Here is a 144,179-nt window from a genome sequence, read left to right on the forward strand (position 1 = left end):
AGATCCAAAAAACCGTTACCCACATCTTAGCCGTCGACCCAAGAGACATCGCTCCGGATCTCGCCACGTGACATGAGTTACCGAGGCAACGTTACGGTTACACATGTATTAATTACATGCAATAACTGTCTTCTCGGATAACGTCACCCTCCACGAAACTGAATCGTTCACGGAACATCCGCCCAATGCATGTATGACACGTGCTACCCACAGCGCGAATGGCGCTGCTCTCAGCCTACAACACTACGCTCACAGATAGCGATAAAAGACGTCCTACGCGTAAGAACTTACTACGCTATGACAGACGCACTACGCTCACAGATAGCGATAAAAAACGTCCTACGCGTAAGAACTTACTACGCTATGACGGACGCACTACGCTCACAGATAGCGATAAAAGACGTCATACGCGTAAGAACTTACTACGCTATGACGGACGCACTACGCTTAAAGATAGCAATGAAAGACGTCCTACGCGTAAGAATTTACTACGCTATGACGGACGCACCACGCTCAAAGATAGCGATGAAAGACGTCCTACGCGTAAGAATTTACTACGCTATGATGGACGCACCACGCTCAAAGATAGCGATGAAAGACGTCCTACGCGTAAGAATTTACTACGCTATGACAGACGCACCAGGCTCAAAGATAGCGATGAAAGACGTCCTACGCGTAAGAATTTACTACGCTATGACGAACGCACCACGCTCAAAGATAGAGATGAAAGACGTCCTACGCGTAAGAATTTACTACGCTATGACGGATGTACCACGCTCAAAGATAGCGGTAAAAGATGTCCTATGCGTAAGAATTCACTACGCTATGACGGACGCACTACGCTCAAAGAGAATGATCAAACATACTACACGAAACCTGAATTGGCTACAATGGAAGCACCGAAACCAACCAACACCCAAAGAGATTCGACACGGCTCATTACACCATAAACAACTCGGCATTCCTTAACCGGGGAGTGGGGGGACTACGAGAGGGTCAGTGAGACCCACTGCTGATTATGGCAAAGCGCTTAAATATTAACTTCCCAGTTAAGAAATTACCTCCCTAGACTGGGGAGTTAATATTAGTACATTAAGGCTAATATATAGCACAGTCTTACAATACTAATAGCGAGCCAGCCGAACTAGCTACGCAATGGTCCTCCCCGCGGCCCAAACTAACTACAGACACGCCCTCACGCGCATCTCAAAGAAGACTCCAGAGAACACCTTAATCGGACCTCGTCCCACACCGAAAGATAGGTAAACAATCTACCTCAACTCAACAATAAAAGGTCAAACTCTTGACCTCACAAGGTAAGCACACTACATCTTCCACTGTTACTCTGCATAAACTACCATTATCCTAACTTGAGCGTCGGAGAGTCGAAGACCACGCCTTCATGGTCTCCACCTTAACAATGTGTGTCACTTGTGACAGGGAAAAGACAAAGAGTACGGCGTATCTCATCCACAAGGACTACGGCGTACTAAATCGAGTATTATCACTACATTAACAAAGGCAAATAAAATTCGTGCAAGATTATCTTATAAACAAGGAATACGAGAAATTTTGATTGAATATGCAAATCTTTAATACCTCAAAATCAAACTTCAAATTCCAATAAACGACCTAAGTTAAAGTCGAGTAATAAACATAGCAATGCAAACGTCATACTTGAAAAATATTAAACATAAAGGATAATCAAATAGATTGACTAATCAAAAATTCAGAGCAAGCAAATCTTGCGTATGAGATGGGGCGGAGCCTTAGCCTAAGACACAAAATCTACTAACTTGAGAATGGAAGAATGTTACGTTTCCATCTCAAATGTTCCCTCAATAGATATAGATAGAGGTGCCAAAAATGGGATATGTTTCTTAGATGTGGAGCATGCATCACGGCCAACTCTGGTAAAACAACATCATATACATTTATGTAATCATTTTAAGTGTGTCCTATAGAATTTTTTGGGATCTTTTATCAGCAAATAGCGCTACTTCAGAGTAGTGAATTTCAACTCAATAAATGAGTTCGTAAAAAGACCTTGGGATTATGGTTTATAGACATGAGTTTAAGGAAACTCAAACATTCAAATAACAATCGCGATAGCAACGCATCCACAAGAAACGAGGATTGTATAGGTTTCAAATAATCGAAACAATTCAAGTATGTAACCGGAATTAGAAGGGTTGTGATGTATATGGTCACAAAATAATCGATGCATATCGGCGATTCTCATAATCGCACCCAAAACAATGGTGTACTCAGACAACCACACGAAATTGATTTCTTCCCTTTAAATAATAACGTGACTCCCCCATAACCGTCACACGAAAAACGTCGACCAAGGGAAATCATATACCTCTTTGGTCTCATCGGCGTTATAAGAAAGGCCAGAAAAAAGACATGATTGTGGCTAATAGTGCCTGATAATTTATATATATATATATATATATATGTGTGTGTGTGTGTGTGTGTGTGTGTGTGTGTGTGTTCAAAAGCAACAACTTTAAGAAAAACATATTTGTTGGTGTGCCAAATTGACCGCATATAATTAAATTATTGTGCAAATTGATCGTCATGCATGAAGCTGCTTGATGAATTCCTTTTCGATCGTCGTATTGATGATATAGAAATCTCTTGAGGATACACTCGAAACGATGTGCAAATTGCAAGATTAACGTCCATATATGTCGTATATGTCATCACCATAGTACGAGAAGTGACTATTTTTCCTATAAGAGCACGTGATATATAGTTAGAAACTAAACGTGCAAATAAACGATTAAATAATAGAATAGGAAAGAGAGAAAGAGTAAAAATAGGAGTTTATAGCCATAGAGGCTATTGGGCTTGGAAGAGCTGAGGCCCAAAGGGCTGCTGGGTTGGGTCGGGTCCATGGACCCCCGATACGGGTCTGATCGTGGAGATCCGGGTCGACATCTGGATTTGCAGAACCGGTCGACTTTGACTGTAGAAATCGACGACGTCGAAGTGGACGGCCAGGAAAGGTGAGGCGACGGTTGAGGGCGCACACGACTCTAGTGTCATGGCGCGGTAGTCGCAGAGGCGGCTTGAGAAGGATAGAGATGCAGGACGTTTTCACATCAATCAGAGGATGCTGGCGACGCTGGGCCGAGGTCTGCCGTCAGAAGGACGAATTCGGGCTTTGAGTGATGACGTGCAGAGTTGGGTCATGGCAGGGTTTGATGACGTTGTCCTGTCCAGCGCTAGGCTGGTTCAGGGTTTATCTTACCGATGTCAGAGTCTGGAGAGATGCGACAGAGGACGATGTCGTAGAGGAGAGCGACACCAGGAGCTGGGCAACATCGAAGCTCGACGACACAGGTGGAAAGATGGAGATCAGGTGCCCAAATCAAATTATTGGGTGCGTAGAGAAGATTCAAACTCTAATTTCTCTTTTTCCCAAAAACTATTTGTCGGTTGGGAGGTTTGTTTTCCGTGGATGCCAAGAAGAACAAGGTTGACAGAGTATGAATTTTAGGGCTAAGGTTAATTTTTATGGCGGTGACCTCATCGCTCAGACACTTTAGAATAAAGTGTTTGATAACGTGTTAGAGGAGGAACGAAACGAGAATAATAACAACATAAAAGAACATAACTGAACCCTTTATTGATTGATAATGTGGCATATATATATAGGCATTACATACGAAGTATCTCGTTGAATCAGGAATTCATTTCTATTAGATAAAACATAATCTACTCTAATAAAGAAATCTAAGTAAACTAGACACACAAGGGTAAAATAATAATTCTCCCGGAACAGTTAAGAATTTATGAGTGCTTTTTTATTTCCGGAATTTTTTATTTTTTATTTTGATAATCACGCATCAAGAATTTTGATTTATGAATTTTTCAAAATGTTTATGAATGCTTGGCAAGAGATTTGAAAATTAAAAGAATTAATAATAGGAAAAATAATGGTTGTTTTTACGTTATTCAATCAGCCACAAGTGAAGCCTACCAAATGTGGTATTGGAAATAGAGATAGATATCTCAAATCCAATCTAGTCTAGTCCTATTAGGATTGGATTTCTTATCCAATCCATGTTACCAAACACAGCCTAGATGTGCTAGTAAAAGGAGTAGTACAATACTGTCAATTTGTAGAAAATGCAGCGGTACAAGATTATTAATTTGTATCAATTCTGTTTTTAAAATGTATGCTTAATGTGCAATTCAAAATACATATGTAGTTTTGATTTTGGATTACTGGTAATAATACAATTAGTCTCTTGACATGCCCCACGTGCGTGATCGATAATGAAAGTTAGAAAAAAAAATAGAAGAACTGTGATTAGAAGTTTAGAACCCATTACCTAAAGTTCCTCCCATATCCAATATTATCTTCTTCTTTTTTTCTCTCTTCTTTATTTATTAATTTACTATTCTAACCATTATCTAATATATTTTAGAATTTTAATTAATGAAGGGTAATTTTGGTATTTTTTGTGTTAGACAATTTCATATGCTAAATTGATTAAGCTAATTACCCTTATAGAACTACCAAATTACCCCTCTTTTTGTAATTACCATTCTTTGATTAAATTGTGTAACATGAGAGAAATCATGCTGCATGGACATTGCGGTAAAATAATAAAAAGAAAATAAACAAGAGAATAAATTGGCCACGCATATGACGGAAATAACTGCATGTGCACGAACATGGGAGGCTATCGAAGTACCGAGCATAGCATCGAACTCAAAGAGAAGAGAAGGGAAAAGTCAGTCTGACGTTTATTCGGATCTCTTTCCTTTCAATGGCAAAACCATCTTCCCTCGAATTTTGTTTTTTGATTTCGTCAAATTATCAGACTACTCCTCTTGCATCTCAATCGATTTTTATTTGGGGGTGTGCAGTTGTACTTCTTCTACATGAAGGGAGAAAATGACATTAAAAAGGGAGCAGCAGAACCAAGTAACAAACCCATTGCTTTCAATCAAATGAGTTTCAGTCTCCTTTTTTCCCTCTTCAAGGAATCGATTTGTATGCATTATAGGTGGGAAGAGGCTAGTAATAGTTTATACCATTCAGCATATGTACAAACCTTGACATTTTTTTTTTGAATAACATGAGAGGTGTAGAATAAAATTTCCATGGAAAATTGGGTCACACTTATTCCTAGTGCGAACCATTTTCGGTTAGTAGAGAAATTCTGCTATGCGTCAAACACACCAGTTGGCATATACGACCAGCCAATCCCGTGCTGACACATCTGCAAAATATTACACGCCAGCATCTTTTTCTGTCCGACAGAAAAGGCTCCAAATTTTGGGTTCCAATTTGATCATCCCGCCTAAAATTTAGGATGATTAGAGTTATCTTGGAATGATAAACGAGTCTAGACCCTTCTTTCCCAATCAATTCACCAACAGCTGATTCTTGCTATTCCATTCAACTTTTAGATTCATTTCATTTCTACGGTGGGTTTTTCAGTTCTTTCTAGGTTTCCAATCCTTTCGTTTTCTTCAGAGATCATCTTCTTCACCATTCGCTTTTTCTGGGTAAGTTCTCTCTTCCTGTAAAGACTTGGCATTGATTTTAGTCAACAGGGTTTGATTTATTCCATTGAATTTTGCTCTTCTTCATTGTACTGTTCTTTATTTGCTTTCACTGATGAATTAGATTTTTTAAGTGCTTTTATCTTAACAAAAAGTCAGCATTTTGAATTAAATTTTCTCAGGCCAGAGATGGAGATGATTACTTGGTTAGCGTTTTGAATTATGCGAGTAGACTGGGCAACATTCTTGCGATTCAAATTCGATTCATGGTTGTCGTTTCGGTTTTATATCTTTGTGATGAATGCTTGGGTCAATTTTGTTCTGGGTGTTTCTGAATTTATTGTGCTGGAGTTAACATGATGCAGGGAATTGTTGAGCATATTCATAATCTAGTAGTTTCATTCTTACTGAGTTATGGTTGCACTTTCTTAAACACATGTTCAATCTGAATTCACTTAATTGTGGGAAGCAATACACAGTTTCATTATTCATAGTCCTTCATTCACCTGTTTTTTCTTCTTGTTTCATCATTTGATATAATCAGCTTAGACATTGATTCAATGAAGCAGGATTGTTGCTCTTCTAGAACAAAGCTACTATTTGCTGGTGAAAATGAGTTTTTGTTTCCTCCCCACCCCATTCTTCTTAGGTTTTTATTTCTAGTTTTCCCAGTTTCCTTGTTGATATCCTATTGATTTTTTCTATCTGTGTACACTAAGGCTGGTGAAAATGAGGTTTGTTTCCTCCCCACCCCCTCATTTTGTATCTCTCGTCTTGTTAGCTATATTTCCAGAAGAACTTTAACCCATCCCCCTATTTCCTTTACTTTTTCTTCTTCTTCCGTATCTTCTTTGATTTCACTCACTCTCAGCATCAATAGTACATGATGACCTTTTCCTCTGTCTTGTTTTCATCAAACAAAAAGTTGTTGCAACCACCACTAGTAATGCTACTGCTAATCAACTGCTTGATCTCTTCAAGGCCATAATCTAATGGAGCCTGGTCATGATCAAGACCAAGACCATTCTCTGACACCATGATTTTCTGATTGTTTGCTTCAGCACCATTATTGTAGTAGTAGTTTTGCAGACACAACTGTACTTCACCATAACCTGTATTGCCATAGCTCCCATCAGAATTGCAGCTAGCTTCAGTAGTGGTACCCCCAAACATCAAGATGTTATCCCTTGCTTGATAATGTTGCATCATGGCTTTACCCAAAAAACTGTCTTGATCTACTTGAAGAGCAGCATTAGTAGTAGTATTAGTAGTAGTAGTAGTAGTATTGGCACCACTTAAAAGACATGCGTCTCATTTCATTTTTGTTGAAAGTAGTCCCATCATTGGTATCAATTTGTGGATATAAATTGTAAACATTGCCTGATCTCTTACTGAATGATTTGTTGGGAACATATAAACTTTCCCTAAGCACAAAATCTGAAATGTTGGAGCACAAATCAGATTGTACTTATTGGTACGAAATGTTGTATCAAAGCATATAACATCCCCAAAACAATCATAATCCAACTGCGCTCTACTATCCCTCCAAAAGAAGTTCGTCATTTGACTATATTGATCTAATTGCATTGAGTAGAAGAAGTTAGGGTCCTCACCTTGTCTGCTCTTGAAATGATTCAGCAAGCTTTGTGCATCACCTGCTTCCAACATCTTTTTTTTTTTCCTTTGCAAGTAGTTATACACGTCTTTCTTCGTGCATCCTACATTTTCTGGACCACCCACTTCATTTGTTATATAGAAAAATGATTTTGTTGGTCATATTCCCGCATTTTTCATAGAGGTAAAAACATGCCCGTAAGCATCAGTTACACTTCGGACTGATCTTAAAAATTGTCTTTCTTCCGGCCTTGCAAGCTCATGGTTATAATCTGAATTGATATGTGATACAGTGTATATACCATCTTTCACAACAAACTATATCATAGCCTTGCAACCCACTCTTGTTTCTAGCTTTCTGTGTTTGTTTGGTTCAAGTTCAACCACATCTTGGTTTAGTGCAAACCCCTCTTTTGAACATACAAACTCTCGTTGACGGATCTTATTTGATGCATCTCTTCGGATATGGCTTTTACGAATACTGAAGCCCTTCCTCAAGCATATGTATTATATAAATTGTAAGCCTCATCATCAGAGTGTACTTGCATTCCCACTTTGAGATCTTCATCATCGATAGATATATCATCCATTCACAAGCCAATTGAATCTATGAAACAACAAAATTAAAGTGTAAGCATTCAAATGAATATATAATATTTTGAGAACTTGTAGCCATAGTAAAATCTTTGCCTGATATATCATGAACGCCAATATTAGACACCGAAGGACCTACAAGATTAACAAATCAAATACGGTAATACACTAACAATGAACAAGTACATTACGATTACATATTTCACAATGAACACAAACTACACCCCTCCTTTAGGGATCTCATTTTTTTCCTCATGTGAGTACATTCAATAAAAACAGTCTATATGTATATATATGGATGCATTGCATCTCCAGGTTGGCAGGATTCTACATTTCAACTAGAAGAGGGACATGTACATATATTTGTGTGGTGACCACTGGACTAGGTTAATAAACAGGTTGATAGAGATGACTTATAATTCTCAAGCTAATTCATTCATAGGTATAGGGAAGTAAATAATTATGCAAATAATAGGAAGAGAGATAAACAGGTAGAGATAAAGAAAGAGAGAAGAGTGTGTGATTGATAGAGAATGATTTCAATTAAGTTCATATAATTCCCAGATTTTTAAAGATTTCAACGTGTTGTTCAACATATTCATACAGTTTGCCATTATTCTATGGTTGTTTTAGCTCACGCTTCTGATTCAGGGTAAGGAAATATGGGAAATGCCTCTTTTCCCTGATTGTTATAGATGTATAAGAACTAATAATTGTTTTGTAAGCAAACACTTCTATTGTAAAAACGTGCAAGAGAGAATGATATAAGGGTCGAACACCATGACAGCCTTGGACCATAAAAGGTGTCATAAAGTGCTGGTAATTGTGATTTCAGTAGTTTTTAATAATCACACTAATAATGTGCAGCCAAACCCCTCATGACTTCCTTCTGCTGGTTAGAAGTAATCCTACTGGTCATAACAATATCATAAGCAAAATATATATGGTTTTGTTTAGCTAGACGGTTTCAAGTGATAGACATGCAAAAGCTACTCATAAGCAATTCATGATTTCTTGGATATTCTATCATCTGGATTTCTTGAAGAGTGATCAATAACTTTCAAGAAACTTATTTTGCCCAATAACTCAAAAATGAAACTTTCAGGAAAGCAAATAAAAAACAGTACAATGAAGAAAAGCAAAATTCAATGGAATAAATCAAACTCAGTTGACTAAAATCAATGCCAAGTCTTTACAGGAAGAGAGAACTTACCCAGAAAAAGCGAATGGTGAAGAAGATGATCTCTGAAGAAAACAAAAGGATTGGAAACCCAGAAAGAACTGAAAAAACCCACCATAGAAATGAAATGAATCTAAAAGTTGAATGGAATAGCAAGAATCAGCTGTTGGTGAATTGATTGGGAAAAAAAGGTCTAGACTCGTTTATCATTCCAAGATAACTCTAATCATCCTAAATTTTAGGCGGGATGATCAAATTGGAACCCAAAATTTGGAGCCTTTTCCGTCGGAGAGAAAAAGATGTTGGCGTGTAATATTTTGCAGATGTGTCAGCACGGGATTGGCTGGTCGTATATGCCAGCTGGTGCGTTTGACGCACGGCAGAATTTCTCCAATTAGTAATATGCCAATAAGCAAACCCAAAGCACGAGACGACACGTGGCGTCCAGCTGGACACGCCAATGGGCAGTTATATAATAGCAGAAGAAGCGTATGATGAAGAAAACGAAAAACGCAGAAAGAGAAATTAGGAGAAGAAGAAGAAGAAGAGAGAAAATCGGAGAGATGTTGATGGAGATGGCGGCGAGCAAAGCTAAGAACAAGTCCTCCAACGTCAAGGTCTCTCTTGAAGATTACCTCCTCCTCCTCCAGTCTGGCTCCCACCACCACCTCACCGTCGCTCACCTCAACCAGGTCTCTCTTCCTCCGATCCTCCTCCTCCCTCAATTTTCATTTCATCTTAAACCGAACTCCATTTTTGATTTCGTTTCAGATCATCAACATGCACGGCTACAAGAAGATCCACAAAGTCCAAAAGGTCGAATCCAATCCCTCACTCTTCTCCGATTTCGTTTCAATTCTGATCTGTTCCAAATTTCAATTTCTTGTTCGCCGTTTTTTCTTTCGTGACTGTGTGTAGAAGCTTCTGAGCGACGCCGTGAACTCGCTGGACCTGGTGAGCCCCTGCCGCTCCACGCTCCACGACTACGTCTCGCCGCCGGTGACCACCAAGGTGGAGGACGTCATGGCTGACCTCACCAACATCAACTGGCAGGAGTGTTGCATTACCTCCATCGACACCCGTTCATCCAACCAGTCTCCTGCTCGCCGAACCGGCGCCGTCCCGTTTCAGCAGTACTCCCCGCCCGCCGCTCCGGTCTCCGCGGCATACAGCGCGATCCTCTCGGCTCCGGCGCCGTCCAAGAAGAGATCGGTGAGGAAGAGGAAGCGCACCGCTCAAGTGGCAGATCTCGTAAATTTCCCATTTCTTTAAGGGTACTTCCGTCTATTAGCTTTTGACCGGTGGAGCACTAGTGTATGCGTAGGGTATTTCTGTCTTTTTCGAAAACATTGGCACTGGATTTTCATTTGCAGTACTGCTTTGGAATATTTCAATTACTTGTAAGAAATTTAAGCTTTTGTTTTTTGGTGTTCATAAAGATCAACAGATAACACTTGGCATTGAAATTGACTCGTAATAGTGATGAGGATTAAGGAATAAAACCCAAAAGTGACACCAAGAACATGATCAATGATCCCCCAATTACCAAAGAAATTAACAGGAACAATCTAAAGCAATATAATTTTCCAATTACAAGTAAATTAATTATCTGAAACCCATTCTAAGAGACTTGGATTTAGAGCTGGTGATGACTGGGATAATGGAATTACTGCCCTCCCGAATTGCTTTCCTTTTTCTAGGATTAGAGGCAGAGGAGGAGGGAGGAGCTGTAGTGGTTGCTCTTGGAATATTTGGTAGGAGTAAATTGGTGTCGAGTTGGTATCGCCAGAGGTAGAGGTTGGTAATGTCAGCGAGAGGCTTCCTCCTCCTCGACCTTAGTCTCTTACATTTCTTCTTCCACGACCCAGACGAAGGCAACGCCCCAGTTTGGGGAAGTGGGTTGGTCGAGTTTGCAATTGAAGAGAACAATGGAGGAGGAGGGGCGTTCTCTTTGTTGCTGTGGATCTGATCACAGCAAGCAATGGCCTCCATTGGGAGAAGGTGCGTGAGATTTGTGAGTGATGGGTTTGGGGAGGTGGAGGAGTTGGGTCTATTTGTAATGTCTGCAAATTTCAATGATTTAGAGTTGGAGGGATGTTTGAAACTTTTCATTGTTTGGGGAATTTTTCAGGTGACGAGTGTGTTGGGTTTTGGAATTTAGTTTGGAGGAGGAGGGAGGTTTTAAAATTTGAGGGCAAAATATTGGAGTGATTCGCGCTTTCCCGGGTTTTTACCAAATTTGGCCAAAATGGCAAAAGCAGAGAGAACACCCCGCCCAGATGGGAATTGCCAAATCCCAAAAACTAATGTGGGATTTTTCAATTTGGCGGCGTTATTGTTAACATCTAGTCAAATGACCACCCTGTCTAATCAAGCAAGTTTTCAAGATCTGTTTTTATTTTATTTTACCAAGTATTGATGATGTTGTACATTTTTGAGAGGGAGGAGATGAAAGAAACTAGAATCCGAAAATGTGAGTCTCCTAAGTCTAGAATTCGTGCATAGAGATGGTCGGCCGGTTGGTCTGGTTTTCAGCATGGACATTGGCTTGGTGAGTACTGTGTCTCGGCTTATGGAGGTAGAAGGTTTTATGTGGTCATTGATGGTCCGACAAGGCTGGTCTAGTCGGTGATGCTTTCTTAGGGTTCACTTTTTGTAGAATAGGGCAGTTGTGGGTCTTGAGTGGGTAACGAAAAACTCGTCTAGACCAGTAATTGAGTGAAACCGTTTAATTTTTAGTTGATAATGAGTGAAATTGTGCAAAGTCACATTGATACAAAATTACATTTGAATGTCATCATGGTCCGACAATATTAATCAAATTATCTATATTAGGACTTAATCCAAACTGTCTTTTTAAAGTGCTTGTTATTGGTCCACATATAATTGGTATAAGACCACAATACAAGTCACAAGTTCAAAAACAAAAACAAAAAAAGATATAAAAAATTTTGAAAAAAAAATTGGTTTTTGCAAAACTTTACATAATAAAATAAGACAAGCGTGTCTTGTGACAATATGCTCAATTAGTTATTATCTACACCAAACAATGCTTTCAATATTTCATTATAAGGTGCGTGGATTGAAATACAAAATTTTAGACGCGTGGATTAGTGCGTATACGGATTGAGTTGTGCAACACATTCATGATCGAGTTTCAAACACCCGCAACGACTCCAACGAGGGTTAGGCCAATACATTGTAAATGGGCTTTCATACTCTATGATGTTGTTAATCAGAAACATGCCAATGCATTGTTGATTGGGTATTCACCCGCTTTCATATTGTCAAGACTTATATACTATTTTTGTTTCTTATACCTAATTGAACAGTTTTGATCATAACATTTTTACTTCTGATGATGCGGCTACCAAAAGAAGGTATCAAATTTAATGACTGGTGCATCAATGTGATATATTCATATCCATAGCCAAGCCAAATCCGCAATTAATTTTAAAACACCATGAAGACATTCTAATGTAATTATGTATTCATCTTTCTTTCTAGCTTATGAGTGATCAACCCTTAAATTAGAAATAAGAATTCAATATGGATGCTATCTGAAATTAAGGCTTTGCTTTGGAGGGGAAGGAGTGAGCGGCTATTTGTAATGTCTGTGTTATCAAAATTTCCAATTCTATTTTGGTGGGATCTTTGAAAATTTTCTATTGTTTTAAAATTTGGACTCACTTGGAATTTTTGACTTTGATTGTTTTGGTTACTGCGTGCTCTTGTTATTTTTTTTTTTGATCAACTTATACCTCATTAACTAAATAACAAAGTTACAACAAGTTTGGATATGTGAGTAGCATATACACTGGAACACACGATTTTAACAAAGAAAATCGCTAATAAAGAAAGACAGACGACAAAGTAAAGGGCTGGAAGTTCCAATGTACAAGTCACATATATTCCTGGAACCTAGAAAAAGAAATAGAAACAGACGAACAACAAACATAAACAATGACTGAGCAAAGTAACTATGTGGATTACATCCGGTGCTCTTGATATTTAAATTCATAATTTTGGTCATGTTGGCACAAGGGATGGAGACTTCAAATTTTTGAGATTGCAAATGCGTTAGTGTAAGAGAGATTCCGGGTCAAATTGGTAATTAAACAGAAAATTAGAAAACTTTGCGTGGGGGATTGGAAGGAGCCGAATCCCCAAGTACAAAAACGTTACCAAATTTGAGGATATAGCTTCCTTGATTGTAATTTACATCTTCAAGGCTTTCAAACCTTTTTTCTGGTTGGTTAAGTCACCAATTATTCGGTTGGCCTACTAAAGATATTTGTGAGAGTTTGAGTCTTTCGTTGTTTAGACAAATCAACATAAACCTGAAGTTACGTTTCAGGCTTTCTAGTCATATATTCGACCTCCATGATTTGATTACGAGTAATCTTTGCACCTCATTTTAAAATTTTACGCTTTCACCAAAATCTACTGAATTTCTCATTCTCAAGGTGACGTGTAAACTATCTTACTTGCGAAAGGTTTTGAAACACTCAATTTGTTGATGCAAAATTCAGACGTTTTCACAGCTGCTACTCATTTTTTAGGCCAACGATTCCTTCACTAATGGAATTGGAAGCCTTTTCTTTTGAGAAGGGATGGAGTTGGAAATGTTGGGAGTCTAAACTCCATTAGGACTCAAGAGACTCGGATATTATTAGAAATATTTGTTTTGAACTAACCATTAATGGCTCTAAATATCATTCACAACTCCTAAAACAATCTCTTTCGTACATACACAAGCACTCATTTGATCACCAAGAAAGGTGAAAAATTGAAAATGCTCGGTGCCTTCGTCTTGCCCGATGCAAGGACTGAGGGGGTATCAAATAGTGCAGTCATCCATTCAATGGCGACCTCCACATCCACTTAAAATCAGAATAATTACACCTTTGATCGTGCCGGCAAGAACAGACGTAAATATGATGCTTAGGCACTAAAATCTTCATGTTAAATACAACCACCAAAAGCTCATAATGGAATCATTTAAGATCTTCGAACAAGAAACTGATGAAATTTTTTACAAGGGATTATAAGCATTGATTTTTTTTTTCTCATGAGATACCTCATCACAATATGGTATGACCACGAGAACCAATTACAACCAACCATGGAATGAAGATCAAAATCAGCATTGGCAACAGCAAGTATATACTTTAAAAGCCATGATTCAGTAAATGAACATCACAGAGAAATGGAAGTGATTATCAACAAACAAGGACTAAAAGTATTCCGGTTTTTACGTGTTTACATTCTAAGAAAGGGGTGTATTCAATTCAACATACAATAGCAAGAATTAAATTTTGAGCAATGAATTCCCTGAATTATTCACCACTTGAATATAAGCGGGTCCACTCCTTGGCTGCAGGATGTAACAAAAAATCAGGAATACAGTCGGTAAAGTAACAAAGGTACCACATATAACAGTAAGGATATGTAACTAATAATTAACAGGCCTAAAACAAAGTGCGAGGTTTATTCTTTGCACTCGATCTCATCAGCCAAGAAACACTAATTATCCATGATAAGCATCTCCTACGTTCACCAATGGAACTTTATGGTTACCACCAGATTCTAAACTATAAGCAGTGCATTATATTTCAAATTTACCTGTCTCAACAGCTTCTGCTTCATTTGACTTCCAGTGCTTTGCGATGTTTTCAGAAAGTGGGTCATCAGGGTTTGGAGCACTAAGAAGTGCTTGAATGCTGATAGTGAGACATAATGTATTATCAGTCTTTTACTACCAGGACATACTACCGTGAAAATACACATGATAACCTACTTCAATTTATCATACGCAACTTAACTTTGAACTACCAAAAAGAACTGTTTCTAACATCCCAATTCAGGAGAGTTAAGATATGCATATAAAAAATGAGGGCAAACTTCTACTTATTCAAATAGATTGAACATCTAAGGTACTAGAAAGGCAAAATGTCACCTCAGAAGTACTGTTCGGATTTGGAGGGCTGGGCTCCATTTGTCTTTCAGAATATCAAGGCATATCCTACCAAGCTGCCAAAGAAAACCACTCTCACTCAGATTCACTTATTAAACAACGAGAAGAAAAAAAAGGAACAGAAGAGGCAACTTGCCTTATCAATGTTAGGATGATATATTTTGGTCAGGAAACGGACCTATTGATAGGAGAAAACAATTAGAGGAAGAGATTAGCATTTGATAATGCGAAAAGACTACAAAAGTTATGATGGGAAACATGGTAGCTTAAAAGACTGATGATTAGAACAGAACATCAAGACTAGCAGATATGTGAGACCGATTTCAGTCAAGTCACAAACCATAATACATTATGGTAAAAAGGAAAGAAAAACAAGGATGGGATTACTTTTTTAAAGGAATAATAATATCCCTAATAACAAATTGCAACAACTTCCATCATGATCAAGTTCCATCATTAAACATGGAATTTCCAAGATCAATCACAAGATTACATTGAGATCACTGACCGACTGGATGAACTTATTGACTACTTCACATACCCTAGAAGCTTTCTACCTAACTGGACGCTTTGGTAATTTCTTATCCTTAATGATTAAATTACTAACATTTTACATCAATCCATCCATCAGAAAAAAGTCACCTTGAGAACTGAACAGAGAGACGTGCATAGTAATTCTTGATGACAACAAATTAGGAAAAGTGGTCAACAGAAACTCTACAGCCTACGGAATGACAGAAGTGCCCTATTCTCAGTGTCAACCAAATGAAGTCCTTAGTATAGGATACCATCATTGTTGATATAAGGCATATAATTGTACATATTTACCTTGGGAGGTGCCATTGGATATTCTTCAGGCAAAAACAACTCCAACTTGAAAACCCCACCTGAGTAGAAACCAACAACCAATTGTGATCTGGATACTATTTATGTCAAAATAAATAAAGAACTTTAGCATCGAAAAAACTAGAGACGGGAGGAAGGCAAAGGTAGCTTGGACCAAATGCTTTGTACCGTATTTGATAAAATAATGATAGGTAGTTTTCCATTTAAATAATTTTTTAGATAGCAAACGACCTTGAAATCATCCCTATCTGTGTACTATTAGATTATGCTTAAATTTTCATACTCTTAACAGGTATACAAATGTGTACCTACCAAGCAATTATAACATTAATTTCAGAAGCAAATGTGATACAAATGTTTTGTGTCATAGTGAATGATCGTTAACTTTCTATGTAAATAGCTGTTTCACACTTGACTTGAGAATGACGGATTTCTATTTTTAATGTTGATCCCAAAAACAGTAGTGCCAAACTGCCAATGGATATACAAAAGATAGTTGTTATTTACAATATAAAACCTGTATAACAATTTTGCACTGAAAAGAGAGAAGAGTAAAGAAAAATCCTTTAGAGAAACAATGTGTGGCTAACCACCTTCATATGGAGACTGAGCTGGACCAAGAATCATCACATTAAAGTAGCGCATGTTTTCTTCTGAAGGAGAAGCACTAATCCCCGGAGCTGTAAAAAAAATAGAATCCTCAGATCAGCTTTGAAAGTTATACTACTGTCAGTAGTCAGTACTCAGAATCACAACCCCAAAATTACAAGGACTGATAAAAATTAACCATCAATTAATAAGATGTCACTAACTAAAGTGATCACAATAAATTTGATCCTGGAGTATTGATAATCCGGCGGATGCAATGTACACGGTGCCAGGTCAAAGTTTAATTTATATTTCTATTTTGTTTAAATAGAAAATGCAGTGTCGGGTTGTATGCAAGGGGACAGCCAGTAGTCATCAACTCCACACTCAAGTGCAGACATCTGAAACATATATGATGCCTGCCTAGTGTCTCATACAACAGGTTTTTTATTTCCCATAAACACTTTCGGCAAGTTCGAATGCAATTTTTAGATGTTTCCACTGTTATAAACTCAATGTCATCTAACTAAAGTAACAAATGCAGAGAGAAGCATCATTGAATCACTTGCCAGACAGAATCTAGATATTTCTAATAATCAAAAGCAGGTATTTTCTTGTTTGAATTAGAATCTAAAACAGATTTCATTGATGTCTTGACCTTAAATTGCTTAAACCCCAGGTTATTAATAGTTTCTTATCAACCTAAATCTGCGCAGTAACTTATTAGAATAATCTAAGGCTTACTTTAGCCGATTTAAATCCCCTAATTAATGCTTAAACCAAAGTTTAGTGTACAAAATCATGCAGTGAGAGAGAGAGAGAAAGAGGTATACCTGGTTCGCTGAGAAGCCTCTGAGTCTCCTATTGAACCCAGAAAGAGTCAAATAAACACGAAATCAAAAGCAGAAAACGAAAAGACGAGAAAGGATTGCTGTAAAACGAAAGATCGGAGGGTTTAGAAGTGAGGAGCACCTTGATGATTCGTCGAGGGAGATTGCTATTCGCCATGATGAAGACGGACGAACCTTCTCCTCTCCTCTAGAAGATTCGAGAGACGGAGTCGGAATCAGAGAGAGAGAGCTCTGAGAACAAATGAAGCTGAAAGAAACCCAAAATGATGAAGACGACGGGTAAGAGTGGTTTTCAACTTCAACTTTCTTCTATTTGCATTTCGCACCCGCAACTTTATTTAACTTTGACCTTTCTTATTTTCTTTGCACTTGAAGAAAAGGGTCCTTTTACCGTTCTCAATTTCTTAACAGTTATTAGCTACTGGATGGTAAAAGATGATGTGGGCACCCAAGCACAATATCATCTAAAAATTTGACTAGTTTCAAAATATTGCTATTTATGAGGTATAAACCAAAATGTGTTCCGGGAGAATTACCATTCTACCCTTGTGTGTGTCTTAGCCTAATAGGTTTCATGTTAGGAGATAGATTAGCATCTCCGTAATAGATAAAGACTCTGAATCCTACGGGATTGTGGTTTTGTAATGCCTATATATAGGCCCCCATATCATTCAATAATACATAATTATTTCATCCTGAAACACATTGCTCTAAAACCCTGAACTTTTAGAGCCCTAGAATTTTTTTTCTCTTCTCCACCGCCGGCCGCCGTCGTCTCCGGCCTCCGGCATCTCCTCGCCGGCGCTCCTCGTCGGCGCAGCCCCTGCTCGCCGTTGTTGCAGCCCCCCCCCCCCCCCCCGCTGCTACCCCTGCAGCCCCGCATCCCTGTGCGCAGCCAGCCTTGTTGCCCCTGCAACTTCTGCCTTGCTGCCCTGCACGCAGCCCCTGCAGGCCCTGCTCGCTGCCCCCCGTGCATCACCCCTGCATCGCAGCCCCTCCAGGCCCTGCTCGCTGTCCCTGCACGCACGCACGCAGCCCCGCACGCAGCCCTGCACGCTGCCCCTGTATCACCCCTGCATGCACCCATGCAGCCCCCGCATCGCAGCCGCCTACAGCCCCGCACGCAGCCCCTACACGCACGCTCACGACACCTGCAGCCTCGCTCGCGACCCCTGCAGCCCCTGCGACCCCCCTGCTGCCCCTGCACGCAGCCCCCGCAGCCCCGCAGGGTCTCTTCCGCATTCGCTCCGCAAAAATATCTTTTTGTCCCGCAAGACCCCGCATCAGAGGATTCAAAATTGCTCCTCCCGCATATCTACGCAAGAAACGCGAACTGCACAAGCAAACTCTTCGCTCAAGAGAAGCTACTCCCGTCTTCTCTACCCTTTTGGGCCTATGGCCTGCCGAGCACAATAGCACTTTGGGCTTCATACTATATTTGTTTTCCTTTTCCTTTTTCCTATTTCATTATTTGAATGTTCATTGGCACGCTTTTATTTCTAACGATATTTCACGTGCTCATATAGGTAAAATCATTGCTCGTCGTACTATGGTGATGACATTCATGCCGAGATGGATGATACTTTTGTCATCTACATGCGATTTTGATCGTATCCTCCCAAGATTTTATGTCATCGGACGACGATCGAAAATGATTTCATCAAGCAACTTCATGCATGACGATCGATTTGCAGAGCAAGTTAATTATATGCGGTCTATTTGGCAAACCAACAAGTATGTTTTTCTTAAAGTTGCTGCTTTTGAACATATATATATAAATTATCGGGCGCTATTAGCATTTTTCATGTCTTCTTTTCCGGCCTTTCTTATAACGCCGATGAGACCAAAGAGGGATATGATTCCCCTCTTGGTCGACGTTTTTTCGTGTGACGGTCCTGGGGGAGTCACGTTATTATTTAAAAAAAAAGATATCGATTTCGTGTGGTCGCCTGAGTGCACCGCTGTTTTGGGTGCGATCATGAGAATCGCCGATATGCATCGATTAGTTTGTGACCATATACATCACAACCCTTCTAATTCCGGTTACATACTTGAATAGTTTCGATTATTCGAAACCTATACAACCCTCGTTTCTTATAGATGCGTCGTCATCGCGACTGTTATTTGAATGTTTGAGTTTTCTTAAACTCATGTCTATAAACGATAATCACAAGGTCTATGTACTCATTTATTTGAGTTGATTCATTACTCTGAAGCAGCACTATTTGCTGACAAAAGATCCCAAAAATAACGAATTATATGGGACACACTTCAAGTGATTTAATGAACGTCTATGACGTTGTATTATCATAGTTGACCTTGATGCATACTCCACATCCAAGAAACGCATGCCATTTTTGGCACCTTTATCTATTTCTTGAGGGAATTTTGGAGATGGAAACGTAACATTCTTCCATTCTCAAGTAAGCACATTTTTGAGCCTCAGGCTAAGGCTCCGCCCAATCCGATATGCAAGATTTTGTTGCTACGGACTTTTGATTAGTCACTCTATTTTGACTATGTTTTCTGCTTACTATTTTTCAAGTATGACGTTGGCATTGTCATGTTTCTTGCTCGACTTTAGCTTAAGTCGTCTATTGGAATTGGAAGTTTGGTTGTGTTGTATTAAATATTGGCATATTCAATAAAATTTCTTGTTTACAAGATGGACTCGTGAGAATTTTATTTGCCTTGGCTTAGCATGCATGGTCAACGTTTGCAACTCACGTGGTTTTTAAATTAGCCGCTTTTGGGTTACATGGGACCCCAATAGCACTACATTGTGATTTTGGACTTTCAAATTTGGAAAACGGACCTCGGAACGTCAAAATTGACGTCGTTTTTTTTCCGGTTACTGTTTTGGCGTTTCTGGAACGTTTTCCGGCATTTTACCGGCGTATTCACCACCTTCCGGCCATTTTCCGGTGTTTCCGGCACCGCCATCTGGTTCCAGACGGCGTTCCCTGTCGGACCTGAAGTTACGGCCTCCATACCAGCCAGGTCCGGCCACCGCCGGCCGGATTTCCGGCAATCGGTGCCGCCGGCTTCCGACGAGTTTTTCCGACGTTTTTTTTTCGTCGTTTCTCGTCATTTTCCGGCATATCTCAGCAGTTCTTGCTGCCATGTTTTCCTAGTCCAAAATTCACCCGGTTTTGAGTTAATTTGACATGGTTTTCCGGTTAATTTTCCGGTTTTCTCCAAGTCGTTTCATAGCTCAAATGATTTTATTATTATTGGTGACCACCCGTACCAATTGGATGGTTTTTACCACCCAAATTGTTTGGTATTCAACTGCTCCAATACCATGTTTTTCCAACTCTTGAGTTGAAGAATGTAGTTCTATTGCCATGTGATACATTCGATGGGATTGTCATTTGTTTCAATCCCCTCTCTTAAAATATCCTACGGCGTATTGTGTAGAGAAGTTCACCGCGTCATTGACTCTCTTAATCTTCATTTTGAGGATGTCCCGCCATGAAATCAAGTGTCTTGCTAATTGCGTAACCACCCACACTGTCATACGGCGCAGGTAGTTGTTTTACGGATCTCGTGCGGAGATTGTGTTCTATATCTTCGTGCCTTGCTAAGTTTTAAAGGCCATACATGCCAATGATGGATCTTCATCTTGATATTTGTGTTAAGAATGGAGAGGAATAAATCTGTCAGATTTCATTGACAGTATCTTTTTCAAGCTTCGACAGTAGCTTTGTTAGCATGCAGACATAGTTTTGCTTGCCTGCAACAGTAGCTTTATGTAACTCAAGATTCTTTGAATCATGGGTTCGGTTTTACTGTTTTCTCGGTTGACATGATCGTTTTTTTTTTGTCATTTTGAACAAGATATGATGATTCGAGTTCTTTGAAATTCACATTATCATCTATTTTTCATGTTCACGAAGCGATTGGAGGACCACCTCACCCATGCTCCACACGGTGAGGCCGAGCCTATCTGTGCCATGCACGGTGAGGCCGAGCCTTTCTATTTAGGCGGCTCCATGGCATTTAGGCCATCGGTGGAGGCATCCCATCCTTCACAGGAGCTTGTGATGCCTCCCGTGTTTTCTAATGCCTCCATGGTAATCTCTGATGCCCATCGCTCATTTTGCAAAGCTTGTTCTTTTGCTAGATTTCAAGGAAGTCCTTATTTGCTAAGGCTCCAACCGAGAACATTCCATTCTTACGAGGTATTTAAGGTGACATTAGTAGACCCTATCCAACCGAATGCGGACATTTTTCGGTATTTTTATGGTATAGGTTAAGAGCATCGACGCGTTGGTCACACGTCGCTTTGCTTTCCACAAGAAACGCTGCATTTGCTAAAGTTTTTAGCTATGATCATCATCCTAAGGGCTCACCACCCTTCCTATCCTCTCAAATCTATTTGAATGGATATCGTTGGAGAGTTCACCCCCACGACTTTGATGATTTCGTTTTACATGTCTACTGGGATCGTCGTTGAACATATTATTCCTCATGTTCATTAACTGCACGATCTAGCAGAGCTCAGACTTGGTTATGGGTACTAACCTGCCAATTTTTGCATGGGGATATGTAATGATGTTGCATGCAGCGACACTTATTCGTTTCAAACCCACAACTTACCAAGCGTTTAGTGCGTACCAGATGGTTACTGGATACGATCCCAACGTTCTTTTCATTAAACGCCTATTTGGTTAAAGTTGTTTATGTGCCTCTATTGTAGTTATCTCAATGGGTCTACTTGAAACGATTAAGTATTCTGGTTGGTTATGATTTATGAATCACCAACACTTGTCCGCTATTTCCAATCTACAACCGTTGATCTCTATCCTGCGATATTAGCAGACGGTCACTTTGATGAGACATACTTCCCGTCGTTAGGGGGAGATATGGAATGCTCCCATTTTGGTTTTAACGCCAGGAATTGACGTGGTGTGGCACTATGTCTCATTAAGATCCCGCACTACTCAAAGTGAGTAAATGTGCAACGCATTATCGACCTCCAGAAAGTCAAAGATTCGATGCTCAATGACTTTACCGATATTGCGAAAGTGACGAGATCGCACATAAATGCTGTGATGTGCCGGTAAGGTTGGAACTCTCAGAATATGAGAGAATTTCATATGACCTGGTCCTAGCACTGTTGGCACCATCCCTGACAGTGGGAAGGAAGCCGGCGATGGCACCATCGTACGGTGTGGTGTTGTCGGCGCTCGTGGTATTGTACCACAAAACAAGGGCGGCAAACGCAAAGATGGACTAGTAAGGGTCATAGCTTCGGTCTTGGCTCCTGCCTAGATGAGGAGGAGACCATTATTCTCTGGAATCAAAACCAGAAAGAAGCGAAGTGCGTAGGCACAAGTATTTCGCCCATCATCAAGAGATATTCTCTAAACATGTGTATCAACTAAGTTTCTGTGGGATGCTACAGACTCCTTTTGTTGATGTTAGAGAAGAATAGAAATCTCACAAATTGATCGTATACAGCGCGCGCATGTGTTTAATGGATTGATCTCCCATGATTGATGATGTATTCGCTTATGCTCTTATTCCGTTGTAAAGCATCATCGATGAGCAACTTGACCGAAGTGGAAAGAATCAATACAGGCTGAACTAGACTTGTTATGTTGGTCGTTGTTCGTAAGTGTAATGAGAAAGATGAAGTCATGCGATATATGCAGGACTTATGGCGCAAAGATTGTCTCATTATCCTAGTATTGACTACGATGAGTTATATTCTCTCGTTATGGACATAATTGTTTTCTGCTACTTGATCAGTAGTAGTGTCCATGAAAACTGATTTGCAGCATATGATAGTGGTCATAGAATATCTGTAAAGGGATCTTGACGCAGATATGAGAGTGCCCGAGGGACTTTAAATGCCTCCAGACCACGGAGAGCTTATGTAATCAGATTGCGACGTTCGAGAGAACGTAGTACAATCGGTTGCAAGAACTCATACACATATGTGTTCATATGAAGCTAATTCTTGATTCTCTATTCCGTTTAAGTATAGATGATGAAGAGATTCAATGAGCTATACATTCATACATGTTAGTGTTGTTGGGACACTATTGCTTTCATTATGACGTGATTAACTATGCGCCTATGCATTGTCATTGGACTTGCATTGCTTCTTTGACATGGGTTTAGTTCTACACTTAGTGAACCAACACAAATCCTATCCACACCAACGCCGCCAGCAGCTCCAGTAACATCAACGTACGTCTTGGTGTAGCAGTCGACACTGGTAGCGTAGAGGATGCGTGCGGTTCCGTCTTGGACCAAAATCAGTCCTTCATTGGTCCATTCCCCCATTCTTTTTGCGAAAGACACATTAAATGTGACAAATCAGAATATGTCCAGTTTCGTATGTTAACTTCAATGAGACCTACAAGACATCTCGCTCGATGAAATATGGTGAAATTAGTACCGTTGGAAAGGTCTATGTGTCTACTTTCCAGGGACACCAACTATTCGTTCATAGCTATCATATTGAGTGAGTTATGGCCGTTTTAGCAAAGTATGACAGTCCTGTCCAGAAATTTGCACGTCAGTCAACTTCAACAGAGCATTGTGAACTGCTCCGATCGGATTAGGTTGTGAACCTTATGTCAATGGAAAGCCACGGGTGTCTACTTTTCAGAACATATTACAGTTTGCTGATACCTATTTTGACGAAGAAGTTATGACCGTTTAAGTAAGTGAATGTCAGTCTACCCGAGAATCTGATTTTCATTACAAACTCTTGTTTTGAGTTGTTATGCAATCTTGTTTCCTAAGATCTAAGTTTGGCTAAGTATAGCATGTATGATCTAAGGATGTGTGGCTAGATTAATGATTAATCATTAGCCCAAGACTACGTTTGAGAAGCATGTAATGAACGTTGTATACGTTGTTCTTTGTACTCCATGATTATGGCACTAATCAGAGGGGAGTTGTTTCGTAGACTTCAAGGGGAGTCTAGCTCACATGATGCTATCAAATGTAGACGGTGCGTTGTGCTCTTTTTCCCTTCGATCAAGCTTTTGTTTTTACCCAAGAGGTTTTTATTTTGCTTGACAAGGTTTTTACCGAGGCAACGATGTGTGCACCATGCAACCTAGGCATGCGACACAAGGGGGAGTGTTCCGTGAGAATTACTATTCTACCCTTGTGTGTGTCTTAGCCTAATAGGTTTCCTGTTATGAGATAGATTAGCATCTCCGTAATAGATTAGGACTCCGAATCCTACGGGATTGTGGTTTTGTAATGCCTATATATAGGCTCCCATATCATTCAATAATACATAATTATTTCATCCTGAAACAAAATGATATATTTCTATATTACGGAAAAAATATATTCATCACCCCAAACTATGAGAATAATTAATAAAAATTCTTTCGGAACCTGTTTTGAACAAACCACTAGTGGCTCTTAAATGTATCACTCAGGAGTCATAACTCTGAAATCAATCTCTTTCGTACACACACTCATTTGATTACCAGTCTAAATGAAAATGCTTGGTCTTGCTCGATGTAAGGACAATCTACGACCTAGAATTCTCACAATGCATCATCCATCCCAAGGGTGGTCTGCATGTTGTGGATACCTAGTAGAAGCAATATCGACAATCACTCTCACCACTCTCATTATTGGGTTTGCGGCCTCATCTTGGCCGGACAGCAAAGATAGCCGCTCAAGTACCCTGGCTGGACAGCGAAGATGGCCGCCCAAGTACATATTAGAACACAATAAAGAGTTAATAGGAAAGTGAGCACAACAAAGAGTTAACTCCCACAAGTACACAAAGCATACCTTTCTACCTCCAAGATGGACATACCTTCACGCTTGTGGTTCAACTTCAGAATATTTTTCACCAAAATATTGTTCATCATTTTAATAGGAACCAGACGTGCTAAAAGCCTAAAACTTACTAGCATCAACTACGAAGAAACTGCATTAATAAATAATAACAAAGCTATAGGAAGAAACTTACGTTGAACTTATACATATTATTGTATATATAAGAAAGTTACAAGAGGGGAGTTGAGACTTCCATAGGGAAAAAACAATGCATCCCAAGAGTAAAAAAGTCGATCCTGATTATACATATAACAGTGATAACGTATCGGAAGACATTTTATATGGTATGGAGCTCCATCTAATGCAGTTTCCCAATCCCAGGTCCTGAATGCAGTTGGAGTGTCCTGCTTGGTACAACCTGAAGAACCCCAGGTTGTTCTGCAGTAGACAATAAGAAACCAAGGATTAGTAATATTACTATTGCTTTATTATACTGATTATTATTATTATTATAGTCAATAACCATTATTAACTAACTGAAGTCGAGGAAACGCGATCCACAGAAGCACATAATATAGTAAACACACATTCACAGTTTTAAATCGCAGAAAAATAAAAGTAGAATATTAAACATGATGCCTCATGCATAGGCAATGTAGTTTATCTTTCTTCCTCTAGCTCGCATCGGAAAATACAAGAGAGGGCTCATAATTGTCCTAGCACAGCACCCAAACAACAAATCCTTAAGCAGATAAAATACGGTAAACCTACACTTGCATTTCTTCAAAATGTCATAACACACATTTTGCAACAGTACCCAGTTTCATCCTAAAGATTACTACATCATTATCTTCTCAAGGAAATGGCAGGTATTGTTAAAGATTTCTCTCGGCAGAAATCAGCAACAAAACCAGTTTGGCCTGCATCGCCTTGTGAGTTCAATCAGATGGATAAAACCATATTTTAAAAGGGTCGCAATACTCAAATATTCTAAATCAGACCATATTTTAAATTTAGGCGATTACTTCTGAATGTAACTATAAATATAACTACAGAAGCAAGCCAAGAGGTTAGTAATTCCTCTACACATAAGATGCCAAAAGATTATAATGAAACATTGTAAAAGAGAAGGGGAAACAGAAATATGAACATTCCTCAAACCACCATAAGCTGAAAAGCTATGATTTCAAGTTTGATCTACTTATTTTTTCTAATTTAGGTAATCCACACTTGACATCTATGAAATGCATAGGCACATAGTTTCTAAGCTGAAGTAGCATATTTATCCAGTAGTGTGTCAAAAGAACAGGCCGACGCTCAGCATGGCCGAGAGTTTAAGACAGATTTGGTTCAGAGTTCAAAAGTCAAAACAAAAATAAAGAAAACCAAACACAAAGCCTTATAGCCCCTATTTGGAATAAGAAATTAAATTAATGATGAAACAACAAAATATAATCCCAATTATCATGATCCCTGTATCCAGACAGTGCTCTGAGTCTAAGAAATGAGATAAGCTAATCACATACCACAGAACAACCAGAAGCACAGTCATAATAAGAATTGGCAGTCAGACTACTGGACAGTTCTTTCAAATCAGCTTTGAGTCTCATTCAAAAACATATTTAGCCCGAACATAGAGAAACAATGAATGCGTAATTGCGTCAAAACTTGTCTTAGTCCTATGATATTCATGAGTTATAGCTGTGCTTGGTATCAATTAGGACAAAGGTAAAACGGTACTGTAGCTCCGTTTGTGGTTCTGAGGACCGGTGTCTGAAGATTTTTTTCTCACATAATTTCTCCCTCTCTCTACTCAGATACATCACACCTCCTCTCATAGGGCCTCTCTCTCCGCTCAGAAACATTGTTCTTGCAAAACTCTCACCGGCGCATACCCTGCACCTCACCTTTTTTCTAGCTATGAAACCGCCAATTTGGGTTATGCAGTATGTGGTTGAAGTTCATGAGATTTTGTAGTCGTTTATGTAAGCAAGCAAGGTATGCCACTTTGGTTTCTAAATTAATCGTTCAGGGTTATAGATTTTGCTTCTTAGTCCTACTCATCTCGTTCTTATCTCACCAACAACAATTCTACTAACACAACCAAACACAATTTATGAACATAACTAAAAAAACACGACAATCATGAAAACTCGGATCACAAAGATAAAGGGGATAAAGAGAGATAAAGAAGAAGGGGCTTACTGGAGATCTCTTGGACCTGTTGGGGAGTGAGCTTAGCAGAGAATCCACTGGCAGCGGTCTTGTAACTGTAGAGCAGAGCCTCCTTGGCAGCCTCCTCACTGCCGAGGACGGAGGCGAGGGTTCGGATGTGGTACGCCTCAGCCTCCTCGTTTTCGTGCGGCCTCTCCGTGTATACGATGTGGACGGCCGATTCGGAAGCGGAAGTGGCGGAGTCGAGGGGAGCAGAAGAAGAAGAAGAGTCGGCCATGTCGATTGTGAATGTGAGAAGGAGAAGAAGAGAAATAATTGATGAAGCTGTGATCATCATGTTTCGGTTCTTATAACGAAACTTGCTTAGTGACCAAGATTTGGGAAAGGGAATGGTTTCTTCATACGGTACCGACATAAGTAACTCCGCTCGCGTCACTTTTATCTATGCTAGATTTCTTTCTTGCCACTTGGCAGCCTGCGCCGCACATCCATTTCTTATTTTGCTTTAATGTTTTTTCTCTAAATATATATAGTTTTGATTGTGCTTTGTTCTTTCGTTTTTAGAACAAAGGATGTCAAATGGTTATAGTTAGACCTCCAAAGTTACTGAGGCCATGTTTGTTTGGCGGAATTCAGGAATCGGGAAAGGAAACCTTTTTTTTTATTTGTGAGGAATCAGAATTGAGGACGTATCGCCATAATGAAAAGGCACGAGGAGGGAATCATGTACTTAAGTGGAGAAGAATTCCATACCTCGGCCGCTAACTAACAAGGAGTTTTCTTCAATATTTTGAGGTAATCATGACTGAATTAAGGTTTTAATGAGCACGTTAGCATTATAAAAGCATTCAAAGATCTTGGAAGTCTGTGAAGGATTGAGAAGCGTTTAGACAACTGTTGAATTCTCTAGAATCCTAGAGGGAGTCAAGACTCGAGACCACACTAAAACTCTCTAGCTAGGATACTCAAGGCATCACTGAGAGATGTATAAATCTTTCGATTTCTCAGACAGCCAGAGACCTATTATTAGGAAAGCACACCTCTCCCATTTGGATCATAAGAAAAACATTGATCTAAAGTCTCTTAAAGCATCTCTTGTAAGTTATCTATATTATTGTCGTTCTTGTCCCTAAGTTCATATGTTGCCAGGACAGACAGGTGGTGGGCTCTATTATATTTTGATTACAATTTTTTACTCACGCATAAACTTTGGCAACACACATGGATGTATCTAGGATTAAAAATTTGTCTAGGCTAATTTGAAGTACTTTTTTTAAATTATTTTTAAAGATAGTTACATGCTAGAACTGAAATAAATAAGTGGAAAATGCATCTTTTTAGAAAAAAAAATAATTAAAATAAAGAGAGTGAACAAAATGGGAGTAAAAAGAAAATTAGATGCAATTTAGCCAAAAAAAAGAGGAGAAATAAATGGAGAAATGAGGAAACCCCTTCAAAAACATGGGCTATGAGAGCTCGAACCTATGCTCTTAGAGGAATTTTGGAGAGAGTTGGAGAGTTTGACAACTGAACCACGGCTACTTTCATCATAAAACTACAAATCTCACTAGCATTAGTTAAAACATTCTCAGGAGGGCAATGACGAAATAGAGCATATATCTCATTACCAAAACCATTACCAACATAATCAAAGAGGAGCTTCTTAATACCAGTTGGTTGCTTGGTAATAATAGTTGAGAATTTTTTATTCTTCTTCTGATAACTTCACCATTTTAGTACCACTAGCACTAGCAACATGTTAGTCATACATCTTTCTATTGTTTTTCAATTGACTTTAAACAATGCAAGTTATTAATCTGAAGCCAATTAAGTACTCATTTTTGTCATTGTACTTAACTCCCTTCCTATTCAAGATTAACTAAGATGAATTATCATCTTTATGGACTATGTTATATATTTAACATGCATGGAACAATGAGACGCAACCCCGCAATCCTAACATAATAGTTTTTTTGTTATCTAGTGTATGGTAAAAGAACTTTTATTCATACCTCCAAAAATGATATTTGGATATCTCTAGTAATTAGACCTTCAACTAACTTTGACAAACAACTAAAATGTTATTTAGACCTTCCTAATTTTCACAAAATAGCCAAGGGCCGATAAAATCAATAAAACTCTATTTTTTGACTTTAAAAACTGATTCAAATCTATTATAATTATATTGAGTATCTCGAGCCTGTTTATTCAAAATCACAGTATAATTAGCAAATACAATTATCTATAATTTATAACAACAAAATGCATTTTAATAAAAAAAAACAAAATACATTCAAACATGCAAATTATAATAAACTGGTAGAATAAAAGAACTAAAAAAACGTCTACAAAGTGAAAACATTATTTTTGTTTGATGCATGTAAATTTATCATAGTTTAGCGAGATGAGGGAGGAGTCTATTTGAAATTATTACGGTAAGAAAAAAAATTGAGAAAATCAAATGAATATATTGAGATTTTTTTATATTATTTATTCTTATATTTGTATGTATAGATAATTTCGCATTGGTTGACAATATCAATTTTAATTTGAAAAAAAAGGAGCTCTAAATGTTGTTTTGCGAGATATGAATAGAAGCACCATTTGACAAATTAAATAAGAGAGCTTCTATTCATACCTCCAAAAATGGTACTTGAACCTCCATTTTTTTCTAGTTAGTTTTGACTTTTGTCAACTCTTATGAAATTACCAAAAAATATATAAGAGTAAATTTTTTATTTTGAAAATATTCTCAACTTACCTATTATAAAATACAAAAATGATTATCTTTTATATTTATCTTTTACATTTTTAGATTATCTTGATTTATGATATCAAAATGAATAAGATGATCTATTTAATTGATTACTTTTTTTATTAACATCAATAGTCTTACTGTAATATGAACTGTCTAGAAATTTTTCATGAACTTCGGTTTGATCTAAAAACAAACTCGTTAATTTGAAACTAAAATATTACATGTTATTTCTACTCCTTGATCAGTTGCATATATATCAACGAAATGATAAAATATATCACTTTTATTATGAATATATGAAGTGAGTAAAAAAGTAAATTAATTTAAGAAAATAGCGTTGTGTGATTATTATGTATTTTTCAGTTGTGTATAATAAATAAATTTAAAGTAGTGTTGAAAAATAATTAATGGATAGTAGTTTGATTTAATATACAAATTAGATTATGAGCATTTTAGGAAAACTATGGAGGTCTAAATAACATTTGAGTTATCTGTAAAAGTAAATTAGAAGTAAACTAAGTAAGAAGGTCTAACTACCATTTTTTTAGGTATGGTATGAATAGAAACCCCCCCATCAAATAAAAATAGTTTTTATATATAAAATTATAGGTCATTGGAAGCAGCTTTTTGAAGTAGCATCATGGTTGCTTTAAAAACTGCTGTATAAAAACACTAGAAAAATAATAATTTATGACATGATAACTGTATAAAAATAAATTTTTACCAAACACAAAAATATAAAACTATTTTATTTTACAGCTGATTCAGCACAACATAAACAAATTTGTTTTCAAAGTCGCAGCAATACCAAACTAGCCTAAGTGTGCTAAAGCATCAGCAACAAAAGTCACCTCAAGAAGACCCCGTAAGTAAAAATGTTATCTCGATAATGCAAAAGATAGAGTCCCAATAGGACAATAAAATAAGAAAAGACAAAAAAAACAATGATTTATTTACAAAAGATGTATATAGTAGTAGCAATTGATCCAATTTTATTTTTTTGGTATTTCGATTAGTTATAAAGGAAAATCAAAGATCCCCCATGTAACGTGTGTCAAAGACTAAATTGAAGGAGACTCAACACTTCTAATGTTGTATGTGTCCATTATCTCTAACAAAAATCAAATTGAGGCCGAACTTTCATACTCTTCTACATTTTCAACAATCAGGTTAATAAGGGTTGGTTTACTTATGCCCAAAATAGGAGTCACTCCACCCGTTTCATTCATATTCAATATTATGTTTTTTTTTGTAAATCAAAACTCATATTTACACATAGATTACTCATGTATAACTTCACATTTTTATACATGGACAATCCTTTTTGTAATAACCTAGTAGTGGTTCCAATTCTTAGACATGTGAGAAAAAATCATTACAGTTATTTTTTTTTTCCAATTTCTGATAACAAGTTAACAAAGAAATGATAATCACTCTCCTCAAAATAAGTTAACAAAGGAATGTGAATCACTCTCTCTCTGTCCCATCGCTTCTCTTATCCATTCTCTCACTTTCCCATTCCCTCATAATCCATTCAAGTTTAGTAAAGAAATTTTTATAAGAAATGACCCGGAGCTGCATTACCAAGTACCAACCACCAAACGATCAGTGGTGGTGTGGAATTCTAGAATATGGACATGAATTTTGCAAAGTTGAATGTCATAACGAAAAAGAAAAAGAAAAGAAAATCCCCCCATTCAAAAAAAGAAGAAAAGAAAATCCCAAAAATTATTCGTACCGGGCCTACAAAATTGTCAAAACAGACTGGGCTTTTGGGTTCACCAAAACAAGAGAAAGGCCCGCTTAATATGCCACGTCCACACCACTATATAATCGAAACAAAACCCTAGCCTCTTAACCAAAACCCTCTGCTCTCGTCGCTGCTCTCTCTGCTCTCGTCGCTGCTCTCAAAGCTCAGGTTCTCTCTCTCTCTCTCCTTCACCAAAACTAGGGCTTCCTTCTCAAACTAACAGACCTAAATCCTTCTAATCTCCACCAAACAACTCATTTCGTGGTTCAAATTCATCTTATCATTTATATTCTGTAAATTGTTGATAGAAGCTGTTATACTATTTACTGTGCTGATTTGGTTTGTGCTTGTTTCCCTGTAAAGATCATTGGGTGGAGTAGTGTGGACTTCTCTTCCTGTTAAGTTCTTTCCAGAGGCACGTTTTCTGTCCAGCTTTCTGTTTATAATATGTTTTCTGTTTATAATATGTTACTTATTGAATGAGTACTAGTGGGGAGGCCGCGCTCTGCAGCGGCATATGCTAGTGTGAATTACATATTGAAATACAGAATGTAAAAGTTAATTAGTAATTACAAAGGAAAAACATACAAATGCAAACAAAGGTTGATTAGTTTATTTGGTTGGAAAATTAAGAATTTCACTTACTCATCTGATTAGAAATCTACAAATACATAATTAACATAGATGTTCTTTTTTACATTCCAAAAGGTAAAAGCTGGAGCATGAAGCACAGTATTTTCATATTTCAAAGTCCATTGCTTTTCACTGTCTTTTCTTTCTCATCGTGTTCTTCTCTGTTATTCCTTTTCCTCTTACTCTTCTTAGACATCTTCCTCCTCTTGTTCATCTCACTCTCCCTCTCACAAAAACATACAAATAGCTTGATTTTTTCCTTAAAGTAATATAACATAATACCTGAACAAAATAATGGTACCACCGGCATGTATAGAGAGCAAAAATATTATTCAGGCTTAACTGTTGATAAAGGTCAACTGTTAGCTTAACAATGTCTTTTTAAGCTTAATTGGAAGCCTTTGTGCTGCACGATACATACCACAGAAACTAAACAAATTACTTATATCAATTAGATGACTTTTATTTACATGTTTTCTTATTTATTTGGCATATCCTGCCAATATTATTATAATATAAGAAGACATACGCATTAGATGCCCTGCTTAATATCAAGGTTAGAACAAACATGCTGTTATCTTATATATCAGTAGTATATTGATGCAGCAGCAAAAGGCTACACACTCTCACAATGTATGTACACCTCCTCACTGAAAAAAAAAACAATTGGAAAACTACCATCATAAGAAAAATTGCAAATCCAGTTCCTTGTGACCATTCTTAATAAAAAGCAACTAACAATTTGATATCAACAAAAACATATTTTACTATAGTATTATCTTCATTAGCTGGAATAGAACCGGATCACAATTTCTTACTCAAGGCACCTCAGTTAATGAATCACCAAGCATGAATCCAGAAACAAACCAAACCATAAGAAAATAATCAACACTCTTTCATGAAATGTGAAACCACACTCACTCTACAAACTACAAACCACTTGAATAATAACACTAAAACCCTAATCGGCAATTCAAAACCAAAATTTGCTACCATTGCCAACAAATTTTACTCAAATTTATTCCCATTATGATTCCAGAAAATCACATTAAAATCTCATTAGACCAAGAAGGAGATGAAAGATATAGCAAAAATACAGACAAACTTGGAACAAATCCCTAAATCAGAAAACTACCACAGTATTTCATATGATCAATAATCTCACAGTTCACCAATGTAAACACAGTTTGAAAAACCTAGCCATCTACTAAATAAATAAAAAATAGAACTCATTCAATACAAAAAACGCAAGCATACCCGATAAGCTTCTCAGTCCTCTTCTATGACATGTTGCAAGAGCCTTGCAATTGTTTTTAACCCCTTGAGGTCTCAATTGTTTGGGTTAACTTACCAAGATGTGTGCAGTGTGATAAAAACCAGCATGCCTGTTTTTAAATGAAAGTAGTCAATAACAACTATTCATATTTCACCACTGTGTCTATAATTAGAAAACAATGATATGACATAAGATTTATAAGTCATCATGAATCCAATGGATTGCATAATATGCTCGAGTTCATTTTTCAGGTTGCCCTTGCACGTCGTTTTTTTTTCATTCAGCAAGATTTTATAGTCATTTAAATATATTGAAAGTCTAACCAGCAAATTTGGCACCAGATCCTTATACTTTGAATCCCCAACATGTTCAACCTTTCAACCTCTGCAGAATCATAAAACATATTGAACATCACATTAACCCAGGCAACAAAAGATTTTGTTAATATAGTTCAATAGTAGATTGGCCATTGAAAATAATAATGATAGTTGTTTTGATTTGATAGTTATAAGTTAGATATTGACTGCTATTTCAAAATACAGATGCTACATTTCTTCTCTTCTTCAGTGGTTTCTTAATTCAATCCTAAATGATACTGATAATTCCAATGATCAAGATACTCTACCTTCTTCAACTTTTCATTCATCATTTATCAGCATTAAGGTTCTCTTAAGTAACCTGAGAGTACACAGAAGAAAATGTCAATTGTAACAAATTTAGATGAGAAACATACAGCAAGCCTATAACCTAAAACAAACCATCAAATTACAATAAATTGTTGGTCAATGCCAAAAATACACACAGCCTGAATGAAAATCCACTCACTATCCTGAATTGTCTCAGAATGAAATTACTACATAGAAACAAAAAGCTACGCCATGAGGAATTAGCACCCTTCAATGTCCCTGTAAAAGAAAAACTATCAAAAGGGTGGTAAGAACGATACCAGAACTTAGAATTTACAATGGAATGAAGGGAATTATTATCATTGTTGTTAACTGAACATGCCTTTAGACTTCAGGGGTCGGCATTTCATTTACTCAGGTCAAATTCTGTATTCTGGTGGCATGCAACAACAAACAATATAATTAAAAAAAACAGAGACAACTCAGGTAAGCCAAAAAAGAAGATGAAAGCAATTTTTTCTTTGATTTATTTAAAACCACTATAAAATCAATGCGAGTTTTCTTTATCTAAGTACATTGCAGATAAAGATCATAACTTCAGCTAAAATTGAAACTCACATGAGCAACCAATTGACTGATACGCCACTTTGCTATCTTACCTTAACCTAAATTTAATATATATATATATATGAAATTCTATTTTATACGAAATTCTATATGTAGTTTAAAAGTAAGAAAAAGCAATACTCCCCCATTGTTGTATGCTGACAGAATCCATAACATTGTGTACTTATCTAACTCTACTGATATGCAGGATCTATTATAACAAAATAAAATGTGTAGTGTAACACAAATGAGTAATCTTTTTATCTATGAATGTGCTTTCTTATTCGTTTTATTTGGTTCTATACCGTTCAATTATTATTGTTTTTAACTCTTGTAAAACCAACTCATAAGTTTGAATCACAAATATGGAATGATTAAAGACTTTACATAGACAATACAGAAGCATCATATATATCCAGTAGCAAATTGTTTGAGTTCAGTACCTTTGTTTGTTAGCATCATATAGGTGAATTAACTTCCACTCCGGCAACAGTTACTCCTGCCCAAGGCCCCAACCATCATTGACAAAAATATAATTAGAATGAAGATCAATCATAACAAAAGATACCAAACAATAAAATACAAAAACTTACCTTCCTTATCATTAACACTATGAAAGACTCCACTGCCTTCTCCATCATCAAAACTATGAGGCCCTTTGAATCTGATACAAATAATAAAAGCAAAAGACATCAGGCAGTAATGAGCAAATGACACAATTAACCAACCATACAATTGAGAAAAGCACTAATTCAAGATTTGTTAAGAATATAGCCTCACCAATATATGCAATCTAACCTTCTGTAGAGGAGGGTGGATCTCAGAGCAGCCACACAAAACCTGTCAATATAAGAATATTAGAAACTTTCAATATCCAAAAGTGACAAAGATATCAAAAACATTTCTCTAGATAATTCATATTAAAAACAATTCCCAGGACATGGTTCCTGCACACCTTTAAAATAAACGAAAATGATCACAAAAAAGAAAGAATAGCAAATCCAGATGTTTGCAAAGGAAACCATCAGTACCCAACAACAATTTTCTCATTCTAAGATGACCCGAACACCTGGCATTGTTACAATATAAATTTCTCAATTCAATTCTTAGCCATTCAAATCAAGCAACTATAAACTATTGTCATATATATATGATGATGATCCCGCACCGAAATAAATTAGTGTTCTACTGTTAGCAGCTGCTGATCTTTATCCCTCAGTTACATACTATAAAGTATTTTAAGGGTTTTCTTCTTTTGATATGAGAAAAAGTGAGAAAATTTAACAAAGTTTTGGAAGAGAGTGAGAGAGACGCAAATTCAATCCAAACCCATCAGAAAGTAAACATACCTGGGGAAAAGAGAAAAAGCAATTTGGAAAAAGGAGAAGAGAAATCTCATATGCACAGGGCAACACTATCAATATCAAAATCGTTACCTTGGCAAGTTGAAATTAGTCAGGTAACCCTTGTTTAGCTTTTGCAAGAAAACGAAATCCCTATGCCCAAACTCTGCAATCACAAATTAAAAGTTTAAGCGCATTATACAAACATCAATGAGATATTAATTGGTACAATACTTGCATACACATTCATCATGTATATCACGCTCTTTGTCTTCTTTGTATAAAAAATCATAAAATTTTAATTGAGAACAGAGATCAAAAGAGAACACACAAACCCAGAAAAAAGGTCAGTAAGATACAGAACAAAATATTTCCACTGAACACATATGAATTATGCCACCCGATTCTCCATTGAAACAATGGACCACAGAAAACATGGCCCATTAAACTAATTCACCAACAACAAACACAGTAAACCAATTTTCTATTTCAATATGCCTTATAAATTATATACCTTTAATGTTGCTTTGTCAACTGATCCTTATAGTTCTCTAATACACGAAGCAAATGCCACAGGAGAAGATGAGCATCTTGTTCTAATGTTGGTCTTATCTTCTCATCCGACTCATTCTAGTCATAATTGACCATGGTCACTCATGACTGCCATTGCAGGTTCCACACGTGGTATCTCAACTACATGGGTTTCACTGAGATGGATACCCGTGTTATATTTACTACTGTAAAAGAGCCTATCCAGAAGCTAGTTCTGTGTCAAGTAGTGTTTTTAGTACTGATTAACTATGCTAGTTTTTAAACATGAAATTGTAAAGAAACTAAGAAAAATTGACAAATCTGATTGGTTCCGTTGCAACAATAACAAAAACTACTTTCACCCCTTCAAACATCTTCACCAGTGGAAAAAAAACAAAAAAGAGGGAAAAAAAATTTCCACACTATACCAAGCTCCAACAATAAACAATGTTATACATGAATAGAGAAATTAAAAAAACACAGTAGTGATAACATGAACAAATTACAAAGTTGCAAGAAGAATAATCAGCAGAATCCATACCTTGATGATCAACTGAGTTAACCCAACCAACAATGTAATTTCTTTACCCCTATCACTAATTTAAAAGTAGAGAAAGTCAAAGAACGAATAACCAACAACCAATTAGAACCCAATAAAAATAAATGATCTATCACCAAACATCAAAGCAAACCTAACACAGACGAAACTCAAAACCAATTACAAAGTTCGAAAAACCTAGATATGAGCGATCCCCTTACACCCCGAAATCTAGCAAACACTAATTAAAAAGCTCAAAAAATCGAATTCAGCAAACCCCAATTATACCCAAAAAATTTCATAACCATCGTACCTCTTATAAAAGTATGTTACAGCTCTAAAGATCCAATAACCATACCACTGGAGCAGATCCAGCAATTGGAAGAAACTAAATTAAGACTTGCAAAAAGTGACAGTTCCGAACGCAGCAATAAGAACCAAAAATGATTACAAAACATATTGAAAGCCAATGGTCTCATCAATTGGAAAACAAAAAACCACAGGCCAATCGAACCAAAATAGCAGTACAATAAAATAATCATAGTACAATAAAAAAGACCAAACAAACTCAAAAAGAATCGAGCAAACAACAACGAAACCAAAAAAACCAAAACAAAATCAAACAGAATCAATCACACACAACCTTAAATTCCAGTTCCAGATAAATTCTATGAAAAAGAAACTCAACCCACCTCAAATAGAGAGAAGAAGACAGAGGCAGAGAGCTTTTGGAGAATAAAATGCAGTTGCAGACGACCCAAAGAAACCCCCAATTCTTCTCTCACACACCAATGCTGCCACCACGAAGAGCACAAGAAAAGAATGAGTGAAACAACTCAAACAGAGAGCAGACCCAGCCGTCCTAAACACTATTTTCTCTCAGATCGTAGCACCTCCCCCTTCAATTCTTCAACACTAAAACAGGTGGTAAAGCATGCAACCACACAAAAAACCCGCGAAGCCCAACAAATAACCCGAACCGGTGGCATTTTTTGCAATTAAAACGAACCTCATGTGAACAGTACTCGCCGTGAACAGTAAAATCCACCGACGCTTAATAGTAGGGAAATTACATTTAGATGCAGCGGTACTTTTTGTTTACGATACAGTTTGCTGTTTAAATGTTATCTGCAGGAGAATTATGAATTTCAAAAATGTTCTTCATAAGCACAACTAAGAAGTATGGTATGCATGCTTGCCTAGACAAACTTCTTCTCTCCAGATTTTGAAGTCATAATTCATAATTGGATTTTATAAAAAAAAATGGATACTATTGAAATGACTCAATGGGAATATTTTTGACATGTATAGAGTAATCACTTGAATTTAATAGAGTAATCAATTATGGGAATGAAGATGAATTTGAATTACAATCAGCAACTATAATTAAGGAAGATTTGTGTACTCATATTAAAAGGGTAACATAGTCAATCTATGGTTCACATTGGGTGTAGATTAAAAAAAATTATATGTGGATCTAATTTCAAAGAGTATCTCCATTATTGGGCTTATCTCTAATTTTCTCAACAAATTATAACTTCAAGATAAACAAACTGAACAAGACAACTAATTTAGCCAAAATATCATCACATTTCATAAGCACCTTTTCATGTGATTAGTTTAACTTTTAAGGGAAAGGCTCTAACAAAAATATATATATTGGCTATTAAGTTACTTGTTTCAGAAATAGATCCAAATCTGTGATCCTATAGGAAAGTTGGTCTCATCTGATTAGCAATAACGTACTCAATGAGCATTGAGCAATCCCTGAACATGAATCAAAGTCGTACTGCGAGCCAAGATCAATTTCTTCCAATTTCTCACTCACAGTACTAGACTACTAGTCTTCCCACCTTTGGCACAACTTCTTCAACATCATTCTCTTCATTAATTTACTTTCCTCGAAACTATTAAGCCTCCCACCATATATATATTTACACACCACCATACTATTTCTCAGTCTTATAAATTAAAACTCCACTCGGAATAAATAGCATCTTCTGCATCACCACCAACTCCCTCACTTAACTTCACCTCAATCTGGAGGTGGCTTATTACCACCTACATTGTACTCAATGCTCTTGACATTATTCGTCCCCACAAAAAGAGCCAGAGATGCATCTTGTATTCTTTGTGAACTAGCTCTAGATCCTTGCAAGTCCAATAGGGGTAAACTATTTTGTTCAGCGAGAGTTCAAGTACTTCTTTGTCAATTTCAACAAGCTGATCGTGATCGATGAACCTTCTTCTTCAAAGTTTGCTTCAGGACCTCCTCAGTTGCACCATATCTCTTCATTATCTTCTACTAGAATTATCACGCTTAGTTTTTTCTTAAAAAATAAAACAAAAAGGAGATAGATTTTCATTGTCCAAACTACCCTAATTGAGTTTTACATTTTACACCTAGTGTCCTCTTGTTTCTTCGACGCAGTCTCTCACTCCCATTATGTTCTTTTTTTCTACACTTCACCATAAGCTTTTCAGAGACTCTTCGAATCCATTGAGCCAATTCAGAACTCAGGTACTTCTAATCTCACAGTCTTCCCCAATTTTTATTCTTCTCCTTTCTCTCAGCTTCTAGGGTTTAATATCTTATCCTCATCTACCTCCAATTTCCCCAAATTTTCAACTTTTGATTCTTGGGTAGTCGAATTAACACGATTATATAATTGGGTTTAGCTTGGAATTGCATATTTAGATTCTTTAATGATTTGGGTTAGTTTTGATGTTGCTGAGAAAATGATGATTGAGTTTTTGGTTGGTTTTTTCAGGAGCAGAGTTGGTGAAAATGGAAGCAAAGTTTTTCAAGTTTCTTAAGATAGTTGGTGTGGGTTACAAAGCCAGAGCTGAAGCTCAAGGGAGGTTGCTGTTTCTGAAATTGGGTTACAGTCATGAGGTTGAGTTGATTGTGCCGCCTGCTATTCGGGTCTTTTGCTTTAAGAACAATGTGGTTTGCTGCACCGGAATCGATCAGGGGAGGGTGCACCAGTTTGCGGCTGCCGTTCGGGGCTGTAAGCCGCCGGAAGTGTACAAAGGGAAGGGGATAATGTACATTGATGAGGTTATAAAGAAGAAGCAAGGGAAAAAGTCCAAGTGATTGATTCAATGTCGTAGACTTTATCTTCCTTGGATGTGGTAATGTTGTTGCCTTTAATTTATCATCAGAAAACCGCTAGTGTGGTTTGGGATCTTTTTTTTCAGACTATTGTTATTTGAAATATCAATTTCTTAGTTGAGCCCTTATTTCTTGCACAATAGAAGCCAACTTCACAACATATAAGAATTTAAATAGTTTACATGAGGATTAACTTATTGTTGGTCTGGATGAACCTATAAATTAATAGCATCACATATACCAGATTTAATAGAGTTCCAGTCATGGTAGGAAAGCCTAAAACTTGCGTATCTGTGCTTTTGCTTTGGTTGCGATGTAAGATTAAGGAATGAGCTAGGTGAATCCTATCTAGTGAATCAGGTAGTTATGTTAGTGTCCACTAATTCACATTCTGATGGTATTGATTTAATAAAAAGGCTTCAAAGTTACAATTCCCCTCGTAAACTTGTTTCACTGTTAGGATAGTTGTGGAAATGTGGCAAATTGTGTTATTATCATGTATAGATATGTACGTTAGAGCTCAGATAATAGAAAGTGTTCAGATTTATACATTTATAAAGTTGTTCAGATAATAGAAAGTGTTCAGATAATAGAAAGTTTAGATTTATACATTTATAAAGTTGTCAATAGCGTTCTTGAGGTCTTCATATGCGATGTTTAGGCAAAGAGCTTTCTATCTTTTTGAAATATGTGAATACTTGATTTGATCTATATTCATTATATTTAATTGTGATTTCATCTACATGTGTTCCTGACAGAGCCTAATTTGCTTCCTAGTCTGAAAATTTTGATTCTTTTTAGTTTTATATTTTTTTAGATTTACACTATGTGGTTGTGTAAGTAGAAGTTGGGCTGGCTGTTTTAGTACTTATTTTTTGACCCAGAATTGTCTCCGATGATTTTTTATCATGCTTAGAAGCTACTTTTCTTTTTGATAAGAAAAAAGGTTATGAATTTTTTTTCTTGTATATGAATGATATATAATCTCCTAATGTTTGTAATCTGCTGACTTATAACTCCATTCATTAACTTACTTCACAGTTCATGGAACGGTCTCATTATGCATCTATCATGTATAAAGATGTGTATATAAGATCTCAATTGACAGAAAGTGTTCTTTAAACCTTGAAGTAAAAAAAAAATCTTGACACTAAAAATAAAACACCTTGAAGTTCCATTGCCTATTCATAAATGATGTTTAGGCATATCTAAGATTTCCCTTTCTATATATATTTGTGGATTCATCTTTATTTGTTCCCGGACTATGCCTTTTTTGCTTCTGGAGAACATATGATGTTTTTGAGATTTATACTCTTGGATATAGGTGTAAGTGTACGTGTACTATCGAAGCTGAGCAGACTTAGTACTTTTTTTTAAATTGATTTTTTAAAGGATTTCTATCGTGCTTTGTGGCTGCATTTGGTAGTTGAAAAGAAAACATTGTGGTTTTGCTTTTTTTGAAATGAATAAGCTCTATTTGTCATTAAGTAATAAATTTTTGTGTTTTACTTTTCATAACATTGGTAACAATACCAGTTTTCAAAAATAGTTAAATTAAAAATCCTCAATACTTCTCATGGGGGGCTGCTAGGATTGAAGTAGCTTGAAGTTGTAATAGGGAGGAAAAGTAGTTCATAGATGTCTGGTCGCTTAATGTTTGAGTAATTTGGTTGACTAATGTTTCTTCTATTCAGTATTGGAAATGTTTTCTGTTCTGCTGTATATTTCTGGATTGATGATGCTTTTGTGTTTAACTTTAATTAAAATGGTGGACACTGGTTAAGCTTGTGTTGCAAATTTGATTGCTAGAGTTTGGACGGTCTATGAGGTGCCAATTGACATGTGGATGCCTGAGATTTTTGTTTGTATGAAAAAGTGATAATTATGACATCTAAATATATTCATATATGTTGAATGAGTAAACCCTGGCACTCGCAGTTTCGATGTAACTCTTTGGCATTGTTGTTATTAGGTACTTTCCCAGTCTAGGATAAGCCAAAGACTGAGTGCATAAGTAGCTCTCCAAGAACTTGGGTGACCACCAATTGTAAAAATGTAGACTAGATCTTACGTAAAAAACATTATATGTACTTTTAGTTTTTTTTAGGAACTTTAGTGATCTCTTTGAATGCATTGTTTACATACCTCTTTTTACATGTTTTTGTTTTTTTTGTCCCAAACACTTTTTTCCTTCCAAAAGTTATTCTATACTCATAGTTTTGATACTTTGCCATGTTGGCATCAATTTTGACCTTTAGATTGTTACTTTTAATAACAGTTAACAGTTCATGTATTGCCAACACGTCAAAGTACTGATACTTTGAGTATGTAAGATGTTGCCCTTTTTGCTCCTATAAAGAATTTGTTTAGCATATTCATTGCTACTGGTACTGCCCAAACTATTTCTGGAATTGGTTTAGTGTTTTGTGTTCTTTTTGCAGTGGCACTCTGTACATTTTCATTTATTCATTTGTACGATTCAAAATCATGTTACTCACAGAATCAAAGGAGCTACACTGCCTACACAGTATTGGCTTTTGCGTTTGGTATTTATAAATATTATTTACCTGCCGGTTTTAAACACCTAACTAATATACGGTATGTTTATCCTTTTCTTTTCTGGAGAATATAAACATCCCATATCTCAGTCACCCTAGATGTTGGAACTTGCAATTCGGATACTAGAAAGAAAAAAGTTTATCTCAGTCATTCTGATACTATCCACCGACCTTTATATGGACGAAAATATATCTAAGATGGAACTTAGTTTGCAGGTTTGAAGGATACTTCTTGCATGTTGATCTGCCAGCACTATTTGGATTCAGAGAAAGAACTTGAAGATCACACTTCCAGCCATATCGTTTTTCACTGCAAGACTAATACCAATACAAAGCAAGATCAGATGCAACTCCTTTATATAACAAAGAGATTTGTGTCACCAAATCTCTGATCAGTTATAATTTCTCCACTGCATATCCAATAACACTAGAGAAACATCACGTTCTAACCAATAGTAAAGGGCACCAGGCGAGTGACACAAAATTTTACGGAAGATTTTAGGAGAAGGTGCAGCCCTTATAGTAAATTTACTATAAAACCTTATAGAGAAATTAGAAAATTAGAAAAGTGAACACCAGCAGCTGCAACATGGGGCTTCTTCATCAAAGCCAAGTTCGAGTGTTGATACTGAGGATGGTAGTTGGTGCCCAGGCCTATTTATTTGGATGAGATCGGAAGGCAGATAAAGTAGTGGTTTATTGGACGTGGAAACTCTGCATTATGTTTCTTGAAGTGGAAAGAATCAGATTGTTGCATGATGTGCAGGGTGAAATGGAGCCAGAACAATTGGTGAGGAGAAGCTGGGCCAGTTTAACTTGGCTGTTTATGACGATAAGGAAGAGTGAAGAAGACTGAAATTAGCATTAATGAAACATCGTACGTATTCTCTCGTACTCCATAGTGGAATATTATAGCTATTATTCATGGCTAAAACCAAGATTTTAGAAAGAGAGTCTGCATACTTTGCACACTGAATAGTCTTTTGTTTCTTACTTCTTAATTTTGTATTCTTGAACACTGAGGAATTACTTAAAATATATATGTATGTGTGCTTTCCAGGCCTGGTCAAAATGTGAATAATTTACGTGGCAAAGAGCTTGATATAGATGAGACATGATGACTCAGTATACGCTTCTTCCAATCCATATTCCCGATTTTGTGGAGTCTTTAAATAGTAACAAGCATAAATCTTTGAGCTGTGATGATTAGAGGAAGTTATGATTCGAATCTTTGTAGGTGGAAACTTCAGCAGATGTTTGTAGTTGATAATGCATAAGATTAGACTCGATATGTATGTTAACAAGATTTTTGGCCAAGATAAAGATACTTGTGAAATTGGTTGAATCCCTCGAGTATATAATTGATGGAATTGGCCTTAGTCCCTTTTTTTATGCATCTGATATAAACCAACTTCTTCTTTCTCCAAAGATGGTTACAGTAATCGGCATTTTCATCATTATAGGGCTTCAGCAACTCAGAAGGGTGCACATACGTTGAGGGAGCACACGTAAACAATTTTCATCCTGATTCATATTGTTGTTACTTTATATGGTATCTGTTTGGAGCAAACACAGCAGATAGTAGTTTAAATCTCTAAACTCATTAGCATGGCCTCTGTATTAGCTATAAGCATAAGCAGATGATAGGCTGCATATATAGCTCTCGGATGACCAGGGTTCTTGAAATGCTGCAGCATGCATTATTTCGATGACTTCTCAGTGGAAGGAAGCTCAACCTTGTGAAAGGAAATTCAAACTCATCATCAGAACAAGTCTCCCAATGCATCTATGTTTCTGGAAGCAAATAACAGATAGTGACTTCAGTTAGTTCAGTTGAGGGCATTTGAGCCTTTAAAGGGATAATCGAAAAGCATGTTCAGTCATCTGATATGCATCAAAATTTGGAAGAGCATTCAACAACCTAGTTCACCCCAGTGTCAAAAGTTTAGTCATCCATAAGATCAAAACAAGTTGCAGCAAGAGAAAGAATTACAATTTAAGTTGTAAGTTGAACCAATTGACATTCCTTTTTAGCGTGTAAAGTTTCGAGATTTAACAACCCATCGCATTCCTTTTATGATCAAAGTTCTGACTCCTAACAAGCTGGTTGTCTAAACCCGAGTCTCCAATCCCTACCAGTTTAAGTTTCCAATCTATTTGAAGCAGCATATACCTATACCTGAATAATACCAGAATCGCCATTAATTATCTTAGCCCATATGTGATATGTAGTAGTTAAATTCAAGACAAGCACAGGTTTGCTTTGTATGTCAAGAGCAATAACATCTAAATCAAAAGGAAAACAAGTAGACATGTCGATTGAATGATTGAAACAGAAGTTGGGAAAGAAAATATGGCATAGTGCAAGATTACAGAAAGTGAAATGCCAGATGTAAAGTAGGCAATGACCCAGAAAGACAACAATAACAGTGTCGAGATAAAGATGATATAAAAAAAAGAAAGCATGAGTCATGGAGGATTGGAGAAAGAGAGAGTCAGAAACCTCGTGCGGAAGTGCCGCTCATCGAAACCAAAGATGGTACTGCGTTTGCACATCGCTTATCATCATCCTCTCTCTCTCTCTCTCTCTCTCTCTCTAAATCAATTCATACTAACAATCATCGATAAAAAATAAAATAAAAACCAAACAATCAAAAAAAAAAACTGGAAGAACATGGAGGCTGAGCTCCAACTCATGGCGTTACCCCCTGCTTTTAAATAAGACTAGGGCGAGCTCCCGTTGGACCCAAAAGAAACCCAACACAGCGTATCAACCCGGCCCAATTTGGCGCAAATATATAGTTTTGTTATTTCTTAATACAATTTCGTACAATAATCAACTTACACACTAAACTGAGCTAGGATTAGGTTTTGGAACGATGGGGAGGGGAAAACAAAGGTTGGCCCGGAAGAAGAGGCTGGAAAAGCAAGAGAAACAGATGTATATCTGTACTTCTGAGATCTCAAGTAAAGATAAACTTGGATATCGTGTTCAGGCAATCGGATTGAGCGACTTGTGCAAGTTTTCTGATAAACCCGAACCCATTCTTTCTTCCAAGTTACTCCACCAAGTTGCTTTTCTGCACGGTGAGTAAAGGTGTGGCTCATACATGTTTGCATAGCCAAGGTCTGATTGAGGCAAGTTTGGATAAACAAGTTTGTATATATATATATATATATATATATATATATATATATATATAACAAACACATTTATATGTGTTATTCTAAAAACTAAAGGAATTTAGTATATTTATTTCATAAGGTTTTCAATATATTTGCATTATTCAATACTGATATAATGCATAAAAGATAATACTGTTAGTATTAGTCTTAAACTCGATTACAAAGTATCGAGTATGCGCAAGAATATGAGCTAACGTATTCAAATCGTGGTCTAATAATACTTACAAAAAGAAATTTTCTATCTTTGAAAGTATGTACCTTACCATCATTGGTTTATAAAGAGAAATATTAGAAGAAAAATTGAATTAATTTTAAGTTAATATAACCTTAGAGTACTAAATAGTTGATACTAAATTTTCGGGTATTACAGTCTGTCCCCAATAACTTGATCAGGAATATCACATTCAGCAATAGGAACAGATAACACTTGAGAATTTATTTCTTGAGGGAGATTTTCACCTAACATGATCATATTTCAGCTACCATCAATCCAAAAAATCAGTCACAACAGAGTTAGTATTAAAAGTATCATGATTAATAGCATGGTTGAGAAGGATACCAGAAGGAGCCCAATTATCAGTTCAAAATTTAGTCTGAAAACCATTGCCAACTCTCCAGGTAAGCCATTTTTCGCAATAAATTAGCCACATACACAATACCAGACCAAGTACTTGAGCACTGAGCAGGCTTTTTATAAGAATTATGCAGGAGAGAACCAGAATGCAGATACTTCCTCATATAAATCTCGCTCCAAAGCCCTTGGTTTTTTTGGACAACTCTCATCCCCAAGCTTTAACAAGCATGTCCATGTTCATATTAGCTGACTTTTCTAATCCCCAAGCCTCCAAAGCCCTGCTCAGTATCGCCCATAGAAAACCCTTATTGAGTTTATCCAGCTTGTCATAAATTGACATAGGAAGCTTAGCAGTTTGCATTGCATAAATTGGAATGGAATCATTAACAGATTGAATCAAAGTTAATCTTCCAACCATACTAAGAGTTTTACTTTTCCAACTAGCCAACCTGGCTTGAAACTTGTCAACAATACTAGCATATGTGTTCTTATTAACTCTTTTATGAAGCAGAGACATACCAAGGTAAGTTCCTATATCACCAGTTAGCGGAGAGCCACATATCTTGCTTATTTCCTCAGCAATCCTAACTGAGACATTAGGAGATACAAACACCATAGATTTCTAAAATCTCACAGTTTGTCCCGAGAGACCACAAAAGATGTTCATACATTGCTTCATCCCTTTAGCATGAACACTGCTAGCCTCAACAAAAAGAATTAAATCATCTGCAAAGAATAAGTGGGAGACAAAATGCTCATTTGTATAGGATTGAATTGGGAACCAATGTTTGGAAACAACCACAGTTCTAATAAGATGAGATAATGGGAGAGAAAGTCCACCTGCCTAATTCCCTTGCCCCCTTTAAAAGGCTCCGATAATTCACCATTTACGATAACTTGATAGCTAGCAGAAGTAATACAACTCATAATAAACTTGATAATATTGCACGGAAGTTTGACCTCATAAAGAACCTGCTCAATGAAACTCCAGCTGAGTTTGTCATATGCTTTCGAAATATCAATTTTCCAAGCCATGGAGCCTTTAACACACTTAGAGTTCTTGCATTTATATAAGATTTCTTGAGCAATCATAATGTTGTCAGAGATATGCATTACTGGAACAAAGCTAACCTGATTAGGGCTAATCCATTTTTCCAACACAGGTCTAATTCTGTCAACAATGATCTTAGAGATAATCTTGTAAACAGTACAACAAAGGCTGATAGGGCGAAAAAGGTGCATACGTTGAGGGGCTGTCACTTTCGGGACAAGAGTGATAAAAGTATGGTTTAGACCGGGAGGAATAGAACCCGAATGAAAAGCAGTGGTAACAACTTTAATAATCTTAGAGGAACACATGGGCCAGTGTTGTTGGTAGAATAAAGCAGGAAACTCATCAGCTCCAAGAGCTTTCATCTTACCAATTATGAATAAGGCACTATGAATTTCCTGTCTAGAAACATCTCTGCCAATTAAAAGTGACTTTGCAGGAAGAGTATCAAGAAAAAGAATAGGAATATGAAACCTGAGATCCAAGCTACATTCAGCCGCAAAAAGATAAGAAAAGAAATCCACAACAGTTTTCTTCATCACAGTTGGATCAATAGACCACGTACAAAGGAGTCAAACAAGCCATCTATCTTATTTCTTCTCCTCCAAACCACGGTGGTTAGGTGAAAGAAATTAGTATTTCTATCACCATCTTTTAACCATTTGTCCCTTGATTTCTGCTTCCAAAACAGAGATTCAGCATCTCTAATTTTTTTCATACTTTGCAATTAACTCCTCAAGAACGTGAAGAAAAGTATTATTACCTCTAGCCAAACACTTCTGGATCCCACAAATTATGGCTAAAAGAGTTCTTTTCTGCTTAAAGATATTACGAAAGACCTATTTATTCCAAATATTGAGAGAATAAGACAAATGTTGAGTTTTTTTGGAAGAGATCACCACCACAATTGTTCCATGTGTCAGTCACCTTATCAATATAGCTTTCATGTTGCATCTACATAGCTTGATGATATGAGCACTTTGTGCGACGTTCTTAACATATTTTTATCTCAATTTGTACTTTGCTTAGCCTTTATTGTTGTACTATTGAGTCATTGAGTCGTAGTTAGAGTCTTGGGCGGTATTAGATGCATTTTTGTGCTTACATGAGTTAAAAACGCAGAATTGATCTAGAGTCGTAGTTTGAGTAGGAATCCTTATAGGACTAAGAAACGTAGTTGGATTAGAAGTTTTCATCTTTCTACGTTTTGGTCGTATTGGCGATATTTTGAGAATCATATTTGCATTATGAATCCATTTTAGACTAGAAAACGTACCATTTGGGAAAATTTTAATTGAACTTAAACTTTTATCCCGTAACTTTCCTAATCTTACTCTCCTATTCTAGTAACTTACTTAATCTTTTTATATGAATCATCTTGTCTTTTATTATTTTTAGATTGTACAATGAAGGAAAAAAATATAGAAAAAGTCAAGCAAATGAGGAAAATAAAGAAAGAATGAGACACCTAGAAAGGAGAAAAAAAATGAATTTATCAAATGAGATTACACCCACCAATGACAACAATAAGTGAAAGAAAAAGAGAAAGAAAAATGAAAAGAATAAAAAGAGATAATGTAAAAGAGAAAGAATGAGACACCTATAAAGGAGAAAAAGAAGTAATTTTTCAAACGAGATTGCACCACCAATGACAAAAATAAGTGAAAGAAAAAGAGAGAAAGAAAAAGGAAGAGAACAAACATAGATAATGCAAAAGAGAAAGAATGTGACACCTACAAAGGAGAAAAAGAAGGAATTTATCAAATGAGATTGCACCCACCAATGACAAAAATAAGTGAAAGAAATTGAGGAGAAAAAGTCCAAGCTATAATATTTAAGGAGCCAAAACTCTTCTATAAATCGCACATCATTCATAAAGAAAAATTATCACTTCTCATTTGCATTGAAGAGCCAAAACTCAACCAAAATACTACCTCAAACATCCTTCACCAAAACAGCAAATCATTCTCCCCCATATACAAATTTCATCTTCACCGAAATCATCATTGAAGACACACCTCCAAGGTTCCTACAACGTGTGATTCTCGCAACATATCTCCACGGGTTTGTTCATTTGCATTCAAGACACACCTCCAATACTTTGTCTATGAAGATTGTAGTATGATGTTTGTGTGCGATTATTGTTTTGTATTAAGAATCAAAATTTTCAGATTGTTTTTTTGGATTTTTGGATCTTTGCCGAATTGATGGTTTCCTATAATTAATGAGTTTGTATTTCTATTGTTGTGTTCTGATCATCTTTCTCATACTTTTAGATAATTTTCAGATATGTGCATATGAATTTAGTGCTTGGATGCAGTCCCTAAGATTGTGTTTGAGTGCTAGATTCATCAACCATATTGACACATATCGAATCATGCCCTAAGTAGGTTCAGTTTTGTGTTGATTAAAAGTTGTAAAAATGCTGGAAATTTGCATGTGAAACCATGGTGGGTGACGCCATAGATGAAACATGTCTCTAACAAGATTTGTTGCTTAAATATAATCTTGTTTGATTTCTACTCTAAGTGTTATTGAATTCGATTGCATGCAAATTTAGATTAGGCCCTAAGTCAATCTAAATGTTAATTTAAATCTTGTATGATTAGATGATCTCCTAAGGCTCTAATTATATTGGTGTCTAAAAAGTATGTAATTAGTCGAATTAGAATGCATGATAGGTTTGAACTTGTAATTATGTGGTGTAATGGTAAATTTGATTTATGTTTGTTAAAAAGAAGTCGATCATGTAAATAGTAATTTAGGTTTTATTATAGTAGTTAATAATCAATCTCAAACCCCCATTATTTGTTAACACTAAAAATTTTGAGTTCCCTTCAATTCCCCATAAAGAACGATCTCTACTTATTTTATACTAACGATGATGTTTTACAAGGTTTATTATAGACGTTTTAATTAACACTATCACTTGAAACCTAAAAGGAGAATTAGCTCTTGAAGTCCTAGCATCAGGCCTCAGATTGATTAATATAGGACAGTGATCTGATTTCATTATAGCAAGGTGGATGACACAAGCATCAGGAAAATGGAGCCTCCATTCACTAGAACAAAAACTTATATCTAATCTCTCATTAACAAAATTATTAGTCCAAGTGAAATCTGCTCCTTAGTAGCCCATGTCAATCAAGTCTTTCCTAACAACCCAGTCTTGAAAACCCCCAAATTTATAATGTTGAGAGCCACCAATCTTATCAGAAAAAGAGAGAAGTTCATTAAAATCACCCACCAAAATCCAAGGCAAATTGTGTTTCTTAATCAGATCATCAAGAGAAGTCCAAAGTCCACTTCTAGAAGTGTTGTAGGGACTAGCATAAATCCCCATCAAAAGCCAAGTATGAGAGCCATTCCAAGAGATCTTAACTGAAATAGACTGAAAATTAGGATCAAAAATATTAATAGTAATTTTGTTTCTATTCCACAAAAACCAAATGCCACCAGAAGATCCATTAGCTTCCATAGCTTCGAAGTCAGTAAAGCCAAGAGAGAGTAAGCATTTCTTAGCACTAGAGAACTGGATTCGAGGTTCACAAACAATAAGCAAGTCTACTTTGTTCATCTTCACAAGATCCTGGATAGAGGACCTGAACTTTTCACCCCCAGCTCCTTGAGCATTCCAGAAGAAAATATGATCCATTAAAAACAATGAAATGGAGAAGGGAGGGAAAACCCAACTAGGAATCAGTCATATCTTCCCCAAAGTGGGAAAGGAAATCAGCAGCATTAGACACTTGCTATTTTCAGCAAAAATCTAGTCAACAATATCATTAGAACTCTGCACTTTAGAAATCTCACTAGCATTAGTTAAAACATTCTCAGGAGGGCAATGACGAAAGAGAGCATATATCTCATTACCAAAACTATTACCAACATGATCAAAGGGGAGCTTCTTAATACCACGGCTACTTTCATCATAAAACTACATAAGGTTAATCATATTTCAAATTTCGTCTAAAATGTAGACAAACTCTTTTATGCATACAGGTCACACAAATAGCATAGCGAATACTCGTTGGAGGTTTTGGCATATTGGTGCCATGACGGCATGACCATCACTTTAGGGATTGTAAAAAAGATGACATGAAGATTGTAGAATGCGAATCTGAAAACAAACAAGAGCGCAACACGTGTACAAATAAAATGTGATTTATATTGAATATCAAGCGTGGGGTTACAATCTTTGTGAACTCCTCTGATTCTATCTCCGTATATGACTTGGCTCAAGGGTGACGTGCACTTGATCTTGAGAATTTGAGTTTGATTTGGATTTGGATTTGATGAAGAACGAGCGATTTTTCCGCTTGATGATTCTTCGTGGACTTGAGTTTGGATTTGGATTTGATGAAGAACGAGCGATTTGGCCGCTTGATGATTCTTCGTGGACTTGAGTTTGGATTTGGATTTGATGAAAAACGAGCGATTTGGCCGCTTGATGATTCTTCGCGGACTTGAGTTTGGATTTGGATTTGATGAAGAACGAGCGATTTGGCCGCTTGATGATTCTTCGCGGACTTGAGTTTGGATTTGGATTTGATGAAGAACTAGCGATTTGGCCGCTTGATGATTCTTCGCGGACTTGAGTTTGGATTTGGATTTGATGAAGAACGAGCGATTTGGTAGCTTGATGATTCTTCGTGGACTTGAATTTGGATTTGGATTTGATGAAGAAGAGCGATTTGGCCGCTTGATGATTTTTCGCGGACTTGAGTTTGGATTTGGATTTGATGAAGAACGAGCGATTTGGCCACTTGATGATTCTTCGTGGACTTGAGTTTGGATTTGGATTTCATGAAGAACGAGCGATTTGGCCGTTTGATGATTCTTCGTGGACTTGAATTTGGATTTGTATTTGATAAAGAACGAGCGATTTGGTAGCTTGATGATTCTTCGTGGATTTGGGAGACTTCGGGATTTCTCGAGAGTGATATTGCTATCTTCTTCTCCAATGTAAAAATGCACCCCTCTCTTTATGTTGAAAGGGGTATTTATAGTGTCAAGAATATTCTATTTATAGAATATTTTAATGATACTAAAATAATAATATTTCTTTAGTTGTATAATTAAATCAATATGTATTTTCGGATTAATTTAAATAATCAAGATTCAAATAATTGATTTAATTATAACCGTAAAGAAATTTATTTATTTAATTAAATGCCTGATTACCATTTCGATCGTCAATGACATTTAATTTCCAATTAAAGTTGGAATCACGTAGCTTTGATTACGATCATCCGTTTATGTGCTGACGCGAATTTTATTCGGGTCCGTATTGACTTTGTTGACTTTTGGGCCACGTGTGTAATTTTATCGGGTTCTTGTCGTATTTAATCATTTAATAAAAATGATTTACTTCATTAAATTTCTTGCGTCTACAAAGATCTTTAACAAGAATCTCGAGACACTAATCTATTCCTTTTCTTTTATCGAAGAAAGACTACAACAAAAATCTTGTAAACAGTTTCGATGTGTTACTTGAACAAAGGTGGCTCACCAACGTACATTGTGTTCTCTCGCAACCAATTCGTGGGATAACATAATAATTAAGAAATCTAAAACTGAATTGCCAGTATGCTTGCTCACAATGGTGTGTGTTATTGTATTTGTGTCTATCCCACGATATTAATTAGTCAAAATATGGGATCCCCGTACGTATTGTGCAAGATATTATAATTCAGATCAGTCATCATGATATAAACCGGATCTTAAAGTGTAATACCCCGATTTTTCGGGTATGCGTTGTAAAATTATTATAAGTCATTTAACTTGAGAATTAAATAAATCTCATTTTTTTTCGTTTCCTCGTCGATGTCAAACGAAACAAAACCGACTTCGGAAATTTAAAATTTTAAAAACGTTACGTTTCTTTGACTCGGGAGTTGACTTTTACTCCGTTGCTCGTTTCCAAAAACCTCATTCACGGAAGTTGTAGAGCTCGTCGTTACGAATTCGTGGACATATCGCACACCTTAATCGGACGTCGTATGAGAAAATTATTGTTGACGGAAATTAGTTTCCGATTTTGGAAAATGTATAAAAGGAGGTTTTGGGAAACCCTAGGTTTCCAAAACTGGAAATCCTCTCTCTCTCTCTCTCTCTCTCACCCCGCAGCCCTCTCCCCTTTTCGTCTCGACTCTGACCCTTCTCTCTCTAAATCGCCTCAGGCGATCTCTCGTGTCCGGCCACCATGGCCCTCACTGCCGGTCCCAAAGGCACCACATGATCCTCAACACCAACCCCTGGACTTGACACGCGACCTCACGCCGCATCGAAGCTCGACCGGCGATTCGAAGATTGCAGAAATCCGCCGCCGTCCAAGCTTCTTCTCCGGCAACACCAGAGCACGGGGCAAGCTCATCTTCGCTGATCCTCACCATTGGTGCGACCTGCAAGCCATTGGGAGCTCAAATCGCACCGCCACATCATTCTTCGCAAATTCAACCGCCGTCGGCGTCTCGAGCTTCTCTGGTGACTTCTCGACGGTTCTAGGTTCATTACAGGTATGAAAATGTCTTAAATCGTGTGATGTACAGTTTGTGTGTGGATTGTTTGGTGTTTTGAGGAGTTTCGGAGGAGGAGGAGGGAGAGCCAGTGCCGCTGCTTAGGGCAGCGCGTGAGAGATATTGGAGTGGTGCAGAGGCGGCATTAGGCCGTGGAAGGGAGGAGAAGAGGAGAGAAGTGGGATTTAGGTGGCCGTGGGCAAGCCATTTGCTCGATTTGAATATTAAATTGTTGTAAAAGTAATTTATGTACGGTATATGGTAAAAGTAACTTATGTACAATAAAACTGAAAAAGTAATTATGTACATTAAAACTTGATTTCTAAGAAGTAATTGTAAAAGTAAATTTATGAATAGTAAATCGGTGATTAGTATTTACGTAAACAGTAATTACAATGAAACAGTACATTGATGTACAGTAATACGTAAACAATATTTACATGAATAGTAATACGTGAACAATAATTACGTAAAACCGTTATTTGCTGAACAGTAAACAATAGTACTGATTCGGCATCTGAGGTTTTACGTAAGGTCTCTAACCACTTTATTATACAACTAGGTGATCGACAAAACAAGTGAAGGATTTGCTTTCGTTATGTGGAAATTACGCTCAGGAAAATAAGGTGAGTAAATCTCAATATAATGAGTCTACCCTTGGCGTGATTCATATTTATATTTTATTTAAAAGATCGAACTATGACATGTATATGATATAATGGGTTGTGTATGTGTATAAATGGTAAATACGATACATATATATGAGTTGCTATATTATATACTGTCACATTCTTATTTCCAAATGAGTTTTATTATAGCACCAATATTTATTTTATTGAGCAAGAGTCGCTTGGTTTTTGTATAATAACATGTGAGGATTCAGTTAGAGCTCCAGTCTGTCTGCCGGTGTACTGCATGAGGGGTAACAGATAGGTTACCTGGGTCTCATGAGTACCCATATTTCTGTGATATTGGGTAACAGATGGGTTGCCCAGTATCTGACGGCGTACTGCATGAGGGGTAACAGATGAGTATCTGGGTCTCATGAGTACCTGTATTATAAGTGTAATTTGGGTAAACAGATGGGTTCCCCAATGTCTCATGAGTACACATATTTTCAGATATTATTGGACATCCAGATGAGCCGTCCTGTGTCTTATGAGTGCATTTATATTTAAATGTCATATGTATCTTCTTTTGTTTAATACGTGTGTTATACTATTGATTTACTCATACGAGCTGCAAATCTTACCGGGTTTGTGTTTACAATCCCGGTGCACCAATTCGATTGTGTAGGGGATAGTTCTACATGTGTGGATTAGCAGAATTGGGGGGCTACTTTGAAGATTTCGAAGTTTTATATTTCTATTTGTGGTGAGAATTGAGAGGATTTTTACATTTTCATTAGTTTTGAAATAATCAAATCGACTGAGATGTACTATGAACTCAGTTACGATACGCTGTGACTATAAAATGATTTCAATATATTTGAGATTGTTTTAGAGTTTTTCATGTCTTCGATTTCAAGTTTATCACTTGAAATTTCGGTGTTGTGACAGTTGGTATCATAACTTAGGTTGCGTGTTTGGTGATCGATCAATATCATTCAGGAGTGATGGTCCGATTGCAGTAGACCCCCATCACATGCTCTTTGGTATTGATATGTCGCTGGGTACGTAAGAGCGTTAGGAGCCACACCTTAAGGTTTGATCCTCTAAATAGAAGTGTTGTGATAATACTTTGATGATTCACCTTTTCTCTAAATATCTTAGTTAATATATGTTGGATCTATTTTATTTGGGTTCAAGACTTTACATGTATCAACTAAGTATTTAAATGTTTCAAGGTGATGAATTTGGAGAAGGGCCGTGCACAAGGCCTAGGACGGGCAAGAGGCCGAGGCCGAGCGAAGGCTGGAGGCCGAGTCTGCAATGTGGAGAACCTCTATGAGGCAGGTGGCACAAGAAGTCGAGCAGGTTGACCTCGAGGCTGTCATTAGAGACGAGGGTCGTGTGCTAAAGCTGATCAAGGACATCAGTAGTCTGTCAGCTCCATCATTTCATGGGGGCCTGGATCATATGGTTGCGGATCATTGGATCGAGAGTATGGAAACCTACTTTGAGATGGTGATGTGCTCGGAGATCGAGAAGAGGATGATAGCCACATTCTTCTTAAATGATGATGCTATGGATTGGTGGAAGAGTACAAGACGGACTGTGGATGTGTCCACTCTAACTTGTGAGGGTTTTGTGGCACTCTTTCGAGAAAAGTACTTCCCAGCTACAGTACAGGAGGAATTAGAACTTGAGTTCCTTGATCTAGTACAGGGATATATGACCGTTAGGGAGTATGAGGCTCGTTTTGCACAGTTGTATCGGTTTGTCAGATCAATGGGTGCGACCTCCCTGGCTCAAAATTTCTACAAGGACTTAAGCAAGAGTACAAGACCATCATATTAGCACTTTGTCTGTCTACCAAGGAATTGATGTATGAGAGTGCCCTGAATTTGGAACAGGCGAATAAGACTCGAGGAGGAGATGTGGAAGTTGGGGATACTCGAGGAAAAAGGAAGGCAATCAGTTCAGGCAGCAGGTCTGCGGGACCGAAAGGTTGATCTTGGAAGAGGCCGAGGACCTATTACCAGACTCCAGCATCGGCGGCATCTCCATCTTTTAGGACTGCACCTGTTAGGCAGTTAGCATCAGTAAGGTGTTTCGTTTGCAACAAAATGGGTCACTACGCCACAACTCGTCCGAAACTGAGGAAGGCAGGATGCTTTAAGTGTGGACTAATGAGACATATGACTAGAGACTGCACCCGACCTCAGCAGGGTAGACAGAAACATCAGCAGAGGCAGTTACCTGCGGGCCAAACTAGAGTGTTTGCAGTGGGTCAACGAGATACATGAGTGGAAGGTACTTTATCTATTTTTGACTACCTTGCTAGAGTATTGTTTGATACAGGAGCATCACATTCTTTTATTGTTTGATACAGATAATGCCATGAGAGCAAAAGTCTTGGCACATGTGGAATCAGTAGATCAGAAAGTAACTATTGCAGACATTGTTGTAGTATCTGAGTATAGTGAGGTGTTCCAGGAGATACCAGGTTTACCTCCTCTGAGAGTGGTGGATTTTCTGCATTGATGTTGTACCCGGTACGACACCAGTGTCAAAGGCGCCTTATAGAATGGGGCAGAACGAGCTTAAAGAGTTGAAGGTGCAGATAAATGAACTATTGGACCAAGGGTTCATTAGACCTAGTGTCTCACCCTGGGGTGCACCGGTGATGTTCGTGAAAAAGAAAGTTGGTTCTTTGCGGTTATGTGTGGACATAGGGAATTGAATAAGGTGACCATCAAGAATATGTATCATTTACCTAGGATTATGACTTATTTGATCAACTTAGAAGGGCTTTTGTATTCTCTAAGATTGATTTGAGATCCGGTTACCATCAACTCAGGGTGAAGGAAGAAGATATCTCAAAGACGACTTTTAGGACCAGGTACGGACACTTTGAGTTTGTTGTCATGCCCTTTGGTCTGACAAATGCACCAGCTATCTTTATGAGTTTGATGAACCAAATCTTTAGCCCGTACTTGCATGAGTTTGTCGTAGTGTTTATGGATGACATTCTGATATACTCCAAGTCCCAAGAGGAGCATGTGGTGCATCTGAGAATTGTGTTGCAAACTCTAAAGGAAGCAAGATTGTATGCCAAACTCGAGAAGTGTGAGTTCTGAAAGGAAGAAGTTAAGTTCCTTGTTCATGTAGTCTCAAAGGATGGTGTATTAGTAGACCCATCAAAAGTGGAGGTAGTGAAGAGTTGGAGTTGTCCAAAGAACTCTACCGAGATTCGTAGTTTCCTTGATTTGGCAGGTTACTACCGGAGATTCATTGAATGGTTTTCTAATATTGCATCACCGTTGACCAAGTTGACTAAGAAGCATGTTCAGTTTGTTTGGACAGAAACATGTGAGGAGGCCTTCAACAAACTAAAGACTACATTGACTACGACTCCAGTGTTGATAATTCTTACTAGTGGGGGTGGCTATGTCATTTATAGTGATGCTTCGCACAAAGGCTTAGGGTGTGTGTTAATGCAGCATGGAGGTGTGGTTGCTTATGACTTTAGACAGTTAAAGGTCCATGAGAAGAACTATCCCACTCATGATTTAGAGCTCGTTGCAGTTGTTTTTGCCTTAAATATTTGGAGACATTACTTGTATGGTGAGAAATTTCAATTCTTTTCTGATCATAAGAGTTTGAAGTACGTGTTCTCACAGAAGGAATTAAATATGAAGCAGAGGAGCTGGATGGAACTCCTTAAGGATTATGACTTCACCTTGGAGTATCACATTGGGAAAGCAAACATGGTGGCCAATGCCTTGAGCAGGAAACCAAGGGGTATGATAGCTTCTCTTATGGTTCAAGAATGGATTATGCTCGAAACTGCATCTGAGTTTGATGTGGTACAATCATGAAGAGAACCAAGGGTCTTTCTTGGTAGCGTCTCAGTGCAGCCTACATTAATCTCAAGGATCATTCAAGATCAGATACAAGATAGATTCTCATAAGCTAAGTTGGAAGATCTCGTGGCAGATTCGCTTGATGAATGTTCATCCGAGTGGAGAGTTGGATCTGATGGAGGTTTGAGATTTGGGACAAGATTGTGTGTCCCAAATTGTACTGATCTCAAGGAGGAGGTCCTTCGTGCAGCACACCGATCTCGTTGTACGGTACATCCAAGGAGTACCAAGATGTACAAAGACCGCTGTAGGCAATTCTGGTGGAACGAGATGAAAAAAGACGTGGCTGAGTTCGTATCAAGGTGCCTTACTTATCAGCATTTTTAAGTGAAGGCAGAACATCAGCGACCTGCTGGCATGTTGAAGTCATTGACTATTCCCCTTTAGAAGTGGGAAAAAATTTCGATGGACTTTGTGACAAGACTGCCTAAATCCAAGAAAGGCCACGATGCAATATGGGTGATTGTCGATAGATTGTCGAAGTCGGCACACTTTCTTCTAGTATCAATGAAGTACTCAGTGGATGTGCTAGGGAAACTATATGTGGATGAGATAGTGAGACTTCATAGAGCACATGTTTCTATTGTTTCTGATTGAGATGCACGTTGCACTTCGAAGTTCCGGGGTGGTTTACAGAAGGCTATGTGTACTACCTTGGATATGAGTACTTCATTTCATCCTCAAACTGATGGACAGACAGAAAGGGTGAATCAGGTGATGGACGATATGCTGAGAGCTTGCATTCTTGACTTCAAAGGAAGTTGGGAGAATCGCCTGAGGTTAATTGAGTTTGCCTACAATAATGGTTATCATTCTAGCATCGACATGGCGCTTTATGAGGGCTTTTATGGTAGACCATGTAGATCACCTATCTGTTGGGCCAAAGTTGGTGATGAAGCACTAATGGGTCCTGATGTGGTTCAGGAAACCTCAGAGAAGATCTCAATTATTTGAGATAGGATCCGAACAGCTCAGAGTAGACAGAAAAGCTATGCAGACTTAAAGATGAGACATATCGAGTTTGAGATTGGCAATCATGTATTCCTAACAGTTTCTCCTATGAATGGTGTAGTGAGATTTGGCAAGAAAGGAAAGTTAGCTCCATGGTATGTTGGGTCCTTTGAGATTCTTGAGAAGGTAGGAGATCTGGCCTATCGACTAGCTTTACCTATGAGGATATCTGGTTTCCACAACGTCTTCCACATTTCCATGTTGAGGAGGTATGTACCAGATGAGTCGCATGTGATTCATCACAGCTCCATAGAAGTGAGGAAAAATGCTAGGATGCATGGAATCGGGTGCGGGTACATGGAAGCGAAGCGTTTGGAAACGCGGAAGCGATTTTTTTTTCAAAAATCAAGGAAGCGGGTACATTTTGGAAGCGTTAGAATAATAAATATATATTATATACTATTTTTATCTTTTATTTTTAATTATTTTATCTAGTTTTAAAATAACTTAATCACTATTAATAACTTTTTTTCTAAACCATGATTATCCTTGGTTATAGTAATATTAAAGCTTCCTTTCAAAATTCAAACAAAAGAATGTCCAGTATGGTGTGAAAGTATTGACCACGTGAAAGTCAAAGAGACATCACTAGATGAAATTGAATAAAAAAAATTCGTCTTTTCTCTCTCTCGTCAAGATTTTCTTCATATCTCACCCCAGCACTTTCTTTTTTATCTGACACATTAGATCAATTGATGCTATTCATCTTTAACCGCTTGAAGAAATTGAAAGAAGATGAGACGATAAGAGGAGGCTTAAGACATTGATTGATGAAATAGAGGAAAGGAAGGAATCGCGCTTCCAATTTGGAGGCCAACGCTTTCGTCGCGCTTCCAGTTAGGAAGCCAATGCTTCCACCGCGCTTCCAGTTTGGAAGCCAACGCTTCCGCTGCGCTCCCAAATCCTCCTTTTCTGGAATCGCGCTTCCGCTCCCGCTTCCACTTCCGAAGTGGGAATCGGTCGTCAAGGCAAGATTCCGTGCTATGTAGGAAAAATGCAACCTTTGTTATTGAGCCTGATCGTATTCTAGATAGATCCACAAAGAAGCTCCATAGAAAATAGGTGGAGTTAGTTAAAGTGTTGTGGAGTCACCATGATGAGGGCGATGCCTCTTGAGAGTTAGAGTCGGATATGAAGAAAAGATATCCGTAGTTGTTTGTTGAGTAGAACACTTGAATTTCGGGACGAAATTCCATTAAGGGGGGTATAATATAATACCCTGATTTTTCGGGTTTGCGTTGTAAAATTCTTGTAAGTCATTTAGCTTGAGAATTGAATAAAGGGCTTCTCACAAAAAAGTCACTTTATATCTACTAAATTAGAAAACAATCAACTAAGATTTTAAAATTATAAAAAAGTCAGATAATTAAAAACTGTAAAGCGTTGCCCATAATATTAAAAATATTTACACTCGTGCCACTATAATAAATCTAACAACCATTTTTCTTTTTATTAAATCCAAATCAGTGCTTTCTACAGTCCTCAAGCTACTGAGATTGACAATTCCGACAAGGCCGTGGACGGCGATGCGGCGGGAGTAGTAACTGCCAGGGAAAGTGATGTCGACTCCGGAAATGGCGAATGATCGGTGTCGTTGACTTCTACATGGTGAATCGAATCCGAATTGTTGTGTCGTCGTGCCCAAATCGATGAGCTTGGATCGAGCAAGGTTAGGGCCATCGTGTCGTGTCTGTCCTTCGTTGATGTCTGTGTAGGATGGAGGTCGGCGGTGCAACACTCTTGTTCGTCGAAGAAGATGTTTACATGGGTGAAGGAGGCGTTGGGAGGGAGCGTGAGGATCTCGATCTGGAGGCCAAAGGTGAATCCGCCGATCTACCACTGGAGCGAGATTGGCCCCTTGTTTTGTCGACGACCTCATCGGAGATAATACATGGGTAGTTTTATGGGTGCCCATAGTAGTTTTTTTGTGAAAAATTTGATCAGAGATGATGAAATGTTTGCTATAATAATTTTTTTTGACATTGATAGAGAGAGGCCATGATTTTGTTTCCAAGTTTTTAAGGCAAGAACATCAATAGGTAAATGATGGTGTAAATGTTGCTATGACCGGTAGTGTAGATGACATCTTAGCCGTCACACTATCAGTCACACTAATTTTGTGCTGTGACAGATGGTGTGACAGGAAGTGTGATAGGTAGTGTGATATAGTGTGACAGCGGTTGTGATAAGTAGTGTGACATTAGTTGTGATAGGTAGTGTGACAACAGGTGTGACAGCGACTGTGATATGTAGTGTGACAACGGCTGTAATAGGCAGTGTACAATAGTTGTGATAGGTAGTGTGATAGACGGTGTGATAGCAAGTGTGACAACGGCTGTGATATGTAGTGTGACAGTATGTGTGACAACATGTGTGACAGTAGCTGTGATAGGTAGTGTGACAATGGCTGTGACATGCCGAGAGGAAAGTATAAATATGTGAAATTTTGTTAAAATTCAAAGGAAATTGGTATGAGTATGGTCATAATGAAGAGAATAACTAGAAGTGTGATAAGAAGTGTGAAAAGTAGTGTAATACATCACATTAAATGTCGATATTTGGATTGTATGAGTTGATTTAAGAAGTTCAAGATCACATAATAATAAACAAAGGTAGGTTATTTCTAGTCCTTCTTCTTCTTCTTCTTCTTCTTCTTCTTCTTCTTCTGTTCACAACAGTCACATAAAACATGTTGTGACATGAGGTGTGACAAAAGTGACTGTGACAGTGGTTGTGACAGTGGTTGTGACATGTAGTGTGATAAGGGTTGTGATATGTAGTGTGATATTGGTTGTGACAGGTAGTGTGATATTGGTTGTGACAGGTAGTGTGACAAGGGTGTGATAGTGGTTGTGACATGTACTGTGATAGAAGTTATGACAGGGGTTGTGATAGGAGTTGTGATAGGTAGTGTGACAGAGGTTGTGACATGGGCAATGTGTGTGACAGTGGTTATGACAGTAGGTGTGACAGTGGGTGTGACAGTTAGTATAGTATGTAGTGTGATAGTGGCTGTGACAGGTAGTGTGACAAAGGTTGTGACAATGGGTATGACAGTTAGTGTAAATAGATAGTGTGATAGATTATGTGACAGTGAGTGTGATAGCGGTTGTGACAGTAGATGTGACAGTGTTTGTGATAGTATATGTGACATGCCGAGAGGAAATATGGAAATATCCGAAATTTTATTAAAATTCAAATGAAATTGGTATAAGTATGCTCATAATGAAGAGAATAGCTAGAATTAGGGAACCTTGAGCTTCGGTTTCGCCATAGTTGCTTGGAGCACCGCCATCGATGGCGGCAACCCTTTGTGATGGTTGTTGGCCTTGTACGGTTGGTCGATTTGGACTGGGTAGTATATCAAATGAAAGAGGGGAGCGAGATCTTTCTAACGGTACCAATTTCATCAAAATTATCGCCGGACGGGAAAGTTATGGCCGAAATTAGAAAAAGAAGAAAAAAAACTGAGAAAGGACAAAACAGTCTAAATAATATTTTTAAAATAACTTTTTTCTAATTTTGTTGAGCTTTTTATAATTTTCACTTAAATGTTATGATTTTTTTATAATTAATTCATAAGTAATAACCTTTTTCTAATATAAGTTGGGATATAGTAATTTTTTATAATTTGCTCTTGAATAAATCACATTTTTTTTTCGTTTCCTCGTCGATGTCAAACGCAATAAAAAAACGTTACGTTTCCGCGACTCGGGATTCTTCTTTTATTCTGTCGCTCGTTTCCAAAACCTTCCTTCACGGAACTTGTAGGGCTCGTCGTTAGGAATTAGTGGACATGTCACACACCATAATCGGGCATTGTATGAAAAAGTTATTGTTGACGAAAGTTGGTTTCTGATTTTGAAAAATGTATAAAAGGAAGTTTTGGGAAACCCTAGGTTTCCAAAACAGGAAACCCTCTCTCTCTCTATCTCTCTATCTCTCTTTCTCTCTCTCACTTCTCACCCGTAGCCCTTTCCCCCTTCCCTCTCGACCTCGACCCTTTCTGGCGATCTCTTATCTCCGGCAACCGTGGCTCTCACCGCCGGTCCCAAAGGCAACGCACGGTCCTCAGCACCAACCCCTGGACTCGACACGCCACCTCACGCCGCATCGAAGCTCAATCGGCGATTCGAAGCTTCTTCTCCGGCGGCACCAGAGCACGGGGCCAGCTCATCTTCGCCGATCCTCACCACCGGTGCGACCTGCAAGCCATTGGGAGCTCAAATCGCGCCGCCACATCATCCTTCGCGAATTCAACCGCCGTCTGCGTCTCGAGCTTCGCGTGTACTACATGAGGGGTCAGTACAACGCGTGAGCGCCACGCACGGCTGCTGGAGGGCAGCGCGTGAACCCCACGTGGCGGCGCGTGAACAGTAATTCAAATTGTAAATTTTTGTAAAAGTAATTTCTGTAAGGTAAATGGTAAAAGTAATTTATATATAGTAAAAAAGTAAAAGTAATTTTGTACAGTAAATTGTAAAACTGATTTCTGAGCAGTAATTGTAAAAGTAAATATCTGAATAGTAAATCGGTAATTAGTATTTTACGTGAACAGTAATTACAATGAAACAGTACAATGGTGTACAGTAATACGTAAACAGTGTTTGCATGAACATTAATATGTGAATAGTATTTACGTGAACAATAATTACATAAAAACCATAATATGCTGAACAGTAAAAAGTAGTACTAATTCCACATCTGAGGTTTTACGTAACATCTCTAACCAATTTATTATACAACTAGGTGATCGACAAAACAAGTGAAAGAATTATTTTCGGTATGGAAATTACGCTCAGGAAAATAAGGTGAGTAAATCTCAATATGATGAGTCTACCCTTGGCAGTAATTCATATTTACGTTTTATTTAAAAGACCGAACTATGACATGTATATCATATAGTGGGTTGTGTATGTGTATAAATTGTAAATACGATAGATATATATGGGTTGCTATATTATATACTGTCACATTCTTATTTCCAAATGAGTTTTATTATATCACCAATATTTATTTTATTGAGCAAGAGTCGCTTGGTTGTTGTACAATAACATGTGAGGATTGTATTGTACGTGGTTTTAACTTTGACTCATGTTAAAACGTTTTTCTGTCTTCAAACGTGTTGGCAGTATCGGAACCAAGCATTGGCCAAGTGACAGTTACGATTCAGCTAGAGCTCTAGTCTATCTGCCGGTGTACTGCATGAGGGGTAACAGATGGGTTACATGGGTCTCATGAGTACCCATATTTTTATGATATTGGGTAACATATGGGTTGTCCAGTATCTGACGGCGTACTCATGAGGGGTAACATATGAGACCCTGGGTATCATGAGTACCCGTATTATAAATGTAATTTGGGTAAACAGATGGGTTGCCTAATGTCTCATGAGTACACATATTTTCAGGTATTATTGGACATCCAAATGGACCATCCTGTGTCTTATGAGTGCATTTATATTTAAATATCATATGTATCTTCTTATGTTTACTAGGTGTGTTATACTGTTGATTTACTTATACGAGCTGCAAAACTTACTGGGTTTATGTTTACAATCCCGGTGCACCAATTCGATGGTGTAGGGGATAGTTCTGCAGGTGTGGATTAGCAGAATTGGAGGGCTACTCTAAATTTTTCGAAATTTATTATATCTATTTTTGGTGAGGATTGAGAGAATTTTTACATTTCCATTTGTTATAATGCTTGAATTATAAACTGGTTTGTAATAATCAAATTGACTGAGACGTACTATGAACTCAGTTACGATACGCTGTGACTATAAGATGATTTCAATATATTTGAGATTGTTTTAGAATTTTTCATGGCTTCGATTTCACGTTTATCACTTGAAATTTCGGAACTGTGACATAAAGAGCTACAAATTCCTTCATAGGATGTCTCAACCACAACCTTATCAACGTATGATCTGAATTTCATAACCAAGAAATATGAAGGAAGCTTCATATGTATTGTTCGAAAATCAAAGCCAAATTTTCTTACCTCCAATCCCCAAACTATACATATGAAGGAAGCTTCATGTATTGGTAGGGGATCGACGGTAAAAAGGTTTGTTTGTGTTGTTATTCGATGTCTTTATTTGTAAATTGATATGGTTTGACAAAGTCAACCATATATCACTTGAGAAAAAGAAAGTTATAAATACCCATTTGGGAGGTTTGAACGGTGAACTTCTGCTTAATTAATTCCTGAAAACAATTAGGAAAAAAAATTCGAAATTACAAAAAGAAACAAATCGAACGCATACATGTTGCATGCACACGTACGGCGTCGGGAGATCGAGAGACTAGTTAAGTAGTTATCATCACATGAAGCAAAATATTAATTTTCTGGTTGCAACCTATAGGAACAGGTGTAATCGAAACATAATGAAACAATGATTTCTCGTGCAAGCAACGAGAATTAAAGGGTACGGAATACCTATTTTTCACGCTCATGAACATCCTTGGAAACCATACGTGATATGTGGCGACCAGGTCCCCAACCAAAATCCGCACCATCAAGCTTAGCACCCTCTGTGTGCGCTTTTCTGAGATCAACTCCTTCGACGAAATAAGCTCCACACAGTTATTCTTTTCTCAAATTTGTATTAGTAAACATGGCACCGCAACAATAGGCATGCCACAGATTAAGTACTTCTTCAAAGTTAGCAGTTGTGAGATGACGGGCGGGACTCGGCCCATGAGTGGCGGGTCCGGGCCGAGATTTAATATATTTAAATTTGTAACAGACTGAGTATTTTCACAAATCTTTAACCTCGTCTATCTAAAGCGGGTCTTTCGGGTTTTTGTAGGCCGGGCCTTGCGGGATTGTATTAAAAAAAACATAATACTTTTATTTAAGGATTTATAACAATAAAATAATTATTAGAAAATATTCTAAAAAAAGTCACAAATAAATTATAGTTTCGAAATATTGTCGATCGACACTGGTAGATGTGATCGATATATATATTTAGAGGTCATGTTTCATCCGTTTTGAACATGGTTTGATCGTCCGTACATACACTCAACCAAAAAAGATGCGTTTTGACATAATAAAACTCCATTGACCGGGGCTTTGCCAAATGAATTTCCTCGTTGCGACCACAGACGATCAATGACAAAAATTAGATGATTTCAAATATGTAATAACTTTATAGGCATTCGCATCTCGGTAATGGGTCATCCCTTAGGGCATATCAGTGGTGTTTTTGGTTTACCAGAAATTCCGACAGTCAAACGAGGTTCGAATTGGATGAAATTTTAAAATGACCACTAAATATATATACTGATCACATCAGATGGTGTCGCTTGATTCCAAGAAGTTTCCTTCATATAGTCGCTTCATAATGCAATAGTTTTATTATAAACCTAATATAAAAGTTATGATACAGTAATTGACACTTCGGCGATCGACAACTCCAGTTCAAAATATGATCGGTTGACACAGTTGATGTGATTAGTATATATATTTAGGGAACCCGTAAAAATTTCGTCCGTTTTGGACATGGTTTAACCTTCCGTACTTACTGTCAACAAAAAAAGAGGCGTTTTGATATATTAAAACCCTCATTTACCGGGGCTTTGCCAAATGAGTTTCCTCAGTGCAACCGCGCACGATAAATAATAGAAATTAGGTGATTTCAGATATGAAAACGGCTTTCGACATTCGCAGCTTTGTAATAGGTCTCCCTTAGGGCATATTAGTGGTGTTTTCGGTTTACCGGAAATTCCGACGGTCAAACGAGATCCGAATCGGGAGAAATTTTTACAGGGTCACTAAATATATATATCGATCATATCGGCTAGTGTCAATTGATCCCGATAAGTTTTCTTCATATAGTCATTTCATAACACGATAGTTTTATTCTATACATAATATAAAAGGTTATGACACATTAGTGGACACTTAGGCGATCGACAACTCCAGTTCGAAATATAGTCGATCGACACCATCAGATGTGATCGGTATATATATTTAGAGACCCGTAAAAATTTAGTTTGTTTTGGACTTGGTTGGACCGTTCGTACATACGGTCAACCAAAAAAGATGTGTTTTGACATATTGAAACCCCATTGACTGGGACTTTGTCAAATGGGTTTCCTCAGTGCGACCGCGCACGATAAATAACAAAAATTAGGTGATTTCAGATATGCAAACGGCTTTCGGCATTCACATCTTTATAATGGGTTCTCCATTAGGACATATTAGTGGTGTTTTCGGTTTATTGGAAATTCCAACGACCAAACAAGATCCAAATTAGATGAAATTTTTACAGGGTCACTAAATATAAGTACCGATCACATCGACTGATGTCAATTAATCTCGAGAAGTTTCCTTCATATAGTCACTTCATAATGTGATAGTTTTATTTTAAACCTAGCATAAAGGTTATGATACATTAGTGGACACTTCGGCGATCGACAACTCCGGTTCTACATACGGTCGATCAACACCAGCAGATCTATATATTTAGGGACCCCGTAAAAATTTTGTCCATTTTAGATATACTTTGACCATCTGTATATACGGTTAACAAAAAGAGGTATTTTGACATATTAAAACCCCATTGACCGGGCTTTGCCAAATGAGTTTATTCGGTGCGACCGCACACGATCGGTAACAAAAATTAATTGATTTCGGATATGTAAACGGCTTTCAACGTTCGCATCCTAGTATTGGGTCATTCCTTATGGCATATCAATGGTGTTTTCGGTTTACCGAAAATTCTGACAGTCATACGAGGTCTGGGCTTGTTTTTCGTTGATCTCTTACTGGTGAATCATCACTCGAACCTGGAACCGAAGGACTTACATGTTCGTTGAGTCAAATTAGATGAATTTTTTAACAGTCCCTAAATATTAGTACTAATAACATCAGTTGGTGTCGATTAATCCCGAGAAGTTTACTTCATATAGTTGCTTCATAATGCTATAATTTTATTTTAATTCTAGTATAAAGTTATAATATAAAGAAATATAAAATTTTAAATATGATTTTATTAAAAGATATAATATTTTATGTATAATTATTACCAAAAAAGACATATAATTGATATATGTATAATATATTATATGCATAAATAATATTTTATTTCTTGGTGGGTTTTTACGGGCCGGGCCTTGCGGCTTTTGGCGGGTCGGGTTTCACTTCTCTAACTACTAAGCCCGGCCCTCTTCTCATGCGAGATTTTGACGGGCTTTTGACGGACCGGGTTTCTCACAGGCCAGGCCGGGTAAAAGTCCATTGAGTTTGCGGACCTCCGCGGACTTTTTGAATCCGCGGGCTAAATAATGAGACCTACTGAGATCTGCAGATGCAATTCAAACATATCTCATATGTCTGCTTTGAAGAAGTTACTATCTTTCAGACAAGCAGATTCTAGTACCGCGTTACACATAATTGCACGGTGAAAGATGGCTCCCTCAGCGTTCGCATGGTTGACTTTGCCCGAGTAAGATTGGCACCGGAGAAACATACATTTTCAAGCATGCATAAGTAAAGTCTATACCATATAGTGTAATAACCCTAATTTTTTCAAACAATATTTGAGTTTGATTTGAATTCTATAAAATTGTGAAATTTAATTAGAATGATTGTGAGTGGTTGCGACGTTATGAAACGAGAAACGAGAAACGAGAACGTTCTCGGAACGTTTAATTCGAAAAACGATTACGTTTCCGAACGAATTTATCGACTTTCATTCCGTCGCTCGGTTGCGAAAACTTTCTTCACGAAAGTTGTAGAGCTCGTCGATACGAGTTCGTGAGCATGTGACGCGTTCTAATCGAACGTCGGACGTGGAAGTCATTAACGTCGGAAGTTAGTTTCCGATTTTGGAAACAAGTATAAATATGATATTTTGGTGATTAGGGTTTCCATTTCAGGAAACTCATTCTCTCTCTTCACTCTGCCTCCCTCTCTCCCTCTTTCTCTCTCCCTTCGCGATTTCCCTCTCACCCGAGTCACTCTCCCTCTCCACACGATCGGTCGCCGATCTCGCACCCTCGAGGGACGTGTCCCTCACCCCCGGCACCAACACCACCGCAAGCTCGACTCCTCCCTCTCCTGGGCAGGACGCGACCACCACCGTCACCGAGAAGCTACCCCGATCTCATGCAACAACCGCCGCGGTCCAAGCTCCCTCCGACGAAACTAGGGTTCAAGGCAGGTGGGCTTCCTTCACTCTTCAACCTTAGAGCCACCCACGATCGGGGAGGGGGACTCGACGCCGCACCGCTCCTCACCGAGTCGAGCACGGCCGAATCGACGAACTCCGGTGCTTCCAAGAGATCGATTAGGTGAGGATTTGTTTTTAATTGGTTGTGATGATTGTTGTTGTAATTTTGGGATTGAAATGGAGTGATTTTGGAGGAGATCGGAGGAAGGAGTGGAATGGTGAACACCGCCGCCTTAGGCGGTGCGTGTGAGTGCGTGGAGTGGCCTAGAGGGAGCGTGAGGCAGTGGGGAGGAAGAGGAGGAAGAGAAGGAGAGAAATGGGGCGGCGGTGGCGTCCTACGCGCCGGTTTTGGCTTCGGCGCGTGGGCCCCACGCGCTGCCACAGTGAGTGGCGCGTGAGAGCCACGCGCGGCCTGCCGGAGGTGGCGCGTGCACCCCACGCGCCGCCACGTGCAGCGGCGTGAACAGTGTTTCCATAAGGGTAATTTTGTAATTTTATTTACGTACGGTAAATGTAAATGTAAATGTAAATGTAAATTTTATTTACGTACGGTAAATGTAAATTTTATTTACGTACGGTAATTGTAAATTTAAATTATTTTTACTAAAGGTAAAAAGTAATTTTGGAAGGGTAATATGGCAATTATTATTTACTAAGATAATACGTATAGTTGAATAGTATTTATACGTACAGGAATACATAAACAGTATGTACTCGTACAACGATACGTATTGGATATGTATTTGTACATTAATACGTGAATAGTAACTGTGCATAGTAACAGTGAACAGTAACAGTTAACAGTAAATTCGTAAAACCGAAAATTGCTGAAGAGTAACCGATTATTACTGTTTCGGCATTTAAAGGTTTACGAAATGTTTCTAAATTCTTTTCTTATCTTTTCAAGGTGATCGATAAAGCAAGGAAATGAATTATCTTCGAAAATTGTGGAATTACGCTCGAGTCGATAAGATGAGTAAAATCTCACATATTTACGAATCTACCCTTGTGGTGATTCCAAGATTTTTGCAAGAGTTTTAAATATTGAAATACGACATGTATACAATATAGTGGATTATATATATTTTGTATAAATGGTAATAAGTACATATATATATATGGTTTGCTATAATATATACTGTTATGAATTCATTTGAAATAGGTCATTTCGATGACGAGCATGTGATTTTAATATGGGGTTTGTTAAACGTTTTGTCTTCGGACGTGTTTATAAATTATGACATGTATATGATATAGTGGATTATATATATGCATTGTATAAATAGTAAATAAATACACATATATATATAGTTTGTTATATAATATACTGTTATGATTTATTGTGATGACGTCATTTTGATGACAAAATATATCGAGCATGTGATTTTGATTTGTACAATATGATGTGAGATTATTGTACGTGATTTTAACATTGAGATTGTTAAAATGTGATTTGTCTTCGGACCTGATGTTTGGTACAATATGATGTGAGATTATTGTACGTGTTTGGCAAGTCGAAACCTAGCCTTTGGCCGGGCGAAAGTTACGATACAGTTAGAGCTCTAGTCTGTCTGCCTTAGTACTGCATGTGAGGTAACGGGTGGTTATCTGCTAATGGGTACTCAGATTGTTTTGGATGTTGGGTAGCGGGTGGCTATCCAATATCGTCGGTGTATTACGAGAGGGGTAACAGATGTGTACCAGCGTTCTTGGTACCCGTAATATAAATGCATTTGGGTAACCAGAAAGGTTACTTAATTTCTCATGAGCGTTTTATTTCATATTTCTTTGGGACGACCAGATGGGCCGTCCATTGACTCATGAGTGCATTTATATTTGTTTGATTTCTGGATTTTCGTATATATTGATATGCGAGTTATATATTTTCATTTTACTCATACGAGCTGTAAAGCTTATCGGGTTTGTGTTTACAATCCCGGTGCACCAATTCAATGGTGTAGGGGATACTTCCGCAGGTGCAGATTAGTGGTGGTTGAGGGACGACTCCGGAGACCTCGAAGTCGTTCGTATCCTGCTTGTGGTGAGGTTTCTAGCGTGGATTTGTGTGTGTGAGAATTTGAGTAGAGTTATTTGTGAGTTTTGTGAGAGTTTGTGAGGATTATTACCATTCCATCTTATGTAATGTTTAATTATAAATTTGAGTTGTAATAATTGGTTTTTCTGAGGTGTATTGAGAACTCAGTAATGATCCGCTGTGCATTTTAAATGATTTCGATTTCATTGAAATTGTTTAGTGTTTAACGACTTTGAAATTTTGAGTTTTTATACTCGAAATTTTAGGGTCGTTACATATAGGTCCAGATTTGAAAGATCAAGGCCGCAAAGGTTAACACCTCGAAACCAATTAGATACTTGACATTCTTTATACCGTATATAGTACGTACTTGATCGACAATATCAGTACGGGTTGAATCTGAGCATCCACCTTCGATTCACTTTCTTCTCTCTTCTTTTGAAGTAGAGCACCCAATTCATTCATCAACCCAAGTAATTGATAGTAGTCTGCCTCGTTCATAAGTTCATAACATTCAGAAGCAGATAATGAACAAGAGTACCATTCCCTAACCAATTTAAAATGTCCTGAAAATGCTTTCCATCCCTATCGATAAAAACATATCCGTTCTCAGCATCTGGGCGCAAAGTGTGACGACCGCTAAACATTGCTGCAAGGATTGAATCAGGCTCCCAACGAGTCAAGGTATCAATCGTCGTACAGAATTCTTTCCTCCAACATTTAGGCGAATCATAGAAGAGGAATCAAAATTCGCCACGTCTCTTGGACCTGAAGAGATATTTGCCACTCTTGCTCTTATTTATAAGAATTGGCAGAGGGACGTTCTGATTGGTTCGTAGTGTTCGCGCTTCCTGTGAGTTTAGGTAATCAAATGTTCTCAATAAGAGTGCTGCTGCCGATGTGCTAGTACTTGCGTACGAGAGTGGTTGAATGTGGCAGGGAAGAGAACTGTAGCCATGCTTAGTCTGACGTGTAGGTCGTCTGCTCTGTCCAAGCCTTTTTTTGCGTGAGGTCTTTAGGACTTTGATAGGATTTGCCTAGTGGGTCTATTGTTAAGCAGATATGCTATGTTGAGATTTGTGTGTTTTTCTGTGCTATAGTAGTGAGATTATGATTTCAACGATTCCTCCGTCTTAAAGGATTATAAGATTTCATTCCCTTAGATCGAGAGTTTGATTCCGAATAAACAAAGATTCTCGCTTCTTTGCTGACTTAGTAACTCATAAAATGATGAATAACTTCTTTTTGTGAATAGGATTCCGTAGATTCTGTAAAATAAAAACAATAAAAATAATTTAGGCCGCAGATGTAATTGAGGCATTGAGCTTAGAATTTAACGTTTAGTACATCGTGTGAGCGTATGAAATTAATTAGTGGAGTAATTGATCGAGACGATCAAACTTCAAAATTTAAAAGTGATGCACATGAAACGTTAGTGTAGTGCATGTATACGTAACGAATAATTTGTGGATTATTTCTAAATACACTTCATGAACCAAAGCGGTGGTATCATAGCATGCAGCTGAAGAGTTAAAAGTCGATCAATTCTGATTCTATATATATGTTTTGGCGCTACAATATTCGCTATCTGTTTAGGGAATTATTGTCGGGTTGCAATTATTGTACCTGTACGTTGGTTTACATGCAATAATGGAAAGATAATCGTCATATCGTATGCCCGGAGCTCAGTTCCATCTAATGCGGCTTCTCAATCCCTTTTGTGATCGACCTTAAGTTTAGGTGCTGTATCTAGTTTATATGTCCTGTTTAGCTGGACCTGAAGAACCCCAGGTTGTTCTGCCTGTAGAAAGTAAAAATAAAACCAAGATATATTACTATTAATAGCTTTATGAAGAATCACCATTAATCAACTAAAGTCCAATAAAAAACCCGAATTCATTATTTGCATACAATGGAATAACACCTTTGAGTCACAACCCCAAATTTAAGCATCATAGACGATATTAGATGAACCGGCAAAGAGAGAGAAGGGCTTACTGTGTGCATAATCCAGGGATAATCTTATAACTGTAAACTAAAGCGTTCTTGGCCGCCTCCTCACTGTGTGCATATTTCAAAATAAGATTATAAACAAACGGATTTCGCAGCAGAGATTATCGACTTATATTATACTTGTGCAGCAGAACTTCCGAGGACGTTGGTTAGGGTTCGGGTGTGATAAGCATAAGGCTTCTCATCTTCCGGCTTCACAGTGTAGACAATGTAGACAGGAGGTTCCAGAGAAGGAGCGGAAGAGGGTGAAGGATCGAAAGAGTCGGCCACGACGTCGATGTGAATATAAGAGCAAGAATTAGAAGCGAGATTGATGAAGCCGTCTTCACCATATTTTGATATATTCTGATAAAGCTAGGCCAAAGGTTGGAGATGAAGATTTAGGAGAGGGAATTCGATTCCCGTTTCATATATATAAACAGCAAACGCCATTTTTGTCAATAAGTTACCGACATCAGTAACTCTGCATGTGTCATTCTTACTTATGCCATTCTTTCTTGCTACTTGGTGGCCTGCACCACACATGCATCTACTTTCCATATGTTTAGTTTGATATTGTGAAGTCTGAGCATTCGATTTTATAGAACAATGTAATTGGACATACATATTATAATCGGATAATTTAACTAAATAGTGAACCAGCTGGTTCTTCATTTTGTATTTTTAAGGCTAGTTTCTTTTGACAAACATGGTAGCTTTTACATTAGCCCTATAACAAGCAACGATTTATATGTACGTACGTTTTCATACACAAGCTGGTATATATTCATTTCATTTTGACGGACGGCATGTCACGCAGTGGGGTAAGAGGCTTCCATGGCAATACCACAAAGGCCCTCCTGTGCAGTAACATCTCTTTGCATTCTTATGTAACCTTCTTCTCCCCATTCTGCACCCCATGAATTCTTCACCAACCAATACTTAGTTCCATCATCACCGATTCCATAACCAACAGCAGTAACACCATGGTCTAGGCTCGTTCCACAGGTTCCTGTGAAAACACCACTAGAGTAGAATTGGAAGTCAGATCCGCTAGCATCAATGGCAACAGAAATTGGTTGATTGGCAACAGCCTTAGCTAGTGCACTTTCACTGTTTGCAGGCACATCTTCGTGGCCAGATATCGAGGCTGCATGGCTTGCTTCCTTCTGAGCATTACATGTACCATCGACACCGGTGTAGGGATAATTGGCCTCGGTACTTAGTCCGTGATTTTGAGTAATGAATTGGAAGGCATCATCCATTAAGCCTCCCTCACAGCCTTGGTCTTCACCATTGACATCACAGTCAACTAGCTCTTGCTCGGACAAAGAAACCAATTTACCAGTTGTAAGTTGAGTAATTCCTTCCATGGCTGCCACAGCTGAGAACGCCCAACAGCAACCTGTATGCATTTTGTTTGCACATTGTGGTCGTTAATATATAGTTAATTAGTTATTAGCATCCTGCATGTTTCCAAATGGCGAGTAGTGTTTTGACTTGTGACATAGTAAAGGACAGAAGAGGAAACAATAATGTGTTATATATTGCAAAGATTAATAATTCAGATGCCTAATCACGTACCACATTGGCCTTGGTCCTTGATTGGTGTTACAGCTCCTTTTTGTCTCCAGTCTATTGTAGCCGGCACGCTAGCATTTTCATACCTGAAAGTAGTGGTCTTTGTGGAACATGCATGGCCCTTAAACCGATTTCTGGAGGCTGTAAATTCTTCATTTGTAAGGTCTGCAAATTGGTTCACACTCAATTTGTAAAGTTTGCCTCCTACAACGTTGGAAGAATCTATATATTCGACATTCTCTTTGAATATATTGAATCGCTTGTTCTTCTCGTTAATGTCGTTGTACACGCGTCCATAGCGAGTCATCCATTGCTCATATCTTGCAAAGATTGATACATCTTGGAGACTGCGTGAGGTGGCTTCAGATGACCAGGCTCCCAACATAAGGATCACTAATGCCAATTGGACACACTTGCATAACTGGTTGGTAAACTCCATTGTAAGGCTAAAATTTATGGTAAAGGTAATGATTTAAGAAGTTGATATTGAAATGGTACACCGCCTTACAGTTTATATAGAGCGAATGGCCTTTGTATAATAGCTCCGTGCTCCCAAAAATGGTCTGCAGTGTCCTTGGCCTAAAAACTGTTCTTATATGAACCTGTTAAATTAATGTTCAATGTGACTATCTCATGGTCTAATTTTTTCTATGACAATAAATTACTTTGCTAAAATTTAAAACTGCATTAAGAGTCATGTTCTTATGGTTAATTATATTATTATATTATATAGAGTACTGATGAATTTGCCCATGCCACCTTTTGTTTTACATGCTTGCTGCATCATTGGAGGCTTCTGAGAGAAACATGCTCACGTCGTTCGGCTTTGTTTTTGCAACTTCTGTGAGGGCTCCTTGTATTCTCGAGATGATCTTCAGATAACTCAATACCAAAAAATTAGATTGTCAGGCCGGAGATGATGACTTTAATCCTGTAGCTATGGAAATGGGAATGAAAAGTAACAATTAGCTAGCTTAAGTCTACTGTAAAGGAATTATTCTTTCTTTCCTGTCCAAATATTCCTTCGTCTTTCGGAGATGATCTTCTGCAAAATTTGCTTAATAGTATAACATTTAAGTAGTAACTAAATGTCTTCCAAATTCCCAGTAGTAAATATATTTATTACAGTTCTTTGAAGAGAGTCCTCTTTCTTTTCGGAGTGATAATTTTCAGTTCCATACAACTTAACATTTTATTTAAGGTAATAAACATAATCAATTTCGAAAATGCATATACAGAGGAGCTGTACTGCTATATATGTTCTTGTTGCGAGAAGAACTTGACCTGAATTTTGTTAACTTGTTATGACTGATGAAACAAGTCCTTCCAGAAGCACAACCAAACCATCACGCTAGCTGATGATGTCAGTCTGCTTTTAGCACCATTCTTCCCATCACCTCTAGTCTTGCATTGGACTCTTCGTACTAGTGTATCCATAACCCATTAATATCCTAAAATTCAGATATGGACTATTTAAGCAATCTTTCTCCTATCATAACAAATTATCTAAAAGCTTGAAGTTCAATCTATATGGGCTATTGAACCAACAAAAGAAATTAGTCACAAATAAATTCAGTGCCTGTGATCATTGTTTTACTAAGATATGCATGGTTCCACTTCACATTGCATAATGTACTTATGTATGTCAATCTAAGCAGCAATCTTTGGGTAAATAAATAAAATGACTTATATACTGTAGTACAAGTATCATAATTATCTCTGTATAAATGTCACACCCCAAATTTTTAATAATAAAAAAAATAAAAATAAAAATTTAGAAACATGACTATTCAAATCAAATTTAAATAATTACATTTAGATCTTATACAAAACATGGTCTACAAAGCACATGTAATATTTACAAAGAATTGGTTACACAACAACTCTCATAATACATTAGTTCTACCCTTGTAACTACTTCCCTAAAGTCTCTCACCGCAAACATGCAAATCATCACCTACACATATAACCCTATACCATGGACTTGTGCACCGGGTTGTAAAAAAAAAACAAATCCAGTAAGCTTATAAAGCTTGTATGAGTAAACTTGACCAATGCACATGCTTATAGCATATAACCAACAACATTTAAATCCACTTATCACACACTCACAACTATGCAAGATAAAGACTAGTGGTTCATGTGTAAAAGCATAGTTCATGAATTCACAAATAAAAGTAAATAAGATAAGTGTAATCCCTACATAAAATTTAGTTTAGAAGATCACATATAAACAAAAAGAGAGCATGGCAAAGGGAATTTCTGATTCCTACATAAAATCATAGTTTAGGAATTCACAAATTAAAAGTAAATAAGATAAATGTAATCCATGCATAAAGTTTAGTTCAAGAGATCACATATAAATTGTAATACCCCGAAAATTCATATTTAATTTCCAATGAGTTCCCTGATATTATTAAATTGGTCATTTTCCAATTTTATTTCACAAGGATGAAAAACGAAAGGGTTCGAAAGATTAATTGTTTGGGAACGTTCAATTTGACGAGTCTAAGAGTTGACTTTTGACTAATTGGGTTTCAAAGAAAACGTTTTACATGAAAGTCGTAGAGCTCGTCGATATGAATTCGTGGACACGAGGCAAACCTAAATCGGAGTTCATATGAAGAAGTTACGAATCAAAAGGTATTTGCACATTTTTAGAAAATATTATAGATATGGGAGAAAAATCAGAAATTCGGATTGGTACTGTTCACTACCGAAAAAAATCCAGAAATTCTCTCCTCGAGCGGTCGACTTTGGGCCGCCGGATCTCCGCCATCCGGCCACCATAGAGCGGCACACTGGTCACGTTTGAAAAGTTGTTGCGTCCCCTGTCGATTGGTGGCAGCGCCACCCGCTATCTCACCACCATTTGGGAGCGGTGAAGCCAGAAGTTACTCCAAAATGCATATTTCGCCGAACTTCAACTTGTCAGATCTCCCTCCTCTGGCAACCAATCGGTAAGATTCTTGTCCCATTTTGAAGGTCTCCTTCCATACTACAAACCCCCCCAAAAGATTTAACCCAAATTGTTGTGTGCTAGGAGAATCGATGAAAAAAAATCCTAGGCTTTAAATTAGGGCTTTTCGGTTTTTGTTAAATTTAAGTGTTTAGTTTCAGAATTAGACTTTATGGTAAACTAGGAAGTTGTTAGGAATATCATTTAGATTGTGGTGATGAAATTTGGTGGTCATTGGTGGCGGTCGGTGAACAGTGGCGCCACATGAACAGTATTCATGAACAGTGTTTAGCAAGAGTAAATGTGAACAACGTTTAGTAAAAACAGTAAAACATTGTTCATGTTTTATAAACATCATTTAGTTGTACTGAAATCGTCACCTGATATTTTACGTATCGTTTTCTAAGCATTTTATCATGCTATTAGGTGACTGACAAAACGAGTGAGGGAATCGCTTTCGGTGTCGTGGAAGTTGCACGTGGGAATTAAGGTGAGTAAACCTCACAATGATCATCATGATTGAAGTAGTATTATAATTATTGAATTTAGTTTGAGTTGGCACCATAGTCGTTGCATCACTAGTTTATAAAAATTATTTTAAAAATATATTTTGGTTTAAATTACGTGAACTTGATCGTCTACGGTTCATTGGTAAGTAAAACGCTATTTTAATAAATGATTTTAAAACGGTTTTAGAGATTATGGACTATGGTGAATATGAGTAAATCTCACTATGACGAGTCTACCCTTGGCGGTGACTCATATTTACGTTTTCTTAAAAATATCGAACTATGACATGTATATAATATAGTGGGTTGCGTATGTGTATAAAATGGTAAATATGATACATATATATGAGTTGCTATATTATATATTGTTACGTTCTTATTTCCAAATGAATTATACTGTGGCTACTATATTTATTTTATTTAAGCAAGAGTCGCTTTGTTGTAGTACAATAACACATGTGGATTGTTATTGTACGTGGTTTTAACATTGAGTCTTGTTAAAACATTTTCTGTCTTCGGACGTGTTTTTTCTGTCTTTGGACGTGTTTTCTGTCTTCGGACGTGTTGGCATATCAAAACCTAGCCTTGATCGGGTGACAGTTACAATTCAGTTAGAGCTCTAGTCTGTATGTTGGTGTACTGCATGAGGGGTAACAGATGGGTTACTTGCTTATGAGTACCCATATTTTTTGGAGATTGGGAAACAAATGGGTTGCCCAGTGTCTGGCGGCTTACTGCATGAGGGGTAACAGATGAGTACCTGGGTCTCATGAGTACCCGTATTATAAATGTAATTTGGGTAAACAGATGGTTGCCCAATGTCTCATGAGCACTTATATTTTCAGATATTTTTGGATATCGAGATGGGCCGTCCTGTGACTTATGAGTGCATTTATAGTTAAATGTTTTCAGTATTTTTTTCTCTTGTATACTATGTGTGTTATACTGTTGGTTTACTCAGATGACCTGCAAAGCTTACCAGGTTTGTGTTTACAATCTCGGTGCACCTATTCGTGTGGGGGATAGTTCTGTAGGTGTGGATTAGCAGAATTAGAGGGCTTTCTCTGAAGATTGTTAAAGATTTCTTTATGTTGTTTGTGGTGAGGATTTAGTGAATTTTACATTTCCATTAGTTGTGTATTATTCAAGTCGACTGAGTCATGCTGTGGACTCAGTTTCGATATACTGTTATGATAAGATGATTCAATATATTTGAGATTGTTTTAGAGTTTTCATGGCTTCGAATTCGAATTTTTATCATTCGAATTTCGGGGTTGTGACATAAACAAAAGGCAAACAAGAAAGAGAGAATTTAACAATTTAATATGAACCCAAGAAAATATCACAATCCGTGGTCCTAGTCCCTTATGGACCATTGACCCAACAACAACAATATGAAAAAGAATAACCACACAACTCACAAAAATCTATTCATGAGCTTACAACAACCCTCACGTCGCCCACAAGAATAGATAGACAAAATACTAGAGCTTTAGCTAATCATCTCCACACCCGGCCAATGTATGGTTCCGACACTTGCCTACGCCATTTTGGCAAAACAAATAGAAACCCCCAATACGCCACTTTGGCAAAATCAATAAAATTTCTCAATAAAAATACTTTTACCGGAAAGTACATTTTCTTCCCTTCCGGCCCAACACCACAACAATTGACAACAAATAATCCAATTTACCGGAAGGTACATTTTCTTCCCTTCCGCCGACAATAAACTACACTCAATAAACTAATTTACTGAAATGTACATTTTCTTCTATTCCGGTCCTTTCCGCCGACAATAAACTACACTCAATAAACCAATTTACGGGAATGTACATCTTCTCTTCTGGTCTCATCCGCCAACATCACCTAAATATGCAACAATAACATTAAAGAATATAATATAGCTATGTGTATATGTATATTATTTTTACCATTAATATACATATACAAATAGACTATACAATATCAATATCAACAAGTATAGTTGTATCTCACACTCATTATTTATCATAGTTCACAAGCACCCAACCTTTGAAATCATTTTATTAAAATTTCATTTTTACTTACCCACGAACCGTAGATGATCAAGTTCATGTAATTTTAAAACAAAACTATTTTAAAAACAATTTATAAAAGTTGATGCTACATGAACTATGTTAATATCTCAAATTAAATTGTAATAAGTGAGGTTTCCTCACATTAGCTCCCGCTGCGTCTTCTACTCAAAGTAAGAAAAGCAATCCCATATGCACTCCAAACAAGGCATCAACGTCCTTATCAAACCAATGCACACTTCAATAACTCTTGAGGTAAATAACAACTAATAAGTTCTACGTCCTCTTTCAAATAATCTAAAGCTCGAGGCTAAGCCGCCCGAAGCTAAACTTAGTCCAAGACACTTAATACTTGAGAAGGTCAAGTCCACACGAATCGACCACCCAATAATATCATGGTCCCTAACGCATCAACTTATAACAGTTAGCTACCAAACTCAAATTCAGTAATCAAATTGCTCTAAATGCACGACCCGGACTAGCTACTCTCATCGAGACCATCACATGTGCAACATTGCCCAAAACTTCAAACCTAGACAATCCAAGACAACTAACACAATAAAAAGGAAATGAATCCATTTAGGTACCTGAAATGACCTAAACCCAGTCGGAAGTTGCTGCTAGGAGATCAACCCTTAATATGCAGATTTGAGGCTCCAACCTCAAAGTGATAAAAGTCATTAGAGTTGAATTAATTGGGATGCATTAGCAATAACACTAGCCAATTTGGAGACATCTCACCATTGGAAACGCACTGCCCTGCAACAATGACGTCCAATTCCAAGATCTTAACTATGAGATCGAATTGAAGTGACTCACTGCCATAGGGGGATGAAAGGACGCCATGGATCCACTGCAACGCCGAGAGCGACTGGAAACCAAGCCAAATCGCTATTGTGCAGCTATTTCCAATGACCACAAACCAGCCTCCACGTCTTCAACTCTTTGAATTGCACTTGTAAATAAAAATGAGGACGGGGACTCTTGTAGAGAGGACCATAAGGAAGAATCGATGGTATCCGAGCCGGTGTCATTATTGAAAATCGCTGTAGTTGGCGAAACTGGTTTTAGGTCAAAAACCGGGTTGGCGGGTCAACTTTCGGCTTTCGATGCGCACTAACTGGTGTGAAACTGCACGAGCCACCACCATAGGGAGGAGCGCACAGAGGAGACAAAGAGATTTGGGCTGGCCCCATCGCTTGGAACCGTCGGAGTCGGCCGGAAAGTACAGATCGGGTCAGATCAAGTTCGGGTCGGGTCATAAGGAAAACTTTGATTCTTCTGAGGCGCGTTCGGCCTGAGAGGAGGAAGGAAATGGGTTTTGCAAAAATACTGAAACCCAAGTGCAAAATTTCTAATTATACTTAATATTTCCAAAACCCAAATACTCCCGTTGAACGTAACTTATTCATATGATATCCAAAATACGCGTATCACGTGTCTACGAACTCGTATCGACGAGATTTACAAATTTCAAGAAGAAAATCTTCTGATAAAACCAATGAGTTAAAAGTTAACTCTTTGACCCCATTCACTTTAATATTTTTGAGTAAATATTCACTCGTACACTTCCGTTTTCTCTCTCGTATTATATAATTGGACCACTAGCAAAAAAAATAAAAAATATATAAACAATTATAAATTTCCGGTATATTACAAATTTACAATAAACTTATTATTGAACTCCAAAATCATTGTATTGTTGAGATAATTTGCGATGAGACGACAAGGCCGGGTTCAGTACATAGTGCTATGTGAGCTTATATATTGCATTGAAGAAGGCCTGCAATGGAATGACAAATTGGACAGAAAGTGAGGTAGACAGAAAACCATTTAGTCTTGTCTTGGTACTACTAGATATTCATGGACTAAAAAAACGAAAATTCTTGCATCCACCCCATGAACATTCATCTTCTATTAAAACTGATGACGTGACATAACATGAGCCACAATTTGAGTTAAATATTAAAAAAACTGACTCTGTTGTGTAAGTGTGTAACACTTGCCTTTAGTAAATATGAGGTGAACCTCCACTGGGTGAATGGAAGAACCTCCTCCGCTAAAAAAAGACTCAAATTATAGGGCTTCGGTACGGTATTGGGAAACATTTACAGAAACCTCAGTAAAAGTTGCATAGGAACTATATCTCTTTGAGTGATATGCAAATTGCTTCTCCTCAAGGATAAATATAATTGTAGACAGAAAAGCTGGTTCATTGCATTCAAGTGATTCAACTAGACATAAAGGTTATTCATTTTTGTATTAATATACCTTGATGGTTTTCTTATTACAGGTATTGTATCTTTCACATATTACAAGCATATGTTCATGTACATATCATATAGGTTTACCTATAAACGCTTGTAGGTATGATTGATTTCATTTAATGATTTATCAGGCAGTGGGGTAAGAAGCTGCCATAGCAATGCCACAGAGACCTTCCTGTGCAGTAACATCTCTTTGCAGTCTTATGTAACCTTCTTCGCCCCATTCTTCGCCCCATGAGTTCTTCACCAACCAATACTTAGTTCCATCATCACTGATGTAACGACCCCAAAATTTCGAGCTTAAAAACTCAAAATTCTAAAGTCGTTAAACACCAAATAATCTCAAATAAATCGAAATCATTAAAACGTAACAGCGGATCACATCTGAGTTTAAAATATGACTCAGTCAAGCCGATTATTACAAACCCAAATGATAATTCAACATATAACAAATGGAATTGTATAATCCTCACAACAACCTCACAAATAAAATCACACCAAATCACACACAGAATCCACGCTGGAACCTCACCACGACTGGATGCGATCGACTTCGAGTCTTCGGAGTCGTCACTCAATCACCACTACTCAGCACCTGCGGAAGTATCCCCTACACCATTGAAATTGGTGCACCGGGATTGCAACACAAACCCGGTAAGCTTTACAGCTCGTATGAGTAAAATATTAAAATAACTCTCGTCTCATAAAAGACACAACTCCACATCAACACAGTATAATGAAAATCATGAGAAAACGAGCAACCCATCTGGTTACTCTAATACTTTCACAAAATGGTAACTAATGAGCGCTGGTACACATCCGTTACCCCTCACTTAGTATACCGCTGATGTTGGGTAACCACCCGCCACCCAACATCCAAAACAAGCTGAGTACCCATGAGCAGATAACCACCCGTTACCTCCATGCAGTACTATGGCAGACAGACTAGAGCTCTAACTGTATCGTAACTTTCGCCCGGCCAAAGGCTAGGTTCCGACTTGCCTCACATGTACAATAATCTCACATCATATTGTACCACACATCACGTCCGAAGACAAATCACAATATTTCACATTTTCCGTGATAAAATCACGTACAATAATCACACATCATATTGTACGTTTTTAAACTTTCATGATATATCCACAATAAAAATCATAACAGTATATTATATAGCAAACTATATATATTCGTACTTATTTACCATTTATACAATATATACATAGTCCACTATATCCTATACATGTCATATTTCATAAACACCTGAAAATTACGTACGATAATCTCACATCATATCGTACCATTTAAATCACACACATGCACAATTTTTCTGTCACCGAAATGACTATTTTTAATGAATTAATAACAGTACGTAATTTAATGAACTATATATATATATGTACTTATTACCATTATACTGTATATATGTAGTCCACAAAATTATATACATGTTGTAATTCATATGATAAACACACTTGTAAAAATGTTGAATCACCACGAGGGTAGATTCGTAATTCAGTGAGATTTTACTCACCTTATTGACTTGGGCGTAATTCCTCAATTTCCGATAATAAACCATTTCCTCAATTTAGCGATCACCTTAAAAAGAATAAGAAAAGAATTTAGAATCGTTTCGTAAACCTTTAAATGCCAAAACAGTAATAAACGGTTACTGTTCAGCAATTTTCGGTTTTACGAAATTACTGTTCACGGTTCACTATTCACGGTTACTGTGCAATCCTCAATTAATACGTACTTCTGTACGTATAAATACTATATACGTATTTCTGTACGTAATAATATTATATACGTATTTCTGTACGTATAAATATTAATACGTATTTCTGTACGTATAAATATTAATACGTATTTCTGTACGTATAAATATTAATACGTATTTCTGTACGTATAAATATTAATACGTATTTCTGTACGTATACGTACGATTTAAATGTAAATACAACTCAGTAAATAAAATTTACTAAATTACCCTTTTACAAATTACTTTTTACATTTACTGAAAGTAATTTATAATTACATTTACCGAAGGTAAAAATTAATTACATTTACCGTAGTAAATAAAATTTACTTTTACATTTACCATTACACAGTAAATTACCAAAATACCCTTCTTGTCGAAACTATTTACACCGCCGCAGGTGGCGGCGCGTGGGGCACACGCGCCACCCGCCGGCAGGCGGCGCGTGGGGCTCACTCGCCGACGCCACCACGGCGCGTGTTGCGCCACCGCCGTGCCCAAACTCTCCCCCTCCTCCTCCTCTACCTTCCTACGGTCTCCGATTACACCTAGGCCAATCCTAGCCTCCTCACGCGCCGCCCCTAGGCGGCGGTATCTCCCACCCTCCTTCACCCGATTTCCTTCCCCAATCTCTCCAATTCGAATCCCTAATCTCCCAATCCATCCAAAAACACCACAAAAACAACACAACCATGAATCTAACGTCTCCTTACCTAGCTCGGAGTCCAAAACCGTCGGGGACTCTTGGATCGGTGAAGAGCTTCGTGCTCCCTCTTCGTCGTGGCTCCTTGGCGGCGGACAGAGGCACGGCGTGCTTGAGGTGGTAGCAGGGACTGGCGGAGAGCACAGTTGCCGTTGGTGAGGAGAGGGAGGGTGCGAGGGAGAGAGAGAGAGATAGAGTTCGGATCGAGGGGGATGGAAGAGTGATCAGTGAGAGGGAGAGGAAGAGAACGATCGGTGAGGGAGAGGGAGAGCGATCGGTGAGGGAGAGGGAGAGCGATCGGTGAGGGAGAGGAAGAAAAAGTCGAGAGAGTGAGAGAGAAGGGAGAGCGGCGGGTTGAGAGAGAGAAGTGAGATGAGGGTTTCTGATTAAGGAAACCCTAATCCTATAATTACCTATTTATACTAGTTTCCAAATCGGAAACTAACTTCCGACGTTAATAACTTTTACCTCCGACGTCCGATTCGAACGCGTCACATATCCACAAACTCGTATCGACGAGCTCTACAACTTCCGTGAAGAACGTTTTCACAACCGAGCGACGAAATAAAAGTCGATAAATTCGTTCGGAAATCGTAACGTTTTCTTATTAAACGTTCTCGTTTAATAACATCGCAACCAAACACATTCATTCTAATTAAAATTCGACATTTTATGGAATTCGAATCAAACTAATATTGTTCGTAAAAAAATTGGGGTTATTACAATCTACCCCCCTTAAAGGAATTTCGTCCCGAAATTCAAGCTCACTCAACAAACAACTGTGGATATCTGGTCATCATATCTGACTCTAGCTCCCAAGATGCATCACCCTCATCATGGTGACTCCACAATACCTTGACTAGCTCCACGTCTTTCCTCCGAAGCTTCTTTGTAGATCTATCCAAAATACGAACCGGTTCGACAACAAATGTAGCATTTTCCTTCACCTCAATGGTGCTATGATCAATCACATGTGACTCATCTGGTACATACTTCCTCAGCATGGAAATGTGGAAGACGTTGTGTACACCTGACATGCTAGTAGGCAAGGCTAGTCGATAAGCTAGTTCGCCCACCTTCTCAAGTATCTCAAATGGCCCAACGTACCTCGGTGCCAACTTTCCTTTCTTGCCGAATCTCACTACACCTCTCATAGGTGAAACTTTTAAGAACACATGGTCACCAATCTCAAACTCCACATGTCTCCTCTTCAGGTCTGCATAGCTCTTCTGTCTACTCTGAGCGGTCCGGATTCTATCCCGAATGATCGAGATCTTCTCAGTGGTTTCCTGAACCACCTCTGGGCCCATCAGTGCCTCATCACCAACTTCGGCCCAACAGACCGGAGATCGACAGGGTCTACCATAAAGTGCCTCATACGGTGCCATGCCAATGCTAGAATGGTAGCTGTTGTTGTAGGCAAACTCAATCAAACTCAAATGATCTTCCCAGCTACCCTTGAAATCCAACACACATGCTCTCAACATGTCTTCCATCACCTGATTCACCCTCTCCGTCTGTCCATCCGTCTGAGGGTGAAAAGCTGTACTCATATCCAAGGTAGTGCCCATCGCCTTCTGCAAACCACCCCAGAACTTCGAAGTGAAACGTGCATCTCTATCGGAAACAATAGAAACTGGAGCACCATGGAGTCTCACTACCTCATCCACATATAGTTTCCCAAGCACGTCCACTGAGTACTTCATCGACACTGGGAGAAAATGAGCCGACTTCGTCAACCGATCGACAATCACCCATATGGCATCGTGACCCTTCTTCGATCTAGGCAACCCGGTCACAAAATCCATGGATATCTGCTCCCACTTCCAAAGAGGAATAGTCAGTGGTTTCAACATGCCAGCTGGTCGTTGATGTTCTGCTTTCACTTGCTGACATGTAAGGCACTTCGATACAAACTCTGCTACATCTTTCTTCATACCGTTCCACCAGAATTGTCTGCATAGGTCCTTGTACATCTTGGTGTTCCCTGGATGGACGGTATAGCGTGAACGATGTGCCGTACGAAGAACCTCCTCCCGAAGATCATCACAATCTGGGACACACAACCTTGCCCCAAACCTCAACCCTCCATCGGGTCCAACTCTCCACTCTGAAGGACACTCATCAAGCGTATCAACTACAAGATCCGCCAACTTAGCTCGTGAGTGTCTATCCTGCGCCTGACCATGTATGATCCTCGTGATCAATGTGGGTTGCACTGTGACACTACCAAGAAAGACCCTTGGTTCTCCTCCCGATGGTACCAAATCAAACTCGGATGCAGCTTCTAGCATGAACCATTCCTGGACCATAAGCGAAGCTACCACGCCTCTCGGTTTTCTGCTCAAGGCATCCGCCACCACATTTGCCTTCCCCGGGTGGTACTCTAATGTGAAGTCATAGTCCTTGAGGAGTTCCATCCACCTCCTCTGCCTCATATTCAGCTCCTTCTGTGAGAACAAGTACTTCAAACTCTTATGATCCGAAAAGAGTTGAAATTTCTCACCATACAAGTAATGTCTCCAAATCTTCAGGGCAAATACAACTGCCGCAAGCTCTAGGTCGTGTGTCGGATAATTCTTCTCATGAATCTTCAACTGTCTCGAGCCATATGCAACGACTCCTCCATGCTGCACCAACACACAACCCAAACCCTGGAGTGAAGCATCACTGTAAATGACATAGCCACCACCATTAGAGGGAATCGTCAACACTGGAGCTGTGGTCAGTCTAGTCTTTAGTTTGTTGAATGCTTCCTCACATGCACCCGTCCACACAAACGGAGTATCTTTCTTAGTCAACTTGGTCAATGAAGATGCGATACTAGAAAACCCCTCGATAAACCTCCTGTAGTAACCTGCCAACCCGAGGAAACTACGTATCTCTGTAGGGTTCTTTGGACGACTCCAATTCTTCACTGCCTCTACCTTTGCTGGATCCACTAGTACTCCATCTTTTGAGACAACATGACCAAGGAATTTGACCTCTTCTTTCCAGAACTCACACTTCTCTAGCTTGGCATACAGTCTCGCCTCTTTCAAGGTCTGCAACACTGTTCTCAGATGCACCACATGTTCTTCTTGTGTCTTGGAGTATATCAGAATGTCATCCACAAACACCACAACAAACTCATCCAAGTACGGGCTAAATACTTGGTTCATCAAACTCATAAAGACAGCTGGTGCATTCGTTAGACCAAATGGCATGACGACAAACTCATAATGTCCATACCGGGTCCTGAAGGCTGTCTTCGATATATCTTCTTCCTTCACTCTGAGTTGATGATAACCGGATCTCAAATCAATCTTAGAGAACACTGTGGCACCCTTGAGCTGATCGAACAAGTCATCAATCCTAGGTAATGGATACCTATTCTTGATGGTCACCTTGTTCAGTTCTCTGTAGTCCACACATAACCGCAGAGAACCATCTTTCTTCTTCACGAACAAAACAGGTGCTCCCCAAGGTGAAACACTAGGTCTAATGAACCCTTGGTCTAATAGCTCATCGATCTGCACCTTCAGCTCCTTAAGTTCATTCTGCCCCATTCTATATGGCGCCTTTGACACAGGTGCTGTACCGGGTACTACATCAATGCAGAAATCTACCACTCTTCGAGGAGGTAGCCCCGGTATCTCTTGGAACACTTCACCAAACTCCGATACTACCACAATGTCTGTGATAGTCACTTCCTGATCCACTGACTCCACATGTGCCAAAACTCCTGATCTCATGGCGTTGTCGGACTTGAGGCAACGATAACGAAACACTGGCTCTCCAGGTCTATGAAAGGACACTACCATGTCGAAACAATCAATCACAGCATGCTGTGGTCTCAACCAATCAATCCCCAAGATCACATCATAAGTGTGGTCCGGAATCACAATCAACGAAGCAGAGAACTCTCTACTCCCAATCAATATAGGACAAGCTTTGCAGATTGTCTCTAACTCAAGTGACACTCCAAGGGGTGAAGTGACACATAAGGCGTCCCCGAGAGGTGTAGGAATTAATCCTAGCATCTCCACTACCGAACTAGCAATGAATGAATGCGATGCTCCCGTATCAAACAACACTCTAGCAAGGTAGTCAAAAAGTGATAATGTACCTTCCACTCCTGTGTCTCGCTGACCCACTGTGAACACTCTAGCTTGGCCTGCTGGTAGCTGTCTCTGTGGCCGTTCCTGTCTACCCGGAAGTGGTCGGGTACAATCTCGAGCTATGTGCCCCACCTGCCCGCACCGGTGGCACCCTCCTCTCTTCGGTTTCGGACATGCTGAGGCGTAATGTCCCATCTCATTGCAGCCATAACACCTCACTGCTGCTAATGGTCTGACTGGTGCTGCCCTGATAGCTAAGGGTGGTACCCTTGTCGGGGCCTGATAGTGGGGTCTTGGCCTCTTCCATGACCTATCCTTCGGTCCTGAGTGCTCGCTGCCTGTATAGACTGCCTTGCCTTTCCCCTTCGCATCTCTGTTCCCCACATCACCTGCTCGAGTCTTCTCTGCTTGCTCCAAACTCATAGCACTCTCAAATATCTGCTCCCGTGAAGTCAGGCAAAGGACTGATATCATGGTCTTGTACTCTTGTTTCAGCCCACGTAGATACTTCTGAGCTAAAGCAGTCGCACCCATAGGCCTGACATACCGATACAGTTGCGAGAATCGAGCATCATACTCTCTAATGGTCATGTCTCCCTGCACCAATGCCAGAAACTCCAACTCTAAGTCCTCCTGTACTGAGGCTGGAAAATACTTCTCTTGGAATATGGTGGTGAAATCTCCCCATGTGAATGTAGACACATCCACAGTCTGTCTCATGCTCTTCCACCAATCTAGAGCATCACCCTTGAGAAAGAATGTAGCTATCTTTCTCTTCTCAATCTCTGTGCACTCCATCAACTCAAAATAAGCCTCCATACCCTCGATCCAATGGTCAGCTACCATGTGATCTAGTCCCCCATGAAATGTCGGAGCTGACAGTGCACTAATATCCTTGATCAGCTTCAACACTCGACCGTCATCTCTAACCGCAGGAGCTGGCTCATCCTGCTCCTCCTGCGGAGCAGCCTCCTCATAGAGGTTCTCCACGTTGCGGACTCGACCTGTGGCCCTACCTCGACCTCGGCCTACCTGCTCTACCTGTGGAGCAGCCTCCTCATAAAGGTTCTCCACGTTGCGGACTCGGCCTGTGGTCCTACCTCGACCTCGGCCTCTCGCCCGTCCTCGGCCCTTGTCACCGTTCATCACCTTCAAAAACAATACACTTAGTCAATACTCAAGAAATCTCGAACTCAGCCAAAACAGATCCAAAGATTATAAGTTGACATTCCAAAACAGATGAATCATCGAAGTATCATCACAATACTCCCTAGAGGACCAAACCGTGAGGTATGGCTCCTAACACTCTCGCGTACCCGACGACATATCAATACCGAGGAGCATGTGATGGGAGCCCGCCTGCAGTCGGATCATCGCTCCTGGATGGTATTGATAATCGCCAAATACGCATTTAGGCTCTGATACCAACTGTAACGACCCCAAAATTTCGAGCTTAAAAACTCAAAATTCTAAAGTCGTTAAACACCAAATAATCTCAAATAAATCGAAATCATTAAAACGTAACAGCGGATCACATCTGAGTTTAAAATATGACTCAGTCAAGCCGATTATTACAAACCCAAATGATAATTCAACATATAACAAATGGAATTGTATAATCCTCACAACAACCTCACAAATAAAATCACACCAAATCACACACAGAATCCACGCTGGAACCTCACCACGACTGGATGCGATCGACTTCAAGTCTTCGGAGTCGTCACTCAATCACCACTACTCAGCACCTGCGGAAGTATCCCCTACACCATTGAAATTGGTGCACCGGGATTGCAACACAAACCCGGTAAGCTTTACAGCTCGTATGAGTAAAATATTAAAATAACTCTCGTCTCATAAAAGACACAACTCCACATCAACACAGTATAATGAAAATCATGAGAAAACGAGCAACCCATCTGGTTACTCTAATACTTTCACAAAATGGTAACTAATGAGCGCTGGTACACATCCGTTACCCCTCACTTAGTATACCGCTGATGTTGGGTAACCACCCGCCACCCAACATCCAAAACAAGCTGAGTACCCATGAGCAGATAACCACCCGTTACCTCCATGCAGTACTATGGCAGACAGACTAGAGCTCTAACTGTATCGTAACTTTCGCCCGGCCAAAGGCTAGGTTCCGACTTGCCTCACATGTACAATAATCTCACATCATATTGTACCACACATCACGTCCGAAGACAAATCACAATATTTCACATTTTCCGTGATAAAATCACGTACAATAATCACACATCATATTGTACGTTTTTAAACTTTCATGATATATCCACAATAAAAATCATAACAGTATATTATATAGCAAACTATATATATTCGTACTTATTTACCATTTATACAATATATACATAGTCCACTATATCCTATACATGTCATATTTCATAAACACCTGAAAATTACGTACGATAATCTCACATCATATCGTACCATTTAAATCACACACATGCACAATTTTTCTGTCACCGAAATGACTATTTTTAATGAATTAATAACAGTACGTAATTTAATGAACTATATATATATATGTACTTATTACCATTATACTGTATATATGTAGTCCACAAAATTATATACATGTTGTAATTCATATGATAAACACACTTGTAAAAATGTTGAATCACCACGAGGGTAGATTCGTAATTCAGTGAGATTTTACTCACCTTATTGACTTGGGCGTAATTCCTCAATTTCCGATAATAAACCCTTTCCTCGATTTAGCGATCACCTTAAAAAGAATAAGAAAAGAATTTAGAATCGTTTCGTAAACCTTTAAATGCCAAAACAGTAATAAACGGTTACTGTTCAGCAATTTTCGGTTTTACGAAATTACTGTTCACGGTTCACTATTCACGGTTACTGTGCAATCCTCAATTAATACGTACTTCTGTACGTATAAATACTATATACGTATTTCTGTACGTAATAATATTTAATACGTATTTCTGTACGTATAAATATTAATACGTATTTCTGTACGTATAAATATTAATACGTATTTCTGTACGTATAAATATTAATACGTATTTCTGTACGTATAAATATTAATACGTATTTCTGTACGTATACGTACGATTTAAATGTAAATACAACTCAGTAAATAAAATTTACTAAATTACCCTTTTACAAATTACTTTTTACATTTACTGAAAGTAATTTATAATTACATTTACCGAAGGTAAAAATTAATTACATTTACCGTAGTAAATAAAATTTACTTTTACATTTACCATTACACAGTAAATTACCAAAATACCCTTCTTGTCTAAACTATTTACACCGCCGCAGGTGGCGGCGCGTGGGGCTCACTCGCCGACGCCACCGCCGTGCCCAAACTCTCCCCCTCCTCCTCCTCTACCTTCCTACGGTCTCCGATTACACCTAGGCCAATCCTAGCCTCCTCACGCGCCGCCCCTAGGCGGCGGTATCTCCCACCCTCCTTCACCCGATTTCCTTCCCCAATCTCTCCAATTCGAATCCCTAATCTCCCAATCCATCCAAAAACACCACAAAAACAACACAACCATGAATCTAACGTCTCCTTACCTAGCTCGGAGTCCAAAACCGTCGGGGACTCTTGGATCGGTGAAGAGCTTCGTGCTCCCTCTTCGTCGTGGCTCCTTGGCGGCGGACAGAGGCACGGCGTGCTTGAGGTGGTAGCAGGGACTGGCGGAGAGCACAGTTGCCGTTGGTGAGGAGAGGGAGGGTGCGAGGGAGAGAGAGAGAGATAGAGTTCGGATCGAGGGGGATGGAAGAGTGATCAGTGAGAGGGAGAGGAAGAGAACGATCGGTGAGGGAGAGGGAGAGCGATCGGTGAGGGAGAGGGAGAGCGATCGGTGAGGGAGAGGAAGAAAAAGTCGAGAGAGTGAGAGAGAAGGGAGAGCGGCGGGTTGAGAGAGAGAAGTGAGATGAGGGTTTCTGATTAAGGAAACCCTAATCCTATAATTACCTATTTATACTAGTTTCCAAATCGGAAACTAACTTCCGACGTTAATAACTTTTACCTCCGACGTCCGATTCGAACGCGTCACATATCCACAAACTCGTATCGACGAGCTCTACAACTTCCGTGAAGAACGTTTTCACAACCGAGCGACGAAATAAAAGTCGATAAATTCGTTCGGAAATCGTAACGTTTTCTTATTAAACGTTCTCGTTTAATAACATCGCAACCAAACACATTCATTCTAATTAAAATTCGACATTTTATGGAATTCGAATCAAACTAATATTGTTCGTAAAAAAATTGGGGTTATTACAACTGACACCATAACCAACAGCAGTAACACCATGGTCTAGGCTAGTTCCGCAGGTACCTGTGAAGACACCACTTTTATAGAACTGGAAATCAGATCCGCTAGCATCAATGGCAACAGAAATAGGTTGACTGGCAACAGCCTTACGTAGTGCACTTTCACTATTTGCAGGCACATCTTCGTGGCCAGTGATTGAAGCTGCATGGCTTGCTTCCTTCCGTGCATTGCATTTACCATCAACACCGGTGTAGGGGTAATTAGCCTCAGTAGTCAGTCCGTGATTTTTGTTAATGAACTGAAAGGCATCATCCATCAAGCCTCCCCCACACCCTTGGTCTTCACCATTGACATCACAGTCAACTAATTCTTGTTCAGACAAAGAAATCAATTTACCAGTTGTAAGTTGAGTGATTCCTTCCATGGCTGCCACTGCTGAGAAAGCCCAACAGCATCCTGTATACGTAAAAAATATTAGCATTTAAGGTGGAAACAATGTAAATTACAAAACGGGGAAGCAGAGCCTGATATGTAAAGCAAATTTAGCTAGAGGATTAATTGCATACCACATTGGCCTTGGTTCTTGATGGGAGTCACAGCTCCTTTTTGTCTCCAGTCCATAGTTGCTGGCACCGTAACATTTTCATATTTGAAAGAAATGGTCTTTGTGGAACTTTTATGCCCCTTAAATCGATTTCTTGAGGATGTGAACTCTTCATTTGTAAGGTCTGCAAATCGATTGACACTTAATTTGTATGATTTATTTGCTTGACCATTGGAAGATTCTATATAAGCTATATTTTCCTTGAATATTTGGAAGCGCTTCTCCTCAAATTCTCATCAATGTCAGTGTATACATGTCCATGGAGAGCCATCCATTGCTCGAATCTGCCATAAGTTAATGCATCTTGGAGACTGCGGGAAGTAACTTCAGAGGACCAAGCTCCCAACAAAAGGATAAATGTCAAACAGATACATCTGCAGTGATTGATGAATTCCATTGTAGGCTAGTATATGATCAAGTATAGATGATATAATGAGCAGGTATACAAAGAAATGGTAGAATGCTCAGTTTATATAGAGAAGAAAGGCCATTCTTTCTATGCTATCTCCATGCGCCAAAAGTTGCCCATAAATTGTTCTGATATGAGACATTTCCTTCTAACAGAAATTGTGCCCATAAAAGGTTCTGATATGAGACATCGGCTTCTAACAGAATTTGATGTCATGACAAGTTACTGGCCAAATCAAACTAAAATAATATCACTACCATTTGAGATGCTTCTTGGCTTTACCTATTCTCACGTTTAGTCTAGAAGACCAGATTAATCTTTTGGCATATATCTGAGAAAACAGTTATCTGTTTATCATATGCTATCTAAAAACTAACGTACAAGTACTATGACTCATCATTTCTAGATAAGAGAAAACTGATTGATGTACCTATTTGGCTCTTTCAAGTTAACCAGCATCGGAATTGTGGCCAATTTGAGAAATCAATGAAAAAAATTTGAACTTTTGTGACTAGTAAGAATTTTAACCCCGGGATACGAAAGGTTTGATTGGACTAGATATATGATGTTCTGTTAACTTTCGACTGATTTACTATGACAACTGGTAGCATTTACAAGACAGTACTGACTACTGAGTACTGACAAATGTTGGTTATTTTCAGAAGATTAACAACAATTGTTTTCAGCATCTATATGTTGGACAACAGAAAACAATGCTATGTATTGTACTGGAAAGAAGGCAAACATTTCACTTCCCCCTTTAAATCATTGCATTTTATTATCAAAGTTGTAATAGAGTACATTACTGTTTTTTTTCTCTTACTCGAGCAAAAGAAAAGGTCTGCGCTATCAGTAGTGTCCTAGCTCACTAGCCATGTTTTTGAGAGAAAAAGTATCTGGGTACAGAGGAACATATGCATGCTGACTAAATATGGGCAGATCCAAGGCAGCACTTGCAATAGTCTTGCATTCCTCAAGTGATTCTGAATCCAGAACTGAAACTTCCTGCAAACATGCACAGTATTGCTTCAATTACAGCTCTACAGATTCTTTTTCTTATAAACAATTGAAGGAATTTTAGAAGAAAATATTCTGGTCAAATTGTATTTAACAGCCAAGATGTGTTTACAAAATCGAATTAGAGGCAATATCTCTACAGACCAGTACATTGAAAAATGTCTTCTAATCAAATAATATCCTTACTATTATGTTGTTACTTGTTACCTTGCTATTCAGTCCACGGATATAGCCAACAAGCAGCACTTTCACTTTCTGGTTGGATATACAGCATTTGCCTTCATTAACGAGATGTAATTGCTGCACCAGAAAACCAAGTAAATTTAAGCAGACGAAGATGGATCATATCAGCTACATAACTTCTGGAGATAGAAAAACAGATTTACTTTATACATTGCCAAATGATTAGCTAAGTAATTTCGAAAAAACATGTTGCAAAAATAAGAAAACGTAAAACAAGTAACAAGGTAAGGTCGATTGCTCACAATCTTTTTCTTAGGAGAGCAGAAACTGTGATCCATTCCAATGCCAATGACTACCCTGTAGCTCTTCTTCATATCCACAACAGCCCACCCAAAATAAACTCCCCAAACTTGGTCAGGCAGAGCAGATTTTCCATCCTCTGATCATTTTAGTCTGCTCATTAAACTGAATGTATAGTTCCACAAATCTTAACCATAACACCACATGCACCCAGTCAAGTAAAATTCCTAATCATCCCTTAACACCTTGAGAAAAAAATACCCTATGCTATCTTAGAAGCATTAAAGGGAAGTTAAAAAAAATGTGATATGAATCTATAAAGTCACCAACAAAATGGGTCGATGTCACTGAAGTATATGCAAAAGCAATTTTTGTTCAATGAAGTGGCATATTGTAACCCAGAATCTAATTTTCTGAAGAAAAAAAAATTGATATTTCACCTACCTGTGTGTTCATTGACCACCCCATTAGCGTACATGCCACTAAAATGAATTGCTTCAATTGGCAATGCATTATCCACCCCTGCAACCAAATGACAGGCAAGTATGGGACAGGGAAGGAAAGGCACATGAACAAATCAATGAATTGAAGAGAGATATACAATCTTTAAAAGGAGGAAGGCCCCAATTCTCAGGTTGAAATTCCAAAAGAGAATGAAGCACAGTGTTTGCAAGTGCAGAACAACCAGCAGCTTCACCATGGGGTGGAACAGCCACTACTTCCATCCCTGCAGCATTGGCAGCTTTAACGCCAACCCTGTTGAAATGCATTGATAGGAAACACTTGTGACTAATATGAACTAAAGAAATGAAATGCTAGCAGCAGAAGCTGCATGAGTAACATCTTCACTTCTGTTAGTTCCGTACCCTACTTGGCTTAAGGACTATCCATAAAATTGAAACAAATTTTGTTCAGTGATACATGATAATCTCTATTCTTACATTGAGTCTTCGATCACAAGGCAGTGAACTGCATCTACATCCATTTGTCTTGCTGCCTCTTCACATCTGTAAACACTTTGATGAGCTCGATATATCTATTAAAAGGATATGAAAGCCTTTATTAAATTACTTCCTTACATATCTGGAGAGGGCTTGCCCGCTTTAACCTGGTCGCTACCAAGTATTACTGAAAACCATCCCTGCCAGCCTACATAAAGGAAGTAACAAATCACAACACATGAGAAATCACCAATCAGCCAATATATACAAAAAATTCTCAGCTGCGGACGTCCGTACAGTGCGGATTCGGCGATTCCGGCCACCGACCAGCACAGCCGCACTCCCCTCCTCCCGGCACTCCTGTCTGTGCCGGCCGGAGCTGCAGCGCCGACCTACGGTGGCCGGAATCTTGAAATCTCCGCAAGGTGACGATTACCAAATTGACTGAAATTTTGCAAAGATGATCTATACAATAATATATAGATGCTAAATGGTGGAGATGAGAAAATTCGATCGAAAAGTGGTGCAAAAATGGAAATCCGCACCAGAGAAAAATCCTATATATATATATATTCAGAAATGTGCGTGAGAATAAGGCCAAGCATAACTGCATAAGGTAGTTTAGAACAAAATGGGATTGGTGCAGAGAGAGGTCCATATAACTGTAAATTTTTACATTCTGAATTATTCTACCTTCTTGGCCTAAAGGAATCATGTATCAGCTTTTTACAAGAGACATAACAGTTCTTTGCAAAGCATATCAATAATAGTTCCTTTTGAAATGGGTTGACGGAGTGTGATCAAGATATCAGCTTCATAAGCTACCACCAAAAACTATATGAAGCAACTAACACAGAAAAGTAAGAAAAACGGCAGTATCAAACTATCCTCTCATTTCTCATGAAGTTTTTGCACTGATATGGTATTGATTGCCGTCAACAAAAATCTAAAAGTCTAACTATTGAGTTTATGACTTAATCTAAAATATCAACCTCACAAAGAAAGAGCAAAAGAAAGCGATAACCTTGATGGACAGAAATCTTTGCATTTATATATTCACGCAAGGAGTTCGAAGCAAGAGCAGTAGGTACTTTATGGTCATGGAGATGTTTGATGAGGCGGGTAGCACCAGGAAGAGCTTTCGCGTGCTTCCACCTAAAAGTACAGTGTACATTACATAAAAAGGCATAACTATATGCACATACAGTAAATCATATACACGAATTCTTATCAGTTATCATTTTATCACTATGCTGACAATTGATTTTTTTTTTTTAAAAAAAACCTCAATCTACACTAGTAACAGATATGTTTGCATTTATGTGAAAAGAGTGGGGTTACCTTTCTTGATACATGGGAATGATTTCTTCAATGAACTGATCAGGAGTCAATGGAAGATCATAGTCCTCAACAGTGGCAGTAGACGAGTCTTTGAGTGTCTTGCCAATCTCCCTCTTCTCTTCCCTTTCCTTATTCAAAGTCTTGCCATACTTGGCCAAGAACTCCTTGAAGACACTCCTTGTAGCCCGCTCTGAATCATAACAAAACATAGAAAATGAGAATGACCCACTACATCAAATGCAATGGGGGGATTGGTGAAATTTGAGACCTGTATCCAAAAGGGTCCCATCCAAATCGAGAATGACTGCCAAAATCTTGGGTTTTGGGGTGTCTGTGTTGCAGTCGCCGCAGCTCATTGTAACGGGTTGCCTCTCTGTCTGTGTAAGGATACGGAGTTGTTACCAATAGTGAGATCGAGAGAAAGAGAAAGTGGAGGAGGATTTAACTGGAACTGATTCTCATTTGTATTGTGTTGGGTGCAATTGCATTATATAGAACAACCATGTCGGGTGGTGTGACGAGGAAGATGAATGGCATTATTCTAAGGTGCTGTGGTAATAGCCGCATATGAATTTGATGTGAGAAAAGATATGCAAATTGAAGCGAGACAAATTCCCTCCCTCTATCTATTCTTTAACGTATCCAATGATTCGGCACTTGTTCAAATCTTTTGGTGTTTGCAGGACTTGTTCAGGAAGACCATGTAACAAACAAATAGTAAAACAGAACAAAAAACAGAAATGCTGAAGCATAATATTATAACATTAATATATTTTGTAATATCCAGTTACTCCTATCGGAGTGAGGGGTTAGGTTGGTATGTCGGTGTTTGGTCGTGTTGTGGGTGTCTCATGGTTATGGACTTATATATGGTGTTGTTTTCAAAGACTATTTTATAGTCAGTTAATTTTCATAGCTTCTTTTTTGATAAGAGTCTGAAGGCAGTTCTTATGCCGTTATTATTAATAAAACCGTAAAATGGACTTATATATGGTGTTGTTTTCAAAGACTATTTTATAGTCAGTTAATTTTCATAGCTTCTTTTTTGATAAGAGTCTGAAGGCAGTTCTTATGCCGTTATTATTAATAAAACCGTAAAATACAAGGGGATATTAAACGTAAAACCCATAATATAAGACCACCCTAAGACAATTTAAGGAGATCATACATAACTATGCATTCTAGCAAGAACCATTTAGCAAATAGTGCATCATTGACTACTTTATTTGCTTTATATAAAATATGGCGACATAACGGAAAGACAATGCTCATAGCGAGTCCTAATTTACTATGTCTATCTGCTTTCTTGTTATGCTCAAGCTTCATCTTGTCATTAAGAGACTGCAACCATTTGACAAAGCAAAGAATTCGCTACCTCATTAGAATAAACATAGCATGTCGAGTGCAACTACTAGGGCATAGCCCACACTTTCGTACCATAATAAGGTAATGAATTATTAAAAACAGACAACACAAAATAGATAAACAAAAAAAAATTGAACCTGGGGCTGAGCACAAAAATTGAGCTGAGCCCTTATTCCAACCCAAAAGTGGCCCACATGCCAGCTCTAAGCCCAGAGATCTAAGCCTTACTGGCTTTGGCTTCCCTCTCTCTCGGCCACCGGTTCTGGCTTGTCCCATCGTCGACATTGTGCCCCAGCCTCCGTCCAATGAATCCAGTCCTTGCGGCTAGCAGATCCAAACCATGTCGACGCTGCATTCAAATCCATACCAAATCTACCACCATTGCCGCCGCTCAATCGAGCCAGCCAACAGTGCGACTTGATTTGACGTCAGACCCCTCTTTCCCACCACCACACCATGACAGCAGCCTCGATCCACCCCCGCCACCGACCCCACCTCCCTCTAACCGCACAACCCGTCAACAACATTAAACCAACCCCTAATGTTAACCAAGCACGAGAAAGCCTCCACACAACAGACCTCCACCTCTGCGCCAGAGCCCAATGCACTACACAACTCTCATGTCTGGACGAAGCACTAGTGAACCAGCTAAGCCAGAGACCATCACCTTCACTGCTGTGCAACTAGACAGGCACACTAGGACAAAAAAATGTCTCTAGGGTTTAGAGCGCGTTCTCAGAATCTCAAATTCGAGCTCGGTTGATTCTTATTAGTATAGAAGAAGTCCATTATCTTTACAAATAATAGAAAAAATATATTCTAAATCTAATAAATTATCAGATTTTTTTAATGTCTTTGTTTTTTCCAAAGAAAATTAATAGAAACAACAAAAATGCTAAAGACCCCAAAATATTATACAAAAAGGCTATACAAAACATGCCACATCATTTCCTACATGTATTTCAATTCTATCTAAAATCATAATTTATTTTTGTCCAAATTAAAACTGCAAAATTTTAGTTTTACTTAGCATCGTTCACAGATCTCTATCTTTAGTTTAGGAGTAGGGATTGAATTATATACACATATCCAATAGTTATGCTCTTTAATTGAAAAAACAACAAGAGGTGTGAATTAATTAGAGACTCCAAATCCGATTGAAAACTGGGGTACATCTCTTTAGGTTTTGCACCTAGCACATCCAAAGCCTCAATAGCATATATAATTCTTTCATGAATCTTAGATTCCAAAGACAAACAATATGCGTATTTACAAATCTTAGTTGAAGTTTTCATGCAATTTCAGGATTGTACAGTTCATGAATCATGACAGAAAACTAGTATTCATGGGGTTAGAGGATTAGGGTTTTCATCTATATATTTTTTTCCTAAAAAATCGTCTTCTGAATTTAATTTAAACCGCCTCATTAGTATAGATGAAAGTGTTGAGATGACCTTGTCGAACCAAATGTCACCCTCAAGTATAAGGGCCAAGTTATAGTGTAGTGAGATTGTGAGTAGGGGATGTCGTACCAAAGAGATTGGAAAACTCTCTCTAGCTAGGAAAACCTAAGGGATGCTAGAAGAATATGTAAATGTACAAGTCACAAACCAAGGCTTACAAGTGAACCTAAATTCATGGTGGATATGTGCAAGATGATGTAGTGGTTCAATTTTTTTTTGGAGGTAGGAGTTACTTCTAAAAACTAAGTGACTACTTGAAATGTAAACTAGGCTATGCTAAACTAGATGTGATGAAATAAATGAGAGTTAGGACTTAAGGTTTCCACCTCTAGCTTCTCTTGTGAACAATGATGCTTCTAAAGTAAATGATATCACTCTAACTAGACAGTTTCTCTACTTATATCCCTCTCGGGAATGACAATGGACAATCTTCTTTGTTGGTATTAAGCAACATCTCTCGGGTGTAGTACTTAACTACTTATGTCGTGCATGTCAATCCGGCTAGGTATCTAATGCATTACCCTAAGTGCATAAAGTTTGAAAATGAAGATCTCCAAATAATTGTTGTTCACAACTCTAATATACACATATGATATGCTATCATGCTTCAAACAACTAAGGTTAATTAAGCTCTTATCATTCATCATGTCACGACCCCGAAATTTCAAGTATGAAACTCGAATCTCGAAGTCATGAAAAACTCTAAACAATCTCAATAAATCGAAATCATTTTAATGTCACAGCAGATCATTACTGAGTTCATTGTATAACTAAGTTAAATTGGTTATTACAAACCAAATTTATAATTCATGCATTATATCAAATGGAAATATAAAAATCATCTCAATCCTCACCACAAGATAAAATAAAACAACTTCAAAGTCTTCAGTGTTGTCCATCAATTCCGCTAATCCACACCTGCGGAATTATCCCCTACACCATCGAATAGGTGCACTGGGATTGTAAACACAAACCCGGTAAGCTTTGCAGCTCGTATGAGTAAAACAACAATATAACTCGCATAAAGATATATATGAAAATACATAAAACATCAATCATAAATGCACTCAAGAGTCATTGGACGACCCATCTGGTTGTCCAATATTAACTGAAAAAATATATACTCATGAGAAATCGGGCAACCCCTCTGTTTACCCAAATGCATTTATAATATGGGTACTCATGAGCACTGGTACACCTCTGTTACCCTTCATGTTAGTACACCGCCCGACATTGGGCAACCTCTCGCCACTCAATATCCAAAAATATGGGTACTCATGAGCGCTGGCACACCTCTGTTACCTCTCATGTTAGTACCCCGACAGACATACTAGAGCTCTAACTGAATCGTAACTGTCGCCCGGCCAAGGCTAGGTTCCGACATGCCAAAACGTCCGAAGACAGGTCCACAGACCACAAAAATTATTTAACATAACTCAAGTTAAAACCACGTACAAACAATCATCACATGATATTGTACAAATCAAATCGACATGCTCAAATAAATAATTATCAACGCTAAAATGAACTCATTCGCAAACGAAAATTATGACAGTATATAATATAGCAAACTATATATATGTACCTATTTTACCAATTATACACATACACAATCCACTATATCATATACATATCATAGTTCATTCTTTTTAATTAAGCGTAATCATGAATCTCCGCAAGGGTAGATTCGTCACTGTGAAATTTTTACTCACCTTATATCCTGAGCGTAATTTCCACGATTCCGAAATTGAATCATTTACTTGTTGTGTCGATCACCTAGAATAGATAAGAAGTGGATTCAGGATCTACACATTTCACATGTGCCAAGACTCATGTTCTCATGGCATTATCTGACTTGAGGCAATGATAACGAAAAACTGGTTCTCCAAGACTATGGAAAAACACTACCATATCAAAGCAATTGATCAATGCGTGTTGCGGCCTCAACCAATCAATTCCTAGGATCACATCAAAGAAGCAGAGAATTCTCTACCTCTAATCACAATAGGACAAGCCTTGCAAATTGTCTCCAGTTCGAGAGACACTCCAAGAGGTGAAGTGACACATAAAGAGTTTCCAAGAGGTGTACGAAACAATTCTAACATCTCCACTACCGAACTAGCAATCAAAGAATATGATGCTCCTGTATCAAACAGTACTCTAGCAAGGTAGTAAAAAATAGATAAGGTACATTCCACTCTTGTGTCTTGCTGACCCACTGCAAACACTCTAGCTTGGCCCGCAGGTAACTGTCTCTGCTGATGTTCATATCTACCCTGCTGAGGTCGGGTGCAGTCTCTAGCCATATGTTCCACTAGCCCACATTTAAAGCAGCCTGTCTTCCTCGATTTTGAACAAGTTGTAGGGTAGTGACCCATTTCGTTGCAAACAAAACACCTTACTGATGCTAACTGTCTAATAGATGCAATCCTAACAGATGGAGATGCCGCCTTAGCTGGAGTCTGGTAATAGGTCTCCGGCCTCTTCTAAGATCCACCTTTCGGTCCCGCATACCCGCTGCATGAACTGACTGCCTTCCCTTTTCCTCGACTATCGCTAACTTCCACATCTCCTCCGCGAGTCTTATTCGCTTGTTCCAAATTCAGGGCACTCTCATACATCAGCTCCTTGGTAGACAGACAAAGTGCTTATGGTCTTTTACTCTTGCTTAAGTCCTTGTAGAAATTTATAGGCTAAGGAGGTCGCACCCATTGGCCTGAAAAACCGATACAACTATGCAAAACATGCATCATACTCCCTGACGGCCATATCTCCATGTACTAGATTAAGGAACACAAGTTCTAATTCTTCCTGCACTGTAGTTGGGAAGTACTTTTCTCGAAAGAGTGCCACAAAACCCTCCCAAGTCAGAGTGGACACATCCACAGTCCGTCTTGTACTCTTCCACCAATCCATAACATCATCCTTTAAGAAGAATGTGGCTATCATCCTCTTCTCGATGTCCGAGCACATCACCATCTCAAAGTAGGCTTCCATACTCTTGATCCAATGATCCGCCACCATATGATCCAGGCCCCAATGAAATGATGGCACTGACAGACTACTGATGTCTTTGATCAGCTTTAGAACACGACCCTCGTCTCTAATAACAGCCTCAGGGTTAACCTGTTCGACCTGTGGCGCCACCTCCTCATAGAGGTTCTCCACATTGCGGACTCGGCCTCCAACCCTCGCTCGGCCTCGGCGTCGGCTTCTTGCCCGTCCTCGACCTTGTGCACGGCCATTCTCCAGATTCATCACCTTGAAACATTTAAATATTTAGTCAATACATGTAAAATTTTGAACCCGAATAAAATAGATCTAACATATATTAACTAAGATATTTAGAGTGAAGCTGAATCATCGAAGTATTATCACCCCACTTCAATTTAGAGGACAAAACCTGAAGGTGTGGCTCCTAACACTCTTGCGTACCCAACGAAATATCAATACTGAAGAGCAAGTGATAGGGGTCTGCTGCAGTCAGGCCATCGCACTTGGATGATATTGATAGATTATCAAATACGCAACCTACGCTCTGATACCAACTGTCACGACCCCGAAATTTCAAGTGAAAGAACACTTAATCGAAGCTATGAAAAACTCTAAAACAATCTCAATTAGTTTGAAATCATCTTATAGTTACAGCGGATCGAAATGAGTTCAAATTACGACTCAATCGATTTGATTATTTCAAAACCAATTTATAATTCAAATCTTATAACAAATGGAAATGCAAAAATCCGCTCAATCCCCACTACAAATCGAATAATCAAACTTCGACAATCTTCAATGAAAGCCCTCCAATTCTGCTAATCCGCACCTGCAAAACTATCCCCTACACCATCTAATAGATGCACCGGGATTATAAACACCAACCCGGTAAGCTTTGCAACTCGTATGAGTAAATCAACAGTATAACACATATAGTAAACAAAAGAAGATACAAATGAAATTTAAATATAAATGCACTATAAGACACATGACGACCCATCTGGATGTTCAATAATATCTGTAAATATGTGTACTCATGAGACATTAGGTAACCATTTGTTTACCCAAATTACATTTATAATACGGGTACTTATGAGACCCAGGTACTCATCTGTTACCCCTCATGCAGTACGCCGTCCGATAGTAGGCATTCCATCTGTCACCCAATATCACAAAAATATGGGTACTCATGAGACCCATGTAACCCATCTATTACCCCTCATGCAGTACACCAACAGACAGATTAGAGCTCTAACTGAATCATAACTGTCACCCGGCCAAGGCTTGGTTCCGATACTGCCAACACGTCCGAAGACAGAAAAACATTTTAACATCACTCAAAGTTAAAACCACGTACAATACAATCCTCACATGTTATCGTACAACAACCAAGCGACTCTTGTTCAAATAAAATAAATATTGGTGCTATAATAAAACTCATTTGGAAATAAGACTGTGACAGTATTTGATATAGCAACCCATATATATGTATTGTATTTACCATTTATACACATACACGACCCACTATATCTTATACATGTCATAGTTCGGTCTTTTAAATAACACGTAAATATGAATCACCGCCAAGTTTAGATTCGTCATAGTGAGATTTACTCATCTTATTTTCCTGAGCGTAATTTCCACAATACCGAAAGTAAATCCTTCACTTGTTTTGTCGATCACCTAGTTGTATAATAAAGTGATTAGAAACGTTACGTAAAACCTCGGATGCCGAACTAGCACTATTGTTTACTGTTCAGCAAATTACGGTTTTTACGTAATTAATGTTCACGTCAATACTGTTTATGTACATACTGTTTACGTAAATACTAATCACTGATTTGCTATTTAGAAATTACTTTTACAATTTACTGTACATAAATTACTTTTATATTTTTACTGTACAGAAATTACTTTGTACAAAAAAATTATTGTTCATAATTATTGTTCACGCGCCGCCGTACGTAGCAGCGCGTGAGGCTCACGCACCACCCTCCGAAAGCCGCGCCACCCACAGTGGCAACGCGTGGGGCTCACGCGCCACCTCGAAACCCGTGCGTGGCTTGCCCACCGAGGTTCAAAACTCTCCCCTCTCGTCTCCTCCTCCCTTCCACGACCTAATGCCGTCTTCCTGCACTTCCAAAACCTCCCACGCGCCGCCACCGATGACGACACGCGCCCCTCCAACACCTTCACCCAAACTCAACAAAATCACAAACATTCAACATGAAAGATGAAGAACATAAAGAGGAGATCACAACCGTACCTTCCTTGCAACCCAGAACGTGGCCGGAAAGTCGCATGAAAGTTTCCGAAATCCCAAGCTCTCCTCCGATGTTAAAACCTCTGATTTGAGCTCCAATTTGTGCTATACCCAACCCAAACGTCGATTTGCAAGGATCTATGGCTCCATTCACCGGCGGCGAAGCTTGAATCAGCGGCGAAGTTTTTGCAAAAATCGCCACTTGTCGGCGAGGCTTCACGGCGGCGAGGGAGGGTGCGTCTCGTCCGGGGGTGGGAGAGGTCGAGCTTACGGTGGTCTTGGGACCGGCGGTGAGAGCCACGCCGGCCGGAGGCATGAGATCGCTGGAGGCGATTTTGAGAGAGAGAGAGAGTCGGGGTCATGAGGGAGATAGGCTGTGGAGAAGAGAGAGAGAGAAAGAAGTTTCTGGTTTTGGAAACTAGGGTGTCCTAAAATCTCTTTTTATACAATTTCTAAAATAAAAAACCAACTTCCGTCGAGGATAACTACCACATACGACGTCTGATTAAAGTGTGTGACATGTCCAAGAACTCGTATTGACGAGAGCTATAACTTTTGTGAAGGAAGTTTTCGGAAATGAACTACGAAAATAGAAGTCAACTCTCAAGTCACAAAACGTAACGTTTTTCCAATTAAAATTTCCGAAGGCGGTTCCGTTTTGTTTGACATCGTCAAGAAAGCAAAAAATGCGATTTTATTCAATTTCCAAGTTAATAAATTCCAAAAATTCATACAATTCGAACCCGGAAATTCGAGGTATTACAACCACGGGTGTCTCCTTTTCCGAACATTTTACGGGTCACTGATACCTGTTGTGATGAAGAAGTTATGGCCATTTAAGTAAGTGAAGGTCATTCTACCTGAGAATCTGATTTTCATTGCAAAATCTTGGTTTGAGTTGTTATACAATCTTGTTTCCTAAGATCTAAGTTTGGTTAAGTATAGCATGTATGATCTAATGATGTATAGATAGATTAATGTTTAATCATTAGTCCAAGATTACTTTTGAGAAGCATGTAATAAACGTTGTATACGTTGTTAGTTGTACTCCATGATTATGACACTAATCAATGGGAGTTGTTTCATAGACTTTAAGGGGAGTCTACCTCACTTGTTCCTATCAAATGTAGATGGTGTTGTACTCTTTTTCTCCTTCGATCAACCTTTTGTTTTTTACCCAAGAGGTTTTTATTTTGCTTGACAAGGTTTTTATCGATGCAACGTTATGTGCACCATGCAACCTAGGCATGCGACCCAAGAGAGAGTGTTCCAAGAGAATTATTATTCTACCATTGTGTGTGTCTTAGCCTATTTTGGTTTCCTTATTGGAGTAAATTATGCTTTATGTAATATATATGAATCTCTGATTCATCGGGATACTCCATATGTAATGCCTATATATATGCCTAATTATCAATTAATATAGGGTTCGGCTATGTTCTTTTATGTTGTTATTATTCTTGTTTCATTCCTCCTCAAACATTTTTTACTTTTTTGACCCTCACATCTATTATTTCTTCAATTTATCCTTCTCTCTATAATGAGTATTTCTGGCCTTTTTTTGTGTGAAGTTGTTGACACCAAATGAGGGCTTTTAGTTATAATAGTGGAGATATGTGATATTGATCTTAATATAGAATGTTCTTTAGAGATATTTGATTTTTTTGCTATGAGTTTATGCATTTTTAAAGAACTAAATAACTAAATTCTTGTGCCTCCCGCCTAGTTCATGCTCGTAAAGTAATAATGCCAGAAGCTCTCTTCTTTGAGTCTGTTTGATGAAGTGCATTTGATTACATATCTATTGTGAAGAACTAACTTAAGCATAGTTTGGCATAGTTATGTTGTAACAAAATTGCTTTTGAAGCTGCTTTGACTGAAATTACTTTTAAATTTGTTGTGACAGGAAGTAGCTGTGGTGTTTGGTAAACTGTTTTTGTAAGTGGTCTGGCTTTGCATGATTACCATATAGACATGAAATCATGAATACCCAAAACGTTTTTCTCAATACTAATTTTAATCACAATTGTATCTCCCGACTCAAACTAAATTTTTCTCTATTAATATTATTTATTATAATATAGTTTCTAGAGTGGTGCTACATACACTAAAATATTTTACCAAAAACTAATCCCAAATGATTTGGCAAATGTCTGTAAAATCATAATTTTCATTTATTCTTATACTTTAAAATATGAAATTTGCTTAATTTAATTTGGACTAATCCATTTTTATGTTTTATAGAAAATCTTGACAAAATGAGAAAAATGTGAAATTTCGTCGCACCACCACTTTTAGCAGTACTATATTGGCGGTGCACCACCATAAGTGGTTGTGACATGTATTTTCTGGCCAACTCTATGAAGGTGCAAGGGAGGAGGAGAACATTATTCAATTACAACTAGATTCCAACTTTTTCTTGTTGGAATTTAACTACACCACCTTTCTCGTTTTCCCACACCATCATAGCTCTATATTGTCCAAAAGTCCACACATATATTGCATGCAAAAATCTGATTTGATTTTGGGAGTAATAATCACATTTAGATATTATTACCTAGTTTATGCAACACCATACCTCTCCTTAACGTTTGGCCTTGGTTTTGACAAAGTTTGGGCATTTTCACACTCCAACTCATGCCTTTTACGGGTTGGAAATTGCAGTAGCTGCTCCAAGTGGGTGTTCCCCTATATTTTCATCAATCTCTCACCACCTACTTCTTTTATCATCACTCACTTCTTCCATAACCACCCACACCACTCACTACACCGGTCTTTTTTTTTCTCCATTTTTCCACCACTATTCTCCTCCACAAACCTCCATCACCACCACCTTCATATCCATCACTTTTCCATCTACACATATCATTCCATAAACCCAAAGCCTCATCACCAGGGGCGGATCTAGGATCTGAACACAAGGTGGGCTTGGAATTGGCTAAAGGTCAAAAAATGTTTTTGGTCAATACAATATATAACCATATAAACATTGACATCTGTAAAGTCTTTAAAATATAAATAAGTGTCTATGAATGTAATAAAAATATTATGAAAATCAATGGAAAATTAAAATACTCATATTAATTAGATTGAAACTTAATAGCTCATATTTGCAATTTCATATTCAATATATAGAGTAGCAAGAATATTAGAAAAAAATACTTGAAGATTTTTATGATTTTTAATAAGAAATGACGGTATTAGTAGGAGAAATATATGCTAATAATATAATTATATATATAGATTATCAGCACTAATGTATTAAAAATTTAGGGTGAATATTGTAGCATGGGCTCCAGCCAGGCCAAGCCCTGGGCTGGATCCGCCAGTGTTTATCACTTCATCATCACCATGTCAAGACCTCCATGAGTTCATCCTCCATATCATCCTCAACTTAAGCTTGACTAGTCACGTTTCTATCCTCTCTTTATTTTGATGTTCATAATCATATTGAAGTCTGTGTATTTGATTATGAGTGAGTAGTTAACATGTTGAGTCTAGGGTGAAAATCCTAGCCAATCTTGTATGACATTGATGTAAATATTGTGTTTGATGCATTTTTTCATTAGCACTTTAATATACTAATTCAAGAGTTGAACATTCATGCTTAAGCTTAATCAATTTGGGTATATTTATTTGCCATGACATGATGTGTAATAACCCGATTTTTCGGAAACCAATTATTTGAATTTTTGGAAATTATTAAGTTTGTAAAACTTATTAAAACGCGTTTGTAAGATCAAAAATGGAACCGTTAGCAGAAATTTTAATTAGAAAAATGTTACGTTTCCACGACGCGAGAATCGACTTTTACTCCGTCACTTGTTTGTGAAAACTTCCTTCAGAAAGTTGTAGAGCTCATCGATACGAGTTCGTGGACACGTCATGCGTTCTAATCAGACGTTGTACTTGAAAGTTATTAACGACGGAAGTCAATTTTCGATTTTAGAAATTCGTATAAAAGGGAATTAATTGGAGCTAGGGTTTCCATTTTCGGAAACCCTCACCCCGCCTCCCTCCTTCTCTCTTCTCTCTCTCTCCCTCCCCGACTCTCTCTCTCTACATCGCCTCCGGCGATCTCCAGATCAAAGCCACCGTGGCTCTCACCGCCGGGTTCTCGCACGGCCCTCCGCATCAATCCCCAAGGTCGACACGCCTTCCCTTGTCGCCGTGAGCTCTCGCGCTACCACCCAAGGCCTGCGTTTCCTCCGCCGATGTTCGAGCTCCGCCTCCGGCGACGCCCGTGCTCGAGGCTAGCTCGCCTCAATCTCTCCTGACCCCTTGAGCCATCTACGACGGGATTAGAGCTCAAATCGCCCCTCGCCTTTGTCGCTGCTCGTTTTTGCCGCCACGGAGATTCAAGCACCTCCGGTGATCTTTCCGGTGGTTCTCAAGCCCTATAGAGGTAAGGGTTTGTGTTATTGGTTGTATTGTGTGATTGTGTGTGATTTGGGTGGATTTGGGGGTGAATCGGAGGTAAATCGGAGGAGGAGGATAGGGAGTACCGCCGCCTTAGGCGGCGCATGAAGGGAGGTGAGGTCGCCAAGAAACGGACTAAGGCCGTAAGAGGGTAGAGAGGGAAGAAAGAAAGAGTTTTGGGGCGGCGGTGGCGGTCTACGTACCGGTTTTGGAGTCGGTGCGTGGGCCCCACGCGCTGTCACTGTGGGCGGCGCGTGAGCGCCACGCGCGGTCGCCGGAGGTGGCGCGTGAACCCCACGTGCGGCGGCGCGTAAACAGTGATTTGAAACAGTAACTTTTTGTAAAATTATTTTTATGTATGGTGAATGTAAAATTATTTTACGTACAGTAAATGTAAAAAGTGAATTACGTACAGTAAATGTTAATGTAATTTACGTAAAGTAATTGTAAAACTAATTTCTGCATGGTAAATTAGTAATTATTATTTACTGAGACAATATTTACGATTGAATAGGTAAACAGTATGTACTTGTACAGAAATACGTAAATAGGATGTACTCGTACATGAATACGTAATTTTTGTGTCTTTGTATATTAATATGTGAATAGTAATTATGTCAACAGTAATTTCGTAAAAACCATAAATTGTTGAATGGTAAAACATTATTACTGTTTCGGCATTTAAGGTTTTACGTAAAGTAACTATTGCAGACATTGTTGTGGTATCTAAGTATAGTGAATTGTTCCAGGAGATACCAGGTTTACTTCCTCGGAGAGTTATGGATTTCGGCATAGATGTGGTGCCTAGTACGGCGCCAGTGTCAAAGGCGCCATATAGAATGTGACAGAATGAGCTGAAAGAGTTGAAGGTGCAGATAGATGAACTATTGGCCCAAGGGTTTATTATGCCTAGTGTCTCACCTTGGGGTGCACCGGTGTTGTTCGTGAAAAAGAAAGATGGTTTTTTTTGCGGTTATGTGTGGACTACATGGAATTCAATAAGGTGACCATCAAGAATATGTATCATTTTCCTAGGATTGATGACATATTCGATCAGCTTAGAGGAGTTTCGGTATTCTCTAAGATTGATTTGAGATCCGGTTACCATCAACTCAGGGTGAAGGAAGAAGATATCTCAAAGACGGCTTTCAGGACCAGGTATGGGCACTATGAGTTTGTCGTCATGCCCTTTGATCTGACAAATGCACCTGCTGTCTTTATGAGTTTGATGAACCAAATCTTTAGCCCGTACTTGAATGAGTTTGTCGTAGTGTTTGTGGATGACATTCTGATATACTCCAAGTCTCAAGAGGAGCATGTGGTGCATCTGGGAATTGTGGGGATCTCACGCCTTCGGACGGCATAGCTCTCACTGTCGGTCCCAAGACCACCGCAAGCTCGACGTCTCCCACCCCCGGACAAGACGCACCCTCCCTCGCCGCCGTGAAGCCTCGCCGACAAGCGGGATTTCTGCAAAAACCTCGCCGTCGGTGAATGGAGCCATAGATCCTTGCAAATTGACGTTTGGGTTGGGTATAGCACGAAATTTGATCTCAAATCGGAGGTTTTAACGTCGGAGGAGAGCTTGGGATTTCCAAAACTTTTCGGCGCCTTTCCGGCCAATTTCTGACGATATGGGTTGCAACGAAGGTACGGTTTGGTCTCCTCTTCATGTTCTTCATTTTTCATGTTGAATGTTTGTGATTTTGTTGAGTGTGGGCGGAGGTGTTGGAGTGGCGCGTATTGCCGTCGGTGGTGGCGCGTGGGAGGTTTTGGAAGTGCATGAAGACGACATTAGGTCGTGGAAGGGAGAAGGAGAGAAGAGGGGAGAGTTTTGAGGTGGTGCGCGAGCCCCACGCCCTGCCACAGTGAGTGGCGCGCGAGCGCCACGCGCGACTGCCAATGGTGGCGCGTGAGCCTCACGCGCCACCATGTACGGCGGCTCGTGAACAATAATTTTTTTATACAAAGTAAGTTATGTACAGTACGAATGTAAAAGTAATTTTTGTACAGTGAAAATGTAAAAGTAATTTATGTATAGTAAATTGTAAAAGTAATTTATGTACAGTACAAATGTAAAAGTAATTTCTGTACAGTGAAAATGTAAAAGTAATTTCTGTATAGTAAATTGTAAAAGTAATTTATGTACTTACATTATAAAAGTAATTTCTGAAGAGTAAATCAGTGATTAGTATTTACGTAAACAGTATGTACATGAAGAGTACTACGTGAACATCATTTACGTGAACAGTAATTACATAAAAACCGTAATTTGCTGAACAATAAAAAATAGTGCTGGTTCGGCATCCGAGGTTTTACGTAAAGTTTCTAATCACTTTATTATACAACTAGCTGATCGACAAAACAAGTGAATAATTTACTTCTGTATTGTGGAAATTACGCTCAGGAAAATAAGGTGAGTAAATCTCACTATGACGAATCTACCCTTGGCGTTGATTCATATTTATGTTTTATTTAAAAGACCGAACTATGACATAAATAAGATATAGTGGGTTGTGTATGTGTATAAATGGTAAATACGATACATATATATGGGTTGCTATATCATATACGGACACATTCTTATTTCCAAATAAGTTTTATTATATCACCAATATTTATTTTATTTGAACAAAAGTCGCTTCGTTGTAGTATGATAACATGTGAGGATTGTATTGTACGTGGTTTTAACTTTAAGTCATGTTAAAACATTTTTCTGTCTTCGGACGTGTTGGCAGTATCAGAACCAAGCCTTAGCCAGGTGACAGTACGATTTATATAGAGCTTTAGTCTGTTAGTTGGTGTACTGCATGAGGGGTAACAAATGGGTTATCTGGGTCTCATGAGTACCGATATTTTTGTGATATTGGGTGACAGATGGGCTGCCTAGTATCGGACGGAGTACTGCATGACGGGTAACAGATGAGTACCTGGGTCTCATGAGTACCCGTATTATAAATGTAATTTGGGTAAACAGATGGGTTACCCAATGTCTCATGAGTACACATATTTACATATATTATTTGACATCCAGATGGGCCGTCCTATGTCTTATTAGTGCATTTATATTTAAATGTCATTGTATCTTCTTTTGTTTACTATATGTGTTATACTGTTGATTTACTCATACGAGCTGCAAAGTTTATCGGGTTTGTGTTTATAATCCCGGTGCACCTAATCGATGGTGCAAGGGATAGTTCTGCAGGTGCGTATTAGCAGAATTGGAGGGTGTTTACTGAATATTGTCGAAGTTTGATTATTCGATTTGTGGTGAGGATTGAGCGGATTTTTGCAATTCCATCTAGTATAAGATTTGAATTATAAACTGGTTTTGTAATAATCAATCGATTGAGTCGTAATTTGAACTCAATTCGGTCCGCTGTAACTATAAAATGATTTCAAACTAATTGAGATTGTTTTAGAGTTTTTCATGGCCTCGATTTCGAGTTCTTTCACTTGAAATTTCGGGGTTGTGACAATGGCTTTCCAATGACATAAAGCGCATAACCTAATTCAACTGGAGCAGTTCACAATGCTCTGTTTAATTTGATTGACTTGCAAATTCCCGGACATATCTGTACTACATTTCTAAAACAACCATAACTCACTCAATACGACAGATATGAACAAATTGTTGGTGTCCCTGGAAAGTAGACACACTGACATTTCCAACAGTACCAAATTCACCATATTTCATTGACTTAGTAGTCCTGTAGTTCACGTTAAAATTGACCTATGAGACTTGACAGATTCTTATTTGTCACATTCAATGTGTCTTTCACAAAGGAATGAGGGAATGGACCAATGAAAGACCAATTTTGGTCCGAGACGGAACTGTACGCATCCTCTACACTGCCAGTATCGACTGCTACACCAATAATAGGACGCGCGAGAGTCACAAAATTAATCCTGTAAAATGTCATCGTTAGTATAGAAGCATGGATCGTTCAGTCTGGGGAATTGAAAGGAACTCTAAACTTTTAGTGCTAACAAATAATGGGGGAGGGGGGGGTTTGAGATTGATTATTAACTACTAAAATAAAACTTAAATTACTATTTACATGATCGACTTCTCTTTACCAAACTAAATTAAATTCACCAATGCACCACATAATTACAAGTTTGGTTCTATCATGCATTCTAATTCATCTAATTACATACTTTTAGACACCAATACAATTAGTCTTAGGAGAACATCTAATCATGCAAGATTTCTATTGACATTTATGTTGACTTATGGCCTCACCTAAATTGGTTTAATAACACTTAGGGTATAAATTAAATGAAAATACATTTAATCACCAAAATTTTGTTGGAGACATGTTTCACAGTGGCGTCACTGACCATGGGGTACATGTAAATTTTCAGAATTTCCCACTTTAATTAACACAAACCGAACCTACTTAGTGCATGATTCGATTTGTGTCAATATGAATGATGAAGATAGCACTCAAATAAAATCTTAGGAACTACATTCAAGCACTAAATTCCTATGCACATATATGAAAATTATCTAAGAGCAAGTAAAAGAAGAGTAGACAACAATAGAAATACAAACTTCAATAATTATAAGAACATAGATTCGGCATAGTCTAAAAAACATATCAAATACAATCTGAAAATTCTGAAACAAATACAAAACCAATACTTCCACATAAACAACAACTTACAATCTTCATAGACAAAGAATTGTAGATTAACACAAATAAACGAAGCCATGAAGATGAGTTGCGAGAATCACACGTTGTAGGAACCTTAGAGATACGGCTGCAATAGGTGAAACTCAGTGGAGATGATGATGGTTTTGGGGTGGACGGCTTGACTGATTTGTGAGGGAAGTTTATGGTGGTGTTTGATGAGTGCTCGATTACTCGACATCAATATTTAACCCTGAACACGTCATAGTAGTATAAAGCAAGAGGGTATCGTTCACAAACCGGGGATCCAGCCAGGGCTTAGGATCACAATACTTACACGAATTCATAAAGGTTTTAAGGTTTGATATAGATTTTGGATTGAATCATAAAAACAGTAAATAAAACCTAAACTAATATATACAAGTGATCAACCAACCAACACATAAACAATCACCAAAACAATTCATACAGAGGGAATCGAACTAAGTTCTACAACTTCTTATTGAATCATGCCGAGACATATATTGAGCAACCATGGATGGATCATGCATTTAGGGTTCTAAGCAGTAACCTAAACACATAGACACTTAACACATTCGATCAAAACCAAGCAGCCATAATCGAAATTCTAACATGTTCATCTTAATCATGTAATTCCAAAGCCATGCACATTGAATTCATCAAGTATGTCACTTACTTAACCAACAACCATGCAATTCGAAAATCACATAAACAAGAATAAACATGTTCTTAGCATAAGTCTTTAATCCAACAACCTAAATATCATGCTACAAGCATAGTCATAACACATAGGCATCGAAAATTGTTCATACACACATTCGGCAGAAACCAAAAACAGAAATTCATAAAACCAAAATAATTTTCGAATCCTCTATATAAATTGAATCAAGTAGCTATTTCATAGACAAAATTGATACAAGATTACTCTAAACAAATCGCAAGCTTCATCCAAGCACAAGAATAAAACCAAAACCGAAATTAAACAAGAGTGAATCATGGTTACACTTTATAAATCAAGCAATCCACAAGTGTAGCCGAGACTTCTATGGATGAAACCTTCTTCACAAGCGTGTTTGAAGGCTATTGATAGGTGGGGAATGATGGAATCGGTTTTAGGATTTCTTGGAATGGTGAAGGATGAATTCGGCAGAGCTATGGCTGTGTTTGTGTATAGGGCTGATGATGTTTCTGAATGGAGAGGCCGGCCTCTATATATAGAGGTTTAGGAAGCTTTCTTGCCGTGCCATAAGGAGATAGAATCCAATTGGGAAACTGAAATCCTCTTTGTTATGGATTTGATTTATGTACTCCATATCCAACTTGATGTAGGAAACCAAGTTCAATAGGGAGATCACTTTAAGGGCTGCACGGCAATCTCTTGGTCCAACTAGGAATAGCTAGGCCGGCCTCCTCTTCTCCTTCTTTAACTCGAATATGATTTCCTTGTTCAACTAGGAATGCAACTCGGCAACTCTCCTTTCTTTCCAAATATGATTTGTCTTTCCTGAAAAGAAATCGTCGATTAAGGAATAGGAAAGAATGAAAATAGGAAAGTAGAGTCCTAGTCGAGTAAGGAATCCTAGCTCAATCAGGAGTTCTAACACTTAGCACAATTTCATCATCAAATCATCTCAATTCGAAATAGCTCTACCTATAGCATACATATGACAAATATGAACTTAAAAACAACTAAATAAGAAGTAACAAAGCATAAGAATAGGGCATATATACATTAAGAACGTCACACTTTGTGCTCCTATCAACAACCCCACACTTAGACTTTGCTAGTCCCTTAGCAAACACTAAAAGTAGAAATCAAAACATAAAACGAAATCAAAGCAACTAACATTAACGACACAACACTAATGCCTTCAACATTTTGTCTCAGAGATCTTCAAACTCATAGCATCAAGAATAGCACTCAATCGAAATAGATAAGATGAATTCAATGGTTAACAAACATGAAATTTCGTTTAACAAGTAAGACATGGCAGAAACAAAGGTGAAATTAAGCTCGACATGTTCAAAACAAGTTCAAATTCAACTCACATAGGATATGCACTCCAAATCTTTTCTCTCAAGAACATGGCATATACTTAAAAGCTTTTCACACACAAGAGTTATGAACATATAGTGAAATCGAAAACCTCATGAAAGATACCAATCATATGCACAAATGAACCCAAACCATAAGCTTACTCATGAAACAAACTCCACAAATCAAGAGCTACTCATTTTAAGAATCATGCGGATCTTTAGAAAAGGGTTAGGTTAGGCTCGGCATGGATATATTTTCAAGGTAAAAGGAATCACAAGGATCATCCTCAAGTCTTCGCAGAGCAAAACATCCACCTTACGTCGCCATACTCCATAAAACAAGGGCCAAGTATCATAATGTTGGACCCATTCTTCACTTTAAACATTGTGAAAACGAACAAAGGCTAAAGTATAACATTATTGAGCCTTCAACAAATATATCACAACTCCAAATTCACATAAACAAGTATGTATGCCGAGATCTTTCCATTCTTCATTCAATGTTGTTTTTTTTCTTTTCTTGCCGTGCATCATGAATGTTTCTTCTCTTTTTCACACGACATCAATACATTTTTCTTTCTTTTCATACTCTTTTCACGGCATAACATACATACAATAGCATAACCCCACACTTGGATCAAATCATCACTCCATATTACATCCACAATCGGCTCTGCCAAGCCTCAAAGACAAGGTAGAGATATAACTATACTAAGCAAGGATATAACATGTTGGTAATGAAAGAAAAGGCTTAACGTAGGCTCAAAGGGGTTAACACTAAGGTGTCCCAAGCAGGGCTCCAATAGGGAATACGGCTTTTTGGCTTAAGTGGTGGAAATCCTAAAAAGATCCAACAATCCTTTTCAAAATCAGAGTATATTATGACATAAAGTTTCGAAAGTTTCACAAAGTAAGTTCTAGCATTCTCTAGTTCATTGCAAATCTATGGCATATGAATTGATCAAAATAGATGTAATGAGGTTATAAAGCCAAGAAACGATAGAATAACTCTCCAAAGAAAGGCACATATATATGGCTCGAAAACTCACTTAGGTTCCATGAATTCAAACAAGTAAGGAACATGCTCATTCTGTACCTAAGTTTCAAAATCCTCATCTACTACATGTTCGTACAAAATCTACACATCGATTAACCATCAAATAACAATTAAGTACATTCCAATATCGTGATCATCTATCAACCATAAATTCAAAGATCAACTCATCCTAGACAGTTAAAGGCATACCTAGGACTCAAAACAAAAACAAAACAAGTTAACAACTTCAAAAATCGAAAAACAGAACCAAAATAACACTAAAATTCGAAAATCAAAACACAAAATTGAAACACATAAGCATCAAACACTAGAATTCAACGAATGATGTATACCCCACCCCACACTTAAAACTTACATTGCCCTCAATGTACAATATGATAAGCAACGAAAATTAGAAAGAGTTAAGGGGTAAGAAAATGCAAACACTCTTTGATGGCTCCTTCATTGGCTTAAGTTTAGAGTCCTTAGCCTAGACTATCTTCAAATCATCACTTGCTTGCCGTAGGATCAAGGAGAGACGTCTCCTCCACATTGTGTTCCACGAAATTGTCATAGTACGGCTTCAAGCGATGTCCATTGACCGTGAATTCCTTTCCATGCACCATACTTTTGATCTGAATAGCACCAGAAGGAAAAACATTAGTAACAACAAACGGTCCAAGCCACCTAGAACGGAGCTTGCCCGGAAACAATCTAAGTCGAGAATTAAACAAAAGAACTTTCTGCCTAACGACAAAGTGTTTCTTCCTAATCATGCGGTCATGGAATGTCTTAGTCTTCTCCTTGTAAACCATTGCCGAATCATAGGCCTCATTCCTAATCTCTTCAAGCTCATGCAATTGTAGCTTCCTATGTAATCCGGCCTCATCAATGTCCATGTTAAAATTCTTCACAGCCCACCATGCACGATGTTCAAGCTCCACGGGAAGATGGCACGCCTTGCCATAGACTAGTCGAAATGGTGACATGCCTAGGGGAGTTTTGTATGCCGTCCTATAGGCCCAAAGAGCATCATCCAATCGTTGAGACCAGTCTTTGCGTGATGGTCCAACAGACTTCTCCAAAATTCTCTTGATCTCACGATTAGATAGCTCCACTTGTCCACTTGTTTGGGGGTGATAAGGCGTAGCAACCTTATGCTTAATTCCATACTTCTTCAACAACGCCTCAATGGTCCGGTTGCAAAAGTGAGATCCTCCATCACTAATGATAACTCTCGGCATACCAAACCTAGAGAAAATGTTAGAACGAAGGAAATCTGCAACAACTCGAGAATCATTAGTCCGGGTGGCCTTTGCTTCCACCCATTTCGAAACATAATCCACACAAACGAGTATGTATAAGAAACCATTTGAGCTAGGAAAAGGTCCCATGAAATCAATACCCCAACAATCAAAAATTTCGACATAGATAATCGGTGTCATAGGCATTTGATCTCTAGATCCTAAGTTTCCCATACGTTGGCATCTATCACAAGTCATGCAAAAATGATATGCATCTTTAAAAATCGTAGGCCAAAAGAAACCACATTCTAACATTTTAAGAGCAGTCCTACGTGAACCAAAATGTCCTCCACAAGATTCAGAATGGCAAAAAGTAAGTATAGAATGATGTTCATGTTCAGGGACACACCTCCTAATGATTTGATCAACACAATGTTTCCACAAGTATGGTTCATCCCAAACATAGTACTTAGCTAATGCCTTGAGTCTATTCTTTTGTGCATGCGATAAAGTATCCGGAAATTGCTTAGAAACAAGATAATTGACAATATCTGCATACCATGGCTCACTTACCTCAACTCGAAAGAGTTGCTCGTCCGGAAAGCTCTCTTGGATAGCCAAGGGTTCGGCATTTCTCACCAAACGACTCAAATGATCTGCCACAACATTGTCACTTCCCTTCTTGTCCTTGATCTCGAGATCAAACTCTTGGAGTAGAAGAATCCATCGAATCAATCTCGGTTTGGCATCCTTCTTTGTCATTAAATACTTCAAAGCTGCATGGTCAGCGTAAACAATAACTTTAGATTGAAGTAAGTAAGAACGAAACTTATCTAGAGCAAAGATCACGGCAAGAAGTTCTTTTTCAGTTGTGGTGTAGTTTTGTTGAGCATCATTGAGTGTTCGTGAGGCATAGTAGATGGCGTAGGGCTGCTTGTCCTTCCTCTGCCCTAGCACGGCTCCAACTGCATAGTCGGAGGCATCACACATCAACTCAAATAGCAAGGACCAATCCGGCAGTGCCATGATCGGTGCTGAAGTTAGAAGCTTCTTTAAGGTCTCGAATGCATGCTTGCAATCATCATCAAAGTTGAATGGGACGTCTTTTTGAAGTAATGAACTCATTGGTCTCGCAATCTTGGAAAAATCCTTGATAAACCTACGATAGAAACCTGCATGTCCAAGAAACGATCGAACATCCCTCACACTCGTGGGGAGGGGTAAGTGACGCACAAGATCTATTTTAGACTTATCAACCTCAATTCCTCTAGATGAAACAATATGACCTAAGACAATGCCTTGCGTGACCATAAAGTGACATTTCTCCCAATTCAAAACCAAGTTAGTTTCTTCACAACGTTTGAGCACAAGTTCAACATTTTCTAAACAAGTTTCGAAATCTTCACCATAGACAGAAAAATCATCCATGAAAACTTCAATTTTAGAACCAATATACTCAGAGAACATGTGATACATACAACGTTGAAACGTACCTGGGGCGTTGCATAAACCAAAAGGCATGCGACGATAAGCAAATGTACCAAAAGGGCATGTGAACGTAGTCTTCTCTTGATCTTCTTCCGCAACACTTATTTAGTTGTATCCACTATAGCCATCAAGGAAACAATAGAAAGAGTGACCAGCTAACCTTTCAAGCATTTGATCAATGAATGGCAATGGCATGTGATCCTTCCTTGTTGTCGCATTGAGCTTCCTATAGTCAATACATACCCTATGTCCGGTCACTGTCCTTTGAGGCACCAATTCGTTGTCCTTGTTCTTCACCACCGTGATGCCTGACTTCTTTGGCACAACTTGAATAGGTGAGATCCACCTACTATCCGAGATGGGGTAGATCACGCCACAATCGTGCAACTTGGTGATTTCATCCTTTACAACTTGCATCATTGGTGGGTGAAGGCGTCTCTGACCTTCCTTGGTTGGTTTGGCACCATCTTCTAGCAATATTCGATGCACACACATGGTAGGGCTGATCCCCTTGATGTCGGCTAGGGTCCATCCTATTGCCGTCTTGTGTCTCTTCAACACTTCAATCAATCTCTCTTCTTGCTCCTCATTTAGTGCAGATGAAATGATCACGGGCAATGTATCCTCTTCTCCTAAAAACGCATACTTCAAGTGGTCCGGAAGAACCTTAAGATCAAGCTTTGGAGCTTGCACCACAGAAGGAAGATTCTTGTTAGTAGTTAAGAGAATTGGACTAGGAGAGACAAAGCTTACCTCACGTGCAACCTCAAGAGAGGTCAGGTTCTCAAGAATGAAGGATGGCACGGCATTGTTTGCTTCTAACTCCGAAATGTTAGAACCATCACTTGTAAATCCGGCCCCTTGGGCAATGGTGAGTGCCAACTCGTCATTTGTCAAGGTATCTAAATAGTTATCTACAAGAGAATCAAGTATGTCAACTGAAAAACAATCACTTAACTCCGAAAGAGGATACCTCATAGCTTCAAAGATGTTGAAGCTAATCACTTCACCATCGAACTCAAAGGTGAGTGATCCACTAAACACATCTATTTTTGTTCTTGCAGTCCTCATGAAGGGGCGGCCCAACAAGATAGGGACCTCCTTGTCATCTGCCTCCGTTGGCTCCATGTCTATGACATAGAAGTCGGCAGGAAAGATCAAGCTCGAAACCTGCACAAGGACATCTTCAACATAGCCCAAAGGGACTTTGTTGGAACAATCAGCCAATCGAATCACAACATTGTCACGTTTCAAATCACCTAGACCTAGGTTCTCATAGATATAGTGCGGCATTACATTGATAGATGCACCTAAGTCTAACATTATCTTTTCAAATGTCATGTTTCCGATTGTACAAGGGATAGAAAAACTCCCTGGATCCTTAAGCTTTGGTGGTAGCTTCCTTTGGAGCACGGCAGAAACCGTCTCACTCATTGTGACAACCTCCTTCTCTCGAGTCATCCTCTTGTTGGTGCACAATTCTTTCAAGAACTTAGCATACTTAGGATTTTGTTGTATGCATTCAATAAGAGGCATGTTCACTTCCACCTTCTTGAAAATGTCGAGCATGGCTTGATCAGAGTCATCCTTCTTTTGCTTTGCAAATCTACTAGGGAAGGGAACATGAGGAAGAGCATTAGTTGAAACCAAACCACTAGAGTTAGGATCCTTACCTTTGTCATGCACGACATGATCATCTTTTGGTAGAGGCACGGCATCATTGGCTTTAGAGGAGGCAGGGTCCTTCTCTAAGTCTTTGGCATTGAAACTCTCGGTCTCTAGTCCTATAAAAGGCACGGCCTTCTTGTGTTGCTGCAATGGAGCATCCAAGGTCCTTCCACTTCGTGTCACCATAGCCTTCACATTCGGATTAGGCTCAGTTTGGCTCGGCAACTTCCCTCCTTCATGGATCTTGCCCATGAAATCGATCACTTGTCCCATCTGCTTCTTAAGCTCGGTTATGTCCTTAGAATGAGCTTGTTGACCTGTAACTAAAGCTTGAGTAGCAGAGTTTAGATTTTGTTGCCCTTGAGCAAGAGACTTCAAAAGTTCATCATAGTTAGGTGAAGATGCATTATTCGAACCATGAACATTAGAGTTAAAGGGAGCAGAACCTTGAGGTACCTGAGGCCTCACAAACAAACCTGAAGGACGAGGTCCTTGACCTTGAGCATTGGATGCTTGAGCATTGTTGCTCCAACGAAAATTTGGATGATCTCTAAGTCCAGGGTTGTATGTGTTCGAGTATGGATCATACCTAGGCCTTTGTTGCCCCATAAAGTTCAACTCTTCTTCAGTCATTGCACCATTTGGACAATTGTCAGTCGTGTGATCCTTGAAAGAACAAATGCCACATGCTTGAGGGTTGATGCTCGAACCATTGAATGCCTTGACTAACACGTCAAGCTTCTTTTCTAAAGTCGCCATCTGATTCCTTGCATCAACATCATACACCCCACGGCTCTTGCTTCCTCTCTTCTCCTTGGAACTAAATTGGCGATTGTTGTCAGCCAAGTCATCAATCAAGGTGTAAGCTTCTTGACCGGTCTTGTTCATGAAGGTGCAGCCACATGTCGAGTCCACCATGCTCTTATTGGTGGTGTCGAGTCCTTCATAGAAGAATTGCACCAAGTCATCCAACGAAATACCATGGTGAGGGCACTTCCTTTGTAGTTCCTGAAATTCCTCCCAAGCCTCATATAGTGAATCACCATCTTTTTGAGTGAAGTTCTGAATCTCCCTCCTAAGTCTTTTCGTAAGTTGAGCAGGGAAGAATTGCTTCAAGAACCTCCTAGTCATTTCGTCCCATGTAGTGATGATTCCTGCAGGTAAAGAATACAACCAACGTTTAGCATCATCCTTAAGGGTAAATGGGAACAAAAGCAACCTCAAGCCTTCTTGAGAAAGATGATGTATCGATTGGAGCTTGCAAATGTCCAAGAACTCCCTAAGGTGAACATTAGGGTCTTCCATTGAAGAACCAGAGTACTTAGGCAGCTGCCCAAGCAATTGAACAGGAATGGAGAAGTTAGCTTCATCAGGTGGAGTGAAAGCAATGCATGAGGGTGATTCCGGGGTGGTAGGAATGAATGCATTCTTGAGTGCCATTGGAGCACCAACAGGAATTATGTCACGGCCCGCAATTGTGTCTAAGTCTGAATTTAAGACGAAGGGAAAGGACAGATCTTCCTCTTCTTCTGATCTAGGTGAAGAGTTTAAGTTTGAATTGCTTGGAGATGTTTCGAAATTCAAAGGTCTACTTATGAAAGAGTTGTTCAAATCTCTAAGTGCTTGAATTCGATCCTTGAGCTCTTGTGTCTTCTTAGAAAATTCGGACATGCATAGTACCTGTTTATATGAAAGGTAACGAGTTAGCCTTGAAGAATACATAATGGATACATAAAATTCGTACCTTCCCTTAGTCATACACGCACACTTAAGGGGACGAGCACGGCAACTATGTCAAGTTTACAAGAGTTAGTTCTTTACGTTTACAAAATTTCATACAATTCACAATTTCTTTTTGCTATTTCAATGATCGAACGATCGATTGATTCTAAGTTGTAAATCAAGGTGGACGTGCGGCCTAAGTATGGATGCCTAGACACAAGATCAAGTCTTTGTTTCAGAAGGCCTTTAGCTCAATCAGAGATAGTGAACATGGTAGGACTCATTTGTTGAACTACGGAGAGCGAACTCCCTATCGACTCCATCACCGAGATGTATGTCAGTCAGTAGTTCTCTGAGATCCAATTTTGGTCCCATGCACCAGAGTAATAAAAGAGCGTGCCCCTTACTCAGCTGGACTTAACCTCATGTGTTAGACAAATCTCCAAGTGTTAATAAAAGCCGCCCTCGACCTCATGCAAACTCGAGAGCTAGCATGAAGGGTTAAGGCTAATATTAACAAAAGGGACTTTACCTATTCCGTTCGATTTACAACCTACAACAATCATTCACTCAAGCACCAAAACAACAACCTAAAATACATTACTATATGTTACACGAAATAAGAATAAGAATAAGAATATACAAATGTACAATATACACAATGAATTCGTAGTAAAAGTTAGGGATCCATCTCTAATGGATCCCCGGCAACGGCGCCATTTGATGAGTGCTCGATTACTCGACATCAATATTTAACCCTGAACACGTCATAGTAGTATAAAGCAAGAGGGTATCGTTCACAAACCGGGGATCCAGCCAGGGCTTAGGATCACAATACTTACACGAATTCATAAAGGTTTTAAGGTTTGATATAGATTTTGGATTGAATCATAAAAACAGTAAATAAAACCTAAACTAATATATACAAGTGATCAACCAACCAACACATAAACAATCACCAAAACAATTCATACAGAGGGAATCGAACTAAGTTCTACAACTTCTTATTGAATCATGCCGAGACATATATTGAGCAACCATGGATGGATCATGCATTTAGGGTTCTAAGCAGTAACCTAAACACATAGACACTTAACACATTCGATCAAAACCAAGCAGCCATAATCGAAATTCTAACATGTTCATCTTAATCATGTAATTCCAAAGCCATGCACATTGAATTCATCAAGTATGTCACTTACTTAACCAACAACCATGCAATTCGAAAATCACATAAACAAGAATAAACATGTTCTTAGCATAAGTCTTTAATCCAACAACCTAAATATCATGCTACAAGCATAGTCATAACACATAGGCATCGAAAATTGTTCATACACACATTCGGCAGAAACCAAAAACAGAAATTCATAAAACCAAAACAATTTTCGAATCCTCTATATAAATTGAATCAAGTAGCTATTTCATAGACAAAATTGATACAAGATTACTCTAAACAAATCGCAAGCTTCATCCAAGCACAAGAATAAAACCAAAACCGAAATTAAACAAGAGTGAATCATGGTTACACTTTATAAATCAAGCAATCCACAAGTGTAGCCGAGACTTCTATGGATGAAACCTTCTTCACAAGCGTGTTTGAAGGCTATTGATAGGTGGGGAATGATGGAATCGGTTTTAGGATTTCTTGGAATGGTGAAGGATGAATTCGGCAGAGCTATGGCTGTGTTTGTGTATAGGGCTGATGATGTTTCTGAATGGAGAGGCCGGCCTCTATATATAGAGGTTTAGGAAGCCTTCTTGCCGTGCCATAAGGAGATAGAATCCAATTGGGAAACTGAAATCCTCTTTGTTATGGATTTGATTTATGTACTCCATATCCAACTTGATGTAGGAAACCAAGTTCAATAGGGAGATCACTTTAAGGGCTGCACGGCTAAGGGCTGCACGGCAATCTCAAGTTCAATAGGGAGATCACTTTAAGGGCTGCACGGCAATCTCTTGGTCCAACTAGGAATAGCTAGGCCGGCCTCCTCTTCTCCTTCTTTAACTCGAATATGATTTCCTTGTTCAACTAGGAATGCAACTCGGCAACTCTCCTTTCTTTCCAAATATGATTTGTCTTTCCTGAAAAGAAATCGTCGATTAAGGAATAGGAAAGAATGAAAATAGGAAAGTAGAGTCCTAGTCGAGTAAGGAATCCTAGCTCAATCAGGAGTTCTAACACTTAGCACAATTTCATCATCAAATCATCTCAATTCGAAATAGCTCTACCTATAGCATACATATGACAAATATGAACTTAAAAACAACTAAATAAGAAGTAACAAAGCATAAGAATAGGGCATATATACATTAAGAACGTCACACTTTGTGCTCCTATCAGTGTTTTGGTAGAGTTTTGGCTCTTGAATTCTAAGGAGAAGTGATCATTTTTCTTTGAGAATGTTGTGCTATTTATAGAAGAGTTTTGGCTCTTTGAATATTATAGCTTGAACTTTTTCTCCTCAATTTCTTTCACTTATTTTTGTCATTGGTGGGTGCAATCTCCTTTGATCAATTCCTTATTTTCCTCCTTTAATTTGGTTGCCTCTTTCTTTCTCTCTTGCATTATCTCTTTTTATTTGCTTAATCCCTCATTTATCTCTTCATTTTTCTTTCACTTATTTTTGTCATTGGTGGGTGCAATCTCCTTTGATAATTTTTTTTTCTCATTTTTAGGTGTCTCATTCTTTCTCTCTTGCATTATCTCTTTTTATTTACTTAATTCCTCATTTATATCTTCCTTTTTCTTTCACTAATTTGTTTTCATTGGTGGGTGCAATCTCCTTAATAAATTCTTTCTTTTTCTTTTTTTTAGGTGTCTCATTCTTTCTTTATTTTCCTCCTTTGCTTTTTTTCTCTATTTTTTCTTCATTCTAGCTACACAATCTCATCTTTAAAATTTGAAAATAATAAAAGACAAGTAAGTTACGGAGTAGGAAAGTAAGATAAGGAAAATTACGGAATAAGACTTTCAGTTCAAGTAGGATTTTCCCAAATTGTACGTTTCCTAGTTTGAAAAGGATTTTTAATACAAGTAGGATTCTCAATATATCACAAATGTTATAGAAATGCCGATTAATTAAGACTCTTAATTTAACTAGATTTCCTAGTTACACAAGGAATCCTACTGTAAATAGGACTCTCGACAATTTATGTGTTTTCAACTTGTTTTAACACCAAAATGCAACCAACGCCACGATAGACTTTTAGCTCGACTAAATGACTCAATACTACAATAATAAGAGCTAAGCAATGTATAACTAGAGGTAAAAAATGTTAAGGACATCGCACAAAGTGCTCCTATCAAATACCCTACATTTGGCTTTTGCTAGTCCCTTAGCAAAACAAAAACTCTATAAAAACATTATTTCCCCTAAATGATTGTTTCAAAATCTCATAACACATAGCTTTCAAGTTTAAGCATTTGAATGTAAGCAGATAAATTTCAAGCTTCATAAACATGCTTCATGGTATGAATAAGTCAGAAATGAAACAATAAGCACTTAACATGTTTAGTCAATCCAATCCTCCTCGTAAGGCATACTCTATTCTTTTCACTCAAATTCATGGCTATAATTCACACATAAGTATATGCAAGAGAATAGATAGTAAGACAACAAATAACTTGCATATTTTTATCAAATGAAAGCACTTTGTGAATATCTTTTGGAAAACCTCATTTAACAACTAAGTGCACAAATGGACCAAAACCATATGCTCAACTTTTGTGAATATCTCTACAGACCAAGATTTGCTCATTTTAAGAATTATTAGGATCATTGTACAATGTTAGTGTTTAGGCTTTAGCTAAAGGCATGGATATTAAGGAATTACAAAGGTCATCATATAGGCTTAGCAGAGTAAACATCACCTTTATGATACCAAACATCATCAATGGTCAAATATTAATAAGTTGAGCCAAATCATCATTTTATACATAAAGTGAAAATGGACAAAGGTCAATTTAACGTTTTAGATCTTCAATTACAACTCAAGTCCAAATCACAAACAAAAGAGAATATAACATTTTTTTCTCATTTTTTTTAATTTCTTCATTTTTTTCGTCACTATGCTTAAAAGCTTTTAATCTTTTTCATATGTCTTTCATCCCACACTTATTTCATACATTATCTCAAAAAAAGTTCTGCCAAGTCTATAAGACAAGGTAAAAGTTATTGTACTAAGCATGAAGATAATATATGTAATGAAGAAAAAGCTCAATGTAGGCTCAAATGAGATTCAACTAAGAAGTCCCAAACAAGACACATATGTACATGGTTGTTTGGCAAAATTGGTGGTATTCCTAGAAATGATCCATAAATCCCTTTCAAAGTCAGAGCATTTTATGACTTAAAAGTTTCAACAATCACAAAAGCGAGTTATAGTAAATTCTAGAGTTCATAAAAAACTATGAGACATAGTTATTAAATATGCAAAGAATAATGAGGTTTAAAAAGAATTACGAAATTTCTTATTATATCTCATGAAGAAAGTACATATAGGCTCAAAAACTCATAAGTTGTTATAACCAAACATGTATGCCATATTATAATCAATCTATATCTCACATGTTCATTTCAAATCCACATTATCAATGAAACAAACAATTTAATGCTTATGGAATGCAAAACCATCATCTATGCATTTAGAGACATAATCATCATAGACTTAAGGGGCATCCTAAGACTCGGATGACTCAATAAAGCAAACACATCTTTTAACTTTTTTTTGTTTTGTTTTTTTTAACAGAAACAAACAAACACAAAACAGACTTGTAAATCTACCCAACACTTAGAAAATTACATTGTCTTCAATGTAAGCTCAAAAGTAAGAATGCAATTCCTAAGCATAAAACAAGTTCACAAATCTAAATATATATAATTCAACCATAAAAGTGAAGGGATTAGAAAAATTCAAACTCCCGTAGACGACTCTTCCACTGGTACAGTTGAAAATGAGTTGTCTCCCATGCAGCACTTAACTTTTATAGTCCTTTAAAGTGTGTTAGAATTGTACACCTCCAAATTCCACTTCTTTTCAAGTTTTAGGCAACGCCAATTGGAATTGTACACTTTGAAATTTGTGTCTCCTTGCTATATCAAAACTCAAAGCATGCTCACTCCACTCTTAGACTGCATCACATCGAAAGAAAGATAATTAGAAAACTAGAGATAGAATCTCAAAGAATAAGTTAGTAAAATGTTAATGATTAAGTAAAAGTTAATATGAGTTAGATTAATTGCAAATCATGCATCAAAGTTAGAGTGTGGTGGAACTCCACTTCTTGTAACACTTGTTGTCCTTCCCAAGCCATTGAGAGCTTCAATCAACTGTTAACAATAGAATTCTCCAACTCTTTTTTTAAAAGTTATAACTAACAAATAACCTATACAAAGACATACAAAATTTTAGTGGTCAAGTATAAAATGAAATAAAAGAAATGTTAGTAGTTGTATAAAGAATGAAATACAAATATAAGCAAATAATGACTAAACCTTTTTTTTAACAATGTGTAAGAATATCCTAAAATCTAATTGCTTTTATTCACAAAGTCCTAATATTTAAGGTATGTGGAGCAGAGGAGCCTACAGTGCAATGAACTGAAACTGCCCCATGTAGGGTCATATTTTATCTGATATACCTTAAAAATTAAGGTATCATTTCCTTTTGAAGCTATATATATATATTTATTTATTTATACAAAGTTAATTTCTAAGTTATAAAGCAAGGTGGACATGCGGCCTAAGTATGTTGTCTAGAAAAAAACTCATTCTTTTGTTTCAGAAGGCTAGATAGCTAGATTCAGAGATAGTCGCAAGACATGACTCATTTATTGGACACCACGGAGGCTACACCATTGAAAGGATGTTTCCACTATCGACTTCATCACCGAGATATATGTCAGTCTATGGGCCTCTGAGATCCAATTTTGTAATCCTTGAACCAGGGTAATGAAAATAGCATGCCCCTTACTCAGCTCGGAATACATTTTTGTGTTAGACTGCTCGCAAAGTGTTAATAAAAGCCGCTCTCGACCCCAAGCAACCTTAGCAAGGTACAAATGGAGGGTTAAGGCTAATATTAACAAAATGGATCCTGTAAATGTCATTGTAAGTATAGAATAAACAGTGATCGTTCAGTCCCGGGAATTGAATGGAACTCTAAATTTTCTGTGTTAACAAATAATGAAGGGTTTGAGATTGATTATTAACTACTAAAATAAAACCTAAATTACAATTTACATGATCGAGTTCTCTTTACCAAACTAAACCAAATTCACCAATGCACCACATAATTATAAGTTTGGTTCTATCATGCATTATAATTCATCTGATTACATACTTTTAGACACCAATACAATTAGAACCTTAGGGGAACATCTAATCATGCAAGATTTCTATTGACATTTAGATTGACTTAGAGCCTTACCTAAATTGGTTTAACAACACTTAGGGTATAAATCAAACAAGATTACATTGAAGTACCACATCTTAGTTGGAGACATGCTTCCCGGACATAATTGTACTACTTTGCTAAAACAGTCATAACTCACTCAATACGACATATATAAACAAATGGTTGGTGTCCCTGGAAAGTTAGACACACTAAGAGCTAAGAAAAGTACAACTCGAGATAAACACATGTTAAAAACGTCGCACAAAATGCTCATATCAACCAGGACATACGTTGATGTTGTTGGAGCTGCTGGCGGTGTTGGTGTGGATAGGATTTGTGTTGATTCACTAAGTGTAGAACTAAACCCATGTCAAAAAAACATTTAAGGTCCCTCGGGCACTCTCATATCTGCATCAAGATCCCTTTACAGATATGTTGTGACCACTATCATATGATGTGACCACTATCATATGCTGCAAATTAATTTTCATGGACACTACTATTGATCAAGTAGCGGAAATCAATTATGTACATAACAAGATAATATAACTCATCGTGGTCAATACTAGGATAATGAGACAATCTTTGTGGCATAAGTCTTGCAAATGTCGCATGACCTCATCTTTCTCATTACACTTAAGAACAATGACTAACATAACAAGTCTAGTTCAGCCTATTGATTCTTTCCACTTCGGCAAAGTTCTAAACATTGATTTTTTACAACAAAAGAAGAGCATAAGCGAATACATCATCAATCATGGGAGATCAATCTATTGAACACACACGCACGCTTATATTATCTATTTGAGAAATTTATTTTGTTCTCAAACATTAATAAAAGGAATATGTAGCGTCCCACATAAACTTAGTTGATACACATGTTCAGAGAATATCTCTTGATGATGGGTGAACTATTTGTGCATTCGCACCTCTTTTCTTTCTGGTTTTTTAATTCTAGAGAATAATGGTATCCCCCTCATCTAGGTAGGAGCCAAGACCAAAACTATAACCCTTACTAGTCAATCTTTGCATTTTCCGCCCTTATTTTGTGGTGCAATACCACGGGCGCCAACAACACTATAGCATATAATGGTGCCATCGCCGGCTTCCTTCCTACTGTCAGGGATTGTGCCAACGGTACTAGGACTAGGTCATATGAAATTCTCCCATATTCTGAGAGTTCCAAGCTTACAGACATATCACAACATTTATGTGCGATCTCATCACTTTCACAATATCGGTAAAGTCATTGAGCATTGAATCTTTGACTTTCTAGAGGACGATAATGCGTTGCACTTATTGCTTACCGAGAGCAGTGCGGAATCTTAATGAGACATAGTGCCACACCATGTCAATTCCTGGCGTTAAAACCAGAATTGGAGCATTCCATATCTCCCCTTAATGACGGGAAGTATGTCTCATCAAAGTGACTGCTTGCGGATATTGCTGGATAGAGATCCACGGTTGTAGATTGAAAATACTAGACAAGTGTTAGTGATTCATAAATCATAACAAACCAAATACTTAATCGTTTCATGTAAACCCATCTGAGATACTAAAATAGAGGCACATAAGCAACTTAACTAAATAGGTGTTAGTGAAAAGAATGCACTAAACGCTTGGTGAGTTGTGGGTCTAAGACGAATAAGTGTCGCTGCATAAAACATCATTACATATCCCCATGCAAAGAACGGTAGGTTAGTACCCATAACCAAGTTTGAGCTCTACTGGATCGTACTGTGAATGAACATGAGGAATTATATGTTCAATGACGATCCCAATAGACATGCAAAATGAAATCATCATAAGTCTTGGAGGTAAACTCTCCAACAGTATCTAATCAAAAAAGATTAGAGAGGATGGAATGGTGGTGAACCCTTAGTAATGATGATCATAGCTAAAAACTTAACAAATGCAGCATTCCATGTGGATAGCAAAGCGACGTGTGACCAACGCGTCAATGCTCTTAACTTATACCATAAAAATACCGAAAAATGTCTGTATTTGGTTGGATTGGGTCCACTAATGTTACCTTAAATACTTTGTAAGAATATGCTCAATTATAGTCTTCACATGAGAAGAATGACAATAAGAGTCATCAATTAAGCAGGTTTGTCAAGAGGGGCTGCAGGGTTACGGGGCTATAGGGGATGCAGGGCAGCCCCAGGCTACAGAGTCGTGCAAGGCAGCTGCGGGGCAGGCAGTAGGGTTACGTACAACCCATTTTTAGAATTTTTGACAAAAATATTCCTCTCCATTCTCAACATAAGTATTCATATGAAAATTATTGGAATGTATGGTCTTTAAAACTTAGCAAGGCACGAAGATATAAAACACAATCTCCGCACGAGATCCGTAAAACAACTACGTGCACCATAGGACTGTGTGGGTGGTTACACAATTAGCAAGACACTCAAAATCACGGCGGGACGTTCTCAAAATAAAATTAAGAGAGCCAACGACACGGTGAACTTCTCTAGACAATACATCGTAGAATATTGTAAGAGGTGGGATTGAAACAAAGTGCAATCCAATCGAGTGTATCACATGGCAATATAACTACATTCTTCAACATAAGAGTTAGAAAAACATGGTATTGGAGCAGCTGAATACCAAACAACTAGGGTGGTAAGAACCTGTAATACCGCGAAATTTAGTATTACTATTTAGTACTCTAAGGTTATATTAACTTAGAATTAATTCAATTTTTCTTCTAATATTACTCTTTAGAAACCAATGATGCTAAGGTTCATACTTTGAAAGATAGAAAATTTCTTTGTGTACGTATTAGACCACGATTGAAATACGTTAGCTCATATTCTTGCGTATACTCGATACTTTGTAATCGAGTTTTAAGACTAATACTAATAGTATTATCTTTTATGCATTATATTAGTGTTAGATAGTGCAAATATATTGAAAACCTTATGAAACAAATATATTAAATTTTATTACTTTTTAGAATAACACATATAAATGTGTTTGTAATATATATATATATATATATATATATATATATAATCCTTATGCCAATATGTTTTGAACCTAGCTAATTTATTTTTATGTTTTACTCCATCACTCTATTTTTTTTCTTTGCCAACAACCACACTAACTAGCTAGGTCATCACTTAATATTAATTATTGAGAATGGTAGGTGAGAATTGAAGTTTTGTGTTCCTTCTTGGCCTATTTATAGTTGTGAGCTGCCTCAAGTTTTCTTCACACTTCAAAATCAGAAATCATGCAAGTCTAGAGTTCCCTTAGTTGATAGAAAACTCAACCATCCAATGTTTCTCAAACTAAAATTTTAGCATTCACTCTTTCTCTCTTAAACAAGTTTCTTCTTTACTTAAGTAATCCAACTTTGGATTCACATCAAAACCTTCATTTCACCTCTGAAACTTTCTTTACTAAAGTAATCCAACTTTGGATCCACATTAAAACCTTCATTTTACCTCTGAAACTTCAAGGTAAGTACATCTTACATCCTTATAATCTTTTGTCTTTTAAGATTTATCAAAGTGCATAGCTAAGGATAAAATGGAAAATACCATATTTTTGTAAGAGTTATATTTTCGTATTTTATAACATTTGAGTTAGTCCAAGGTAACAATAGCATTAAATTCCTCATGAAAAATGCTTCAATTTAGGCTTTTGAATCACTCAAAAATGTTTATAAATGGAAAAGTTATGGCTAATCAAAGTTCGAGTTAATAAACTCACTGAAAATCTTTTGTAGCACTCACACCTTTAAAATTAAAGTATAAGACCTCTACTTTTAATCTGAAAAGTTTCAGAAGAAATGATAAAATTTTTGTTACAAATAGAATATGCAGACATCTAAGATCATAACTTGATGATCGGTTTCTACACTGCTACTGTGTTTGAACTTTTTGGACTCAATGACTTTGAACTAAACTGTATGACTTATCCTATTGGATTCCTTACGAAAAATCCTTGAACATAGACTCCTCACTTGCCTAATTTGGACAATTATTGATTGAGTTATCGATACGGAAAGTTGACGGATTTTGACAATTTTATTTGAATGACAATTGCTACTGTAGACAAAGATTTTCCTTATTATGGGAGAAATGACTACTAATCCTTTGACTACTTTCTACTATTATCTAATTACTTTTAATTTAAAGTACACTTTATTTACACATTTACTTTTAAGTTTATTAACTTGTTTATTTCACACATACATTGAGTTATTGATAAGTATTTATATCTTGGTGTAAGATTATATATTTTTTTTAGTATTTAAATATTGTCTTAATTACTAAACTTTGTGATATTCTATTGACGTTATTGAGTTGGAGGTGTGAAGCCGAGTGATTAGTACTATCTCGTGCTTAAGTGAATTGCTGGTAAAATTGTTTTGTACTTTGAGAGTCAGCCTTGGACCCTAGTCCCTACAGATAGTGTACTATTATACTCATAGGAGAATTGACCTTAAGTATACATACTTTGGTATTGGCCTCTTTATGCTGAGGCTTATCCGTATTTTGGGTAAACGTGAACCCTAATATGTGACTTTGTGATTAATTACCAGTTTTCTTGAAAATTCACACAATTGATTGAATATATTGATGCTGATATGTATATCTATATGCATAAGTAAGAATTCGTGTGACCAAATACACCTGGTTTTTGGTACATTTTACTTGGTTGTTCATATTTTAATTTCTCATTAGCCAAATTATTATAAGAATGTATTATGTACTTTTGGGTCTGTGTTACTCATGATGCTACACATTCTTATTTTCAGGTAATGAGTAGATGCTTGGGGAATGGGATGAATCTACTAAATAAAATGATGGTTTTTCTTCAATTACTAGTTCAAGATAATAAATGCGAGACTCATGTATCTTCGCTAAAATTCAGTATTTCTAAATCCGTTGTATTGTAAAATAACTCTGATTTTGTTTCCTAATAAAAGTATCATTCAAACATATATTTATGTCAGTTTTATTGAGGAAATTTTATTGGTTTTAAGGTCACACCTCTAATTCGGAAACCATATTTCCATATAATAGTGGTCTCGGATTTGGGCGCGTGACAAAACCATCCAATTAGTGTGGATGGTCACCAATAATAAAATCGTTTGAGTTATGAAATTACTTGGACAAAACCAGAAACAATAACTGGAAAACCATGTCAAATATGCTCAAAACCGAATGAAACTTTGGCGGGAAAACACTTCAACAAAAAATGTTGGAAATATGCGGAAAAAAAACAACAAGAAAACGGCAAAGAATTGCCGGAAAACTCGATGGAAAACCGGTGGTGCCGGTGACCGGAAAATCAGCCGTCAGCGGCCGGAATCTGGCCGGTTTGGATGTCTGACTTCATATCCGATTGGAAACGCCGGCCGAAACCGACATGTGTTGCCGGAAACGTCAGAAATGAACCAGAAAGCGGCCAAAACAGCCGGAAACATCAACAAAATGTTCCGGAAACGCCAAAGATCATAACGATGTCAAATTTTGACATTCCAAGGTTCATTTTCCAAATGTTAAGTAACAAATTCACAATGTACTACTATTGGGGTCTCATGTAACCCAAAAGCGGTCAATTTAAGAACCAAAACGAGTTGTAAACGTTGATCATTCATGTTAAGTTTATGGCAAATAAAATTCTCACAAGATCATTTTGTAAATAAGGAATACAAGAAGTTTTATTGAATATGTCAATCTTTAATACAACGTAGATTAGCTTCTAATTCCCATAAACGACTTAAGCTTAAGTCGAGTAAGAAACATGACAATGCCAATGTCATACTTGAAAAATAGTAAGCAGAAAACATAGTCGACAAAATAGATTGACTAATCAAATATTCATAGCAAGCAAATCTTCGTATGAGATGGGGCGGAGCCTTAGCCTGAGCCTCAAAATCTGCTAACTTAAGAATGGAAGATTGTTACGTTTCCATCTGAAATGTTCTCTCAATAGATATAGATACAGGTGCCAAAAATGGCATGTGTTTGTTGGATGTTGAGCATGCATCAAGGTCAAAAACGTTTATTAAACCACTTGAGATATGTCCCATATAATTCGCTATTGTTGGGATCTTTTATCAGCAAACAATGTTGTTTCAGAGTAGCAAATTTTAACTCAAATAAATGAGTATGTAGACATTGAGACTATCAGTTATAGATATGATTTTAAGAAAACTCATAACATTAAAATAACAGTGGCGATGATGACGCATCCACAAGAAACCAAGGTTGTATAGGTTTCGAATAATCGAAACTATTCAAGTATGTAACCGGAATTAGAAGGGTTGTGATGTATATGGTCACAAATTAATCGATACATATCGGCGATTCTCATGATCGCACCCAAAATAAAGGTGTACTCAGACAACCACGCGAAATCGATTTCTTCCTTTAAATAATTACGTGATTCCCCCAGGACTGTCACACGAAAAACGTCGACCAAGAGGGGAAATATATCCCTTTTTGGTCTCATCGGTGTTATAAGAAAGGTCGGAAATGAGACATGAAGAAGGCTAATAGCGCCTGATAATTTATATATATATGTTCAAAAATAGCAACCTTAAGAAAAACGTACTTATTGGTCTGCCAAATAGACGACATATAATTAAAGTTCTCTACAAATCGATCTTCATGCAAGAAAGATGCTTGATGAATTCATTTTTCCTTGTCGATCTTCGTACTGATGGCATAATAATCACTCAAGTAAATCCATCTCTAGCAAGCATGGCATCACAATGGTACGACGATTGATCATTTTCCTATATGAGCACATGGACATAGTTAGAAACTAAAACGTGCAAATAAATAAAGAAATAGGAAAACAAAAGGAAAGGAAATAGAGTTTAGGGCTAATAGGCCATTAGGCTTGGAAGAGCTGAGGCCCAAAAGGTTGTTGGGCGGGGTCAGGTTCAGTCTTAAGGCGGATCCAAAACATTTGGGTCAAGAAACGATCCGGGTCGGGGCAGCACAAACACTGGGAAGACTAGGTCAAAAACAACGTTAGTTTGCAAGGACGACCCTCGACGGACAGAGACGACTGGGGAGGATGCCAGAAAAGGGCATCATCTGTCTGCTTGATGGGGGCGACGATTCGGGTCAAACAAGACACGCTGGGTTGCTTCGGTTTGAAGGAGCTACGTCGGTTTTGGATCCCAAGAACAAGTTGTCGTTGACAACAAGACGTACGTTGGAGTGGTAACAATGGTAACAATAGCGGGTTGCCAGCACGGGGTGCTGCTAAAGGTCAAAGGGTGCCCAGAGAAGAAAACTAGCTGCCAATAGTAGATTCGATATCTGAATTTTTTTTTCAATGATAATTTGTCGGTTTCTAATCTAATTTTCCGTCAATACACGTAAGGAGGTTGCCGGGGAAAAGATTTTAGGGCTAGGGTTTTATTTTTATGGTGGTGGCCTCATCGCTCAGACATTTTAGAACAAAGTGCAAAGAAAGTGTTGCAGGATAACGAACGAGAATAATAACAACGTAATGAAACATAACCGAACTCTTTATTGATTGATAATAAGGCCTATAAATAGGCATTACATACGGACTATCCCGATAAATCAGAGATTCATATCTATTACATAAAGCATAATCTACTCCAATAAGGAAACTGAAATAGGCTAAGACACACACACAAGTGTAGAATAATAATTCTCCCATAACATGGACCAAATAATTGCAGCTTCAATTCATAATTAGTTAGAAAGATAAGCATCAAGGGAAACAAAATAGTATGTTCTTCTTACATAGATCAATTTACATTTAGTTTTCAAGTTTCAAATGCCTCTACTAGTTTCTTACTGATAATTTGTTTACAAAAAGTTATCGTACACATGTAAATCTCATGTAATTTCTGATCAATAACCACGAAGAAGAAACTCTTGGCTCGTTTGTTCTCGACAAAGACTAGATACAGAGCAACTACTCTTATAGATAGAGTTGACGATGCATGGCTTTCTCCAAATCTGAACTTTCTCCAAGGTGGACAAGTGAAACAATGTAATTCATAAGAAATGAATCACAAGGTAATATAATAGGCTCATTGCTTGATAATCCGAACTCTTCTTCAGACATTTTGAGAAGCTCCTGGAATATGTAGTTGCCAAGATAGGATAAGGGTAGCACAAAACGTGCTTTGTCGAGGGTGTAGATAACAAAAGCGCCTTTCTCAGATGCAACATCACACGACTTGCCGCCACTTGAGGATGAAGCTTTCTTTTTTCCCATAACATCATTCACCTGCAACTTTCTGGCCATTTTAATGAGCCTTTTTGGGCTGAGTATCATGTCCATGTCTAAAGGTATGTGGATGAGCTAGCCTTGAGAAACTGATCAGCAAGAAAACAGATGCCGCTTTAGATCTTGAATTATGTTTCTGCTGATCGAGTATATTGAATATTGCTACTGCGCGCTGTGTTGTTGAGAGATGATAAACCGTTAGGGGTGAGTGTTGCTTTATATATACAGTTACGTGCACTTCCGACAATTTGTTCGAGTATGGCTTTCTTGTTGTAGTGATTTTCTATGTCATATCTTTTTCTTTCTGATTACTACTAGCTAGTACCTGTTGGAGAAAACTCCAATGTTTAGCAACCAGAACATCTCTGTCATTTCGATGCTTGAATGTGATTTGTTGTATTTAGTATTCACTAATTTTCGGCTTATTATTTTCAGGTTGTTGAAGAGCCGTTATGAACCTCCGTACAAATTCTGGTAGGAAATTTTAGTTAAGATCGTTACAAGGAAAGCCAAAGCGAGCGAAAATTCCAAAGTGTAGCTAGCCTGGTAGCCTGGTTCGTCTTGGTGTGGAGAAACCTTCAATGCTTTTTAACCCTAACAATTTTGATAAAAACAAGTAAAGCCATAGAGGAAAATGCTTGACATACATATAAAAATATTACAAAGTCGTCACTACTGTGAAACTCCATGCTATAACATAACGTCAGAAGTAAGAAACTTTTTGTGGAGCTAGATCAAATAACAATATCATTAACACCGAGTTATGTGCACGAGATTGTATTCAAATTATATGCTGAGAGACTGTAGTTCTGCGCTCCTAATTATAGCAAAAATTAAACCTCATTATATTGGTTCTTTTTCAAAAATCTTGATTAAGAAAATATGCAAAGAAAATAAATAAAAATGAGGAACAACCTGGAACAAGAACAATGTCATGCATTTACTACCGACCTAGCCGCCTAGGTGACCATAACTTCATAACAGAAGGTCTGCAATGGAAAATTCATCTACATCTCGGCTGCATACTCGTCACCTCTCCACTGGCAAGAGGAAATTCAAGATGGCCCGGCGGCCTGATCTGGCAACCTAAGACCAAAGCCACCGTCCGCACTTCCCGGCGGCATCTTGAGCCGCATCGGCTTCTGATCCGGCCTCTATGCATATGTGTGTGTATTACTTTTGAAACCTTTAGCTATGTTTTGATATAACGAAGTAATCTGATTGACCACTACATCAGTATCAGAATGATAACTCTGGCATAACGTCGGGTAGGCCAATCTGACGTGGAATCTAATATATGAAAGAGTTCAAAGAGTTTTAAACTTTGTCACAAATTTTTAGAACTGTCTGTATGACAGGAGAGCCAAACCATGCTCATTTATTCAGACTAATTAGATATTAATCTTCTTTTTTAAGGACTTAGACATTAATCCATAGGTATATATACGAACTGAGGCTGGGGGGGGGTATATGAGGAATTATCAGTGAAAGTGTCATGATCCCGAAATTTTGATCAACATTCTCAATGTATAATTCTCATCACCACTGTGATCATATTCACAAACGAAATCCTAACAGTATATAATATAGCAAACTATATATATATATATATATATATGTACATAATTACCATTTATACAATATATATATATAATCCACTTTATCATATACATGTCATATTTCATTCTTTAATATTTTGCAAAATCTTGAATCTCCGCAAGGTAGATTCGTAAATAAGTGAGATTTTACTCACCTTATCAACTCGAGCGTAATTCCACAATTTCCGAAGATAATTCATTTCCTTAATTTATTGATCACCTTGAAAAAATAAGAAAATAATTTAGAAACGTTTCGTAAACCTTTAAATGCCGAAACAGTAATAATATGTTACTATTCAGAAATTTCTGGTTTTTACGAATTTACTGTTCACTGAGTACTATTTGCTGAGTACTATTCATGTATTATTGTACAAATACACGTTCATTACGTATTCTTGTACGCATACATACTGTTTACATATTTCTGTACGTATAAATACTATTCAAATGTACATACTGTCTCAGTAAATAATAATTACTGAATTACCCTTTCCAAAATTACTTTTTACATTTACTGAAAGTAATTTACATTTACATTTACCGTACGTAAATAAAATTTACTTTTACAGTACGTAAATCACATTTTTTACATTCACCGTCGTAAAAATAAATTTACAAAATTTCTGATTCGGAATCACTGTTCACACGCCGCCGCACGTGGCGCTCACACGCCACTCACTGTGGCAGCGCGTGGGGCACACGCGCCGAGCCTAAGGCCGGCGCGTAGCACGCCACCGCCGCTCCAAAATCCCTCATTTCTTCCCCCGCTTCCTCCCCACGGCCTGACGCCGCCCCTAGACCCCTCCACGCCCTCACACGCGCCGCCTATGGCGGCCGTACCTCCCCACCATCTTCAACCTCCGATCTCCACCAAAACACCACAAATCAACACAAGAATTTAACAACATCATCACAACAACCAACCTAGGCTATCCTCACCTCGATTCGAGCTTGAAAACCACTGGAGACAAGCTTTGATGTGGCGGAGCGAAATGCAGCAACTTGGCGACGTTTGAGCAGCTTCACGGCGGCGAGGCACGGCGCGGCGAGCTCCATAATGGTTGAGGTGGCCCGTGCGGTGGTCTTGAGGCTGGCGGTGTGTGACACGGCCGGTGGGTGAGGGAGATCGCCGAGAGAGAATGAGATCGGGGAGGGAGAGAAGAAAAGGGGGAGAGGGAGGCGCGCGGGGTGAAGAGAGAGAGAGAGTGTGAAGGGGTTTCCAATTTTGGAAACCCTAAACTGATAAAATTCCTTTATATACTCGTTCCCAAAATCGGAAACTAACTTCTGACGTTAATAACTTCCACGTACGACTCCGATTTGAACGCATGACCTGTCTACAAACTCGTATCGACGAGCTCTACAACTTTCGTGAAGGAAGTTTTCACAATCGAGCGACGGAATAAAAGTCGATATATTCATTCGGAAACGTAACTTTTTCTAATTAAACGTTCCGATAACGTTTCCGTTTCTATTTCGTAAAGTCGCAAACAATCAAATTCATTTTAATTTAATTTCACAACTTTATAGAATTCAAATCAAACCAAATATTGTTTTGAAAAAAATAGGGTTATTACATGCATAACTACCCATACACCATCGATTTGGTGCACCGGGATTATAAACAAAAACCCGGTAAGTTTTTCATCCCGTATGAGTAAACCAACATTATAACATACACCACATAAAAAGGAAATGTAACAAATAACAATTTATCACATGTGAACTCATGAGACTAGGCAGCCAATATGGTTACCTAATATTATTTTAAAATAGTGTACTCCTGAGACACTGGGCAGCCCATCTGGTTACCCAACATCATTTAAAACATGTGTACTCATGAGTCCCAGACAACCCATATGTTACCCCTCCTGCAGTACAACGGCAGACAGACTAAAACTCTAATTGATCATAACCGATACCCGGCCAAGGCTTAGTTCCGATTTAATGCCAATAACGTCTGAAGACCAGAAAACGTTTTAACAAGACTCAATGTTAAAGCCACGTACAATATAACAATTCACGCATGTTCATGTACTACAACCAAACGACTTTTGCACAAGAATATATAATGTCACTTCAATAATCCATTATACCGGAAAGTACATTATCTCCTTTCCGGTCTCATCCCGCACAATTAATCCAAAACAATAAAATTTCATAATTTAAATAAAAACTGTAATATTATATAATCTAGCAACCCATATATATGTATCTTATTTACCATTTTGTACACATACACAACCCACTATATGTCATAGTTCACTCTTCTAAAGAAATCATAATTACTCACCTTATTTCCTACGCGCAACTTCTTCGACACGAAGAGCGATTCTCTCACTCGTTTCGTCGGTCACCTAATAGCATAACAACGTGCCTAGAGAACAACCTGTAAAATCTCAGGTGAATATTAATTATAGCTGAAACACTGTTTTACCAAACACTGTTCCTAAACAGTCGTGCGTGACCTCACTCGCAGACTCCAAAAGCCCGCAGTTTCCTTCCTACAACGTCCTAGGCCTATTACCTAGTCCCTACCGCCCTCACCTGCTCTCACACGCCTCCCTAGACGGTGGCATGCGCACCACCACCACTTCCGCCCAAACTTTCAACAAAAAAAATGTAGATCACAAGGTGG

At 38.1% G+C, this 144,179-nt stretch overlaps 8 protein-coding genes, 1 non-coding gene and 1 pseudogene across 22 annotated transcripts; 3 read left to right on the top strand and 7 right to left on the bottom strand.

Annotated features, from left to right (window-relative positions):
- Nucleotides 1-9,475: 9,475 nt before the first annotated feature.
- LOC126797022 (uncharacterized) lies at nt 9,476-10,189 on the top strand. The gene is made up of 3 exons (XM_050523713.1): nt 9,476-9,609; nt 9,689-9,733; nt 9,836-10,189. The coding sequence occupies exons 1-3, from the start codon at nt 9,481-9,483 to the stop codon at nt 10,187-10,189; spliced, it is 528 nt and encodes a 175-aa protein (XP_050379670.1). The 5' UTR covers nt 9,476-9,480.
- Nucleotides 10,190-14,043: 3,854 nt separating this feature from the next.
- LOC126797978 (ubiquitin-conjugating enzyme E2 36-like) lies at nt 14,044-17,447 on the bottom strand. The gene is made up of 8 exons (XM_050524776.1): nt 17,301-17,447; nt 17,162-17,189; nt 16,334-16,420; nt 15,723-15,781; nt 15,031-15,072; nt 14,877-14,950; nt 14,543-14,640; nt 14,044-14,294 (listed from the first exon to the last, which is right to left on the bottom strand). The coding sequence occupies exons 1-8, from the start codon at nt 17,334-17,336 to the stop codon at nt 14,257-14,259; spliced, it is 462 nt and encodes a 153-aa protein (XP_050380733.1). The 5' UTR covers nt 17,337-17,447; the 3' UTR covers nt 14,044-14,256.
- A 7,688-nt stretch (nt 17,448-25,135) lies between these two features.
- Nucleotides 25,136-27,532, bottom strand: LOC126799688 (subtilisin-like protease SBT3.17). Its single transcript, XM_050526934.1, has 2 exons — nt 27,152-27,532; nt 25,136-25,384 (listed from the first exon to the last, which is right to left on the bottom strand). The coding sequence occupies exons 1-2, from the start codon at nt 27,456-27,458 to the stop codon at nt 25,305-25,307; spliced, it is 387 nt and encodes a 128-aa protein (XP_050382891.1). The 5' UTR covers nt 27,459-27,532; the 3' UTR covers nt 25,136-25,304.
- Nucleotides 27,533-31,745: 4,213 nt separating this feature from the next.
- Nucleotides 31,746-56,155, top strand: LOC126801212 (60S ribosomal protein L6, mitochondrial-like). Of its 4 annotated transcripts, XM_050528690.1 has the most exons (4): nt 31,805-31,893; nt 31,993-32,044; nt 39,954-40,317; nt 56,031-56,155. In XM_050528690.1, the coding sequence occupies exon 3, from the start codon at nt 39,971-39,973 to the stop codon at nt 40,277-40,279; it is 309 nt and encodes a 102-aa protein (XP_050384647.1). In that variant the 5' UTR covers nt 31,805-31,893; nt 31,993-32,044; nt 39,954-39,970; the 3' UTR covers nt 40,280-40,317; nt 56,031-56,155. The 4 variants fall into 4 exon arrangements, with proteins under 4 accessions (XP_050384645.1, XP_050384648.1, XP_050384647.1 ...); XM_050528688.1 differs by lacking the exons at nt 31,805-31,893; nt 56,031-56,155 and adding an exon at nt 31,746-31,797 and having other exon boundaries at nt 39,954-40,427; XM_050528689.1 differs by lacking the exon at nt 56,031-56,155 and having other exon boundaries at nt 31,808-31,893; nt 39,954-40,427.
- On the bottom strand, nt 32,075-39,945 carry LOC126801211 (uncharacterized). 10 transcript variants are annotated; one of them, XR_007672766.1, is made up of 8 exons: nt 37,496-39,945; nt 37,186-37,240; nt 36,207-36,279; nt 35,569-35,610; nt 35,364-35,434; nt 35,214-35,269; nt 34,164-34,597; nt 32,075-33,922 (listed from the first exon to the last, which is right to left on the bottom strand). XR_007672766.1 is itself a non-coding variant. In XM_050528687.1 (7 exons), exons 1-5 carry the CDS (start codon nt 36,555-36,557, stop codon nt 35,229-35,231), a joined length of 336 nt encoding a protein of 111 aa, XP_050384644.1. In that variant the 5' UTR covers nt 36,558-37,469; the 3' UTR covers nt 32,075-33,922; nt 34,164-34,443; nt 35,214-35,228. The 10 variants fall into 10 exon arrangements, 3 of the variants coding, with proteins under 3 accessions (XP_050384644.1, XP_050384643.1, XP_050384642.1); XR_007672763.1 differs by having other exon boundaries at nt 35,551-35,610; XR_007672765.1 differs by lacking the exon at nt 37,496-39,945 and having other exon boundaries at nt 34,164-34,216; nt 34,364-34,597; nt 35,551-35,610; nt 36,449-37,469.
- LOC126797023 (uncharacterized) lies at nt 50,794-51,321 on the bottom strand. The gene has a single exon (XM_050523714.1). It carries the CDS (start codon nt 51,319-51,321, stop codon nt 50,794-50,796), a length of 528 nt encoding a protein of 175 aa, XP_050379671.1.
- An 18,378-nt stretch (nt 56,156-74,533) lies between the features above and the next one.
- On the bottom strand, nt 74,534-75,963 carry LOC126801202 (senescence-specific cysteine protease SAG39-like). The gene is made up of 2 exons (XM_050528674.1): nt 75,518-75,963; nt 74,534-75,338 (listed from the first exon to the last, which is right to left on the bottom strand). The coding sequence occupies exons 1-2, from the start codon at nt 75,951-75,953 to the stop codon at nt 74,746-74,748; spliced, it is 1,029 nt and encodes a 342-aa protein (XP_050384631.1). The 5' UTR covers nt 75,954-75,963; the 3' UTR covers nt 74,534-74,745.
- Nucleotides 75,964-83,430: 7,467 nt separating this feature from the next.
- On the bottom strand, nt 83,431-95,143 carry LOC126797024 (senescence-specific cysteine protease SAG39-like; annotated as a pseudogene).
- Nucleotides 95,144-95,842: 699 nt separating this feature from the next.
- Nucleotides 95,843-99,381, bottom strand: LOC126801201 (bifunctional riboflavin kinase/FMN phosphatase-like). 2 transcript variants are annotated; one of them, XM_050528672.1, is made up of 10 exons: nt 99,206-99,381; nt 98,938-99,127; nt 98,621-98,751; nt 97,735-97,804; nt 97,597-97,662; nt 97,257-97,411; nt 97,100-97,177; nt 96,658-96,794; nt 96,380-96,472; nt 95,843-96,160 (listed from the first exon to the last, which is right to left on the bottom strand). In XM_050528672.1, exons 1-10 carry the CDS (start codon nt 99,291-99,293, stop codon nt 96,005-96,007), a joined length of 1,164 nt encoding a protein of 387 aa, XP_050384629.1. In that variant the 5' UTR covers nt 99,294-99,381; the 3' UTR covers nt 95,843-96,004. The 2 variants fall into 2 exon arrangements, with proteins under 2 accessions (XP_050384629.1, XP_050384630.1); XM_050528673.1 differs by lacking the exon at nt 95,843-96,160 and having other exon boundaries at nt 96,406-96,534.
- A 25,167-nt stretch (nt 99,382-124,548) lies between these two features.
- On the top strand, nt 124,549-124,655 carry LOC126801337 (small nucleolar RNA R71). The gene has a single exon (XR_007672828.1). It is a non-coding gene; the product is annotated as a small nucleolar RNA R71 (small nucleolar RNA).
- Nucleotides 124,656-144,179: the final 19,524 nt, after the last annotated feature.

This window comes from Argentina anserina, chromosome 6 (assembly GCF_933775445.1).
Source record: "Argentina anserina chromosome 6, drPotAnse1.1, whole genome shotgun sequence".
Classification (NCBI taxonomy): domain Eukaryota; kingdom Viridiplantae; phylum Streptophyta; class Magnoliopsida; order Rosales; family Rosaceae; genus Argentina; species Argentina anserina.

What these genes read in the sequence shown, in the direction of transcription:
- LOC126797022 (XM_050523713.1), top strand. Translation starts at nt 9,481, where the DNA reads ATGTTGATGGAGATGGCGGCGAGCAAAGCTAAGAACAAGTCCTCCAAC. An exon ending in CCGTCGCTCACCTCAACCAG is followed by an intron (nt 9,610 to 9,688) that starts GTCTCTCTTCCT and finishes ATTTCGTTTCAG; the next exon opens with ATCATCAACATGCACGGCTA. An exon ending in AGATCCACAAAGTCCAAAAG is followed by an intron (nt 9,734 to 9,835) that starts GTCGAATCCAAT and finishes GACTGTGTGTAG; the next exon opens with AAGCTTCTGAGCGACGCCGT.
- LOC126797978 (XM_050524776.1), bottom strand. Translation starts at nt 17,336, where the DNA reads ATGGCGAATAGCAATCTCCCTCGACGAATCATCAAG. An exon ending in TCCCTCGACGAATCATCAAG is followed by an intron (nt 17,190 to 17,300) that starts GTGCTCCTCACT and finishes TGGGTTCAATAG; the next exon opens with GAGACTCAGAGGCTTCTCAG. An exon ending in ATCCGAACAGTACTTCTGAG is followed by an intron (nt 14,641 to 14,876) that starts GTGACATTTTGC and finishes TCTCACTATCAG; the next exon opens with CATTCAAGCACTTCTTAGTG.
- LOC126799688 (XM_050526934.1), bottom strand. Translation starts at nt 27,458, where the DNA reads ATGATGATCACAGCTTCATCAATTATTTCTCTTCTTCTCCTTCTCACA. An exon ending in ACAGGTCCAAGAGATCTCCA is followed by an intron (nt 25,385 to 27,151) that starts GTAAGCCCCTTC and finishes TGTCTACTGCAG; the next exon opens with AACAACCTGGGGTTCTTCAG.
- LOC126801211 (XM_050528687.1), bottom strand. Translation starts at nt 36,557, where the DNA reads ATGGGCCATGTTTTCTGTGGTCCATTGTTTCAATGGAGAATCGGGTGG. An exon ending in ACTAATTTCAACTTGCCAAG is followed by an intron (nt 35,611 to 36,206) that starts GTAACGATTTTG and finishes TTATATTGACAG; the next exon opens with GTTTTGTGTGGCTGCTCTGA. An exon ending in TCCACCCTCCTCTACAGAAG is followed by an intron (nt 35,435 to 35,568) that starts GTTAGATTGCAT and finishes TATTTGTATCAG; the next exon opens with ATTCAAAGGGCCTCATAGTT.
- LOC126801212 (XM_050528688.1), top strand. Translation starts at nt 39,971, where the DNA reads ATGGAAGCAAAGTTTTTCAAGTTTCTTAAGATAGTTGGTGTGGGTTAC.
- LOC126797023 (XM_050523714.1), bottom strand. Translation starts at nt 51,321, where the DNA reads ATGGATCATATTTTCTTCTGGAATGCTCAAGGAGCTGGGGGTGAAAAG.
- LOC126801202 (XM_050528674.1), bottom strand. Translation starts at nt 75,953, where the DNA reads ATGGAGTTTACCAACCAGTTATGCAAGTGTGTCCAATTGGCATTAGTG. An exon ending in CAAGGACCAAGGCCAATGTG is followed by an intron (nt 75,339 to 75,517) that starts GTACGTGATTAG and finishes AAATGCATACAG; the next exon opens with GTTGCTGTTGGGCGTTCTCA.
- LOC126801201 (XM_050528672.1), bottom strand. Translation starts at nt 99,293, where the DNA reads ATGAGCTGCGGCGACTGCAACACAGACACCCCAAAACCCAAGATTTTG. An exon ending in TGGGACCCTTTTGGATACAG is followed by an intron (nt 99,128 to 99,205) that starts GTCTCAAATTTC and finishes GTTATGATTCAG; the next exon opens with AGCGGGCTACAAGGAGTGTC. An exon ending in CTTGTGATCGAAGACTCAAT is followed by an intron (nt 97,412 to 97,596) that starts GTAAGAATAGAG and finishes GCATTTCAACAG; the next exon opens with GGTTGGCGTTAAAGCTGCCA.